Source organism: Oncorhynchus mykiss, chromosome 26 (assembly GCF_013265735.2).
Source record: "Oncorhynchus mykiss isolate Arlee chromosome 26, USDA_OmykA_1.1, whole genome shotgun sequence".
Taxonomy (NCBI): domain Eukaryota; kingdom Metazoa; phylum Chordata; class Actinopteri; order Salmoniformes; family Salmonidae; genus Oncorhynchus; species Oncorhynchus mykiss.
In genome coordinates, this window is record NC_048590.1 from 43,425,226 (window position 1) to 43,569,404 (window position 144,179).

The 144,179-nt window shown below is 43.2% G+C and overlaps 3 protein-coding genes and 1 long non-coding RNA gene across 8 annotated transcripts in view; 3 read left to right on the forward strand and 1 right to left on the reverse strand.

Moving 5' to 3' along the window:
- LOC110506863 (ADAMTS-like protein 3) overlaps nt 1-638 on the forward strand; it is a 216,606-nt gene extending 215,968 nt beyond the window's left edge. For both annotated transcript variants that reach the window (XM_036963478.1, XM_036963479.1), the window contains exon 33: nt 342-638. In XM_036963478.1, the coding sequence (XP_036819373.1) occupies nt 342-460 (119 nt within the window). In that variant the 3' untranslated portion in view covers nt 461-638. The remainder of the gene's footprint in view (nt 1-341) is intronic.
- A 2,794-nt stretch (nt 639-3,432) lies between these two features.
- LOC110506867 (stabilizer of axonemal microtubules 2) lies at nt 3,433-13,971 on the reverse strand. Its single transcript, XM_036963200.1, has 8 exons — nt 13,816-13,971; nt 12,212-12,391; nt 11,602-11,804; nt 10,988-11,349; nt 10,259-10,483; nt 7,293-7,412; nt 4,976-5,097; nt 3,433-4,554 (listed from the first exon to the last, which is right to left on the reverse strand). Exons 1-8 carry the CDS (start codon nt 13,851-13,853, stop codon nt 4,407-4,409), a joined length of 1,398 nt encoding a protein of 465 aa, XP_036819095.1. The 5' UTR covers nt 13,854-13,971; the 3' UTR covers nt 3,433-4,406.
- A 63-nt stretch (nt 13,972-14,034) lies between these two features.
- LOC110515557 (elongation factor-like GTPase 1) lies at nt 14,035-110,081 on the forward strand. 3 transcript variants are annotated; one of them, XM_036963198.1, is made up of 23 exons: nt 14,035-14,076; nt 14,846-14,956; nt 15,089-15,156; nt 15,329-15,413; nt 15,546-15,679; nt 16,549-16,686; nt 16,940-17,178; nt 19,350-19,473; nt 21,104-21,183; nt 21,327-21,463; nt 21,546-21,668; nt 22,544-22,643; nt 39,849-40,006; nt 40,200-40,375; nt 40,888-41,026; nt 82,351-82,482; nt 83,251-83,398; nt 90,780-90,891; nt 91,071-91,194; nt 91,455-91,659; nt 92,048-92,607; nt 97,120-97,304; nt 109,297-110,081. In XM_036963198.1, the coding sequence occupies exons 2-23, from the start codon at nt 14,866-14,868 to the stop codon at nt 109,483-109,485; spliced, it is 3,447 nt and encodes a 1,148-aa protein (XP_036819093.1). In that variant the 5' UTR covers nt 14,035-14,076; nt 14,846-14,865; the 3' UTR covers nt 109,486-110,081. The 3 variants fall into 3 exon arrangements, with proteins under 3 accessions (XP_036819093.1, XP_036819092.1, XP_036819094.1); XM_036963197.1 differs by lacking the exon at nt 14,035-14,076 and adding an exon at nt 14,087-14,262; XM_036963199.1 differs by lacking the exon at nt 14,035-14,076 and adding an exon at nt 14,087-14,262 and having other exon boundaries at nt 14,850-14,956.
- A 24,073-nt stretch (nt 110,082-134,154) lies between these two features.
- On the forward strand, nt 134,155-142,302 carry LOC118944556. Of its 2 annotated transcripts, XR_005039917.1 has the most exons (4): nt 134,155-134,244; nt 141,531-141,647; nt 141,904-142,093; nt 142,284-142,302. It is a non-coding gene; the product is annotated as an uncharacterized LOC118944556 (long non-coding RNA). The 2 variants fall into 2 exon arrangements; XR_005039916.1 differs by lacking the exon at nt 142,284-142,302 and having other exon boundaries at nt 141,904-142,269.
- The last annotated feature ends 1,877 nt before the right edge of the window (nt 142,303-144,179 follow it).

Sequence of the window (144,179 nt, forward strand, 5' to 3'; positions counted from 1 at the left end):
CCCTCTTTTTAAACTGCTAAACGGCTTTTTAACAGTCCAGACCCAAATCTACATGGACAGTTGAATTTTAGCCCGAATTTGACGTTAAGCCATACTCCTTAGCTTTCTGCCACTCTTTAATGGAAATGTGGCATGCGTTCCAAGTGGCATTCTATTCCTGTATTACTGTTTACCAGAGTCCTATAAGAGCCCTGGTCAAAGTAGTGCACTATAAAGGAAATAGGGTGCCATTTGGGACATGTTCTTCTGTGGGGAGAATGGATGTCATTTTATGCCAAAATGTCGAGTTTCAGCATTTAACACAATGTATGTTGTCTCTGTGTCTCTGTGTCTCTGTGTAGGTGAATGTAAAGACACCACCCACTACTGTGCCGTGGTGAAGAGGTTAAAGCTTTGCCCCATCGACATGTACAAGCAGAGGTGTTGTGAGTCCTGTTTACAGGAGGATGGCTCCACCTAGTGTTCTAGGAGGAAGTTGCCCCTAGATGCTGGTCTTGGGTTAGTTTTTAATTTCCTCCACTAGTGGTTAAGGCTGGGAATGGGGAGGGGAAGCTGATCCTAGATCTGTACCTAGAGGAAACCCCTGAGCTTTGAGACAGAGTGTGGACAACATAACTCTTGGAAGCCATGGATGGATGGAGGGAGGGAGGGAGGGAGGGAGGGAGGGAGGGAGGGAGGGAGGGAGGGAGGGAGGGAGGGAGGGAGGGATGGATGGATGGATGGATGGACTGAGGGAGGGAGGGGTGGATGGATGGATAGAGGGATATATTGGGGAAGGGAGGGATGGATGGATGGATGGATAGAGGGATAGATTGGGGAAGGGAGGGAGGTATAGATTGAGGAAGGGATAGATGTATGGAGGGATAGATTGAGGCAGGGATGGATGGATGGAGTGATGGATTGAGGGAGGGATGGATGGAGGCTTGGATTGAGGGAGGGAGGGATGAATGTATGGAGGGATATATCAAGGGAGGGATGGATGGATAGAGGGATAGATTGAGGGAGGGATGGATGGAGGATTAGATTGAGGGAGGGAGGGAGGGAGGGATAGATGGGGGAGGGATAGATTGAGGGGCGGCTGGGGAAGGGATAGATTGAGGGAGGGCTGGATAGAGGCTTGGATTGAGGGAGGGAGGGATGAATGTATGGAGGGATAGATCAAGGGAGGGATGGATGGAGGATTAGATTGAGGGAGGGAGGGAGGGAGGGAGGGATGGGGGGAGGGATAGATAGGGGGAGGGATAGATTGAGGGGCGGCTGGGGGAGGGATAGATTGAGGGAGGGCTGGATAGAGGGAGGGAGGGATGGATGGATGGAGGGATAGATTGAAGGAAGGATGGAGGCTTGGATTGAGGGAGGGAGGGACCATGTAACATGGTAGACTGGTCATAGCCTGAGACTGTTTGGAGTCTGCTTTAAAGACACTACCACCACAACATTGAGGAAATCTTTCTCACTTTTTCATCACAACCTAAATGGATTTTCCTCCCAATAATGATGCCCCAATGGCTTGATTAGACTGAGAAAGATACCTAGGGGATTTTTGCCGGAGACACTTTGGTGGAGACAAGCGTGCACAGATATGGAGTGAAGGAATCTTTCAGGTGGCCCAACCAATGTAATTTGATGCAAGCCTCAAATCTGGACCTATGGCCTTAGAAATGTAACACTTTACCAATACTAGATATTTTTCCAATGACACATGTAACAAGTGAGTGCAAAGGTGTGTGTAAAGTGTGTGCTGTTAACCCATTCCTGAAGGAGAGAGCAGTCTTTAAATGGCCTTGTCATTGTTTTCCACGGTAATGTGCACTGAATGGACGGACAGAAAGAAAGAATACTCTAGCAACAAAACACCAATAGAAGCAGTGGTTTATGGGTATCCTGTGTTTATTTTTTAATTTATAGCAAGTGCATGTATGAATGTATGAATATACTGTACACAGTGGTGGGGAAAGTACCGAATTGTCATACTTGAATAAAAGTAAAGATACCTTAATAGAAAATGACTCAAGTAAAAGGGAAAGTCATCCAGTAAAATACTACTTGAGTAAAAGTATAAAAGTATTTGGTTTTAAATGTACTTAGGTATCAAAAGTAAAAGTATAAATCATTTCAAGTTCCTTATATTAAGCAAACCAGACGACACCATTTTCTTATTTTTTTATTTAAAAACACACTCAGACATAATTTACAAACTACGCATTTGTGTTTAGTGAGTCTGCCAAACCAGAGACAGTAGGGATGACCAGGGATGTTGTCTTGATAAGTGCGTGTGTTGTAACATTTTCCTGTCCCGCTAAGCATTCAAAATGTAACAAGTACTTTTAGATGTCAAGGAAATGGTATGGAGTAAAAAGTACATTATTTTCTTTAGGAATGTTGTGAAGTACATGTAAAGTACAGATACACAGAAAAAAATGACTTAAGTAGTACTTCAAAGTATTTTTACTGAAGTACTTTACACCACTGACTGTACATGTACATACAGTATACAGTAGGAAGTGGATGTGTGATGCAGACTCCTATAAGACCATTAACATGTGTGAAGGCAAAGGGATGTCAGATTGTAGTGGAACGTCATTGACATGAGAAAACAACCATCCAAACCAAATCATTTGCATTAGAACCTACTAGACAGACAGTAGGAGGAAAAGCGGTTTCAACATGATTTATTGGATATTGCATATTTGCCATAACAGTTAACATTCAATGTGTACATACATTTGAAACATATTCATCAGAGTACAGTGCATACAGTAGTATGTATTATGTGAGATAATAATTGTCAGCAGAAATGATCACAGTGCATACAGTAGTATGTATTATGTGAGATAATAATTGTCAGCAGAAATGATCACTGTTTGGAATAAATAGACCCTGCAGTGACCGAGAGAGGTGTGGGTTGTGTTCCCAATGGCACCCAATCATATTCCCTACATCAGGGGTCGGAAACAGGTGGATGGCGGGACAAAATCTATTCCCACTAATAACAAGAGAGACATGTGTGATTGTGTCTCAATGTAATCAAGGTATGAACTTATTGTTATTTTCCAATTCAATCTATTTTTCTGCTTGCTTGTGGTCCATTTGCATTGTACACATTTCTATAATGATGTTCCGGGCCCCGCCCACCACCACTGCCCTACATACTGCAGTACTGGTCAAAAGTAGTGCACTATGTAGGGAATACGGTGGCATTTAGGATGGGCCCCGAGAGAAAACATGACTGTCATATTTCTCTGTTTGAATAATGGGGTCTGTTTCTTTTTAGTATTGTTTTGGTTATCCAACCAATGTGCTGCATTGTAAAATGTCTTGTAAATACTGTGTTTTAAGTGCAATATTGTACATTGAGAGTATGTAGATTTTTTGTGGGACTTTATTTTCTTACCTTATTTAGTTGTCTTAACGCCTGTTTAAAAAGACTGGATAGAAACCATACAGTATATTAATAAGCACTTGCTGTTGTTGGATCACAGGTGTTTAATACCTTTCCCTTCTGGTTTTATTCTCATGCATTTACCTACAATCACCAAGGATTTGTAGAGACATGTCATGTGTTTTGCAGATACATTATCAAGTGCCACTCACTCAAACAAATGCACACTGACAATAATCAATGCTACTGATATTTAGGACAACATATCGATTACGTTACCATAACATTGGGTGTTGACATGGATACCGTTTGTAGAATCCTAACTGGACTGAAGGAACATCATGAAGATGTTTATGGAACAAAACGTTGAAATGCTCTAGAAAGACAACATACTAAGATAATAAAGACAGTTTGATCACCTGATATTTTGTTTGGTAATACTCATTATAAACACACACAGAGGGAGACCATAAGACTCATGAAATCACACTGACAGATTATGAAACTTTTTTACAACAATGTGCATTATAAAGAGGCCACTATTTTTCTAAACTCTAGTTTAAAAAAAAAAGCCTCCTTCAAATGAAATCACACTGCAAAATCATAATGAAGTTTCCGGTATGTCTTATGCACTTTCAACCATGAAAATAACCCTGAAAGTTCTGCATTGTTAGAATTTCAATAAATGTGTGACTGGTGACTTGATGCAGAATTTGGCACATGGACACAAGGATATTTCATTAAGAAATGAAGTGCTGTAATGATTCGCAAATTTGTAAAACAAAAATTAGCCAACTATTCAATGGAAAGCATCAACCAGAATACAGGGAAGTTTATTTTATAATGGCCTGTTTGTGACTTGTTCATAATTGTTGGTTCCATTTGATTATCACATCATTGATACTTACTATACAGGTAGTAGGAAAATAAAATGAAAACATAACAGACCAAACAAAAGTAGATTTGCCTTCACACGCTCTTTTTAAGATTAAAAGCATTGGTCACCAAATATCATGGTCAAACGTTATGACACCACAGCCACCGCCATGCCGGCAGCCATCTTGTTCATGTCCTTAGATGGCAACTTCCTGTAGAACCTGTGTCCCCTGTCGTCGCTGTCCTCAAACACGAAGCCCGGCAGGGAGTCGTAGCTAGCTGGACAAATGCTGATCCTACAACACAAAATCATACCATTACCTGAATGATATACGATAAAATACCAGGAAATGCAATACCTTTATTGTTCGCTCGTGGAAAATAATCTTGCTGCAAGTTCAGCACATCATAATCATCCACAAATTCACAACACCAGCACTTATTAAGGTTGAGGTTATAAAAGTGATTCAGGTTTACATCAGTCATTCATTTCAATCAGGTAGTAAAACAGCTTCACTTTCGTTTGATGTCCCTCCTGGGATGTACCGGCTGATTCCAGGGGACTCCAGACTAAATGCTTGTAGGTTGACTTTGTGTGTCAAATCAAAATCAAATGTTACTCATCACGTACACAGTTTACAGCAGGTATAAACAGTGCAGCGAAATGCTCAGCGCGTGTGTGCATCTCTGCTGGGTAACTGTGTGTGTGTGTGTTACCTCTTGGGGGTGAACTCTGTGCTGTACATGGTGCCGCTCTCCAATGGGGCATCAGCCCTCAAGGGGGCGTGAGCTGGCTTGAAGCTCACATTGGGCTGCAGTTCATGGGGTGTAAAATGGGCCTGGATAAGAGAATACAATCAAATAGAATAGCTTTTCCAATAATGGCTTCTAAGAATGTGGCCTAGAGCCAAAGAGAGACAGGGGCTCTGCTACACTCTTAGAAAAAAAGGTGATATTTAGAACCTAAAAGGGTTATTCGGCTACCCCCATAGGATAACCCTTTGAAGAACCCTTTTTGGCTGTAACCCAAAAGTGTTCTACCGGGAACCAAAAAAAGGGTACTCCTACGGGGACTGCCGAAGAACAAACTTGAAACACTTTTTTCTAAGGGTGTATATGTGTAGATAATTGAGCAGTGTCTCAAAGAACACCCTAAACCCACCCATATCTGGCCAAAACTAGTGCACTCCAGGAGGCAGTACTGAGAACTGGCCGGTGATTTCAGATGGTAGGTACTATAATATCTCCTATTGTTGTGTCCTTCCACAGGGCACTTAGCCCCTAAAACAGCTCCATAGGTGCTACAGTGCCTTGCGAAAGTATTCGGCCCCCTTGAACTTTGCGACCTTTTGCCACATTTCAGGCTTCAAACATAAAGATATAAAACTGTATTTTTTTGTGAAGAATCAACAACAAGTGGGACACAATCATGAAGTGGAATGACATTTCTTGGATATTTCAAACTTTTTTAACATTTCAAAAACTGAAAAATTGGGCGTGCAAAATTATTCAGCCCCCTTAAGTTAATACTTTGTAGCGCCACCTTTTGCTGCGATTACAGCTGTAAGTCGCTTGGGGTATGTCTCTATCAGTTTTGCACATCGAGAGACTGACATTTTTTCCCATTCCTCCTTGCAAAACAGCTCGAGCTCAGTGAGGTTGGATGGAGAGCATTTGTGAACAGCAGTTTTCAGTTCTTTCCACAGATTCTCGATTGGATTCAGGTCTGGACTTTGACTTGGCCATTCTAACACCTGGATATGTTTATTTTTGAACCATTCCATTGTAGATTTTGCTTTATGTTTTGGATCATTGTCTTGTTGGAAGACAAATCTCCGTCCCAGTCTCAGGTCTTTTGCAGACTCCATCAGGTTCTCTTCCAGAATGGTCCTGTATTTGGCTCCATCCATCTTCCCATCAATTTTAACCATCTTCCCTGTCCCTGCTGAAGAAAAGCAGGCCCAAACCATGATGCTGCCACCACCATGTTTGACAGTGGGGATGGTGTGTTCAGCTGTGTTGCTTTTACGACAAACATAACGTTTTTCATTGTTGCCAAAAAGTTCAATTTTGGTTTCATCTGACCAGAGCACCTTCTTCCACATGTTTGGTGTGTCTCCCAGGTGGCTTGTGGCAAACTTTAAACTACACTTTTTTATGGATATCTTTAATAAATGGCTTTCTTCTTGCCACTCTCCCATAAAGGCCAGATTTGTGCAATATACGACTGATTGTTGTCCTATGGACAGAGTCTCCCACCTCAGCTGTAGATCTCTGCAGTTCATCCAGAGTGATCATGGGCCTCTTGGCTGCATCTCTGATCAGTCTTCTCCTTGTATGAGCTGAAAGTTTAGAGGGACGGCCAGGTCTTGGTAGATTTGCAGTGGTCTGATACTCCTTCCATTTCAATATTATCGCTTGCACAGTGCTCCTTGGGATGTTTAAAGCTTGGGAAATATTTTTGTATCCAAATCCGGCTTTAAACTTCTTCACAACAGTATCTCGGACCTGCCTGGTGTGTTCCTTGTTCTTCATGATGCTCTCTGCGCTTTTAACGGACCTCTGAGACTATCACAGTGCAGGTACATTTATACGGAGACTTGATTACACACAGGTGGATTGTATTTATCATCATTAGTCATTTAGGTCAACATTGGATCATTCAGAGATCCTCACTGAACTTCTGGAGAGAGTTTGTTGCACTGAAAGTAAAGGGGCTGAATCATTTTGCATGCCCAATTTTTCAGTTTTTGATTTGTTAAAAAAGTTTGAAATATCCAATAAATGTCGTTCCACTTCATGATTGTGTCCCACTTGTTGTTGATTCTTCACAAAAAAATACAGTTTTATATCTTTATGTTTGAAGCCTGAAATGTGGCAAAAGGTCGCAAAGTTCAAGGGGGTCGAATACTTTCGCAAGGCACTGTACAATGTAGCTGATCCTGTGCTCCTCCCAAAAGTATTTTTCTATAGGCAGGGTGTGATTTGAGAATTGCCCTGGCATGCCAATGGAAACAGAAGAGTCTTGAATTGCCTTGAAAGTGGTGAGGTGGTCCATCCTTCCGGTGGCTCTCTGCATCTCTTCAGGCTTCTTGATCATGGCCTGTCTCTTGACCTCCCAAGGCTGGTAGTCATCCCTCATGGTGGTGCAGACCTGGAGGTAGTGGGGTGGGAACGTTCATTTTGATGCTACAATAAACGTACCCAAAAAAATCCCAACTGACTCGGTTACAGGACAAAATGAGAACACCGTTTTGAATGTAATAAAACATATATTCAATCATATTTATGTGCTGTTGAAATAATCTCCCAAGAATTTAACAGCAAACACTTTAGTGAACAACATAACTATAATATTACATCAGAACATCCATATCAGTAAGACACGATATCAGTATGGCAATACATAGAAGTACAACAACATAACCGCTAAACGATATATCAGCCCAGCAATATATTAAGTTGCAGTGCATTCGGAAAGTATTCAGACCCCGGCACTTTAAAAAAACTATATACGTTAGCCTTATTCAGAAATGGTTTAAATACATGTTTGTCCTCATCAATCTACACACAATACCCATAATGGCAAAGGAAGGAGAAGGAGAAAAAAAATATATAAATAAATAAATATTGCATTTACGTAATTATTCACAGACTTTACTCAGTACGTTGTTGAATTTACAGTCTTCTTGTGTATGACGCTACAAGCTCGGCACACGTATTTGGGGTGGCAGGTAGCCTAGTGGTTAGAGTGTTAGGCCAGTAAGGTTGCTGGATCGAATCCCTGAGCTGACAAGGTAAAAATCTTTCATTCTGCCCCTGAACAAGGCAGTTAACCCACTGTTCCCCGGTAGGCCGTCATTGTAAATAAGAATTTGTTCTTAACTGACTTGCCTAGTTAAATAAATGAATAAAATAAACTGTGGAGTTTCTACCATTCTTCTCTGCAGATCTTCTCAAGCTCTGTCAGGTTGGATGGGGAGTGTCGCAGCAAAGACATTCAAGGACTTGTCCCGAAGCCACTCCTTCTTTGTCTTGGCTGTGTGCTTAGGGTCATTGTCCTGTTGGAAGGTGAACCGTGGCCCCAGTCGGAGGTCCTGAGCGCTCTGGAACAGGTTTTCATCAAGGATCTCTGTACTTTCCTCCGTTCATCTTTCCCTCAATCCTGTCTAGTCTCCCAGTCCCTGCCGCTGAAAAACATCCCCACAGCATGATGCTGCAACCACCATGCTTGGGATGGTGCCAGGTTTCCTCCAGACTTGATGCTTGGCATTCAGGCCAAAGCGTTAAATCTTGGTTTCATCAGCAGAGAATCTGTCCACTCTACCATAAAGGCCTGATTGGTAGAGTTCTGCAGAGATGGTTGTCCTTCTGGAAGGTTCTCCCATCTCCACAGAGGAACTATTGAGCTCTGTCAGAATGACCATCTATACAGGTAGTAGTAAAAATAAAATCTAAAACATAACACCTCCCTGACAAAGCCCCTTCTGACTCGATTGCTCCTTTTGGCAGGGCGGCCAGCTCTAGGAAGAGTCTTGGTGGTTCCAAACTTCTTCCATTTAAGAATGATGGAGACCACTGTGTTCTTGGGGACCTTCAATGCTGTAGACATTTTTTGGTACCCTTCCCCAGATCTGTGCCTCGTCACAATCCTGTCTCGCAGTTTTGCCGACAATTCCTTCAACCTCATGCCTTGGTTTTTGCTCTGACATGCACTGTCAACTGTGGGACCTTATATAGACAGCTGTGTGCCTTTCAAATCATGTCCAATCAATTGAATTTACCACAGGTGGACTCCAATCAAGTTGTAGAAACATCTCAAAGATGATCAATGGAAACCGGATGCACCTGAGCTCAATTTTGAATCTCATAGCAAAAGGTCTGTATTGTATTTTTACTTGTTTTTATAAATTAGCAAAAATGTCTAAATACCTTTTTTCACTTTGTCATTATGAGGTATCATGTGTAGATTCATGAGGATTTGTTTTTATAATGGATTAAATAGAATAAGGCTGTAATATAACAAAATGTGGAAAAAGTCAAAGGGTCTGAATACTTTCTGAATGCACTGTAAATATTTAGACCATTTGCTAGGGGACTTGAAATTGAGCTCAGGTGCATCTTCAGATGACTCTGACAGAATGATATTTCACCAATCATGCCAAGCGTCACATCTGGTGGAAACCTGGCACCATCCCTACGGTGAAGCATGGTGGTGGCAACATCATGCTGTAGGGATGTTTTTCAGTGGCAGGCCCTTGAAGACTAGTCAGGATCGAGAGCAAGATGAATGGAGCAAAGTACAGAGATCCTTGATGAAAACCTGCTCCAGAGCACTCAGGACCTCAGACTGGGATGAAGGTTCACCTTCCAACAGGACAAGACCCTAAGAACACAGCCAAGACAACGCAGGAGTGGCTTCGGGACAAGTCTCAATGTCCTTGAGTGTCCCAGCCAGAGCCTGGATTTGAACCTGATCGAACCTATGGAGAGACCTGAAGATAGCTTTGCAGCGACTCTCCCCATCGAACCTGATCGAACCTATGGAGAGACCTGAAGATAGCTTTGCAGCGACTCTCCCCATTGAACCTGATCGAACCTATGGAGAGACCTGAAGATAGCTTTGCAGCGACTCTCCCCATCGAACCTGATCGAACCTATGGAGAGACCTGAAGATAGCTTTGCAGCGACTCTCCCCATCGAACCTGATCGAACCTATGGAGAGACCTGAAGATAGCTTTGCAGCGACTCTCCCCATCGAACCTGATCGAACCTATGGAGAGACCTGAAGATAGCTTTGCAGCGACTCTCCCCATCGAACCTGACATTTGCCAAAATTTCTAAAAACATGTTTTTGATTTGTTGTTATGCTGTATTGTGTGGAGATTGAGGGCAAAAAAATATTTAATCCACTTTAGAATAAGGCTGTAACGTAACAAAATGTGGAAAAAGTCAAGATGTCTGAATACTTTCTGAATGCCTGTATCGTCTCATCCCCACCTGGAAGGGAGCTGATGACTTGGTGGGCCGATTGAAGGGCTTGGCAGAGATGAAGGGCTGGATGTTGTGTTGGACGTAGACTGAACCAGACGTGGTGCTCATGTCCATGTGCTCTGTGGGGCTGACATACTGCAGGCTCTTGTGCAGCTGAGGCAGGGACACAGGCCACTGCTGGAAACGCTCCTTAAACTCTGTGCTGCTCTGAAAGGGAACGTCAGACGTCACCTAGGAACAGAGTAGAGTGGAATAGAGGTTTATTGTTCACCCTCAGATGGACATTTGACTTGGGTTTCACCTCAGTAACATACATCAACTCACCAGATAATCATATTGAAAATAACAACACATTCAAACAAAACTACACGTCTATCTTGAATCTGCACTTCAATGAGATTCTTTTACATTTTAGTCATTTAGCAGACGCTCTTATCCAGAGCAACTTAACCCTAATTGCTCTTGTAAGTGCCTTGCTCAAGGGCACATCAAGAGATTTCACCTAGTCAGCTCGGTTACTGGCCCAACCTCTTAACCGCTAGGCTACCACCCAGAGATATTTCATCAGCCACTGTCTACTAATGATCAAATACCAGTTGAAGTTATCACTGGCCAGAAAAGGTAAGTGAAGAGGAGTGAGTTAGTGAGATATTAATCTGGGTTAACCTAGAACTAAAATCATGTGCTCGATTACATAGTCTGTGACTAGTGAGATGTCATTAAACACAGCGTTACCTTTCCAGGGTTAGGCTTATAGCTCTGGGGCAGCTGTCCTGGCAGGCCCTGGTAGTCTCTTCGGTTGGTGGTGAGGTCTTGTAGGGGCTGGCTACTGGGTTTATAGGGCTCTGGAGCCTTCACCCAGCGTGCCTCCAGAGGGTGGGACACATAGCACTGCTGGTTACTGGTCACCCCATCGAAGGGGGTATCGGACATTTTGGGGATACTGGAGGGCTTGAAGCTCTCCCTGGGGGCAAGGCCTCGGGAGAGGAAGTCGTCCTGGAAGGTGGTGTGGCCGTCGAACTTGGCGTCTGGCGGGTGGTAGGTCAGGTCGGGTTTCTTCAGCTCCCGCTTGCACATCTCCCACTGTCGGAAATCCTCTTGAAACATTAAAAGAGTTGAAACATTAAAAGATTTGTATGTGTTAGTTTTGGTTATAATCATAGTTTATTTATAGAGAGCATTTGTTATGATGTAATTTTGATGTATAAAATATCCCATAGAAATTGCAACGTATTAACTTTAAATGCCAATATTTCTTATATAATACTAAAATAAGGATCACTGTGCGGTACCCCTTGTAGAAATGTGTCATGTGTCTGGTATTCATCAAACAACTCAGAATAGCTCACCTTTGTATGTAGGCACTGTATCCATTTTGTGCCCTGTTGTGCGTACCCTCTCGCTGGGTCTGGAAGGGGCGAAGGGTTGGACCTCATAAAGGCTGTAGTCCTGTTTGTAGGTGGTCCCCAGATCTATGTCTCCAGGTTTGGGTTTGTACTCCGCCTGCTGTTTCCCTGGGCGTCGAGTCACCACGTAGGGAATAAAGTCAGTCCTAGGAAGAGCGAGAGAGTAACCAGTCTTTTTCATTCATTTGGGATTGAGACCTCTGTGGATAACTCCTAATTAATATAGTTAGTGATATCTACATAATAGGTTGACTTTGGAATAGGGTCAATTTTTAGAGACCACTTAAAGGTACATTTTCCAAAATCCCCTCAAAACCGCATGAGGGGTGTGTGTGTGTGTGTGCGTGTGTGTGTGCGCCTCAAAAGACTTTGCATTAAATGAGAGTGGTTGAATAGCAGAAGATTGACACAGTCTCAAATAGCACCCTATTTCCTTACATTTGGTTGTACACTACTTTTGTCCCCTGCCCTATGTGGCATTCTTGGCCAAAAGTAGTGTACTTGAAAGGGATTGGTGTTTCATTAAGGTGTGATCCATGACTAAGGCGTTTACTTGAATGTAGTAGTTCCATCCATTCTCCCCCGGTCACCGTGGTTAACAGGCTTTGGTTTCAGGCTCTGGGGCGGGTTGTATCTTCCATAGGCGGGGTACTTCTCTGTGTACTCGGTCAGGACACATGTCACATTGGGCTTTCCATACAGAGCTGTGGGTTGGTGGGGGCAGCGATGGCGTCTAGACAGAGGGCAAAGTTCAAAACTTTATTTTACTGAACGTGCTCTATCTTAAACTTGACAGCTGTGCTGACGTGCATTAACAGTGGACTAATGAACACAATACCAATAGAGTGTAGTATTAATTTACAATGCAATTATGGTGACTGGCAGTGAGTTAGGCTAGTTACGTAGCATGCCACCCTACACTTAGAAAGAGCATTCTCTGCATGAAATAACAGACTAGTCATCTTAACTCTTCCTTTAGTTAAGTGCAGAATGGAAACCAGCAGGCTGGGTGTGAGCAATTATCTACCTGGTTATGCAATGCAATGAATGTGTACTGACTGAGCTTGGTGTGAATTCTTTAAAAGAATGCCAGACTTGTATTTCATCTTAGATTAACAGACATTTAACTCAATATGATGCATCAGCCATGCATTTCTATTGCATCTATGGTGACTTAACAGGCACAGTAACATAATTCATTCCCATGGTCAGACTCAGAATCAGAAAAACATGATTGCATTCACTGACCTATTTCAAAGGCGTATGAAAACATTGTGCAACAATCACATGATAATAAACCAAACATGATAATACCCTACATTGGAGTATTGTGTTAACATAGTTAGTTGGGGGTCAAATAAAGAGTAGAAGAAAAAAAACTGAACTTGAATAAACTGACAACTGTAATCAATAGGATACCAATGTCAGAAATCATGGGCTACATTTTCAATGATTGCTGTGGATTTTGAATAGCTGATATCGTTTCAGGGCAATAAGAAATGCACTAGTTTCTGTGTAACCAAGGGCATTGTCTTTACTCATGTCAGGGAGTGTCTGTGAGCAAGTGATAATAGAGACATAGCTAGCTACACAGCATTGTGAGTTATGGTAGGTCTACAGATATAAATAAAGGCAGACACGTGTCCTTGTATTGGTGAAATGACAAATGTAGCTAGACTATGCAAAAAAGGCACATCGTAGCTATGTGCTACTAGTGCAACAATATTTTCCTGGGCAATATTTTTTTTCCATGACTAGCCATTGGACAACTTGGAAAAATGGCAAAAGTGTCTATTTATTTTGCCGCTGAATACTCATTCTTGTGACAGTCAATTTCTGACAATTTACAATGCCATATGGGTCGTTCTAAGAATTTCAGCATTTCTAGTTTTGTAGCGAAAGGAATGGCAAATGGATTGGATAGAGTTTTTACAATAGTGATTCATAATGAATGTTAGTCAATAATACATACAATTTTTTCCATTTAATGTCAACTCCATGCACTACTTGGCATACGCGTGTCAATTCACTAGTTAGTCAATCCTAAATTAACGCACGGAAATAATTTATCCACACACAAACTTGTGGAAACACTGGTAATCTCATGAATGTAATCATACTTTTTTTTACTAGACTAAATCAATACATCCTCCTTACCCACAGCTGCAGATCTCACATATGCATAGCCGTTTCATGTCTTTGAGGGGGGAGGCTAGCGTGTTTCTGCAATCCCACAAACACCGCCCGACAGCTCCGTTCTTTTATACCTCAGTGGACAGCTCGCGCTACTGTGCAGTTTTGTTTCTATGGAAGCAGCACGTTACCCCAGCAACCGCTGAGCTTCCTAGTAACGACGTAACGTACTACGTCATTTAAACAGCGGCGTCAACATTTTACGTATTGTTCCGGGCAAACAACGTGAGTGAGTTGTGTCCACGTTTGTGTTTTATGTGACTTTTGTCGCATAATATTGAGATTTCTTATATGATATGATCATTTATTTTAGGTTATGAATCATATATATAGTAATATACTACTTTGTATACAAAGCTAACATTGTTGTCCACGTTTCTTTTAGCTGAGTGCAGCATATTGTAAAATACTGTAAGTTGCAGCTACATATCAAGCACCTTTTGTATTGCTGTCATTCAGAATGGAGGTGTGTTGTCTTACTAAATTTGCTGTGTTGAGTGCACTGGCACTGATCAGTATTTATTGCAGTAGCTAGCTAGCTAGGTAATAGTGACATTACTAGATGATATCTCCTAGAACAAGCATCTCTTGCAGGAATACCTGACATGATGACTCCTTGCTGTCCCCAGTCCACCTGACTGTGCTGCTGCTCCAGTTTCAACTATTCTGCCTTATTATTATTCGACCATGCTGGTCATTTATGAACATTTGAACATCTTGACCATGTTTTGTTATAATCTCCACCCGGCACAGCCAGAAGAGGACTGGCCACCCCACATAGCCTGGTTCCTCTCTAGGTTTCTTCCTAGGTTTTGGCCTTTCTAGGGAGTTTTTCCTAGCCACCGTGCTTCTTCACCTGCATTGCTTGCTGTTTGGGGTTTTAGGCTGGGTTTCTGTACAGCACTTTGAGATATCAGCTGATGTACGAAGGGCTATATAAAATAAATTTGATTGATTGATCTCCTAAAGTTTGTTTCCTCGCCTGATGTATTAGCTAGTCCAAAGCAGTCAAACATGGGACACACCAGTTTGGATAAGATCAAAGCACTACAGAAGAATCCAGCCAACGTCAGGAACCTGTGCATTCTGGCACACGTGGACCATGGTAGGTTCCATTGACTTGATTATTGAGAATGTTGCACGGGATAATACTGTACAGGGTCACGATGACAGTTGTTTGCATGCATGACCATTTGTAGTGACACTCCATTCATATCCACCACTATCTATTTTGCAGGCAAAACAACTCTGGCAGATAGCTTGGTGGCCAGCAATGGCATTATATCAAGTCGCTTAGCCGGAAAGGTTAGTATGACTTGATCTCAATCATCTGTAGTGGTATTATCCTTGTCATACTTCTGTAGCCAGACTTTGTTATTTGGCCCTTTTACTAATCTAGTTGTGTGTCCCTGATCTACACATTGATCTGTGATATGGTCATGTATACATCTGTGTTCTGATGTTGTTTCTGTATTAGCTGAGGTACCTGGACAGCCGGGAGGATGAGCAGATCCGAGGGATCACGATGAAGTCCAGCGCTATCTCACTGCACTATGCTTCTGGTAAGACAACACAGTAGGAACATGTTGACTTGGATACGTTGAGACCTGTTGTGAGGCGGACTACTTGTCTCCGTCTAATTGACCCTTGCGTGTGTGTGTGTGTGTGTGCGTGCCTGTGTGTGTGTGTCTCAGGGGAGAAGGACTACCTGATAAACTTGATTGACTCTCCGGGCCATGTGGACTTTTCGTCTGAGGTGTCCACCGCCGTCAGACTATGTGATGGGGCCATTGTCATCGTAGATGCTGTGGAGGGAGTTTGTCCACAGGTAAGGCAATTACAGGCAATGTTTGTGTCCCAAATGGCACCCTAGGGCTCTGGTCAAAAGTAGTGCACTATTTAGTGAAAAGAGTGGGATTTTGGACACTTACGTACTTAGGTTATAGCCTTGGGGCTCCCGAGTTTGTTCTTAACTGACTTGCCTAGTTAAATAAAGGTTAAATAAATAACTACCTGTTCTCCACTGGTTCTGCATTAGTGTTTCATTAAATAGTTTCATGGAAATGGGGCACCAAGCTCACCCATTGAGTTTTTACTTTTTGCATTTTTTGCAAATGTCCTTAAATTCTACACATTTCTCGATAGAGCTGAAATGTATTTTCTGCAGTTTTAAAGCTAATTTCCAGCAATTCTACTCATTTTACCTTAGAGCTGAAAGAAATGTGGTAGTTTTAAAGCTAATTTCCTGCAAGTCTATGCATTTTGCTGTGTTTTTCAAGACTAATTCATTGTTTTGGGAATTTTCTCCCTTACTGTCTAGCTTTTATTTGCATGATTGTTAGTTCTCAAAGATTATATTATTTGAAGAAAGATCTCTACATACTTTATATCTGGCTTTAGATGGTTCAGTTTACACAAGGTGTTTTTTCATCCTGAAAATGAATAATAAAAAATGTAATATATTTAAAACATGTATACGCTGTTTGGACTTAGGCGACCCGAAAAGGCTTAGGTGGCCTGTGCAAGGATTTCAATTGCAGAAAAATCCCTGTCATTGTTTTGGAATGTGATATGAATTATATTTGTCGCTCTACTTTCTGAAACATCGTGGCACTTTCATTTTGTCTTTGTTTACGTGAGACTTCGTCATTTACTCAGAGTATCTGTGTGTGTGTGTGTCCGCCCATCCGTCCGTAGACCCAAGCAGTGCTGCGTCAGGCATGGCTGGAGAACATCAGGCCTGTGCTGGTGATCAACAAGATTGACCGGCTCATCATGGAGCTGAAGCTCACCTCTCAGGAAGCCTACACACACCTGCAGAAGATTCTAGAACAGGTGAGTCCCTGACCTCTAAAGACAAGTGTGATTAATCAAAAAACACAAGACAGAAACAGTATACCTGCCATATAAGTAGCACACAATTAATTGCCCCTGAGGGTAAGTTGAATCGAACTGAACTGAATTGAATGTACTGTTTTCGGTTAAGGAATCAGTTATAACAGAGACATGTTCTGGAACGTTTATGATTCTTAATACAGAAGTATATTAAAGAAGTGTATTAAACAGAAGTGTATTTCCCTCCTCACAGGTGAATGCAGTGACAGGCTCTCTGTTTACCTCTAAAGTGCTGGAGGACCGCGCGGTGAAAGAGGAGCGGGCGGAGGAAGATAAGGAGGAGGGGGACATCAAGCCTGCTGAATGTCCCGGGTCAGAGCAGGTGTACGACTGGAGCGCCGGGCTAGAGGATTCGGACGACTCCCAGCTCTACTTCTCTCCAGACCAGGGGAATGTGGTCTTCGCCAGTGCCATAGACGGATGGGGCTTCAGGTGGGTCCTGGGTTATATGCATTAGTGCACACCGTAGCAAAACGTTTTGCAACTGAAAACAAAAACCAGCATTTCTTATTGGACATGTTCAGGAGGTAGTCACTCCCCTTTTGGGCATGTTTGCTCCTGTTTGGTTCCTAGTGAATACGACGCTGGTCTTCTAAAGGTCTTGGGGGTCTGTAGCCTTGGGTCTGTTCAGAAGGGCATTATTTTGCAAAAAAAAAATATATATTGCATTTACATAAGTGTTCAGACCCTTTACTCAGTACTTTGTTGAAGTACATTTGGCAGCTGGGCCACTCAAGGACATTGAGACTTGTCCCAAAGCCACTCCTGCGTTGTCATGGCTGTGTGATTAGGGTCGTTGTCCTGTTGGAAGTTGAACCTTCGCCCCAGTCTGAGGTCCTGAGCACCCTGGAGCAGGTTTTCATCAATGATCTCTCTGTACTTGGCTCCATTCATCTTTCCCTTAATCCTGACATCCCCACAGCATGATGATGCTGCCACCACCATGTTTCACCATAGGGATGGTGCCAGGTTTCCTCCAGACATGACGCTTGGCATTCAAGCCAAATAGTTAAATCTTGGTTACATCAGATCAGAGAATCTTGTTTTCTTATGGTCTGAGAGTCTTTAGGTGCCTTTTGGCAAACTCCAAGCTGGCTGTCATGTGCATCTTACTGTGGAGTGGCTTCCGTCTGGTCACTCTACCATAAAGGCCTGATTGGTGGAGTGCTGCAGAGATGGTTGTCCATCTGGAAGGATCTCCCATCTCCATGAAATCTAGCTATGTCAGAGTGACCAGTGGGTTCTTGGTCCCTTCTTCCTCAATTACTCAGTTTGGCCGGGCGGCCAGCTCTAGGAAGAGTCTTGGTGGTTCCAAACTTCTTCCATTTAAGTATGATGGAGACCACTGTGTTCTTGGGGACCTTCCCCAGATCTGTGCCTCGACACAATCCTGTCTCGGCGCTCTACAGACAATTCCTTCGACCACATGGCTTGGTTTTTTCTCTGACAAGCACTGTCAACTATATAGACAGGTGTATGCCATTCCAAATCATGTCCAATCAATTGAATTTACCACAGCTGGACTCCAATGAAGTTGTAGAAACATCTCAAGGATGACCATTGGCTACACGATGCATCTGAGCTTAATTTTGAGTCTCATAGTTAAGGGTCTGAATACTTATATAAATAGGGTATTTTGGTTGTACATTTATTTGTTTTATACATTTGCACAAATTTCTAAAAACCTCTTGTCACTTTGACATTATGGGGTATTATGTGTAGATTAATGAGAATTGTAATTTTTTAAATCAATTTTAGAATAAGGCTGTAACGTAACAAAATGTGGAAAAAAACTATGTGTCTGAAACTTCCCAAATGCACTGTATGTGGAACCATCAATACATGTCTTGGGAGTTGGTCAGGTATTTGGTTATTGTTGAAATGTCCACTAGGTGGCGCTTTTGCCTTAGCTTTCAGAGAAGGAAAAGAGGGTATAATTCTGCATGACTGCAATTGATGTAGAATTCTAAATAACCAGCTGAGTAGGAAGAGGACTTTAGCTCTTGTTCACATAACAGTCAAAACATCTCAAACCCAATGTAATGATATTTCAGCCTAGCCAGCCTGCACATTCTTATGTCCCTCAAATCAGGTCAGTGCTCGGCTAGCAAGGTGTTTAATGTTCTCCCCCATGCTACAGAGCAGTCACATAGTAACTACTAAAGACAGACTAGACTATGCATTGTAGTCATTAGTGTGTCTGTTTTATACAGGTGTGTACACAAGGACATAGATACCTTGTTTTGAGGGCAGCTGTGGCTCTAGGATCGATGAAAATAACCAATGAAGTCAGTGTTATTCAGTGGAAACCAAGTGTTTTACAAGCGATGTTGACCGACACCCATTCAAGTGATGCATTGCTCATTTCTTGTCTAAAAAGCTCTGTTTTGACAACTCAAAAACACATCACTGAGAATTACAAACAGGCATAGATTTCAAATGTTCAGTGCAGGCTATTGTCAGTAAAGGCCTCTGTACAACCACAATCTACAACAAAGAGGCTGAAGCATAATGAAGAGGAAATATCAATCAATCACTGTGGTGTTTAGCTTTTCTGTCGTTGGTATTTTCCAGCGTTAGCAGCTTTGTGTGTTTTCTTGTAGTATCCAGCAGTTTGCCCAGATCCACAGCCAGAGGATGGGCATCAGGGCTGAGGTGCTCCTGAAGACTCTCTGGGGAGACTTCTACCTCAACGCTAAAGCCAAGAAGATCATGAAGGGAGCTCACGTAAGACCAATGCTAACGTTCTACCACAGTAATGAATGCTAAGAGTTGCGTCCCAAATAGCACCTTATTCCCTTTACAGTGCACTACTTTTGACCAAGGCCCACAGTGCTCAACAGTAGTGCAATATATAGGGAATTTGGGACAGTAGCTGTGTCCAAAATCTGCCTTCTACTTACTAAAACTTCATACTGTGTGCTAATCATACCACATACTATTAAGAATGTAATGTTTAGTAAAAACGTATGCAGTAAGCAACAAATGTCAACATACTAGGCTCATCATACTGAGGCTTCATCTGATGCACAATTAATTTGTTCCCTGCCATTTGTTCATTTTTGTCATCTTATCTGATTATCAGCTGTTGTCAAACACACGTGGGTCTGAAAGGAGCATTCTGTTCCTCAATACTGTGCAGCAAATTCTTCCCGATGAAATGAGTATGACATCCTGGCATTAAAATCATACTAAGTTTTCAACATTTCAGAGTACTATTTAAAACACAAGTATGGGTATTTGGACAGGCCCACAGACTAAGTGTTGCAGCTGTATGGTGCTAATGGGTTCCACGTTATACTACTAAAGCCACTCTGTTGCAGACTTCCACTCAGAACCACACTAGCTTCTGACCCTTCTGACTGCATTAGCCGTTAGCCTTCAGCGCTAGGTAGTAGACAGTACGGAGAGGGCAGCACAATATCCCTAAGTTATAGTGCTGTTTGTTGTGTTGGCCCTTGAATTGTCCTTATGTTCATTATTAACATCCAGTAGGGACCTTTATTTTGAGCATTTGTAATGTGTTGTGTTCATTTGGTCGTACAGTGGGACTCTGGGAGAGACTAGCATAATGAACATGCATTACACACAGACCGTCACATTCTCAGACTGTTCAAATATCTAATCAGTCATTAGACGGATCAATATAATGTTTCCTCCACTATAGAACAGAGTAGACTCATCCACACACAGTCCAACCTTCAGTCTGTCCCATTGATTTTCAGTCCATAGAAAGTGCATAATAGAGCTTTTAGTATAGCCAGTAGCCAGCCCTCTCAGAGAGATGAAGGCACCATATTCCCTCTATAGTCCACTACCTTTGTCCAGGGCCCATCGGGAATAGAATGCTTGCTTTGAGTGCTACGGAGGTTTGACTTCGTATGATATATTTCAGCTCTTGTTCTACATTCGGTGACACAGGGTCATATTTGGATTGGTGCACTTTTAGAAAGCGAGTCGTTTTACAGTACTGGAGCTGAGAGACTGGACGGGTTGACCTATGCGCTGGTGTGTGTGTGCGTACATGACTGTGTGCGCCTATGCACTTTGGTGTGTGTGTGCGTGCGTTCACTCAGTGCACTTGGTGAGAAACACAGCACTGTGTGTGCCTCTTCAGAGCTTTCATAATCCCACACAGCAGCCTATTTGTTGGAACAGTCGGCTATTAACGCCAGTACACCATGTCTGTAGTGCACTACAGGGTAGGGTGCTATTTGTGGTGCATCCATAGTGAAGAAAACAGTGCATAAATCCAATCAATGATTCTCCATCTAGATAAGAACTAGCAATGGTTTGACTGTTTCTGAAAGATCAATTTTCTCACTCTTTCTTCCTCTTCCTGTAATTCTCTCTACAGGCCAAAGGAAAGAAGCCTCTGTTTGTTCAGCTCGTCCTGGACAACATATGGAGTTTATATGACGCTGTTGTTACCAGACGGTAAGGGATCTCTGAAGATGTGATCTCTATCTCTATGCTGTTCTGGTTCCTTGCAGCACCTTTGTTAAATGTTGAAGTGTGTATGAAGATGGAGTGCTTTTGAGATGTGAATGATGATGTACGTGTGCTCTCTCTCCTCTCAGAGACAAGGAGAAGATAGAGAAGATGATGATGTCACTAGGTGTTAAGGTGATGACCAGAGACTCGCGTCACTCCGACCCCAAAGTCCTCCTCTCTGCCATCTGCAGCCAGTGGCTCCCCGTCTCACAGGCTGTGCTGTGTATCCTACCTCTGTCTGTCTGTGTGTGTGTGTGTGTGTGTGTGTGTGTGTGTGTGCGCGCTTCCTTAACCCTGTGCCCCAGTCATGGTGTGTGATAAGCTGCCCAGTCCGTTGGACATGACCTCTGAGAGAATAGAGAGACTGATGAGTGTTGGAGCACGCAGGTTCCACTCACTACCCCTGCAGACCCAGGAACTGAAGACCGGTGAGACACACACACACACTGCAGTTGCAGAAAAGTTGTCTTGGTCTGCTGTATGTGGGTGGTTCAGTGCGTGGGGGAAGATGATGTGTGTGAGCTCTTCCACAGCCCACCTGGCATATTCTGCTTTTACGAAGGCATTTCTGTATCCTGTGAAGGTCTTAGTTTAGCAGACCTGCTAGTCATTTCCTCCCTCCACCCAGCCCCAGTTCAAGGCTTTCTTCTTTCCCAGACCGCCTGGCTATGGAGAGGAGAGTTGGCAGGGCTGGTCTCTTTCCAGCTCTCACCTCATGTTAACGAGATCAGTGTTGCTTTTAATGCACAGAACAGATGAAATGTTTTTAACAAAATATGAAAAATGGATACATTCAGGTAGTACAGATCACCATACCTCCAGATTTGACTATCTTGTTTAATGGATAATCAATGATATTCATATATCAATACATTTCCAGGGAAGCTGTTTGGTGTCTTCACTTGGGAACAAACAGAAGCTAAATGGGCCAAAATGGGCAGGGTTCTACCTAAATTAGTCCAATAAGAAACACGTTTTTTTGTTACGGTGTGCACTACTGAACATGTCCTAGGTGCCTTTAGAGCTTGGGCTAAAACGAGAGGCAATGTTTGAACATGTTCATGACAACCTCTATAGTATCTGGGTGGGTAAGGAGTAATACAGTATCTCTGTTGAGAACAGAGACTTTCCTCCATTTAAAAGGCACATTTAAGCAAGAATGGAATATTATTTACTTTGAGTCAAGCTGTTAAATCCTATATTTTACACAGAGTTTATGCTGTGGTTTCTGTATACTGTGGTACTTGGTTCTCTTATTTAATTCTAACTATATGCTCAGTAACCTTGTCCTGTGTGTTCCCAGCCTTCATGCAGTGTTCCAGTGATGACACAGCCCCTGTCATTGTGTTTGTGTCCAAGATGTTTATGGTGGACGCCAAGGCCCTGCCTCAGAACAAACAGAGGTAAGTGTGTGTTTGGTGTGTTTGGTCCTGGACATCATGCAGAGGTACAGAAAGTGAGTGTGACTGTAGGAACGACACTAGATGGCACTCTTGTCTATGGGTTTCATTGTGTGTGTGTGTGTGTGTGTGTGTGTGTGTGTGTGTGTGTGTGTGTGTGTGTGTGTGTGTGTGTGTGTGTGTGTGTGTGTGTGTGTGTGTGTGTGTGTGTGTGTGTGCACACTATTGGTCAAAAGTTTGTACATACCTACTCATTGAAGTGTTTTTTTCTTTATTTTGACTATTTTCTACATTGTAGAATAATAGTGAAGACATCAAAACTATGAAATAACACATGGAATCATGTAGTAACCAGAAAAGTGTTAACCTCTCTAGGGTACGTAAGACGGTAGCGTCCCACCTCTTCAACAGCCAGTGAAACTGCAGGGCGCCAAATTCAAAACAATAGAAATCCCATAATTAAAATTCCTCAAACATACATGTATTTTACACCATTTTAAATATACACTTAATAACATAGCCATTTTTCCAGCCAAAGACAGGATTCACAAAAAGCAGAAATATAGATAAAATGAATCTCTAACCTTTGATGATCTTCATCAGATGACACTCATAGGACTTCATGTTACACAATACATGTATGTTTTGTTCGGTAAAGTTCATATTTATATCCAAAAATCTGAGTTTCCATTGGCGCCTTACGTTCAGAAGTTCCAAAACATCCTTTGATTTTGCAGAGAGCCACATCAATTTACAGGAATACTCATAATAAACATTGCTAAAAGATACAACTGTTATGCATGGAATTGTAGATGCACTTCTCCTTGATGCAACTGCTGTGTCAGATTTTAAAAAAAGCTTTACGGAAAAAGCAAACCATGCAATATTCTGTGTCGGCGCTCAGAGCCCAATCAAGACACAATATTATGCAGTCAACAAAAGTCATAAATAGCATTAAATCTTCACTTACCTTTTGCTGATTTTCATCAAAATGCACTCCCAGGACTCCCACTTCCACAAGAAATGATTGTTTTGTTCGGTAATGTCCATCATTTATGTCCAAATAGTTACTTTTGTTAGCGCGTTTGGTAAACAAATCCAAAGTTACGAAGCACGTTCACAAAAAGCAGACGAAATGTCAAAAAGTTCCGTAACAGTCAGTAGAAACATGTCAAAAGATGTATTGAATCAATCTTTAGGATGTTTTTAACATAAATCTTCAATAATGTTCCAACCGGAGAATTCCATTGTCTTCAGAAGTGCGATGAAACAGAGCTCCCTCTCATGTGAACGCGCATGGTCAGAGCATGATCAGCTCATGGCAGACCTTACTCATTCACTTCTCCTTCAGCCCCACTTCACAGTAGAAGCATCAGACAAGGTTCTAAAGACTGTTGACATCTAGTGGAAGCCTTAGGAATAGCAACATTACCAATATCCCACTGTATCTTCAATAGGGTCCGAGTTGAAAATCGACCAACCTCAGATTTCCCACTTACTGGTTGGATTTTTGTCTCAGGTTTTTGCCTGCCATATGAGTTCTGTTATACTCACAGACATCATTCAAACAGTTTTAGAAACTTCAGAGTGTTTTCTATCAAAATCTAATGATATGCATATTCTAGCTTTTATGGCTTTGTAGCAGGCCGTTTACTCTGGGCATGCTTTTCATCCGGATGTAAAAATACTGCCCCCTACCCCAAAGAAGTTAAGAAAATCTAAATATTTGAGATTCTTCAAATAGCCACTCTTTGCCTTGATGAAAGCTTTGCACACTCTTGGCATTCTCTCAACCAGCTTCATTAGGTAGTCCCCTGGAATGCATTTTAATTAACAGGTGTGCCTTCTTAAATGTTAATTTGTGTAATTTCTTTCCTTCTTAATTCGTTTGAGCCAATCAGTTGTGTTGTGCCAAGGTAGGGGGTTATACAGAAGATATCCCTATTTGGTAAAAGACCAATTCCATATTATGGCAAAAACCGCTCAAATAAGCAAAGAGAAACGACAGTCCATCATTTCTTTAAGACATGAAGGTCAGTCAATGTGGAACATTTCAAGAACTTTGAAAGTGCAGTCGCAAAAACCATCAAGCGCTGTGATGAAACAGGCTCTCATGAGGACCGCCACAGGAATGGAAGAACCAGAGTTACCCCTGCTGCAGAGGATGTTCATTAGAGTTACCAGCCTCAGAATTTGCAGCCCAAATAAATGCTTCACAGAGTTCAAGTAACAGACACATCTCAACATCAACTGTTCAGAGGAGACTGTGTGAATCAGGCCTTCATGGACGAATTGCTGCAAAGAAACCACTACTAAAGGATACCAATAATAAGAAGAGACTTGCTTGGTCCAAGAAACACGAGCAATGGACATTAGACCGCTGGAATGTGTCTTTTGGTCTGGAGTCGAAATTGGAGATTTTTGATTCCAACCTATGTGTCTTTGTGAGACGCGGTGTCGGTGAACAGATGATCTCTGCATGTGTATTTCCCGCCGTGAAGCATGGAGGAGGGGGTATCATGGTGTGGGGGTGTTTTGCTGGCGACACTGTGATTTATTTAGAACACTTAACCTGCATGGCTTCCACAGCATTCTGCAGCGATTCACCATCCCTTCTGGTTTGTGCTTAGTGGGACTATCATTTGTTTTTCAACAGGACAATGACCCAACACACCTCCAGACTGTGTAAGGGCTATTTTATCACGGAGGAGAGTGATGACCTGCTGCATCAGATGACCTGGCCTCCACAATTCCCCGACCGACAGAGTGAAGAAAAAGCAGCCAACAAGTGCTCAGCATATGTGGGAACTCCTTCAAGACTGTTGGAAAAACATTCCAGGTGAAGCTGGCTGAGAGAATGCCAAAGCTGTCATCAAGGCAAAGAGTGGCTATTTGAAGAATCTCAAATATAAAATATATTTTTGATTTTATTTATCACTTTTTTTAGTTACTACATGATTCCATATGTGTTATTTCATTAGTTTTGATGTCTTCATTATTATTATACAATGTAGGAAATAGTAAAAATAAAGAGAACCGTTGAATGACACATACAGAGTGCATTTGGAAAGTATTCAAACCTCCTTCACTTTTTCCACATTTTGTTACGTCACAGCTATTCTAGTGATATCATTAAAATACCACAAAGGGATGCTACACTACAGTAGAGCCACCCCAGCACCACATTTGCTCCTCAGAAGCAGATTTTCACAGCTCCCCAGTGTTATTTTAATGGCCGTGGCCTGTGAAGCACGTGTTGAGGAAAATGTATTGGCAGGGTGAGTTATAAGCTTGCCTGGCTTAATAAACCAATAGAAAAGTCCCAAAACTGCAAATCCATGTGGCACTCCAGGCAGACTGAAACAAACGCTCCAAGTATTGGGAGGGATGTTTGAAGTATTTGAACCCAGGACCGGTTGTAGATATGGATAGTTGTAGGAATGACATATTATGTCACTTTTTGGAAACAATTGTCTGACTTGTGATAACATTGTAGTACAATGGCGGCTTCTAACACATCATTTTGAAGGTTCCACTTAAGATGATAGTGTTACGTGGTCGTTTCACCTTCCTTTGCTGAATGCACTTATTGTGTGCGTTTCCATAATAGCGTCTGCCAGGCTTAATGACCAGGATGCAAAGTGCTCCTGTATTGTGCGGCTCCAGGAAGAGAGTGTGGCTACATCCCAAATGGCACCGTATTCCCTTCATAGTGCTCTACTTTGACCAGAGCGCTATGGGCCCTGGTTAAAAGTAGTGCGCTGAATAGGGTGCCATTTGGGATGTTGAATTAGTGTAGTCTTCTCCAGAAGCTATTATAGTGTGTCCTCTACTGAAAGCTATTACAGCGTCCCCCTCAACAATACAGTTGGATAATAGTCATGTTATAATGGGATGGTGACTGTACAAATGGCTTTGGCGGGATACCAAATGGCACCCTATTCCCTACATAGGGCCCTACTTTTGACCAGGGCTCACTCACATAAAAAATCCTTGTGACATGTATATATTTTTTTTATCTGCCGTTAGTGCATAGCCTAAGTTTTAGGGCGTAACTGTACGCTGGCCAAATATACGCCAGTTAACAAATGCTTTTGGGAAAAAGTTAACGTCGATCCACTGAGGCAAAAAGTACCATAAAAGAACATTAGCCTAAAGTTTGGGAAAGATTTGGGGAAGTGGTAAAGGAGGATGATGGCAGTGCCGGTAGTGCTGAGCGAATAACTGACCATTCGTCAGCTTTTGTTAGGGTGGAGACATGAGCATCTCAACATTATATACAGATCTCTGGACCGATACCCTTTCACGCCTGCTTTGTTAGGGTGAAGACATGAGCATCTCAACATTATATACAGATCTCTGGACCGATACCCTTTCCCGCCTGCTTTGTTAGGGTGGAGACATGAGCATCTCAACATTATATACAGATCTCTGGACCGATACCCTTTCACGCCTGCTTTGTTAGGGTGGAGACATGAGCATCTCAACATTATATACAGATCTCTGGACCGATACCCTTTCACGCCTGCTTTGTTAGGGTGGAGACATGAGCATCTCAACATTATATACAGATCTCAGACACTTTCACGCCTGCTTCGTTAGGTTAGATACACAAAGACCCCTTGTTGATAGGCCATGTACCCCGAGGGATCCTACAGTAGTATCAATGGTTGTGAACCACTGGTCTAACCAATGAGGACCTGACACATGTCATTGGGATATTTTCTATGTTTTGGCAATTGAATGGTCACTATTTTTGGTTTTGGAATTTCTGTTACAAAATCATTGTAATGTCATTATTTCACAATGCTAAAATATCAAAACCGAAATAATATTTTTTTTATAATATAACCGAAACCCAACCATCCTAAAAAAAAAAAGCACTACTGTTCAGATATATGGGTTAAATGGGATAGTCGCCTGAAATCTGGACACTGACTAGGTCTGTAGCCTAATTATGTACTCCTACCGAAATGAAGTATTTCTTGCAGTAAAATGATTTACCAAATGTACATTTTGACTCGGGAACAGGAGTGGAGAAATTTGATTTATTTATTTATGCATTCTTGAGAGAATGAATGTGCGGTTAGGGACCGTATGTAAAGGTGCTATCTTTATCAGCATCATAAAAGCAGATAGTATTTCAACCACATAAAATATGCATCTAAGCTGAACTGAAATCCTATCATAAACAGCTTTTAATTCCCTTAAAACCGGTCAAACTGACGTCATTTGGAGATTTTGCACTGAAAATCTCCCCGGTCCCTAAATGTCTTTGCTGCCCGAGAGAAAGAACTTTACTGACGTCAACTAGATTGAGGCATTCATTCTATTGATTCATTACATTCGTTTGGTGAGCAAGGGTTTATTTAGTTTAATTAACTGGGTCGTTCGAGCCCTGAGTGCTGATTGTCTAACAGCCCTGGTATATCAGAACGTATGACAAAACATGCATTTTTACTGCCCTAATTACGTTGGTAACCACTTTATAATAGCAATAAGGCACCTTGGGGGTTTGTGGTATATGGCTAATGTATATAGCTAGTATACCACGGCTAAGCACTGTTTCCAGGCACTCCGCAATGCTTGTGCTTAAGAACAGCCCTTAGCCGTGGTATATCGGCCATATACCACACCCCCCCATACCTGGTATAATCCTGTCGGTATTACTCCCTGTTCTCTATCTAACCTGGTTTGAGCCTGTCGGTATTACTCCCTGTTCTCTATCTGACCTGGTATGATCCTGTCGGTATTACTCCCTGTTCTCCATCTGACCTGGTATGATCCTGTCGGTATTACTCCCTGTTCTCTATCTGACCTGGTATGATCCTGTCGGTATTACTCCCTGTTCTCTATCTGACCTGGTATGATCCTCAGTGTCTGTATGCCTTAGGTCTGTGGAGTAGAAAGAAACCCCCTTGGCAGGCAGACCTCATCTCTCCTCTCAATTCAATTCAATTCAAGGTGCTTTATTGCCATGGGAAACATGTTAACATTGCCAAAGCAAGTGAAGTAGATATTATACAAAAGTGTAATAAACAATAAAAATGAACAGTAAACATTACACTCACAGAAGTTCCAAAAGTATAAAGACATTACAACGGTCATATTATGTATATATACAGTGTTGAAACAATGTGCAAATGGTTAAAGTACAAAAGGGAAAATAAATAAACATAAATAAGTGTTGTATTTACAATGGTGTTTGTGCTTCACTGGTTGCCCTTTTCAAATTCTTCGTGGATCTGTGTAATCTGAGGGAAATATGTGCCTCTAATCTGGTCATACATTTCAAATCAAATCAAATTTTTATTTGTCACATGCACATGGTTAGCAGATGTTAATGTGAGTGTAGTGAAATGCTTGTGCTTCTAGTTCTGACAATGCAGTGATAACCAACGAGTAATCTAACCTAACAATTCCACAACTACCTTATACACACAAGTGTAAAGGGATGAAGAATATGTACATACAAATAATGAATGAGTGATGGTACAAAACGACATAGGCAAGATGCAGTAGATGGTATCGAGTACAGTATATACATATGAGATGAGTAATGTAGGGTATGTAAACATTACATTAAGTGGCATTGTTTAAAGTGGCTAGTGATACATGTATTACATAAAGATGGCAAGATGCAGTAGATGGTATCGAGTACAGTATATACATATGAGATGAGTAATGTAGGGTATGTAAACATTACATTAAGTGGCATTGTTTAAAGTGGCTAGTGATACATGTATTACATAAAGATGGCAAGATGCAGTAGATGGTATCGAGTACAGTATATACATATGAGATGAGTAATGTAGGGTATGTAAACATTACATTAAGTGGCATTGTTTAAAGTGGCTAGTGATACATTTTTTTACATAAATTCCGTTATTAAAGTGGCTGGAGTTGAGTCAGTATGTTGACAGCAGCCACCCAATGTTAGTGATGGCTGTTTAACAGTCTGATTGATGGCCTTGAGATAGAAGCTGTTTTTTAGTCTCTCGATCCCAGCTTTGATGCACTTGCACTGACCTCGCCTTCTGGATGATAGTGGGGTGAACAGGCAGTAGCTCGGGTGGTTGTTGTCCTTGATGATCTTTATGGCCTTCCTGTGACATCGGGTGGTGTAGGTGTCCTGGAGGGCAGGTAGTTTGCCCCCGGTGATGCGTTGTGCAGACCTCACTACCTTCTGGAGAGCCTTACGGTTGTGGGCGGTGATACAGACCGATAGGATGCTCTCGATTGTGCATCTGTAAAAGTTTGTCAGGGTTTTGGGTGCCAAGCCAAATTTCTTCAGTCTCCTGAGGTTGAACAGGCGCTACTGCGCCTTCTTCACCACGCTGTCTGTGTGGGTGGACCAATTCAGTTTGTCCGTGATGTGTACGGCGAGGAACTTAAATGTACTACCCTCTCCGCTACTGTCCCGTCGATGTGGATGGGGTGTTGCTCCCTCCACTATTTCCTGAAGTCCACGATCATCTCCTTTTGTTTTATTGACGTTGAGTGTAAGGTTATTTTCCTGACACCCCACTCCGAGGGCCCTCACCTCCTCCCTGTTGGCCGTATCGTCGTTGTTGGTATTCGAGCCTACCACTGTAGTGTCGTCCGCAAACTTGATGATTGAGTTGGAGGCGTGCATGGCCACGCAGTCATGGGTGAACAGGGAGTACAGGAGAGGGCTCAGAATGCACCCTTGTGGGGCCCTAGTGTTGAGGATCAGTGGGGTGGAGATGTTGTTACCTACCCTCACCACCTGGGGGCGGCCCGTCAGGAAGTCTAGTACCCAGTTGCACAGGGCGGGGTCGAGACCCAGGGTCTCGAGCTTGATGACGAGTTTGGAGGGTACTATGGTGTTTAATGCTGAGCTGTAATCAATGAACAGCATTCTCACGTAGGTATTCCTCTTGTCCAGATGGGTTAGGGCAGTGTGGTTGCGATTGCGTCGTCTGTGGACCTATTGGGGCGGTAAGCAAATTGGAGTGGGTCTAGGCTGTCAGGTAGGGTGGAGTTGATATGGTCCTTGACTAGTCTCTCAAAGCACGACATGATGACAGAAGTGAGTGCTACGGTTGGTAGTTGTTTAGCTCAGTTACCTTAGCTTTCTTGGGAACAGGAACAATGTCAGCCATATTGAATATGTCCGTAAACACACCAGCCAGCTGGTCTGCGCATGCTCTGAGGACGCGGCTGGGGATGCCGTCTGGGCCTGCAGCCTTGCGAGGGTTAACACGTTTAAATGTTTTACTCGCGTCGGCTGCAGTGAAGGAGAGCCCGCAGGTTTTGATAGCGGGCGGTGTCAGTGGCACTCTATTGTCCTCAAAGCGAGCAAAGAAGTTGTTTAGTCTGTCTGGGTTTTCTTTTTGTAATCCGTGATTGACTGTAGACCCTGCCACATACCTCTTGTGTCTGAGCCGTTGAATTGTGACTCTACTTTGTCTCTATATTGACGCTTAGCTTGTTTGATTGCCTTGCGGGGGGAATAGCTACACTGTTTGTATTCAGTCATGTTTCCGGTCACCTTGCCCTGATTAAAAGCAGTGATTTGCGCTTTCAGTTTTGCTCGAATGCTGCCATCAATCCAGTTTCTGGTTTGGGAATTTTGTAATAGTTGCTGTGGGTACAACATCGCCGATGCACTTGCTAATAAACTCGCTCACCGAATCAGCATATTCTTCAATGTTGTTGTTTGACGCAATGCGGAACATATCCCAGTCCACGTGATCGAAGCAATCTTGAAGCCTGGAATCAGATTGGTCGGACCAGCGTTGAACAGACCTGAGCGCGGGAGCTTCCTGTTTTAGTCTGTCTATGGGCAGGGAGCAACAAAATGGAGTTGTGCTCAGCTTTTCCGAAAGGAGGGCGGGTGAGGGCCTTATATGCGTCGCGGAAGTTAGAATAACAATGATCCAGGGTTTTACCAGCCCTGGTAGCACAATCGATATGCTGATAGAATTTAGGGAGTCTTGTTTTCATATTAGACTTGTTAAAATCCCCAGCTACAATGAATGTAGCCTCAGGATATGTGGTTTCCAGTTTACATAGAGTCAAATGAAGATCGTTCAGGTCCATCGATGTGTCTGTTTGGGGGGGAATATATGTGGCTGTGATTATAATCGAAGAGAATTCTCTTGGTAGATAATGCGGTCAACATTTGATTGTGAGGAATTCTAAATCAGGTGAACAGAAGGACTTGAGCAGGAGGTTAGGAAGTGCAGCTCAGTTTCCACCTCATTTTTTGGGCAGTGTGCACATAGCCTGTCTTCTCTTGAGAGCCAGGTCTGCCTACGACGGCCTTTCTCAATAGCAGGGCTATGCTCACTGAGTCTGTACATAGCATTCCTTAAGTTTGGGACAGTCACAGTGGTCAGGTATTCTGCCACTGTGTACTCTCTGTTTAGGGCCGAATAGCATTCTAGTTTGCTCAGTTTTTTTGTTAATTCTTTCCAATGTGTCAAGTAATTATTTGTTTATTTCTCATGATTTGGTTGGGTCTAATTGTGTTGCTGATTTGGGGCTCTGTGGGGTGTGTTTGTGAACATAGGACCAGCTTGCTTAGGGGACTCTTCTCCAGGTTCATTTCCCTGTAGGTTATGGAATGTTTGGGACTCACTTCCTTTTAGGTGGTTGTAGAATTTAATGGCTCTTTTCTAGATTTTGATAATTAGCGGTTATCGGCCTTCTTCTGCTCTGCATGTATTATTTGGTGTTTTACATTGTACACAGAGAATATTTTTGCTCTCCCTATTCACTTAACCCCCACAGGTTGCTCTCTTTGTCACTCACTCACTCACTCACTCACTCACTCACTCACTTCCTCCTCTCCTCTATCACGGTATCAACCTGTAATGGCTGATTCTACCATTACACTGAGAGAAAGGGGGAGAGAGAGAGACCTAACTAGCCTGTATTAGTTCAGCGAGAGATAGAAAGGAGGGAGAGAGAGAGAGACCTAACTAGCCTGTATTAGTTCAGTGAGAGATAGAAAGGAGGGAGAGAGAGACCTAACTAGCCTGTATTAGTTCAGCGAGAGATAGAAAGGAGGGAGAGAGAGAGACCTAACTAGCCTGTATTAGTTCAGTGAGAGATAGAAAGGGGGAGAGTGAAGGATGTTAGTGAAGATGAAGCATGCCATGTCACACACAGTATGCTACAGTAGAAAAGGCCTGGCCACCATCAGCCTAATGATCCAGCCAGGACCCCTTCCTTCCCCTGATGGCTGCCACCTGCTGCAGTAGCACACACACGCTGCTGGCAGATCCCAGGCCACCCATGGACTAGTTGGGAACAATTACTGTACATACCACAGATTTTCTCTCATTAGATCCATACCTTGTCAGCCCAGACATATCATTGGCCACCCATGGACTAGTAGGACCATTGAAACTACATACCATAGCCTCTCATCTGATTATTATTATTTATTTATTTTATCTATACTGTATCACCTCAGGCATATCTGTGGCTAGCATGGGTCATTGAAGCTGTGCATATCACTTCAGGCGTATCTCTGATCCTATTTTAGCACTCCTACTCTGAGACACTTGCTAAATACAGGCCCAGAGTTGTAACCTGATCAGGAAAACTCCTGGTCCCTAATGTTAAGAACTACAAATACCACAGCATCTGTGTCTTGTTTCTCTTGACACACATTTGGGACAGATCTAGGATCAGCTTCCCCTCTTCCTTTCCTAACCTTATCCATTAGTGTGGGAAACTGACCATAGATTGGCATCTAGGGGAAACTTCATCCTAGACCGTTCATACTGGAACAGTTGAGTTCAGCTCCATTGAGCCAGCCTGACCTAGATCTTTGTGTACATGCTACATAAGTAAAGCTATGCATAATCACGTTCCGTTTACTTCGCTGACTGTTTTGCCATCTCAACGGCTTACAATCTTCCTGGATGTCTTCTAAATAGCAACTTATTCCCTATATAGTGCACTGCTTTTGACCAGAGTCCTATGGGCTAAGATCTGCCTTCTCTGCAAAGGAAAACATACCTTATTCAATGGCCTCTACTATATCTGTGTCCCAAATGGCACCTATTTCCTATGTACAGTACCAGTCAAAGGTTTGGACACACTTACTCATTCAAGGGTTTTTCTTTATTTGTACTAGTTTCTACATTGTAGAATAATGATGAAGACATCAACTATGAAATAACACATGGAATCATGTAGTAAACAAAAAACTGTTAAACAAATCAAAATATATTATATTTTTTAGATTCTTCAAAGTAGCCCCCCTTTGCCTTGATGACAGCTTTACACACTCTTGGCATTCTGTCAACCAGCTTCACCTGAAATGCTTTTCCAACAGTCTTGAAGAGTTCCCACATATACTGATCACTCGTTGCCTGCTTTTCCTTCACTCTGCGGTCCAACTCATCCCATCTCAATTGGGTTGAGGTCGGGTGATTGAGGAGGCCAGGTCATCTGATGCAGCACTCCATCACTTTCCTTCTTGGTCAACAAGCCCTTACACAGCCTGTTTTTTTGGAATGAGTAGGTGTGTCCAAACTTTTAACTGGTATTGTATATAGCGATCTACTTTTGACTGGGGGTGTTTGGTGTGTTGTATACTGGCCAGTGTACAAGACAAATATCAGGTATATTATATGTTTATGAGTAGTCTGTTGCAGATGGTACATGTTTGTGTTTTACATGAATAGCCTTCAATGCAGACACTTTGAACAATTTCCTTTTGGCTGTTTTAGATACTACAGTATGTGTCTATTTCCCTAGACATATGACATTTGAAATGTACAGTGTTGTAACGATGTGAAGATAGTACACAAGGGAAATGAATAAACAGAAATATGGGTTATGTTTACAATGGTGTTTGTTCTTCACTGATTGCCCTTTTCTTGTGGCAACAGGTCACAAATCTTGCTGCTGTGATGGCACGCTGGTATTTTACCCAATAGAAATGTGAGTTTCTCAAAAGTGTATTTGTTTTTGAATTCTTTGTGGGTCTGTAATCTGAGGGAAATATGTCTCTCTAATATGGGCATACATTGGGCAGGAGGTTAGGAAGTGCAACTCAGTTTCCACCTCATTTTATGGGCAGTGTGCACATAGCCTGTCTTCTTGAGAGCCATGTCTGCCTACTGCGGCCTTTCTCAGTAGCAAGGCTATGTTCACTGAGTCTGTACATAGTCAAAGCTTTCCTTCATTTTGTGTCAGTCACAGTGGTCTCTGTCTCTGTTTCTCTTTCTGAATCAGCTTCAGGGGGTTCCTGGCTGACACTCCTACATGCCTCCACAGCTATGGTTATGCTTTGTTACCATGGCACCCACCATCAATTTAGGTCTCAGTAGTAGTTCTGAGACTGCTCGTAGGAGTGAGAGGGCAACCTCTCTGTTTCTACCTCTCTACACCCAGTTCTTTCTCTCTCCCTCTCTCGCCCCTTCCTTTCTGACTCTCTCCATCTGTCTGTGTCCCTCTCTCCACAAACAGTCTTGACCTGGTGTTTTAAATGTCCTCACATCTGATTGGCTGGTGATGTCAGTGGGTTTTATTAATGGCTCTGGGCAGTTGCTCGGCAGAATACACAGACTGGCATGCACACAGCCACACACTAAAACATCCCTCTCTCATTAACAGTATGAGGAACCTAGATGTTCTGTTTCTTTTTATCAAAGCAGCAGTCGTTCTGTATGTTTTAATTATTTAGAAGAGATAGCAAAACATCTATAACAGAACTTGGAAAGAGTTTCATCATGGAACAACAAGACTGTTGAGTTAACAAATGAATCAGTGAACAAAAGAGTGAAACCAATGTGTTCTGTTTTCAAGTCCTGTAGAATCCTGCAAGTGGGACGAAAGCAGAATAAGTTAATCAAGTGAGAATTCTCAAACAAATGTGACCCAAACGTTTTTTGACCTCAGCAACACAATAGCACGTGCAGCAAAGACTAAGAAGCAGAGTCAGACTTCAACCAACCATCCAAAACGTTCCAGTATGGATGAAGGCGTTCCAGCTTCCAGTATGGTATGATGCTGATGAAGACGGTTTCACGAACAGCTTTAGTATCAATATCGTCTCATTTTCCACATATTTAAAACAGATATATATCACACACACACACACACACACACACAACCAGCTTATAACACACTTAAAAGGCTTGTGGTTTTGAGAGAATCCTACTTTAACGTTGAGAAGCTTGCGAAGCCATTACTTTATAACCACTGCAACGGAGGCCAGAGACCACAACGCATGGCTTTCCCATTATTGCCCATGAGCGACTGATTTGACCTCATCAAGAAAAACACGGCAGCTCTGCTGTGGTCGCTTTGTTAAAGAATGTAGCTACGCAGTACGCTTATGAATGCAACGGGTTGGAATTGTTGAACGTGGAGGAAATAAGTGAATCTCGGGTGAAATGGAATATGAGGGGGATGAGCGTGTGTGCAGTGCACGCAGGTATGTGTGTTGTTCGAAAGAGTGTGTGTGTGGGGTGACAAATTGCAGGAGACACACCTCACACTAAAAGCAGAAGTCAGTGGTTAGCAGCGTTCCACAAGTAGTCCTTCAGTACAATACATTGTTCCATTTCTCCCATGTTGCGGTCTTCATGGCAAGCCTGTATTCGTTTAGGCCCGTTTCTGTCTAATTTATACAAAACGTAATCAACCGGCCCCCCCTATAGTCTTTGTGAATCAGCAGAGCTTGTTTTATTGTTTGTTTATGTCCTAAATGGCACCCTATTCCCTGTGGGCCCAGGTCAAAAGTAGTGCACTATATAGGGAGCTGAACTTGTGGTGCCATTTGGGATGGATCCTAAATTATGGGATATTTAAGTGGTCGGTCGTCAGGGAGCTGAACTTGTGTGGATGGACACTACTGTCAATCATGGCTTCCAGCTGTATCAATGTAGTCACTTTGAAGCTCTCTCACACACACACAGACACACACACACACACCACTCACCGCAATGACTCTGCAGTTTGCCATTTCAAACGACACACCCACGTGCCTTGAGTTTGTGGTGGCCAGAGCAATTTTAGAGTAATTGTTATTCCGTTTTTCCAGCTTGGCCCGGAGACACCACCTATGTTGTCATAATTGGTCAAATTTAACCTTTGCATATTTTCCATCGCCGGTAGGTAATTAGAACATAGTTTCTCAGTGAGGGAAGTTAGCAGCACAAATAACCATCATGCGATGACGGGACTTGTTAGGATGAGGTACAAGCCTGACCTCTTGACTCCATGTTGCATCCCAAATGGCACTCTATTGCCTAGTGCACTACTTTTACCAGAGCCCTGGTCCCATACCATTCACACGCTGTCTGGACACACCATGTGGACGGACACACAGTACCAGTCAAAAATTTGGACACCTATTCATTCAAGGGGTTTTCTTTATTTTTACTATTTTCTACATTGTAGAATAATAGTGAAGACATCAAAACTATGAAATAACACATGGAATCATAAAGTAACTAAAAAAGTGTTCAACAAATCAAAATATATAATAATGTCTTAAAGTAATGATGTACTGTCGTTTCTCTTTGCTTATTTGGGCTGTTCTTGACATGGTATGGACTTGGTCTTTTACCAAATAGGATATCTTCTGTATACCACCCCTACCTTGTCACAACACAACAGATTGTCTCACGCATTAAGAAGGAAATCAATTACAATGAACTTTTAACAAGGTGCACCTGTTAATTGAAATGCATTCCAGGTGACTACCTCATGAAGCTGGTTGAGAGAATGCCAAGAGTATGCAAAGCTGTCAAGGCAAAGGGATTTGTCAAGCACTTTTTTTTGTTTGTTTACTACATGATTCCATATGTGTTATGTCATAGTTTTGATGTCTTTATTATTCTACAATGTAGAAAATAGTAAAAATAAAGAAAATCCCTTGAATGAGTAGGTCTGTCAACTTTTTGACTGGTATTGTATTTTTTACGGACTCTAAAATTGCTCGTGCTGATAGGTATTCATTCATTTCTTTTTTTATGGGGATTGTGGGGATTTTGGGAATTGTGTGTATTGCAAGATATTGCTGCGCTGTTGGAGCTGGAAGCACAAGTATTGCCCTGCACCTGCGATAACATTTGCAAAATTGTGTACACGACCAGTACATTTTGATTTTAAGTAGTGTACCAAATATAGACTAGGGTTCCATTTGGGACACTTACTGTAGCGACAACCACAGGCTGATACTAGATCATTTTATTCCCATTTAATCATTTTAAATCTCAGATTGGATAGCCGTTAAACATAGATTACACCTTTTTTTAAGGAGCATTTTGCTTGGAAACCTGCTCTTTTTAACTTATCTTATGCTCTTTGCGCTGTTTTAACTTCCATTCATTGTTGTGTTCTGTCTGTGTAACTACACAGTGTATTCATAAAGTATTCAGACCCTTCACTTTTTCCACATTTTGTTACGTTACAGCCTTTATTCCCCCCCCCCTCATCAGTCTACACACAATACCACATAATGACAAAGGAAAAACTGTTTTTTAGAAACCTTTGCAAATGTATTTAATATAAAAAACTGAGATCACATTTACATTAGTGTTCAGACACTTTACTCAGTACTTTGTTGAAGCACCTTTGGCAGCGATTACAGCCTTGACTATTCTTGGGTATCACGCTACAAGCTTGTCACACTTGTATTTGGGGAGTGTCTCACATTCTTCTCTGCAGATCCTCTCAAGCTCAGGTTGTATGGGGAGCGTCGCTGCACAGATATTTTCAGATCTCTCCAGAGATATTTGATAGGGTTCAAGTCCGGGCTCTGACTGGGTCACTCAAGGACATTCAGAGAATTCTCCTGAAGCCACTCCTGTGTTGTCTTGGTTGTGTGCTTAGGGTCCTTGTCCTGTTGGATGGTGAACCTTCGCCCCAGAGGTCCTGAGCAATCTGGAGCATGTTAGCATCTATGATCTTTCTGTACTTTGCTCTATTCATCTTTCCCTCGATCCTGACTAGTCTCCCTGCCCCTGAAAAACATCCCCACACCATGATGCTGCCACCACCATGCTTCACCGTAGGGATGGTTCCATGTTTCCTCCAGACGTGATGCTTGGCCTTTAGGCCAAAGAGTTTAGTCTTGGTTTCAGAGAATCTTGTTCAGTCTTGGACCAGAAAATCTTGTTTGTCATGGTATGAGAGTCATGCTGTCATGTGTCTTTTACTGAGGAATGGCTTCCGTCTGGCCACTGTACCATAAAGGTTAGTGGAGTGCTGCAGAGATGGTTGTCCTTCTGGAAGGTTCTTCCATCACCACAGAGGAACTCTGGAGTGCTGTAAGTGTGACTATTGGGTTCTTGGTCACCTCCCTGACCAAGGCCCTTCTCTGCTCTTCTCTCAGAGCGGGCAGCTCTGGGAAGAGTCTTGGTGATTCCAAACTTCTTCTATTTAAGCATGATTGAGGCCACTGTGTTCAAAAATGTGTGTGTACCCTTCCCCAGTTCTGTGCCTCGACACAATCCTGTCTCGGAGCTCGACAGACAATTCATTCGACCTCATGGCCTGGTTTTTGCTCTGACTTGCACTGTCAACTGTGAGACCTTATATAGACAGGTGTGTGCCTTTCCAAATCATGTCCAATCAATTGAATTTACCACAGGTGGACTCCAAGTTGTAGAAACATCTCTAGGATGATCAGTGGAAACAGGATGCAACTGAGCTCAATTTCGAGTCTCATAGCAAAGGGTCTGAATACTAATGTAAATAAGGTATTTCTGCTTTTTATTTTTAAAACATTTGCAAATATTTGTACAAACCTTTTTTCGCTTTATCATTATGGGGTATTTTGTGTAGATTTGATGAGGGGGAAAATCATTAAATCCATTTTAGAGTAAGGCTGTAATATAACAAAATGTGGAAAAAGTCTAGGGATCTGAATACTTTCTGAAGGCACTGGATGATGGATTCTTGGCCAGGGCTCACTTGGAAAAAGAGATTTAAAAGTTTCAGTGTGACTTCTCTGGTTAAATAAAGGATGAATCAAATGAAACAGAGCGGTGCTAGTTGCTAGGCTATGTTACCCTGCTGGAAAGACTTGGTTTAGTGGGTTGTTACATTTCTGTTTTGATGTGTCATGTCTAATAGAATGTGTATTCATTGGCCCAAACAATGGACAGTGTTCAGTAGGGTACACAATAGCAAAACGTTTTGCAATGGAATATTTTCAAAACATTTTCTACCTACTGAACAGGTGTGTTTGTGTGTGTGCGCACACAGGCCGTTGACCCAGGAGGAGATGGGCCAGCGCAGGGAGCTGGCCAGACAGAGACACACTGAGAGACTGGCAGCCATTCAGCAGACGGAAAGTGGGGAGGGAAATGCCCAATCAGGAAGTACAACACCGGCAACCACTCCTGGTGGAGACAACACCATAGGCAAGTGTCTCTCTCACACACACACACACACACTCACACACACACACACACACACTCTTACCTTGCTAAAACCCCAACCCCTGGCCTCTTTTCCCCTAGTGGTTTGGAAGCTCTGGCCATTTCCAATAACCAATATGTTCATAATGATACCACTGATACCAGTATATGTCTCATTGTCTTCCCTGACATGCAGGTAGTGAGGGTGTCTCAGGCCAGATGCAGGGCCTGCCTCTGAAGGCTAAACCAGAGGAGGAGGAGGAGAAGGAGACGTTCGTAGCCTTCGCCAGAGTCTACAGCGGGGTGGTCCGCAGAGGACAGAAGGTGTTTGTGATGGGGCCCAAGTACGACCCTGCACAAGGCCTGCGCATGGTAAGGATGTACACACTTACAGGCAGGCACACACACACACAGGCATGTGGACACACAGGTACACACACTCTGCAAAGGCACAAAACACATTTCCTGCTCAATTTGCAATATTCACCAGTCAAAACAATAACTGTTCTGAAGATGAAACCAAATGCGCTTTGTTCAAAGAGCAACAATCATACATTTTCTGCGTGTTTGTTTCCATCTCAAGATGTGTATTCCAAGGTTAAAGATAACATTGACTTCTATGATGAGGGCTGTGTTCCTCTGTGGCCTGGGCAACAGTAGTGCGCTATATACTGTAGGGAATAGGGTGCCATTTGAGACAGACAAGTCGTTGTATTATTGTTGCCTCGTCCCTCCTGGCTTCAGTAGCAGTACTACTAACTAACAATTGCTTTTAGAATCCAATATCACACAACCAATGTACTGGATGATTGGCTCTGATGCTCTAGAGATCTAATGTTCTCTCTCTGTTTCTCTCGCTCTATCTCTCTCTCTCTGTCTGTCAGCTCCCAGAGGGCAGTACTAGTGTGAGTGCCTGTCTCCCTCCCGTCCCTCACCTGGCCTGCTGCACCATGGACAGCCTCTACCTGCTGATGGGCAGAGAACTGGAGGAACTAGAAGAGGTGCCATCAGGGAACGTACTGGGTACGTACTCAAACACCTACACCTACTTGAAGTGAATGGTCTTTTGAAAGGTTCATGCATAATAGGATATTAACTTGTTATCCAATGTTATTTTTACTGCACGAATAAAGGTGAAAGTTACATCTTTCAGAGTTCTTTGAAAGGCCCAGTGCCGTCAGACGTGATATTCCTGTGTTTTATATATATATTTCCACACTGAATAATATTGTGAAAATATGGTAATGCGTTAGTGTAAGCGCTGTTTGAAAAGATTTCAGTCTGTTCTGGTGTGATGGATTTTTGGCCTTCCATGGTGACATCACCATGCAATAAATTAATCCAAACCTCTCTGCCAATAAGAGCAAGTTTTCAGTTTTACCCTCCCCACTCATACCATACCCAGACAGTCTTAGCAAAATTCTTGCTTGAGAAATTGCACTTGGCTAAGAAGCTATTTTTTTGTTTGTTTTTTTGACAATTGTTATTGAAAACAATCACAGTCAGGTACTTAATTGTTACCCAGAAATTATTTGAGATTAAAAACGGCTGCATTGGACCTTTTAAAGCTAGAATTCTTAGTTGCTACATACATTTTTTAAAACGGATAAATTAATGATTCTTGAAGAATATAACTTGTACATTTCTCATGATCATGTCGTACCCAATCAGAACCCAAAATATAAGCTTATTTTACTCCAATGTTTGTAAACAATGTGAATGTAAACACTGTACAGTCTCAACATGGTTGAAACTATCATTTTAATACTATTAACGGTCGGTCCTTGCATCCTTAGCTCTGTCTATGAATTTGATTTGAGTGGTTACATTTCTCCAGGCCCATCCCTCAGTTTTGGAAGGTGTAAGTGTAAATGTGTGTGTAAGTGTAAATGTGTGTGTGTGTGTGTGTACGTGATCACTTTGCAGATCTCTACATTCAATTACTGACAGGGAAACTTTTTGCCTTGCCTATACCATTAGGACATTATGAAATAGATGTGCATTAGCCATATTGACTGTACAGCAGCTGTCTAATGCCCTTATCGTGGAGAAGATGATTTATCATGTAGTGGTCCTGTCAGCACCAGACTACACATCCAGTTCATCATGTAGTGGTCCTGTCATTAGCAGACTACACATCCAGTTCATCATGTAGTGGTCCTGTCATTAGCAGACTACACATCCAGTTCATCATGTAGTGGTCCTGTCATTAGCAGACTACACATCCAGTTCATCATGTAGATGTCCTGTCAGCACCAGACTACACATTCAGTTCATCATGTAGTGGTCCTGTCAGCACCAGACTACACATCCAGTTCATCATGTAGTGGTCCTGTCAGCACCAGACTACACATCCAGTTCATCATGTAGTGGTCCTGTCAGCACCAGACTACACATCCAGTTCATCATGTAGTGGTCCTGTCATCACCAGACTACACATCCAGTTCATCATGTAGATGTCCTGTCAGCACCAGACTACACATTCAGTTCATCATGTAGTGGTCCTGTCAGCACCAGACTACACATCCAGTTCATCATGTAGTGGTCCTGTCATCACCAGACTACACATCCAGTTCATCATGTAGATGTCCTGTCAGCACCAGACTACACATTCAGTTCATCATGTAGTAGTAGTGTCAGCACCAGACTACACATCCAGTTCATCATGTAGTGGTCCTGTCAGCACCAGACTACACATCCAGTTCATCATGTAGTGGTCCCGTCATCACCAGACTACACATCCAGTTCATCATGTAGTTGTCCTGTCATCACCAGACTACACATCCAGTTCATCATGTAGTAGGCCTGTCATCACCAGACTACACATCCAGTTCATCATGTAGTAGGCCTGTCATCACCAGACTACACATCCAGTTCATCATGTAGTAGTCCTGTCATCAGCAGACTATACATCCAGTTCATCATGTAGTGGTCCTATCATCAGCAGACTACACATCCAGTTCATCATGTAGTGGTCCTGTCATCACCAGACTACACATCCAGTTCATCATGTAGTGGTCCTATCATCAGCAGACTACACATCCAGTTCATCATGTAGTGGTCCCGTCATCACCAGACTACACATCCAGTTAATCATGTAGTAGACCTGTCATCAGCAGTCTACACATCCAGTTCATCATGTAGTGGTCCTGTCATCACCAGACTACACATCCAGTTCATCATGTAGATGTCCTGTCAGCACCAGACTACACATTCAGTTCATCATGTAGTAGTAGTGTCAGCACCAGACTACACATCCAGTTCATCATGTAGTGGTCCTGTCATCACCAGACTACACATCCAGTTCATCATGTAGTGGTCCTGTCAGCACCAGACTACACATCCAGTTCATCATGTAGTAGACCTGTCTGCAGTCTACACATCCAGTTCATCATGTAGTGGTCCTGTCATCACCAGACTACACATCCAGTTCATCATGTAGTGGTCCTATCATCACCAGACTACACATCCAGTTCATCATGTAGTAGACCTGTCATCAGCAGTCTACACATCCAGTCCATCATGTAGTGGTCCTGTCATCAGCAGACTACACATCCAGTTCATCATGTAGTGGTCCTGTCATCACCAGACTACACATCCAGTTCATCATGTAGTGGTCCTGTCATCACCAGACTACACATCCAGTTCATCATGTAGTGGTCCTGTCATTAGCAGACTACACATCCAGTTCATCATCAAGACAGGAAAGACAGGGTCCTGAAAAGTTTTTTGTTTGTTACTGAGTTTAGTACACTACCGTTGGCCACCATTGGTGAAGAGTAGTGCACTATGTTGGGAATAGGGTACCTTTTCAGTACGCTACCCTAAGGCTCCGCTGATTGCTGCTAGTATGAAGCTATCATCATGTTGCCGGTCATTACAAGCCTATAAAGAGCAATGGGAGATTTATTTTGTCTGATGAAGAGCCACCATGAGTCCCAAATAGTACCCGATCTCTTGTTTTCTGCATTGCTTTTGACTGGGCCCATAGAGCTCTGGTCAAAGCAGTGCACTATATAGGTAATAGGGATATTGGACTATGCATTATCATCCAGTTTAATCTGCTTAGATAATGGACGCTATCGAGATCTGACAATTCAATAATGTTTCTACAAATGCATTGTTTTGTTATGCATCTTAATGTCTGATCAGCTTTTCCTGACCAAGATGGACCATTTTCTATCATACCAATGTCCATTCTAGTGTTTTATATGTAATTGTAAACTGGGCGGTTCAAGCCCTGAATGCTGATTTGGCTGACTGCCGTGGTATATCAGACAGTATACCACCGGTATGACAACATTTTATTTTTACTGCTCTAATTACATTGGTAACCAGTTTATAATAGCAATAAGGCATCTCAGGGGTTTGTGATATATGGCAGATACCCCCATGGCTAAGGGCTGTATCCAGGCACTCCGCGTTGCGTCATGCTTAAGAACAGCCCTTAGCCATGATACATTGGCCATATACCACACCCCCTCGTGCCTTATTGCTTAATTCTATGATGGACACTATTTTCTTGGATATGGTGAAAATAAAGGATCCTTCATTGTAGTATTGTGAGTAATACTGTTTAGTGTATAGAAAATCTAGCCAAGTAACTGATTATAATAGGACAGTTATCCATGTGGAAAAACACACACACAACACAACACACAGGACACACACAGAGTTGGCCATGTGGGAACCATCATGTCCTCTCCTGGTAGTTGAGTGTGGGCGAGGGGAAGAAACCGTTGAAACGTCAGTGTGTAAACTCAGCCAGACTGTGGTCGCGTGCACACACACACACACACACACACACACACACACAGGCTGTGGTCCTGATTAGAGCCTCCTTATTCTCTGACGGGTGGAAGAGTTCGCTGGAGAGGGGAAAGGACACACACCAGCTTGCCTGCATCTGATATCGGCGACTAATAATCCCCACCTCATGACGAGACACACATAGCACGACCACATGACAAAGCAAGCTCTGTGTGTGAGAGACCCACTCAAAGATATCTCCCCTAAACAAGAATCAGACCTATACCACCCGGGTAGAAATCACTACATCACACACACACACACACACACAAAGGGAAAGTAGCGTGCTGTAGAGCCATTGTGCGGAGCTCTCTCCTCTGTTTCCTTCCAGCTGTTAGAGAAAACTGATTCAGGAAATGAAGACCTCCATCACTGTTTAACTATGACATTATAGTCCACACACCACACCCATTGCTGATATTATTTGACCGTAAGTGAGCTTTTATGTTCTGAGAACGTCTCCCTTTATGTCGATGCCATTTCAGAGATCAACGAGCAGAAAACTGCCTCTCTGATTCCTCTTTGATTTATATCGTGCCCTATTTATTGTGATAAATATATACAGTGGGCTCCAAAATTACTGGCAATGCACAAATAATACTTAAAAAAATATAAACAATACAATTATAGAGAGAAACTCAAAACACCAACGTGAGAAATACTGTACTTTATTAATGTTTCAATGGAACCAACCAAAATCATTCAATTATTTAATACAAAATAAATGTAACCAAAATCAAGGTTTCATAATAATTGGCACTCCTCATTTAGTACTTAGTGCAACCACCTCTGGCAAGAATAACAGCATGGAGTCTTTTCCTGTAATGTTTGACAAGGTTAAGGAACACATTTGGAGGGATTTTGGACCATTCCTCTATGCAGATCCTTTCAAGATCCTTCACATTCTTGGGTTTGCGCTTATCAACTGCCCTCTTGCAATCAGCCCACAGGTTTTCGATTGGATTGAGGTCCAGCGACTGAGATGGTCATGGCAGAACATTGATTTTGTTGTCACAGAACCATTTCTGTGTGGATCTTGAGGTATGTTTCGGGTCATTGTCTTGTTGGAAAGTCCACCTACGGCCAAGTCCCTGCCTTCTGGCAGAGGCAACCAGATTGTCAGCCACAATTGCGTGATACTTGGTAGAATTCATTATGCCATCAATCTTAACCAGTGCCCCTGGACCTCTGGAATTTAACAGACCCAAAACATCACTGACCCCCCTCCATATTTCATCATGGGTATGAGGTGCCTCTCCTTGAATGCATCTCTGTTTCGACGCCAAACATGCCGATGCTGTATCTGACCAAAACGTTCAATTTTGGTCTCATCTGACCAGAGCACATTTAAATGATGTTTGGCAAACTCCAAGCACTTGCGTCTGTGTCTTGAGGTCAGAAAGGGCTTTCTTCTGGCAACCCTTCCAAAGAGCCTGTGGATGTGGACCCCAAGACACCACCAAGGCCTACAATTCTTGGAAAATTGCAGAAAATGATGTCATGGCTTTAGAAGCTTCTGATAGGCTAATTGACATAATTTGAGTCAATTGGAGGTTGTTTACATACACCTTAGCCAAATACATTTAAACTCAGTTTTTCACAATTCCTGACATTTAATCCTAGTGAAAATTCCCTGTTTTAGGCCAGTTAGGATCACCACTTTATTTTAAGAATGTGAAATGTCAGAAAAATAGTAGAGAGTGATTGATTTATTTCAGCTTTTATTTCTTTCATCACATTCCCAGTGGGTCAGAAGTTTACATACACTCAATTAGTATGTAGTAGCATTGCCTTTAAATTGTTTAACTTGGGTCAAATGTTGGGGGGGGGGGGGGGGGGGGGAGAGCGAGAAAGGCCCATTCTTCCTGACAGAGCTGGTGTAACTGAGTCAGGTTTGTAGGCCTCCTTGCTCGCACACGCGTTTTCAGTTCTGCCCGCAAATTGTCTATAAGATTGAGGTCAGGGCTTTGTGATGGCCACTCCAATACCTTGACTTTGTTGTCCTTAAGCCATTTTGCCACAACTTTGGAAGTATGCTTGGGGTCATTGTCCACCTGGAAGACCCATTTGTGACCAAGCTTTAACTTCCTGACTGATGTCTTGAGTTGTTGCTTCAGTATATCCACATAATTTCCCTTCCTCATGATGCCATCTATTTTGTGAAGTGCACCAGTCCCTCCTGCATCAAAGCTCTCCCATAACATGATGCTGCCACCCTGTGCTTCACGGTTTGGATGGTGTTCTTCGGCTTGCAAGCCTCCCCCTTTTTCCTCCAAACATAATGATGGTCATTATGGCCAAACAGTTCTATTTTTGTTTCATCAGACCAGAGGACATTTCTCCAAAATGTACGATCTTTGTCCCCATGTGCAGTTGCAAACCATAGTCTGGCTTTTTTATTGCGGTTTTGGAGCAGTTGCTTCCTTGCTGAGCGGCCTTTCAGGTTATGTCGATATAGGGCTCTTTTTACTGTGGATATAGATATTTTTGTACCTGTTTCCTCCAGCATCTTCACAAGGTCCTTTGCTGTTGTTCAGGGATTGATTTGCACTTTTCGCACCAAAGTACGTTCATCTCTAGGAGACAGAACCCGTCTCCTTCCTGAGCGGTATGCGTGGTCCTGTGGTGTTTATACTTGCGTACTATTGTTTGTACAGATGAACCTTCATGCATTTGGAAATTGCTCCCAAGGATGAACCAGACTTGTGGAGGTCTTGGCTGATTTATTTTGATTTTGATGTCAAGCAAAGAGGCACTGAGTTTGAAGGTAGGCCTTGAAATACATCCAAAGGTACACCTCCAATTGACTGAAATTATGTCAATTAGCCTATCAGAAGCTTCTAAAGCCATGACATCATTTTCTGGAATTTTCCAAGCTGTTTGAAGGCACAGTCAACTTAGTGTATGTAAACCTCTGACCCACTGGAATTGTGATAGAGTGAATTATATGTGAAATAATCTGTCTGTAAACAATTGTTGGGAAAATGACTTGTGTCATGCACAAAGTAGATGTCCTAACCGACTTGCCAAAACTATAGTTTGTTAACAAGAAATTTGTGGAGTGGTTGAAAAAATAGTTTTTTTTTATGACTCCACACCTAAGTGTATGTAAACTTCCGACTTCAACTGTGAATGTGTGTGTGTGTGTGTGTGTGTATATATATATATATATATATATATATATATATATATATATATATATATATATATATATATATATATATATATATATATATATATATATATATATATATATATATATATATGTATGTGTATATATGTATGTATATATATATATATATATATATATATATATATATATATATATATATATATGTGTATATATGTATGTGTGTGTATATATAGATAGATAGATAGATATCTCATAGCCCATATCCTGGTTATGAATAGCCCATTTCCTAGTTCTGAATAGTCCTTGGAGTGTGACTGACATGGAGATGACCCTGACTTTGCCTCTTCTTGTGGTGGGTGGGCGGGCCTGCTCTCGTCCTATCTGACCGTATGGCTCATCACCGTGCCCACTGAAATACTGCTGAGTTTCCTCCATCGGCCACAAAACATCCTCCTAATCATTCATGCCTCCAGCTGCTTTTTAATATCGTTCACATAGCAAATGGCACCCTATTCCCTACATCAAGACACTCCAACCCTTTTCCTGGAGAGCTACCCTGTAGGTTTTTGCTCCAACCCCAGTTGTAACTAACCTGATTTAAGTTTATCAACCAGCTAGTTATTAGAATCCAGAGGGCTAGATTACAGTTGGATTAGCAGCCAGCATATTATTTCATTACAATCCTCCTCACACTCCTCGATGCAACAGTCTCCCTCCAGACCCATTCATTTAATTTGATTTCTCAGCTTCAAAGACTCAGCCACAGTGCTTTGATCCCCTGCTAGTATTATAGGATTATAGAATAATTCAATTATAAGATCTTATACCAAACATACGCATGTATTCGCTCACATCATCAATGTGATTTCTGGCTCATGAATATTGAAACACTGAGGTGATATTTGAGTGGTAGTAGTAGAAATGCTGATGGACCCCCCCCCCCCCCCCCACAGATTTTAAATGTTTTTTACTTTTATAAATGCTTTAACTTTATGAAGAGTGGATTGTTGTTTTATTCATCACATTTTGGGGGGTGACACTTGTCGTGTCTTTGGCTATGCCGGATTAAGTGATATGACATGCTATTCTCTAAAATAATTTATCCGTAATTAATTTCACCTGATGGAGCTAATCATGTAAATGTAATTAACTAGAGAGTCGGGCACCACAAAATAATATTTATAGAGCTGTTATCCTCCGAATAAACTCTTAAAGACCTAGTAATATTTTACATTAATAGCAGTCAATATTAATCGTCCTCTTAATTCAGTCTCATCTGAAAGTTGTAAATTCTTGGTTATCTGCACGAACCCTGGCTAACAATTTGAATCAGCAATACAAAATTGGGTTTAATTATTTATTTACTAAATACCTAACTAATCACACAGAATTACACATACACATAATTAAATCATAACTTGATTACAAATTACGTCATAAAGGAAAATGTCCCTAGCGGGCAGAACAGATATGACAGCTTGTTACACAAAGAAAATGTTTGAGTGAAAGAGCGGGAAGACTGAGGGACACAGGGAGAAGCTGTGCTATCGTAACTACAGTATCTTATGCATTCTAAATTACCGCCCATTTGGAAAAGGAAAATGCAATAAATATTTACTCTGAGCTGTGCTTCGGTAGGTTGGTGGTAGATGGAAGGCCGTGTTGCCAAACCGAGTCCTTTGAAGAATGTCTCTGGTTGTCAATTGGATACGTTGTAGTAACGTCGTTGGGTGATAGACAGGACACTCTGTCTGTTCCTTCCTTACCCTCGTTGCATCTGCTGTTGATAACTCAACGGCTAGGAGTATCACTTCTGTAGTGAATAAGAGTTCAAAGTTCATACCATTCGCAACCAAAGCTCACGCTGATGTTGGCTTCGTTCTGTAGTTATTATCTGAACCATTCTGACATCGGACCGTCGTCCTACATCCTCGGAACAGGAGGTTATATTGTCGTCAAGGGCTTATATAGGAAGGGAGAGGAGGGCGTGTTTGAAAAGTTTTATAGCCCATGTCCCTTCACAGGGGTGGGCCACTGATTGAGCAGAGCCCTATCTTATAAAAACCCAAATCTCACATTTTAGAAGCTAAAATCACATTTCATCCCATCACGAAAAATGTCATATTCAAACATTTAAATTTAACAACAATTCCATGAGAATCCGATAACTCTGATGTGTAGACTTTCCACTGTATGTCATCTTATCATTGATGTGAATGTCTCAGATGACAACAGAACTGACATCATATTCATTAAGTACCACCGCATATGTTCCATTGGTCGGATTACCAGAATATAGTTAATTTCCCCCCACCTTCTGATGTTCCCAGAATCTCTATGTTAACCAAGGGTTTTGTAAATGTAACCTCAGTAGGATAGAGAGAGGAAAAAGGGGGGAAGAGGTATTTATGACTGTCATAAACCTACCCCCCAGGCCAACGTCATGACACACTGTTTTGATCAAAAGTTTTGATTATTAGATCAAATACTGTAAATAGTTGTATTCATAGTTTGAGGCAACAAGACTTAATATGAAAAATAGATCTCTCTCACAGCTCTCAATAGCCTACATTGAGAACAAGTTGCCTTTCTTTGCTTGTATTTCACCATTGAGCAGTCTTTAGCTTTTTGATCTGTTATATTCTGATTTTTTTAATTGTGCATTTATATTTTAGGAGATATTGAATTCAGTCTTAAACTTTCTTTGTTACCGTAAGTTTATTACCGTCAAGCACATGAACAGTAGATCAGCGACTGCTAGTAGTACATTTAAACAGTCGTTACCAGCTTCACTCTCCACTGCTGTCAATAGAAAACACACATGTATACTTTACTACATTGGACATTTTAGTCATTTAGCAGACGCTCTTATCCAGAGAGACTTACAGGAGCAATTATGTTTAAGTGACTTGCTCAATGGCACGTAGATAGATTTCACCTAGTCAGCTCGGGGATTCGAACCAGCAACCTTTCAGTTACTGGCCCAATGCTCTTAACCACTTGACTACCACCCAGCCTGTACATTTGTCAAAAATAAATAAATAAACCTAGTTGTGGGATAACGCCATGATTACATCGGTGCCAAGTAGAAGATGGCTGGTGCGTTTAATGTTTATCTAGTTAACGCCAATAGTTTGTCGCTCTGGTTAGAGACGTGGCCAGAATCAAACTCAGACACACACAAACTTTCATCACACCACAATGGGACCCAGCTGTATAGAAACCTAACAAAGAAAGAGAGTTTGAAGTCGTCGTCCAAGTAGTTGCTCCACAGGGAAAGAGAAGAGGGAGAAAGCGGCAGTAGAATGAATAAAGCTGATTCAACGCCAGGCAGCTTTAGGAAAACATTTGTCTTGCGTTAGGCCTGAGCCACTCTGCCAGCGGTGAGAGGAGACAACTCAGATCTGTTGAGCAGTAGGGAGGGAGTGCACTGATCTGATCTCAACCACACCACATCACACCAGCGCTCTGACACCATTAACCAGTATAGTCCAGTACACCCCGGTGTGGGCCAGTATAGCCCAGTACAGTCTAGTCCACTGTATAGCCCAGTCCAGTGTATAGCCCAGTACAGTCTAGTCAGTGTATAGCCCAGTATAGTCTAGTACAGTGTATAGTATAGCCCTGTATAGCTCATTATAGACCAGTTCAGTATAGCTCTATATAGACCAGTTGAGTATAGCTCTATATAGACCGGTTCAGTATAGCTCTATATAGACCGGTACACTCTAGTTCAGTGTAGCTCATAGGTCAATAGTTTAGTATGGCTCATTATAGACCAGTACAGTCTAGTTCATTATAGACCGGTACTGTCTAGTTCATTAAAAACCAGTAGTTTATTCTAGGTTAGTATAGCTCATTATAGGTCAGTACAGTCTTTCAGTATAGTTAATTATGAACCAATAGTTTATTCTAGTTTAGTATAGCTCAGTTTAGTATAGCCCCATATACTACCCACCACTGCGACCTGTATGCTCTCGTTGGCTTCATATTTGTTGCCAAACCCACTGGCTCCAGGTCATCTATAAGTCTTTGCTAGGTAAAGCCCCGCCTTATCTCAGCTCACTGGTCACCATAGCAGCACCCACCCGTAGCACGCGCTCCAGCAGGTACAGTGGGGGCAAAAAAGTATTTAGTCAGCCACCAATTGTGCAAGTTCTCCCACTTAAAAAGATGAGAGAGGCCTGTAATTTTCATCATAGGTACATTTTTATGAATTTATTTGTAAATTATGGTGGAAAATAAGTATTTGGTCACCTACAAACAAGCAAGATTTCTGGCTTTCACAGACTTGTAACTTCTTCTTTAAGAGGCTCCTCTGTCCTTCACTCGTTACCTGTATTAATGGCACCTGTTTGAACTTGTTATCAGTATAAAAGACACCTGTCCACAACCTCAAACAGTCACACTCCAAACTCCACTATGGCCAAGACCAAAGAGCTGTCAAAGGACACCAGAAACAAAATTGTAGACCTGCACCAGGCTGGGAAGACTGAATCTGCAATAGGTAAGCAGCTTGGTTTGAAGAAATCAACTGTGGGAGCAATTATTAGGAAATGGAAGACATACAAGATCACTGATAATCACACAAGATCTCACCCCGTGGGGTCAAAATGATCACAAAAATTCCAGAACCGCACGGGGGACCTAGTGAATGACCTGCAGAGAGCTGGGACCAATGTAACAAAGCCTACCATCAGTAACGCACTACGCCGCCAGGGACTCAAATCCTGCAGTGTCAGACGTGTCCCCCTGCTTAAGCCAGTATATGTCCAGGCCCGTCTGAAGTTTGCTAGAGAGCATTTGGATGATCCAGAAGAAAATTGGGAGAATGTCATATGATCAGATGAAACCAAAATATAGCTTTTTGGTAAAAACTCAACTCATCGTGTTTGGAGGACAAAGAATGCTGAGTTGCATCCAAAGAACACCATACCTACTGTGAAGCATGGGGGTGGAAACATCATGCTTTGGGGCTGTTTTTCTGCAAAGTGACCAGGACGACTGATCCGTGTAAAGGAAAGAATGAATGGGGCCATGTATCGTGAGATTTTGAGTGAAAACCTCCTTCCATCAGCAAGGGCATTGAAGATGAAACGTGGCTGGGTCTTTCAGCATGACAATGATCCTAAACACACCGCCCGGGCAACAAAGGAGTGGCTTTGTAAGAAGCATTTCAAGGTCCTGGAGTGGCCTAGCCAGTCTCCAGATCTCAACCCCATAGAAAATCTTTGGAGGGAGTTGAAAGTCCGTGTTGCCCAGCAACAGCCCCAAAACATCACTGCTCTAGAGGAGATCTGCATGGAGGAATGTGCCAAAATACCAGCAACAGTGTGTGAAAACCTTGTGAAGACTAACAGAAGACGTTTGACCTCTGTCATTGCCAACAAAGAGTATATAACAAAGTATTGAGATAAACTTTTGTTATTGACCAAATACTTATTTTCCACCATAATTTGCAAATAAATTCATTAAAAATCCTACAATTAGATTTTCTGGATTTTTTTTCCTCATTTTGTCTGTCATAGTTGAAGTGTACCTATGATGAAATGAAATTACAGGCCTCTCTCATCTTTTTAAGTGGGAGAACTTGCACAATTGGTGGCTGACTAAATACTTTTTTGCCCCACTGTATATTTCAATGGTCACCCCCAAAGCCAATTCCTCCTTTGGCTGCCTTTCCTTCCAGTTCTCTGCTGCCAATGACTAGAACGAATTGCAAAAATCACTGAAGCTGGAGACTTATATCTCCTCACTAACTTTAAACACCAGCTGTCAGAGCAGCTCACAGATCTGTACACAGCCCATCTTTAAATAGCCCATCTGTAAATAGCCCATCCAACTACCTCATCCCCACACTGTTATTTATTTATTTTGCTCCTTTGCACCCCAGTATCTCTACTTGCACATTCATCTTGCACATTCATCTTCTGCACATCTTTCACTCCAGTGTTTAAATGCTAAATTGTAATTCTTTTGCCACTATGGCCTATTTATTGCCTTACCTCCCTTATCTTACCTAATTTGTACACACTGTATATATACTTTTTTTCCTATTGTGTTATTGACTGTATGTTTGTTTTATTCCATGTGTAACTCTGTTGTTGTTTGTGTCGCTTTGCTTTATCTTGGCCAGGTCGCAGTTGTAAATGAGAACTTGTGCTCAACTAGCCTAATTGGTTAAATAAAGGTGAACTAAATAAATAAATCTAAATTATTGGTCAGTACAGTCTAGTTCAGTATAGTTCATTATAAACCAATAGTTTATTCTAGTTTAGTATAGGTCAGTACAGTCTGGTTCAGTTTAGCTCATTATAAACCAATAGTTTATTCTAGTTTAGTATAGGTCAGTACAGTCTAGTTCAGTTTAGCTCATTATAAACCAATAGTTTATTCTAGTTTAGTATAGGTCAGTACAGTCTAGTTCAGTTTAGCTCATTATAAACCAATAGTTTATTCTAGTTTAGTATAGGTCAGTACAGTCTAGTTCAGTATAGTTCATTATAAACCAATAGTTTATTCTAGTTTAGTATAGGTCAGTACAGTCTAGTTCAGTTTAGCTCATTATAAACCAATAGTTTATTCTAGTTTAGTATAGGTCAGTACAGTCTAGTTCAGTTTAGCTCATTATAAACCAATCGTTTATTCTAGTTTAGTATAGGTCAGTACAGTCTGGTTCAGTTTAGCTCATTATAAACCAATAGTTTATTCTAGTTTAGTATAGGTCAGTACAGTCTGGTTCAGTTTAGCTCATTATAAACCAATAGTTTATTCTAGTTTAGTATAGGTCAGTACAGTCTAGTTCAGTTTAGCTCATTATAAACCAATAGTTTATTCTAGTTTAGTATAGGTCAGTACAGTCTAGTTCAGTTTAGCTCATTATAAACCAATAGTTTATTCTAGTTTAGTATAGGTCAGTACAGTCTAGTTCAGTTTAGCTCATTATAAACCAATAGTTTATTCTAGTTTAGTATAGGTCAGTACAGTCTGGTTCAGTTTAGCTCATTATAAACCAATAGTTTATTCTAGTTTAGTATAGGTCAGTACAGTCTAGTTCAGTTTAGCTCATTATAAACCAATAGTTTATTCTAGTTTAGTATAGGTCAGTACAGTCTAGTTCAGTTTAGCTCATTATAAACCAATAGTTTATTCTAGTTTAGTATAGGTCAGTACAGTCTGGTTCAGTTTAGCTCATTATAAACCGTGTAGTTTCAGTCCTGGATGCTGAATGTTTATATCAGACAATAAATCATGGGTATGAAGCAAAAATACTTTACTTTGTATTTATGTTGGGTGCCAGTTTATAATACCAATAAGGCACCTCAGCGGTTTGTGGTTTATGGCGAATATACCACACCTTCTCGGGCCTTATTGTTGAATTATAGTTCAGTCTAGTCCAGTATAGCTCAGTACAGTACCGTTTTTACCTATGAATGTGATTATACAGAGAGTCAGCAGTGTTAAGTTCCTTGGTGTCCACCTCACCGAGGACTTGACATGGACCAACAACACCACCACTCTTGTTAAGAAGGCACAACAGCATCACTACTTCCTAAGGCTTAAGAAATTCAGCGTGCCACCCCGGGTCCTCTCCAAATACTACCGCTGCACCAACGAGAGCATCCTAACCGGTTGCATCACAGCCTGGTATGTAAATTGTTCTGTCCACGACTGCAAGCCCTCCAGCGGGTTGTGAAGATGGCCCAGTACGTCCCAACCCATCCTGGACATCGACTCAAAATGGTGCCTGAGAAAGTCCTGCAGCATCTTCAAGGGCCCCACACAGCCCAGCCACGAACTGTTCACTCCCATACCGTTGGGCAGACGGTATCGAAGCATCAATCAATCAAATGTATTTATAAACCCCACTTACATCAGCTGATGTCATAAAGTGCTGTATAGAAACCCAGCCTAAAACTCCAAACGGCAAGCAATGCAGGTGTAGAAGCACGGTGGCTATGAAAAACTCCCTAGAGAGGCCAGGACCTAGGAAGAAACCTAGAGAGGAACCAGGCTATGAGGGGTTGCCAGTCCTCTTCTGGCTGTGCCGGGTGGAGATTATAACAGAACATGGCCAAGATGTTCAAAAGTTCATAGATGAGCAGCAGGGTCAAATAATAATAATCACAGTGGTTGTAGAGGGTGCAACAGGTCAGCACCTCAGGAGTAAAAGTCAGTTGGCTTTTCATAGCCGACCATCAAGAGTATCTCTACCGCTCCTGCTATCTCTAGAGAGTTGAAAACAGCAGGTCTGGGACAGGTAGCGCGTCCGGTGAACAGGTCAGGGTTCCATAGCCGCAGGCAGAACAGTTGAAACTGGAGCAGCAGCTTGTCCAGGTGGACTGGGGACAGCAAGGAGTCATCAGGCAAGGTAGTCCTGAGGCATGGTCCTAGGGCTCAGGTCTTCCGAGAGAAAGAAAGAAAGAAGGAGAGAAAGAGAGAATTAGAGAGAGCATACTTACATTCACACAGGACACCGGATAAGACAGGAGAAATACTCCAGATTTAACAGACTGACCCTAGCCCCACGACACAAACTACTGCAGCATAAATACTGGAGGCTGAGACAGGAGGGGTCGGGAGACACAGCCCCCACACAAGTAGAGGGATATCTTAGACCACCAACTTACCATCTTGAGACAAGGCCGAGTATATCCCACAAAGATCTCCGCCACGGCACAACCCAAGGGGGGGCGCCAACCCGGACAGGAAGATCACGTCAGTGACTCAACCCCTCCTAGGGACGGCATGGAAAAGCACCATTAAGCCAGTGACTCAGCCCCTGTAATAGGGTTTGAGGCAGAGAATCCCAGTGGAGAGAGGGGAACCGGCCAGGCAGAGACAGCAAGGGCGGTTCGTTGCTCCAGAGCCTTTCCGTTCACCTTCACACTCCTGGGCCAGACTACACTCAATCATAGGACCTACTGAAGAGATGAGTCTTCAGTAAATACTTAAAGGTTGAGACCGAGTCTGCGTCTCTCACATGGATAGGCAGACAATTCCATAAAAATGAAGCTCTATAGGAGAAAGCCCTGCCTCCAGCTGTTTGCTTAGAAATTCTAGGAACAGTAAGGAGGCCTGCGTCTTGTGACCGTAGCATACGTGTAGGTATGTACGGCAGGACCAAATCGGAAAGATAAGTAGGAGCAAGCCCATGTAATGCTTTGTAGGTTAGCAGTAAAACCTTGAAATCAGCCCTTGCCTTAACAGGAAGCCAGTGAGGAGAGGCTAGCACTGGAGTAATATGCAAACATTTTCTGGTTCTAGTCAAGATTCTAGCAGCCGTGTTTAGCACTAACTGAAATGTATTTAGTGCTTTATCCGGGTAGCCGGAAAGTAGAGCGTTGCAGTAGTCTAACCTAAAAGTGACAAAAGCATGGATGAATTTTTCTAAATCATTTTTGGACAAAGTTTCAGATTTTTTGCAATGTTACGTAGATGGAAAAAGCTGTCATTGAAACAGTCTTGATATGAGTAACGCCGAGGTCCTTCACAGTTTTATTTGAGACAACTGTACAACCAACCATCAAGATTAATTGTCAGATTCAACATAAGATCTCTCTTGTTTCTTGGGATCTAGAACAAGCATCTCTGTTTTGTCCGAGTTTAAAAGTAGAAAATTTGCCCGCCATCCACTTCCTTATGTCTGAAACACAGGCTTCCAGGGATGGCAATTTTGGGGCTTCACCATGATTCATCAAAATGTACAGGACAAGTCTCTGAATATCCGTAAGTGGCATGAGGTCTGATACGAACAGGCTCAGACAGCAATCAGACTGCTGAACATTTAAACTGGACTGACGATCTGCACTGACTCTCTGCACTTAAGCACACATGCACTCACTCACGCACACAGTTATGCATTCATCTCCACACACACACACACACACACACACATACACATTGCCTTCGGAAAGTATTCAGACCCCTTGACTTTTTTCCAGATTTTCTTTAGGTTACAGCCTTACTCTAAAATTGATAAAATAGTTTTTTCCCCCTCATCAATCTACACACAATACCCGGCAATGACAAAGCAAAACATATATTTTACTTAAAACACTTTACTCACTTTGTTGAAGCACCTTTGTGAGCGATTACAGCCTCGAGCCTGTAATGACATTACAAGCTAGGCACACCCTGAATTTGGGGAGTTTCTCCCATTCTTCTCTGCAGATCCTCTCAAGCTCTGTCTGGTTGGATGGGGTGCGTTGCTGCACAGTTATTTGTAGGTCTCTCCAGAGATGTTTGATCGAGTTCAAGTTTGGGCTTTGGCTGGGCCACTTAAGGATATTCAGAGACTTGTCCTGAAGCCACTCTTGTGTTGTCTTGGCTGTGTGCTTAGGGTCGTTGACATGTTGGAAGGTGAACCTTCACCCTTGTCTGAGGTCTCTGAAGCAGGTTTTCATCAAGGATCTCTCTGTACTTTGCTCTATTCATCTTTCCCTCAATCCTGACTAGTCTCCCAGTCCCTGCCCCTGAAAAGCATCCCTACAGCATGATTCTGCCACCAACATGCTTCACTGTGGGGATTGTGCTAGGTTTCCTCCAGACATGACACTTCGCATTCATGCCAATCTTGGTTTCATCAGACCAGAGAATCTTGTTTCTCATGGTCTGAGCGTCTTTAAGTGCCTTTTGGCTAACTCCAAGCGGGCTGTCACGCAGTCGTGGGTGAACAGGGTGTACAGGAGGGGACTAAGCACGCACACCTGAGGGGGGCCTCGTGTTGAGGGTCAGCGTGGCGGATGTGTTGTTGCCTACTCTCACCACCTGGGGGCAGCCCGTTAGGAAGTTCAGGATCCAGTTGCAGAGGGCTGTTCAGTCCCAGGGGCCTGAGCTTAGTTATGAGCTTGGAGGACACTATGGTGTTGAATGCTGAGCTGTAGTCAATGAACAACGTTCTCACATAGGTGTTCCTCTTATCCAGGTGGGAGAGGGCAGCGTGGAGTGCAGTAGAGATTGTGAATCTGATTGGGTGGCATGCAAATCGGAGTGGGTCCAGTATGTCTAGGATGATGGTGTTGATAGGAGCCATGATCAGCCTTTCGAAGCATATCATGGCTACCGATGTGAGTGCTATAGGGCGATAGTCAATTAGGCAGGTTACCTTGGTGTTCTTGGGCAAAGGGACTATGGTGATCTGCTTGAAACGTAGGTATTACAGACTGGGTCAGGGAGAGGTTAAAAATGTCAGTGAAGACACTTTTTGTACACGTCCTGGTAATCCATCTTGGCCCGCGGCCTTGTGAATGTTAACCTGTTGAAAGGTCTTACTCACATCGGCTATGGAGAGCGAGCTCACACAGTCGTCCGGAACAGCTGGTGCTCATGCATGGTTCAGTGTTGCTTGTCTCAAATCGAGCATAGAAGCCATTTAGCTCATCTGGTAGGGTTGCGTCACTGGGCAGCACACGGCTGGGTTTCCCTTTGTAATCCGTGATAGTTTGCAAGCCCTGACAAATTTGACGAGTATCAGAATTTAACAAATTTTACTATCTTAGTCCTATATCGACTCTTTGCCTGTTTGATGGTTCGTCGGAGGTCGTAGCAGGATTTCTAATGCTTCGATCACACCAACAGCTCCATTGCATTTTGGTAACCCAGAATGGCATTAATTTCCAATGAAACGCTGCGTTTGCCTTGCAGCAAACGGCAGTTGCACTGAGTTCAGTGTGTTGCATACGTTGGATTTATCGAATGTATGCGTAAAACGATATGCGTAGAAGGCTTGACAGAAATGGTAGCAGAAGGTGAATGTTGAACTTCTCTTGCATACGTATCCAGATCATGCTACGTACTATTTTGCGCTTCAACGGACCGCTTCCGCATTGAGCGCATCACTGGTACTTCCTGTTAGAGTTTTTGCTTGTAAGCAGGATTCAGGAGGATAGAGTTGTAGTCAGATTTGCCAAAGGGAGGGTGAGGGAGAGCCTTGTGTGTGGAGTAAAGGTGATCAGGAGTTTTGTTGCCTCTAGTTGCACAGGTGACATGCTGGTCAAACAGATTTCAGTTTCCCTGCATTAAAATTACCAGCCATGAGAAATGCTGACTTTTGGTGTGCATTTTCTTGTTTGGTTATGGCCTTATACAGCTCGTTGAGTGCGGTCTTAGTGCCAGCATCGGTTTGTGCTGGTAAATAGGCAGCTGTGAAAATATAGATAAACTCTCTTGGTAAATAGTGTGGTCTGCAGCTTATCATGAGGTAGTCTAACTCAGGGGAGCGAAAGCTTGAGACTTCCTTAACATTTAGATATCTTGCACCAGATGCTCTTAACAAGGAGACACACCCCTCCGTCTTAATCTTACCCGAGGCTGACGTCCTATCTAGATGATGCATGAAGAAACTCGCGAGCTATACTATATTGTCCTTGTCACATGGAGTTCATCCAATTTGTTCTCCAGTGACTGCACATTCGCCAGCAGAACAGAGGGCAATGGCGGTCTATTTGTTCGCCAACGTAACCTCGTTAGGAGGCCGCCTCACACACAAAATAGCAGAATTGGTCAGGAGCCTGTAAAACGTCTGCTATCCACTTCAGCGTCATCTTCAGTGTGGGACATGTCACCCTGGTGATCTAACCCTGAAGAGGATGTGACTCTAGGGGGCACAGATGCCTCGGTTAGACCCTCGCAGTGGTTGAGTCAGGGGCATGTGTTTGGTGTGTGTGTGTCTGTACCTGTTATAGAGGGATTGGGTAGGGTGAGATTAAGTTGTTTTGGCACGTGCGATGGGCTCGGGGGGGGGGGGGCTGTGGGGGTGTGTATATTTCCGCCAGAGCCACTCAATCATCTCTTATTCAACCGTCCTTGATACACTTTCACGTCCCAGTAGAAACCCTGCTGCTGCATTCAGACAGTCATCTAACACTTCTCTACTCCCCCCCAGAGTTTATTGACCAGCTCTCTTCTCTTTCTTTCCTCTTCTTATCCTCCCATGCACCTTCTCTCTTTATATCTTGCTCTCTTTCTTTCTAGCTCACTCGCTCTCTCGGTTCCTTCCCCTCTTATTTTCCTCTCTCTCTCACCTTCTCCCTCCTCCATCTCTCTCTCTACATCTCTCCTGTATAACCTAGATTTGAAACTTTCCTGAAAATGTAGCCTTTGAGGGAGTGTTGTTAAGGATTCTCTTTTTCTCTTTTTGGGAGAGAGATGAGGGGGAGAGATGAGGGAGAGAGATGAGGGAGTGGGAGAGCAAGTGAGGGAGTCGGAGAGAGAGCAAGAAAAAAAGAGGGAGAGAGAGACCGCAGGGTAGAAGGGGGGGATCCCCCGTTGACTTGCCTTCTCCGTTTCATTGTCTGTCTTTGCGTCAGTGCTGTTGAGGGTTGCAAAATTCCAGTAACTTTCCCAGGTTTTCCAGAAATCCTGGCTGGAAGACATCGGATTTCCTGCTTATTCCCCTCTAATTTCAGGACTCTTCCAACCGTGATTTCTGGAAAACCTGGGAATTTTGGAAAATTACTGACATTTTTCAATCCTAGAGCTGTTAGTGTTTTTCTCTGCTCCCGGTGTCTAGACCATAGTTTATACACTTTATTGTTTTAATCAGTACACCTCTGGTTTGAATACATCATCCTGAAGAAGGCACAGTGATGCCGAAACATTGCTGTTTTACCCAATAAATTACTGTGAGTTTATATATAGAGTGTGTAACTCTTTATTTTTTATAGCTTACAGTTTATTTGCTGTTAGTCAGCACCTCAACACTAAATAATTTTCTCTGGGTGTGCTCCAGGTCATGCTTTTTAATGGAATACATTAAACCAACATATTTTGGGGTGTCTTCGGCAGCAGGTAGCCTAGCGGTTAGAGGGGCAAGACAGCAGCAGGATGGTTGCCAGTTCGAATCCCTGGTCTAACCGGAAAAATCGTGCGGGGAGTGATCTGGCAGCTGAAGGGTTGCTGGTATCAAATTCTAGATGCCATTGCCTGTCGTTGTGCCCTTGAGCAAGGCACTTAAACCCACAACAGCTGGTCAACAGGTTCCGTAGTTTGGCAGCCCCCCCTCCAACCTGTGTGTGAGTCTTTTAGAGAGGTTGGTGTAAAGCGGAAGTCAAATTTCCGTTGGACCTTGTCTACAAATGGACGAATAAAGTGATCTTAGTCTTGGTGCCTAGGACAGGGTCTTACTATCTAACATGACATCTCTACATCTTAACCAGTACATCTCTGGTTGATCCTTTTAAAATGCTGTGTTAAGACCCACTGATGGGTCATGGGTAATAGGATTTGGATCTGGGAGCGACTCGGGATGGGACTGGATCCTAGTATCTAACATCTGTCTTGTACTTCGTCGGGTCACATGGACAACTAGCAGCTCTAGGTGGGTCAGTTAAATGGGAGGGAACCACTGGCCTAGATGGCTGCTAGATACCTGGAGGATGAGCTGTTGTCATCTTAGCTACTAAGACAGGTCAGTGGTGTTTGTGTGTGTGTGTGCGTGTGTGCACGTGTCCTTGTGATCTATTGTCTTTTGTGTCAAGTGCTCAAGCTAGAAGTTGCCCTTAGCCACAGATCTAGGCTCAGCTTACCATCCCTCACAGCTTACCTTAACCATTAGGTGGTGGAGTACACACTGACTTCAGATCAGTGTGCAAGGCAAGGGTCATTGTACTCTATATCCCTTCAGCTGTCTCTGCATGTTGCGTCAGCAGACCAGTAGATAGTGTTGGAGCTGGGCTGGAACAAAGCCTGTACGTTATCGTATCCCCTATTGTGAGCTACAAAGTGCGCTAGGCTGCTCCCTCTTTCAATGTCTTTAACTGCATCCCAAACTGCACCCTGTTCCCTATATAGTGCACTAGTTTCAACCAGAGCCCTGTGGACCCTTAGTCAAAAGTAGTCTACTAAAGACTGCCATTTCAAACGAAGCCAGTGTCTTTGTCTCAGATGGCCTTGTACCGTAAGTGGCGTTTGCCGGCCAGTAGATGGAACCAGAGAGGTGGCTAAAGCCATGCCTCGCCACGTGGTTGTCTGGCTCTCCCTTCGACATGTTCTGTCAGACAGAGAGAGGACAAAGCACTGAGAAAGACAGACTGTTAGCAGTTGCAGACATAGATACAGTATCGGCTTCAAAGGTTTCCGTAGGCCCAGGTAGATAAAGATAGATATATACAGTACCAGTCAAAAGTTTGGACACCTACTAATTCAAGGGTTTTTCTTTATTTTTACTATTCTCTACATTGTAGAATAATAGTGAAGACATCAACACTATGAATTAACACATGGAATCATGTAGTAACCAGAAAAGTATTAAACAAATCAAAATATATTTTATATTTGAGTTTCTTCAAAGTAGCAACCCTTTGCCTTGATGACAGCTTTAATCAAAGTGTATTTGTCATTTTCCGAATACAACACCGTGAAATGCTTACTTACAGGCTCTAACCAACAGTGCAATTTTTAAGTAAAAAATAGGTATTAGGTGAACAATAGATAAGTAAATAAATAAAAAACAACAGTAAAAATATAGGTAGCCATCCAGGTAGCCATTTGATTACCTGTTTAGGAGTCTTATGGTTTTGCACACTCTTGGCATTCTCTCAACCAGCTTCATGGGTTAGTCACCTGGAATGCATTTCAATTAACAGGTGTGCCTTGTTAAAAGTTAACTTCTTTCCTTAACCTCTCTGGGATATGTGGGACGCTAGAGCCCCACCTGGCCAAAAGCCAGGGAAAATGCAGAGTGCCAAATTCAAATAAATTACTATAAAAATCCAACTTTCATTAAATCACACATGCAAGATACCAAATTAAAACTACACTTGTTGTGAATCCAGCCAACATGTCAGATTTCAAAAAGGCTTTTCGGCGAATGCAAACGATGCTATTATCTGAGGATAGCACCTCCGTAAACAAAGAGAGAAACCATATTTCTACCCTGCAGGCGCGACACAAAACGCATAAATAAATATATAATTCATGCCTTACCTTTGACGAGCTTTTGCCTTACCTTTGACGAGCTTCTTTTGTTGGCACTCCAATATGTCCCATAAACATCACAAATGGTACTTTTGTTCGATATATATCCAAAATGTCCATTTATTTGGCGCATTTGATCCAGAAAAACACAGGTTCCAACTTGCTCAAAGTGACTACAAAATATCTCAAACGTTACCTGTAAACTTTGCCAAAACATTTCAAACTACTTTTGTCATTAAACTTTAGGTATTTTTTTACGTAAATAATCGATAAAATTGAAGACGGGATGATCTGTGTTCAATACAGGAAGAAAACAAACTGAAGCTAGCTTTCTGGTCACGTGCCTCTATCTAACAGTACACTTCAAGTGACCCTCGTTCAAGATGGCCGTACTTCTTCATAACACAAAGGAATAACCTCAACCAATTTCTAAAGACTGTTGACATCCAGTGGAGGCGATAGGAACTACAAGAAGGTCCCTTCGAAATCTGGATTCCCAATGAAAACCTATTGAAGAGAAAAAAAATTCTGAATGGTTTGTCCTAAGGTTTTCACCTGCTATATAAGTTATGTTATACTCACAGACATGATTCAAACAGTTTTAGAAACTTCAGAGTGTTTTCTATCTAAATCTACTAATAATATGCATATGTTATCTTCTGGGGATGAGTAGCAGGCAGTTGAATTTGGGCTTGCATTTCATCCGTACGTGAAAATACTGTCCCCTGTCACCAATAAGTTAATGTGTTTGAGCCAATCAATTGTGTTGTGACAAGGTAGGGGTGGTATACAGAAGATAGCCCTATTTGGTAAAAGACAGAGTCCATATTATGGGAAGAACAGCTCAAATAAACAAAGAGCAAAGAGAAATGACAGTCCGTCATTACTTTAAGACATGAAGGTCAGGCAATGAAAGTTTCTTCAAGTGCAGTTGCAAAACCATCAAGTGCTGTGATGAAACTGACTCTCATGAGGACGGTCACAGGAAAGGAAGACCCAGAGTTCATTAGAAATACCTGCCTCAGATATTGCAGCCCAAATAAATGCTTCACAGAGTTCAAGTAACAGACACATCTCAACATCAACTGTTCAGAGGAGACTGCGTGAATCAGGCCTTCGTCGTCGAATTGCTGCAAAGAAACCATTACTTAAGGACACCAATAATAAGAAGAGACTTGCTTGGGCCAAGACACACGAGCAATGGACATTAGACTGATGGAAATCTGTACTTTTGGTCTGATGAGTCCAAATTTTGTTTCCAACTGCTATGTCTTTATGAGAGGCAGAGTATGTGAACAGATTATCTCTGCATGTGTGGTTCCCACCGTGAAGCATGGAGGTGGAGGTGTGGGGGTGCTTTGCTGGTGGCACTGTCAGTAATTTATTTAGAATTCAAGGGACACTTAGACAGCATGGCTACCACAGCATTCTGTAGCGAATAATTTTGCACACCCAATTTTTCAGTTTTTGATTTGTTAAAAAAGTTTGAAATATCCAATAAATGTCATTCCACTTCATGATTGTGTCCCACTTGTTGTTGATTCTTCACAAAATACAGTTTTATATCTTTATGTTTGAAGCCTGAAATGTGGCAAAAGGTCGCAAAGTTCAAGGGGGCCGAATACTTTCCTTGCACTGTACATACATGCACTGTACATACATACATACATACATACATACATACATACATACATACATACATACATGAAATGTCAGAATAATAGTAGACAGAATTATTTATTTCAGCTTTTATTGCTTTCATCACATTCAGAAGATTACATACACTCAATTGGTATTTGGTAGCATTGCCTTTAAATTGTTTAACTTGAGTCAAACGTTTAGGGTAGCCTTCCACAAACTTTCCACAGAGCTGATGTAACTGTCAGGTTTGTAGGCCTCCTAGGTCGCACACGCTTTTTCAGTTCTGCCCACAAATTTCCTATAGGATTGAGGACATGGCTTTGTGATGGCCACTCCAATACCTTGACTTTGTTGTCCTTAAGCCATTTTGCCACAACTTTGGAAGTATGCTTGGGGTCATTGTCCATTTGGAAGACCCATTTGCGACCAAGCTTTAACTTCCTGACTGATGTCTTGAGATTTTGCTGCAATATATCCACATAATTTCCCTTTATCATGATGCCATCTATTTTGTGAAGTGCACCAGTCCCTCCTGCAGCAAAGCACGCCCACAACATGATGCTGCCACCTCCACAACATGATGCTGTCACCTCCGTGCTTCACGGTTGGGATGGTGTTCTTCGGCTTGCAAGCCTCCCCCTTTTTCCTCTAAACATAACAATGGTCATTATGGCCAAACAGTTCTATTTTTGTTTCATCAGACCAGAGGACATTTCTCCAAAAAGTATGATCTTTGTCCCCATGTGCAGTTGCAAACCGTAGTCTAGCTTTTTTTATTGCGGTTTTGGAGCAGTGGCTTCTTCCTTGCTGAGCGGCCTTTCAGGGTTATGTTGATATAGGGCTCATTTTACTGTGGATATAGATACTTTTGTACCTGTTTCCTTCAGCATCTTCACAAGGTCCTTTGCTATTGTTCTGGGATATATTTGCACTTTTCGCACCAAAGTACGTTCATCTCTAGGAGACGCGTCTCTTTCCTGAGCGGTATGACTGCTGCATTCCTATGGTGTTCATACTTGCACATTATTGTTTGTACAGATGAACGTGGTACCTTCAGGCGTTTGAAAATTTGCTCCCAAGGATGAACCAGACTTGTGGAGCTCAACAATTTCTTTTCTGATGTCTTGACTGATTTCTATTGATTTCCCCATGATATCAAGCAAAGAGGCACTGAGTTTGAAGGTAGGCCTTGAAATACATCCACAGGTATGCCTCCAATTGACTGAAATGATGTCAATTAGCCTATCAGAAGCTTCTAAAGCCATGACATCATTTTCTGGAATGTTCCAAGCTGTTTAAAAACACAGTCAACTTAGTTTATGTAAACTTCTGATCCACTGCAATTGTGAAACAGTGAATTATAAGTGAAATAATCTGTCTGTAAACAATTGTTGGAAACCGACTTGCCAAAACTATAGTTTGTTAACAAGAAATTTGTGGAGTGGTTGAAAAATGAGTTTAAATGACACGATCCTAAGTGTATGTACATTTCTGACTTCAACTGTACATACATTTGGTTATTATTTTTTGTAGGTATTTTCTGACTTTGTTGAACCGATAGATAGAGAGAGAGGGTGACAGTGGGGGAAGATATAGGTTGTGTCAAATGGCAGTATATCACATTGGAACCTATCTTGACACTGTAGATGTGCTGGAGGCTGTGGCATTTCCGCTAGACCAGCCAGGCCACCCAGGCTAATGTCCTTGTCCCATTCTGTACTGCATGTGCTGTAGCCAACTCTTTTGTCATTAATTGTCATGATACATGACAAGTTGGCTTCAGCCCAGTGAAGGATGAGGCTACCTGACTGCTATTTACCAGGGAAAAGGGCCCCAGACCTTCAACGAGAGTCGCACTCCAAACACAGAGATTTAGATTTTGTGTGAAAGATGTTATATTCATTGCTGATGGACCTCATCTAGGAGAATTCAATGCCTGGTTATTCTTGAGCAGGGTGAGAACTTCAGTGAGTCATGGTTTGCTATTTTGAGAACATCGGGAACCTGTGTTGACTCCCACACAACATGTGGCCTTGCTTCTGTGTCTGCTCGTTCTGTTCTGTTCATTAGTATGTGATAAAGGTATTTAAGATTTGAACATCGTAATGAAATAAAGACCTACCAGAGTTGCTTGTCTCTGCAAACAAAAGAAGCGGCTGTACAAGACACCTGTTTGTAATCTACAGCAAAATGACAAAGACAGACGCCACATTACCGTCGGTGATCGTTCAATGTGGTGTCTCTAGCTGACTCAGTATGGTCTAAGGGAGGGTTCTCACCTGATGGCCTGAATCCGCACCGTAATCTCTTCTCTCTGAGGAGGGAGGGGGAGAAACAAACCGAGAGAGGAGGAGAGGAAGGGAGAGACACGGAAAGAGGAGAACCCAGAATGAGGGAGGGAGGGAGAGCGGAACGGACAAAGAGAAAAACCGAGAAAGAGAGGGAAAGGGTTAAACGGAGAGAGCAAATGAGAGAGAGAGAGGGGGAATGTGATCTAATGATGTGGTGGCAGGAGGCAGCAGTGTGAGAATGCTTGGCTGGGGAGCACATGCTGGACAGATGCTGATGCCATTAGGGCAACATCCCAAATGGAATGCTATTCTATATATACTGCACTACTTTTGACCAGGACCTATTCGACTCTGGTCAAAAGTAGTGCACTATGTAGGGAATAAGGTGCCATTTGGGACGAAGCCAACAAGTAGCAGAGTGCTGAGCACAGCGGTTCATCTCTCTCTCTCCACACTACTTCTCCACATGGCTGTTCTGTTCACCAACCCTGTTCTTCCTTTAACTCAAAACAAACCCGCTACTCCAGGGCTCCGTACACACACATGTACGCAGAGACACACTCGTACAAAAACATGCAAACACACACACAGGCACGAACACACACACACACACTCTGCCTCCTGTCTAAGAACATATTTTCTGAATCATGTGTCCTGGTTTCCAAGGCTCAAGAAATATATGCTGGAGCTGTTATAGAAACCAGAGGAAAAAACATCCAGACGTCTTAACTTATACAAGGTGTGTGTTCGTGCCTGTGTGTGTGTGCGTGTGTGCTGGTTTTCGGGTCTTAGTAGTCCTAAAATAACCCTGGCTGAGGGAGAGCTCCAGTATTCCCTAGGTGGAGAAATAAATGTGGCTCTGATGTTTCTGCCTGAGTGGAAAATACAGCAGGGCACTTAATGTCTGGAGACTTGACTCCAACCCACCGACTGACCTGTCTGTCAATCTATCTACAGTGCTACGTAACAGCCTTATTCTAAAATTGATGTATATAAAAATATATAAAATTTATAAAAAATCCCTCATCAATCTACACACAATACCCCATAATGACAAAGCAAAAATAAGTTTGTAGAAATGTTTGCAAATGTATTAAAAATAAAAATCTGATATCACATTTACATACACTACCGTTCAAAAGTTTGGGGTCACTTAGAAATGTCCTTGTTTTTGAAAGAAAAGCACTTTTTTATTTGTCCATTTAAAATAACATAAAATTAATCAGAAATACAGTGTAGGCATTGTTAATTTTGTAAGTGACTATTGTAGCTGGAAACTGTCAATTTTTTTAAATGGAATATCTACATAGGCATACAGAGGCCCATTTTCAATGGCACGTTGTGTTAGCTAATCTAAGTTTATCATTTTAAAAGGCTAATTTATCATTAGAAAAACCTTTTACAATTGTTAGCACAGCTGAAAACTGTTGTGCTGATTAAAAAAACAATAAAACTGGCCTTTAGACTAGTTGAGTATCTGGAGCATCAGCATTTGTGAAGGCCAGCATCCCGGAGTTGCCTCTTAATTGTTGATGTTGAGACTGGTGGTTTGTGGGTACTATTTAATGAAGCTGCCTGTTGAGGACTTGTGAGGCATCTGTTTCTCAAACTAGACACTCTAATGTATCCTTTGCCCCAGTCTGAGAACCTTATCCAGAGACCTCAGGACTTCATCAAGGATCTCTCTGTACTTTGCTCTGTTCATCTTTCCCTAGATCCTGACTAGTCTCCCAGTCCCTGCCGCTGAAAAACATCCCCACAGCATGATGCTGCCACCACCATGCTTCACTGTAGAGATGGTGCCATGTTTCCTCCAGACGTGACACTTGGTATTCAGGCCAAATAATTCAATCTTGGTTTCATCAGACCAGGGAATCTTGTTTCTCGTGGTCTGAGTCCTTTTAGGTGCCTTTTGGTCAACTCCAAGCAGGCTGGCATGTGCCTTTTACTGAGGAGTGGCTTCCGTCTGGGCACTCTACCATATAGGCCTGATTGATGGAGTGCTGCAGAGATGGTTGTCCTTATGGAAGGTCCTCCCATCTCCACAGAGGAACTCTGGAGCTCTGTCAGAGTGACCATCGTGTTCTTTGTCTCCTCCCTGACCAAGGCCCTTCTCCCCCAATTGCTTAGTTTGGCCGTGCGGCCAGCTCTAGGAAGAGTCTTAGTGCTTCTAAACTTCCATTTAAGAATGATGGAGGCCACTGTATTCTTCGAGACCTTCAATGCTGCAGACATTTTTGGTACCCTTCCCCAGATCTGTGCCTCGACACAATCCTGTCTCGGAGCTCTCTGACAATTTCTTCAACCTCATGGCTTTGGTTTTTGCTCTGACAGGCACTGTCAACCTTGGGACCTTGTATAGACAATATGTGCCTTTCCAACTCATGTCCAAGCATTTGGATTTACAACAGGTGGACTCCAAGTTGAAGAAACATCTCAAGGATGATCAATGGAAACAGGATGCACCTGAGCTCAATTTCGAGTCTCTTAGCAAAGAGTCTGAACACTTATGTAAATAAGGTATTTCTGCAAAAATGTCTAAACCTGATTTCAATTTGTTATTATGGAGTATTGTGTGTTGATTGAGGTAAAAAAAAAATAATGAATCCATTTTTAGGATAAGTCTGTATGTCACGATCGTCGTAAGAAGCAGACCAAAATGCAGCGTGGTACGTGTTCATGATGATATTTCAATTAAAGAAAAGCCCTGAACACTGAATAGAAAACAATAAATGAAAAAACGACCGTGAAGCTATATACCAAAATGTGCTGACACAAGCAACTAACATAGACATAGACAATCACCCACAACCCACAATGACAAAACAGGCTACCTAAACATGGTTCCCAATCAGAGACAACGACTAACACCTGCCTCTCATTGAGAACCATATCAGGCCAAACACAGAAACAGACAAACTAGACATCCAACATAGAATGCCCACTCAGATCACACCCTGACCAAACAAAACCTATAAACATACAAAGCAAACAATGGTCAGGATGTGACACTGTAACGTAACAAAATGGACTGAATACTTTCCTGAAAGCACTGTATCTATCTGTCTGTCTCTGATCTATCGCTCACGCATAAAAACAGGAAATGGAGCCGCCAGGTCTCAGATATTCTAGGGTCGAGAATGTATTCATTAACGGAAAACCAAAAGAAAGAAGAAGAACAACAGGTTGTTGTCGTAGTTGTTGGCTCACTGGTGCTATGGTGGAGCCCAGCTAATAGATGATAACCATGGTGCATGTGTTTTCACACAGTTAAGAATTAACTGTTGTCTGTGTACTGGAACTCTACAGAAGATGAAGAGCCATGAGCACACACACACATAATGTCGGGCTCATAAACCTTGCCTGTCACTACTCTGCTGTACGAGGGATCAAACATCCTCCTGCACTCATTGTTCACAAATCATCCCCAGTGTAATCTACTAGTGTTATTTCAGACCTAAGACCCCGCTGTGCACACACACACACAACCGATGATCCAGCCCCCAACCCTTCCTATAGCTCATATGTCCCCAGCCGGCCCACTCACACAGTGTTGTATGTAAAAGGATCCAGGGTAGGATTAATATATGAAGTGATTTTATGGTGGTGTTTGATTTAATGGTTAAAACCTCCTGCTTGTTATATCCTGTTTCCCCCTGATCTGATCATGTCCTATACACACAGAGATCCTGTAATGACTTGACATTGTGTGCAACCAGGGTTGTGTGCATGGGGTCTTGTAGTCGGTGTGTGTAGACTTTTGCTCCAGCCAAGCTGGATGGCCAGTATTGCATACCTTCAGGACTGGAGTTGCCCAGTGCTCTCCTGTTGTAAGCCGTTGTTCGTTAAGAGATAAGGTTGCCTCATGCCCCTCTCGTTCCCCCTTTATGCCAGGAAGATGATGTTTGCATCCTAAATTGTACACTAGTGCTTAGAGCGTTGGACCAGGAATTGAAAGGTTGCTGGTTCAAATCTCCAAGCTGACAAGGATCTGCCGACGTGCCTTTGAGCAAGGCACTTAACACTAACAGCTCTGTAAGTTACTCTGGATAAGAGCGTCTGCTAAATGACTGAAATGGAAATTAAAATGGTGCGCTGCTTTTGACCAGTGCCAACAAAATTCGTAGATCCCAAATGGCACCCTGAATCCTCATAGTGAACTACTTTAGATCAGAACACAGATACACACACACAGACACACTGCATTTGAGATATGCCCATTGACCCTAAACAAACTTTTCTCTCTTAGACGGTGCTTCAGTATCAAAGCCCAAACTCTCTTCCTTATAGACTTAGTGTAGTCGAGCCATTTGGGACACAGACATTGTCTACTTAAACTGAGTGATGTTCCCTGCAATGTCTCCTTCAGTTGAATGAAGAAGATGTGCCTGGAGTTTCTGCTGAAAGTGAGGGAGTTTTCCTGAACTGCCAAATGGCACCCTATTCCCTCTATAGCACACTGCTTTAGTGTGTTGTGTGGAATGTAATGGCACCCTATTCAGTGTTTAGTGTGGAATGTAATGGCACCCTATTCAGTGTTTATGTTGTCAGAGTCGGTACAAACACCCAGTTTCTTCATGCTTCGCGCCGACAGAAACAGACATATCTTTGGTAAGATGAAGGGCGGGGATTGATTAACGACTCATGTAATCACAACAACATACATGATCTCAAATCCTTTTGTTCACCTGACCTAGAATTCCTTACAATCAAATGCCGACCGCATTATCTTCCAAGATAATTCTCTTCAATGATAGTCACAGCCGTGTATACCCCCCCCCCCCCCCCCCCCCCCAAGCGGCATACCTCGTCGGCCCTGAAAGAACATCACTGGGCTCTGGAAACCATACATCCTGAGGCTGCATTTATTGTAGCTGGGGATTTTAACAAAGCTAACCTGAGAACAAGACTTCCTAAATTCTATCAGCATATCGAATGCGCGACACGAGCTGGTAGCATTCTGCATCATTGCTACTGTAACTTCCGTGATGCATACAAAGCCCCCCCCCCCCACCCTGCCTTCAGCAAATCTGACCACGACTCCATTTTGTTGCTCCCAGCCTATAGACAGAAACTAAAACAGGAAACGCCCGTGCCCAGGTCTATACAACGCTGGTCTGACCAATCGGATTCTACGCTTCCAGATTGCTTTGATCACATTGACTGGGATATGTTCCAGATAACCTAAGACAATAACATTGATGTATACGCTGACTCGGTGAGTGAGTTTATTAGCAAGTGCATAAGAGATGTCGTGCCCACTGTGAGTATTAAAACCTTTCCTAACCAGAAACCATGGATTGATGGCAGCATTCACGCAAAACTGAAAGCGCGAACCACTGCTTTTAATCATGGCAAGGCGACCGGAAACATGACCGAATACAAACAGTGCAGCTATTCCCTCCGCAAGCCAATCAAACAAGCAAAGCGCCAGTATAGAGACAAAGTAGAGTTGCAATTCAACGGCTCAAACACGAGACGTATGTGGCAGGGTCTACAGACAATTCCGGATTACAAATAGAAAACTAGCCCTGTCGCGGACATCGATGTCTTGCTCCCAGATAAATTAAGCAACTTCTTTGCTCGCTTTAAGGACAATACAATGCCACTGACACGGCCCGCTACCAAAGCCTGTGGGCTCTCCTTCTCCATGGCCAACATGAGTAAGACATTTAAACGTGTTAACCCTCGCAAGGCTGACGGCCCAGATGGCATCCCTCGCCGTGTCCTCAGAGCATGTGTGTTTACGGGCATATTCAATCAATACTTATCCCAGTCTGTTGTCCCCACATGCTTCAAGATGGCTGACATTGTTCCTGTTCCCAAGAATGCTAAGGTAACTGAACTAAATTACTATTGCACCGTTGCACTCACTTCTGTCATCATGAAGTGCTTTGAGAGACTAGTCAAGGATCATATCACCTCCACCCTATCTGATACCCTAGACCCACTCCAATTTGCTTACCGCCCCAATAGGTCCACTGACAATGCAATCGCCATCACACTGCACACTGTCCTATCCCATCTGGACAAGAGGAATACCTATGTAAGAATGCTGTTCACCAACTACAACTCATTTGTTGAGTTGAAAAAAAGCATTTAACATCATAGTACCCTCCAAACTCGTCATTAAGCGGCCCCGCCATGTGCAACTGGGTCCTGGACTTTCTGACGGGCCGCCCACCCAGGTAGGAATGTAGGAAACAGGTAGGAAGGTGGGAAACAACATGACCACCCCGCTGATCCTCAACACTGGGGCCCCACAAGGGTGCATTCTCAGCCCTCCTGTACTCCCTGTTCACCCATGACTCCGTGGCCATGCACGCTTCCAACTCTATCATCAAGTTTGCAGACGACACTACAGTGGTGGGATTGACAACCAACAACGACGAGATGGCCTACAGGGAGGATGTGAGGGCCCTCGGAGTGTGGTGTCAGGAAAATAACCTCTCACTCAACGTCAACAAAACAAAGGAGATGATCGTGGACTTCAGGAAACAGTGGAAGGAGCACACCCCCATCCACATCAACCTGACCATAGTGGAGAAGATGGAAAGTTTTAAATTCCTCGGTGTACACATCACGGACAAACTGAAATGGTCCACCCACACAGACAGCGTGGTGAAGAAGGCGCAACAGCGCCTCTTCAACCTCAGGAGACTGAAGAAATTTGGTTTGTCATCTAAAATACTCACAAACTTTTACAGATGCACAATCGAGAGCATCCTGTCGGGCTGTATCACCGCCTGGTATGGCAACTGCTCCTCCATCAACCGCAAGGCTCTCCAGAGGGTAGTGAGGTCTGCACAACGCATCATCAGTACAGGTGCATCAAAGCTGGGACCGAGAGCCTTGAGAGAGAAGCTGTTTTTCACACTAGAGGCTGCTGCCAACATACAGACTCAAATCTCTGTCCACTTAAATAAATGGACTTAATAAAAGTATCACTAGTCACTTTAAATAACGCCACTTTAATAATGTTTACATATCCTACATTACTCATCTCATATGTATATACTGTATTCTATGCCATTTACTGCATCTTGCCTATGCCACACGGCCATCGCTCATCCATATATTTACATGTACATATTCCTATTTATTCCTTTGCATTTGTGTGTATAAGGTAGTCGTTTTGAATTTGTTAGATTACTTGTTAGATATTACTGCATTGTCAGAACTAGAAGCACAAGAATTTCGCTACACTCGCATTTTAACATCTGCTAACCATGTGTATGTGACCAATAAAATGTGATTTGATAGTATGTAATGTAATGGCACCCTATTCAGTATTTAGTGTGGAATGTAATGGCACCCTGTTCAGTGTTTAGTGTGGAATGTAATGGCACCCTGTTCAGTGTTTAGTGTGGAATGCAATGGCACCCTGTTCAGTGTTTAGTGTGGAATGCAATGGCACCCTATTCAGTATTTAGTGTGGAATGTAATGGCACCCTGTTCAGTATTTAGTGTGGAATGCAATGGCACCCTATTCAGTATTTAGTGTGAAATGCAATGGCACCCTATTCAGTATTTAGTGTGGAATGTAATGGCACCCTGTTCAGTGTTTAGTGTGGAATTTAATGGCACCCTGTTCAGTGTTTAGTGTGGAATGTAATGGCACCCTGTTCAGTGTTTAGTGTGGAATGTAATGGCACCCTGTTCAGTGTGACCATAGTAGTCATGAAGACCATAGTAGTCATGAAGAACATAGTTGTCATGAAGACCATAGTTGTCATGAAGACCATAGTAGTCATGAAGACCATAGTAGTCATGAAGTCCATAATTGTCATGAAGACCATAGTAGTCATGAAGACAATAGTTGTCATGAAGACAATAGTTGTCATGAAGACCATAGTTGTCATGAAGACCATAGTAGTCATGAAGACAATAGTTGTCATGAAGACCATAGTTGTCATGAAGAACATAGTTGTCATGAAGACAATAGTTGTCATGAAGACCATAGTTGTCATGAAGACCATAGTTGTCATGAAGACCATAGTAGTCATGAAGACAATAGTTGTCATGAAGACCATAGTTGTCATGAAGACCATAGTAGTCATGAAGACCATAGTAGTCATGAAGACCATAGTTGTCATGAAGACCATAGTTGTCATGAAGACCATAGTTGTCATGAAGACCATAGTAGTCATGAAGACAATAGTTGTCATGAAGAACATAGTTGTCACGAAGTCCATAGTTGTCACGAAGTCCATAGTTGTCACGGAGTCCATAGTTGTCACGAAGAACATAGTTGTCACGAAGTCCATAGTTGTCACGAAGACCATAGTTGTCACGAAGTCCATAGTTGTCACGAAGTCCATAGTTGTCACGAAGTCCATAGTTGTCACGAAGTCCATAGTTGTCACGAAGTCCATAGTTGTCACGAAGTCCATAGTTGTCACGAAGTCCATAGTTGTCACGAAGTCCATAGTTGTCACGAAGTCCATAGTTGTCATGAAGTCCATAGTTGTCACGAAGTCCATAGTTGTCATGAAGACCATAGTTGTCATGAAGTCCATAGTTGTCATGAAGATCATTGTTGTCATGAAGACCATAGTTGTCATGAAGACCATAGTAGTCATGAAGACCATAGTTGTCACGAAGTCCATAGTTGTCACGAAGTCCATAGTTGTCATGAAGACCATAGTTGTCATGAAGACCATAGTAGTCATGAAGTCCATATTTGTCATGAAGACAATAGTTGTCATGAAGACCATAGTTGTCACGAAGTCCATAGTTGTCATGAAGACCATAGTTGTCATGAAGTCCATAGTTGTCATGAAGACCATTGTTGTCATGAAGACCATAGTTGTCATGAAGACCATAGTTGTCATGAAGACCATAGTTGGTTGAGTATTAACATTAACCCTTGTGGCCTACAGGCAAAGAACAGTGATGGTTAATTTTTGGGTAATTTCCCCCACTCAATTTTATTTTGCTTTGTTCTTGTAGATTTTTTGCAAAGATAATTGAGAATGGAATGTTGTCCCTGTCTCATAGCGTCCAGAAATCTGTCTGTCCATTTGAATGTATATATTAAAGAGGTCTTTGTCAGTTCACCCCCAACTACTCTCTCTAGCCAGAGGACAGAAGCTTTAATGTAATAATCAGTGTATTAGTTGGCTAGAGGTACATCCCCTCCTCTCCTGCCAATGCATACACACACACACACACACACACACTGCAGAGTCAAATAGGGACTTTCCAGTGAAGGGAGATTCCATAGGATGTAAGAAGGAGCAGATTTCCAAGGCTCTGGCCTTGTACTTAATAAAACCGAATATACACACACACACATTTTAGCTATCTCCAGCTGCACATCCAGTATAATATTCATTGTTTTTCAGTCTGGCTTCTCTCTCCTCTTCAAATAAGACCCATTTCCTTCCTAAAGTGACTGGTACATTCTGACGTATTATTGGCTTTGAAGTCCCATTTTTAATTTGGCAAAGGAATCCAATGTGGTCCAAACATTTTTTTTTTTTTTTTTTTGCCTCAGTGGAGCCTGGCTGAGTTCAGACTGGACTGTTCTACTCATGGGTTCACTAGAGCCTGGTAGAGTTCAGACTGGACTGTTCTACTCATGGGTTCACTAGTGCCTGGTAGAGTTCAGACTGGACTGTTCTACTCATGGGTTCACTAGAGCCTGGTAGATTTCAGACTGGACTGTTCTAGTCATTGGTTCACTAGAGCCTGGTAGAGTTCAGACTGGACTGTTCTAGTCATTGGTTCACTAGAGCCTGGTAGAGTTCAGACTGGACTGTTCTACTCATGGGTTCACTAGTGCCTGGTAGAGTTCAGACTGGACTGTTCTAGTCATTGGTTCACTAGAGCCTGGTAGAGTTCAGACTGGACTGTTCTACTCATGGGTTCACTAGTGCCTGGTAGAGTTCACACTGGACTGTTCTACTCATGGGTTCACTAGAGCCTGGTAGAGTTCAGACTGGACTGTTCTACTCATGGGTTCACTAGTGCCTGGTAGAGTTCACACTGGACTGTTCTACTCATGGGTTCACTAGAGCCTGGTAGAGTTCAGACAGGACTGTTCTACTCATGGGTTCACTAGAGCCTGGTAGAGTTCAGACTGGACTGTTCTACTCATGGGTTCACTAGAGCCTGGTAGAGTTCAGACTGGACTGTTCTAGTCATTGGTTCACTAGAGCCTGGTAGAGTTCAGACTGGACTGTTCTACTCATGGGTTCACTAGAGCCTGGTAGAGTTCAGACTGGACTGTTCTAGTCATTGGTTCAGTTCAGTAAATCTGCATTGTCCCAGGAGGGCAGTTTGTGTGCAGCTTTAAAAAAAGTAAAAAACCTACTTAATATTGAACAATGTGTTGAACCACTTACAAAACATACACAATCACAGTTCAGTGGAGTGTAATTATGTTGCTATGAATCACAGTTTGTCTTGTAATAATCAATCTGTGTCTGAATAAAACTACAGCCAACCAACTATCAATGTTTTTTGGGGTAAGGTTTCCCCCAACTGTCCATGGCAGATTGTACATGTTGAATCGGAACCAACTACAAGCAACTAGGTCCAGAAAAATACCAACTGAAACTAGGTCCAGCAAATGCCAACTGAAACTATGTCCAGCAAATACCAACTGAAACTAGGTCCAGCAAATACCAACTGAAACTAGGTCCAGCAAATACCAACTGAAACTAGGTCCAGCAAATACCAACTGAAACTAGGTCCAGCAAATATCAACTGAAACTAGGTCCAGCAAATACCAACTGAAACTAGGTCCAGCAAATACCAACTGAAACTAGGTCCAGCAAATGCCAACTGAAACTAGGTCCAGCAAATACCAACTGAAACTAGGTCCAGCAAATACCAACTGAAACTAGGTCCAGCAAATACCAACTGAAACTAGGTCCAGCAAATACCAACTGAAACTAGGTCCAGCAAATACCAACTGAAACTAGGTCCAGCAAATACCAACTGAAACTAGGTCCAGCAAATACCAACTGTTACTAGGTCCAGCAACGACCAACTGTTACTAGGTCTAGCAACGACCAACTGTTACTAGGTCCAGCAACGACCAACTGTTACTAGGTCCAGCAACGACCAACTGTTACTAGGTCCAGCAACGACCAACTGTTACTAGGTCCAGCAACGACCAACTGTTACTAGGTCCAGCAACGACCAACTGTTACTAGGTCCAGCAACGACCAACTGTTACTAGGTCCAGCAACGACCAACTGTTACTAGGTCCAGCAACGACCAACTGAAACTAGGTCCAGCAACGGCCAACTGAAACTAGGTCCAGCAACAACCAACTGAAACTAACTTACACACCTGGCCAATTAGTTCAACAACGGTGGGATTGGCTCTAGTTGGATAGATTTCTCTCTCTCACACACACACACACACACACACACACACACACACACACACACACACACACACACACACACACACAGCATCTCAAAGCATTTAGGCTAGATCAGGTTCCTGTGCCCTCCACGCATGTCAGTCAGTTAAGGTCTTTAGCCAAGGAAGGCTTTTGTTCCTTAGTTGTATTGTTCTTTGTGTGACTGAGTGGGCTGTGGGTTGGATCACAGGGAGTCAGCTCAACTTCTGAGTCATCAGCTTCTCTGGCTACATACACACATCACACACCAGACCCCAGTTAGATGTCTAGCATCTGTTCCGCTTGAACGTGTGTGTGTGTGTGTGTGTGTGTGTGTGTGTGTGTGTGTGTGTGTGTGTGTGTGTGTGTGTGTGTGTGTGTGTGTGTGTGTGTGTGTGTGCTCGATCAACTTCTTATAATGGTGTGCATATATCCAGTTGTAAGTCAGTTTCTACGTAGAAATAAGACCAAGTTTTTTGTTCAATGTATTTTTTTTTACATTTGTTTTTTACCTCTTATTTTTATATATATTTTTATCATTATTATAGTTATTTTTCCCCCCAATTTGTAGTTAGGCTTGTCTCATCATTGCAACGGACACGGGAGAGGCGAAGGTCAAAATTCATGCGTCCTCTGAAACACGACCCTGCCAAGCCGCACTGCTTCGAGAGAGAATTTTAGTTAATACCACTCTGACAATTTCAAAGATTTTACTGAGTTGTAGTTCATATAAGGAAATCTGGTGGTCACAGATACCTTTAAAACAAGTGGGCCTCACAATTCGCCTCAGGATCTCGTCTTGGTATTTCTGTGCATTCAAATTGACATCGATAAAATGCAATTGTGTTCATTGTCTGTAGCAAATGCCTGCCCACACCATAACCCCACCACCATCATGGGACACTCTGTTCACAACGTTGACATCAGTAAACTGCTCGCCCACACTAGGCATGTTTTGAGGCCTGGTTGGACGTAATGCCAAATTCTTTAAAATGAACATTATGACGGCTTATGGTAGAGAAATGAGCATTCAACTGTCTGGCGACAGCTCTGATGGACATTCCTGCAGTCAGCATGCCAATTGCAGGTGGATGGATTATCTTGGTAAAGAAGAAATGCTCACTAACAGGGATGTAAACTAATGTGTGCACAACATTTTAAACATTTCTGGGTTATTTTATTTATGCTCATGAAACATGTGACCAACACTTTACATGTTGCGTTTTATATTTTTGTTCCGTGTAGAAGGCATGACTGAGGTGAAAAGTTGAAGAGTGGCAGGATTTATGTAGTACTCATTAAAATACTATCTGAAGCTGTGGCTCACTGTTCAGCCTGCTGTTTTAAAGAGCAACGCTTAAATTTGCCAGAGTCTCCTGCCCTGCCCCCGCTGTGTGTGTGATCACAGGAAGTCATCAGCGGTAGGATAAACATGGCGGTGTAGTTGAGGCCGGCTGAGCCCCTTAAAATGGACACAAAGAAGGCCTGTGTCCAGCCTCCATTCTCCATTACAGTCCTGGATTGTGTTCATTGGGGCATGCGACCGAAAATGTTTTGCAACAGAAAAAGGAAAAACAATATTTCTCATTGGACAAATTATCTTCTTGTTTCAGTCCGTGTTCTTCCGTTTGCTTCCTAATGAACATGACCCTGGCCTAGCCTACTCATCCATTACTGCACTAAAGCTAGCTAATCGTAGCCTGGTCGCAGAACTGTTGGTGCTGTCTTGCCAACTCCTATGGTCAATGTCATGCCAAACAACAATAGGCGTCAGCCATACGGAACAAACAGATCTGGGACCAGGCTCATCTTACCTCCAGTTTAATTCATCCAAAACACTATTCAACATCACAGTTCAGTTGAACAAAACATCATCAGTGAATTGAAAATAAAGAACGGCTAACTTTGGATACAGTCTGGTCTCTCAGCTCTGACACGGTAGAATGGACTCGGTAGAATGGAGTGATAAACAGAAAGGGACGAAGGAGAGAAAGAGGAAGGGATATGTTCTCCCCTTTGTCAGGAGCCACCAGGCAACCTTCCCTACTCAGCCATATGGATAGGTTATGGATAGGGCCCTCTTCCTCTGCTACAGTACTAAACCATCTCCTCTTTCCTCCCCTCTATCTTCCCTTACCTCTTTCTTCCCCCCAGGCTACATTAGCCTCAGTGTTCCTCAGAGCCCTGAACCTTCTGATAGCAGGGAAATGATTTTCTCTCCCTGCCTCTCTCTCTTCATCCCTCTCTTTTCTAATCTGTCTCTCTCTCTAGTTCTCTCTCTCTTCCTTTCTCTTTCTCTCTCTTCATCCCTCTCTTTTCTAATCTGTCTCTCTCTAGTTCTCTCTCACTCTTTCTCTTTCTCTCTTGCACATTTCTTGGCCTTTTGTCTCCTCCTTCCTCTCACACATTTTCTCTGTCTCTCTCTCTGTGTTTCTATCTCTCTCTGTGTGATTCTCTCACTCACTTGTCTGAAGCAGAGACAAAGCTGGTCGCATAATTCTCTCTCTCTCTCTCTGTGTTTCTCTCCCTCACTTGTGTCTGAAACAGAGACAAAGCTAGTCTCATTATTCTCTCTCTCTGTGTGTTTCTCTCCCTCACTTGTGTCTGAAACAGAGACAAAGCTGGTCGCATTATTCTCTCCCCTTGGAGTTACTCTGCTCTCTTCCACAGAGAGACATTGCAGGGCTGTATCCTTAATGGCACCCTATTCCCTACATACTCCACTACTTTTGACCAGACCACTATAGGGCTCTGGTCTAAAGTAGTGCACTGTAAAGGGAATAGGGTGCCATTTGGACAGAGCCTATGAAGGTTAATTTTTAATGAACTGTTCACCATTGAAGTGGTAGCTGCCCTAATAATGACGTTATCTTATCTCCGGAGCCACACTCTGTTCATGTCTCTCCAGGTGTCTGAATTCTCGGCGCAGGAGTTCTGATCTAGGATCAGGTCCTCTGCTGTTCATATCATCTTGTTCATTATGCCTCTCCTCCTCTAATCTCCTCGTCCCAGTCAGAGCAGGTTCAACTCCCTCTCATGACTGGTTCCTCTTATGGTTTCTTCCTACCTAGGGACTGTTTCCTTGTCACTACTGTCTCTCTGATCACTCTTTAGGCTCCAGCTGTTGTCAATCACTGTGACATGTGTTTGTAGAAAGTGCTGGATTGATTAATTGATTGATGGATTGATTCCCTAGGTATTGGCGGTCTCGAGGAGTGTGTGTTGAAGTCTGCGACCCTCTCCACCTCCCCTGCCCTCCCCCCTTTCATCCCCCTCAACTTCGAAGCTACGCCCATCGTACGAGTGGCCATCGAACCCAAACACCCAAGTAAGTGTCAAACACACACGGTTACACACAAACACACTTACACCACATTGTGAATTTGTTGAGGTTGTTGCCTGTCAGTGATGTTTTTGTTGTCTGTCATCTGAGGTAAGATACTAATGTTGAAAAGCTAACGTTCCTCCAGCACCCCAGTCAGCCAGCCATTCTGTCAACCAACCAGCTATTCAACCAGTCAGTCAGCCAGTCAGCTGGTCCACAGATAGTCAGACATTCCTGCAGCTCTTTCGTGGTATTCGTTTAGTATTATAGCTGAGGGCAGCATTTGCCTCATATGGAGGGAGTTAGTCAGCTAGCAGTCAGTCAGTTAGTTAGCTAGTCTTAGAAAGTTTCAGGATAATTATTTTGGGAAGCTTCAAATAGTGTTTGTTTGTTTTCTTTTAAGTAGTTGCACTTAGTAGTTGAGCTGACCTGTAACCCTGAAAATTCAAACCCGTCCTGGGTTATGTTCATCAGGGCACTCATCAGAAAGTGTTTGAAAATGTTTTGCGACAGAAATGAAAATTAGCATTTAATTCTGGATAAATCCAAATAGTCCCTCCCTATTTCGTGATTTCTTCAGTTTGATGCCTAATGAACATGACCCAGGTAACGTCAGTCTAAGGTTTCTTAACGAAAGACAAATGTAGGTTTGAATCCAGGGTGTACATGGTGCAGTAGGGCTCATACATGGAAATGATTCATGCTTAGTCTACTAAGAAGTACTTTTCTACAATCGTGTGTGTGTGTGTGTGTGTGTGTGTGTGTGTCAAGGTGAGATGCCTAAGCTGGTACGGGGTATGAGACTGTTGAACCAGGCTGACCCGTGTGCTGAGGTTCTGATCCAGGAGACAGGAGAACACGTACTGGTCACGGCCGGAGAGGTCCACCTGCAACGCTGTCTGGACGACCTCCGAGAGAGGTGAGCCTCTTGTTTCCTCTTTTGATTGACAGTTGGAAACAGAGAGGGAGAAACAGTAGGAAGGTTGGACGCAGGGATTGAACCCCGGTCTCCGTTGGAGAGAAGTATAATATGAGACTGAAGCCGGGAGCGTCATCACTTAAACATGAGCTCTGCACAGAGAGGTCTGTCAGTCAGTCTTTATGGCTGTATCTATCTATCTTTCTTTGTCTGTCTGTGATTTGAAATCTAGTCAATAGTAGTGACATGTTGACCAGACGCCCTGTAACAGAGTGTAGATGAGCAGCAGACGGCTCAGTTTGAGATGACTCAGTTTTTACACCGTCTGGCCCAGTCTCACACACTGATGATTGACATGATGATTATGTGTGTGTGTAATGTTTCTGACTGAGAGTGGGTGTCTCTCTCTCTATAAAAAGTCATGTGTGATTATTGACTGGAAATGCTGTCTTTAGATGTCTCTTCTCCACTCTGATCATGTCATATTAGAAGAGATGGTGAGAGAGAGAGAGAGAGAGAGAGAGAGAGAGGTTTAAAGAGTTCCGTACAGAGATGTTAAATACAGCTAATTTCATTTTCATCCTAAGACCAGTTGCCCTCCACCCCTGCCATAAACTAAACTCTCACCAGCCTCCCTCTGATGTTGAGGGATCAGGTCCTATGTCTATGTATAGCTATTCATAATCAATACCTAAAGCTGTTGTAAGACCACCCACACATGTGAATGTAGCATTTATCAGTCCAGTCCTGCTAAGATCCTGTATTATCTATGTGTATAGTACATAAAGAAATCAAAATCAAATCAAATGTATTTATATAGCCCTTCGTACATCAGCTGATATCTCAAAGTGCTGTACAGAAACCCAGACTAAAACCCCAAACAGCAAGCAATGCAGGTGTAGAAGCACGGTGGCTAGGAAAAACTCCCTAGAAAGGCCAAAACCTAGGAAGAAACCTAGAGAGGAACCAGGCTATGTGGGGTGGCCAGTCCTCTTCTGGCTGTGCCGGGTGGAGATTATAACAGAACATGGCCAAGATGTTCATAAATGACCAGCATGGCCCAATAATAATAAGGCAGAACAGTTAAAACTGGAGCAGCAGCACGGCCAGGTGGACTGGGGACAGCAAGGAGTCATCATGTCAGGTAGTCCTGAGGCATGGTCCTAGTTCTCAGGTCCTCCGAGAGAGAGAAAGAGAGAATTAGAGAGAGCACACTTAAATTCACACAGGACACCGAATAGGACAGGAGAAGTACTCCAGATATAACAAACTGACCCTAGCCCCCCGACACATAAACTACTGCAGCATAAATACTGGAGGCTGAGACAGGAGGGGTCAGGAGACACTGTGGCCCCATCCGAGGACACCCCCGGACAGGGCCAAACAGGAAGGATATAACCCCACCCACTTTGCCAAAGCACAGCCCCCACACCACTAGAGGGATATCTTCAACCACCAACTTACCATCCTGAGACAAGGCCGAGTATAGCCCACAAAGATCTCCGCCACGGCACAACCCAAGGGGGGGGCGCCAACCCAGACAGGAAGATCACATCAGTGACTCAACCCACTCAAGTGACGCACCCCCCCCCCAGGGACGGTATGAAAGAGCCCCACATCAACATGTTGGAGGTGTGAGGTGGCGAGATGTGTGAACACATCAAAATAGATATTTCACAGCTTTATTTCAAATGGAGTTTTCATAACTCCATAAATCAAAGATTTCCATATGCTTTGATACTTTGAAAGTGATACAAAGTACAGTGGAGTCTAGGCCTGTGTCCCAAATGACATGCAGTGTGTTGCAGTGGGACAAATGTGCAGGCCTCAATCCTAAATATAGTTGTACATGTATATAGATGTTCAGGTGCGCTTTAACACACATTAGTATGTCCAGATAAATATTTGGGAGATTATTGAAATCATGAGGGAATTGGGATTTCTGGGAAACTTGGGAATTTAATAACTGGAATTTTACATCGCTAATGGTGAATATCCACAGTCCTAAAGCGTTAATTCCCCAGAAGAATGAATGGGAATTAGAGATGACATGTCCTTCGGTGTAACCTTGGTACTAACTAAATCTGCATCTATCTGCATACGTTGTCCTTGTCACTCAGTTCGTCTGTATAACTTATCAATGTAGAAGACAGACTATTGATGAGAGGACCTTTCATTCAGCCAATCAGTCAAACTGGTAATCCTCCCACAACAGAATGATCGATGGCTACATTGGTTAACACGTTATGGATTGGGCCAAGGACACAGAAAGTTAGGGAAACGGTCAACATGTAGTTTATCAACATTGGACTACACTAAAACATCATTTTCATGTTTCAATTATATTACAGCATTACACTTGCAGGCATACACACACACACACATTAATTTCCTAACTAACGTTCTTATAAGGTCAACATGATTGTTGCTAACTCAAACACACTGACCAGATTTATAAAGAGTCTCAGGGATCTTTACAGCTTTCCCCCTGGAAGATAACACCGGGTGATTTAGAAACAGTCCTAAACCAGCCGGAATGACAGGGCATCCAGGGACTGGATCCCGTCTAGTAAGTGTAATTCTATGTTTACAAATAGTCCAGGCCAGCCTGATTAGGTCACCCAGGCAGGTGAAACACTAGAATTTCCTTGTATTCTCCTGTTTGGTGAATAACAGTCCCAGCCGTAGAGCGAGAACAATTTTTGTCTTTGTGTTCTATCTCTGTGGTCCCCACTGCATTTAATCAGGGGATGACTGCAATTCTTATTCTATGTTTGAAAATGTGCCAGTCAGTCAGCTAGTTGGGCAAAGAGCAGGGCAGGACAGAGGAAGGGGAACCGTGTTGGCTGTGAATGCCGACTGACCCCGTTGTGACATCACAACAACACACACAAGCAGACTGGCCCATGGCCATTCACTCTCTAGCTCAGTAAGAGGTCGAGCCCGTTTTAGCCACTCATGTGGCACGTGGGACTGTGACGTCACAGCGCCAGGATTCTGAAGCCTAAACAGTGCCAGGGTTGTCTCGCTGCCCTGGAAAGTGGGTCATCTGATCCTGACCAAGTTAAAGCTGGGGTGAACCAGGCAAACTTTTTTATTTCTGCTCACTAATGCACACACACACAAAACACAGCTTTTTTCATGTGAATTATCTGGACTTTTTGGGTGTAAAAATGTATTCCCATTCCAAATCCAATTTTCCCTAACCCTTACGCCTAAAAAGTCCTGACAAATAAAATAATATCTTACCTTGTCAGGACATTCTGGTCCTGATAATGTAGGCAACATGTACACACAAAAACACACATTCAGACACACAAAACCACACACTACACACACACACAGCCATAGTTACAGTGGCTCCAAATCACCTCTAGATTATAATGCCGCAGCAATAAAACAATTTCCTGTATGCACAGTTATGGTTTTCCAACTCACGATGCATTGGAGAAATGTCCAAATGATTAGAAGGAGAGGGTTCCTAAACGAGGCTGTAAATCAACAGTGTTCAGGATTGAGACTCATAGGCTGCGTCTCAACTGACACCATGTTCCCCAAGTGCACTACTTTTGAACAGGAGCAGCTCTGGGCCGTTCTGGCTCAGACGAGGCGGACTTATCCAAGGCTTGATTACTTACTTTTGACCAGGGCCCATAGCTTGTCATCTGGGGGACACCAATATCTTCAACGCCGTGTGAGTTAGTGATAAAAATAATGAATGTCCTCAACTCTTTGATTTATTCAAGACACACAAACAGACAACTGGTACGTCCCAAATTTGACTCTATTCCCCATGTAGTGCACGACTTTTGCCCAGGGACAAGGTAGTAATCCACTACACATGGAATAGGGTGATCTTCATCAGGTCAAGTTGGTCTGGTTATGTAATTAGTTTTGTTTCTGTCTAGCACCAGATTACTGGGTGTGTGTGTTTCTCCTCTCCCACTGAATAAGTCATATCTCCCTGCTTGATTACTGGGTGTGTGTGTTTCTCCTCTCCCACTGAATAAGTCATATCTCCCTGCTTGATTACTGGGTGTGTGTATTTCTCCTCTCCCACTGAATAAGTCATATCTCCCTGCTTGATTACTGGGTGTGTGTGTTTCTCCTCTCCCACTGAATAAGTCATATCTCCCTGCTTGATTACTGGGTGTGTGTGTTTCTCCTCTCCCACTGAATAAGTCATATCTCCCTGCTTGATTACTGTGTGTGTGTGTTTCTCCTCTCCCACTGAATAAGTCATATCTCCCTGCTTGATTACTGGGTGTGTGTGTTTCTCCTCTCCCACTGAATAAGTCATATCTCCCTGCTTGATTACTGGGTGTGTGTGTTTCTCCTCTCCCACTGAATAAGTCATATCTCCCTGCTTGATTACTGGGTGTGTGTATTTCTCCTCTCCCACTGAATAAGTCATATCTCCCTGCTTGATTACTGGGTGTGTGTGTTTCTCCTCTCCCACTGAATAAGTCATATCTCCCTGCTTGATTACTGGGTGTGTGTATTTCTCCTCTCCCACTGAATAAGTCATATCTCCCTGCTTGATTACTGTGTGTGTGTGTTTCTCCTCTCCCACTGAATAAGTCATATCTCCCTGCTTGATTACTGGGTGTGTGTGTTTCTCCTCTCCCACTGAATAAGTCATATCTCCCTGCTTGATTACTGGGTGTGTGTGTTTCTCCTCTCCCACTGAATAAGTCATATCTCCCTGCTTGATTACTGGGTGTGTGTATTTCTCCTCTCCCACTGAATAAGTCATATCTCCCTGCTTGATTACTGGGTGTGTGTGTTTCTCCTCTCCCACTGAATAAGTCATATCTCCCTGCTTGATTACTGGGTGTGTGTATTTCTCCTCTCCCACTGAATAAGTCATATCTCCCTGCTTGATTACTGGGTGTGTGTGTTTCTCCTCTCCCACTGAATAAGTCATATCTCCCTGCTTGATTACTGGGTGTGTGTATTTCTCCTCTCCCACTGAATAAGTCATATCTCCCTGCTTGATTACTGGGTGTGTGTATTTCTCCTCTCCCACTGAATAAGTCATATCTCCCTGCTTGATTACTGGGTGTGTGTGTTTCTCCTCTCCCACTGAATAAGTCATATCTCCCTGCTTGATTACTGGGTGTGTGTGTTTCTCCTCTCCCACTGAATAAGTCATATCTCCCTGCTTGATTACTGGGTGTGTGTATTTCTCCTCTCCCACTGAATAAGTCATATCTCCCTGCTTGATTACTGGGTGTGTGTGTTTCTCCTCTCCCACTGAATAAGTCATATCTCCCTGCTTGATTACTGGGTGTGTGTATTTCTCCTCTCCCACTGAATAAGTCATATCTCCCTGCTTGAGGAGTTGACAATGTTTGGCTAAATTAGTAATAAGTCTGGAAGCATCGTTCAGAGTGCATCTGCTCTGTTGGAAGAACACATTCTAATCCAAATGGCGTCCTATTCCCTTCATAGTGCAGAGAGCTCTGGTCTAAATGAGTGCACTATATAGGTAGTGGGGTGCCATTTGGGATGCATTCCAAGTCTTAGTGAGATTTAAAGAAACAACGAACACCCACAGCACCCAGAATAACCCCCATCGTCAAACAACCACACAGTCTGCTGTCTACATTGGATTCAGGGAACGCTCCAGCGCTTCTGAGATGCTTCTACTAAACACCTCCCTCTTTCAGGGAGAGAAAGAGGGAGGAATGGAGAGAGTGGAAGGGGGAGAGGATGACTTGTTTTCTGCCCTTTTTTTGTATGGACTGACTGTATGGACTGACTGACTAACTGGTGTGTGTGTGTGTGTGTGTGTGTGTGTGTGTGTGTGTGTGTGTGTGTGTGTGTGTGTGTGAGAGAGAAAGAGAGCACGTGCGTGTGTGTGCGTTTGCTCACATTTGTGAGAGAGTGTGCGTGTTTATAACGTCACACGATGGGTAACGTAATGAGCTGGTTCTGGTAGCGTGGACGGAAGTCGTGACGTCTCTCAGCCCACACATACACACACATACACACACACACACACAGCCAGTTTAGGATGAACCCACAAACAGGGATTGCCTGTTTGTGTCAATAAACTTTGACAGTACTTGGCTGTTGGTCTTGGCAGCCGTAGAGATACATCACCTCTTCTTTCTCCACAGGTAGTGACAGACAGTGTCCCAAATGGAACCATTTTCCCGATGTAATGCACTTCTTTTGACCAGAGCTTTATGGGCCCTGGTCTAAAGTAGAGCACTACAGGAATAGGGTGCCATTTGGGAAGCACACTTATTTTCTTATCCTAAAGTGACCCTCTCTGTATCCCTCTGAGTGTTTCAGCAGTGATAACCTAATGACGTCATTTTATGGGAGAACCAGACCTGAAGCTTGGCCTCACCAGCACAGGGTTGTGTTCATTAGGCAGAAAACGGAGGTACAGATCTAGGATCAGCTTCCCCTCCCCCAATCCTAACCTTAACCATTAGTGGGGAAAATTACCAAAGATTAGCGTTTAGATGCAAGTTCACCCCCCACTTAATGTCGCATTCTTGGTCGTTTTTTTTTATCTATATTTTTTTAATCATTTTAATCATTTAGCAGACGTTATCTAGGGTGACTTACAGGAGCAATGACGGTTAAGTACCTTGCTCAAGGGCACATCAACAGATTATTTTCACCTTGGGGATTCGAACCAGCAACCTTTCCGTTACTGGCCCAATGCTCTAACCGCTAGCCTACCTGCTGCCCTGCAGTTGTCATGTTGTGGCTTGAATGTCCTGACAAGATGTATCACAGTCATTTGTATCTGAATAGAAGCTGCTATATTTCCCTCATCCTCCTCCTGTGGTTTAGAAAGATTGAAGAAGCAGGTGTGTGTGTGTGTGGTGTGTGGTGTGTGGTGTGAGGTGTGTGTGTGTGTGTGTGTGCACGCGCAAGGTGAGCTATGACAGATGATTTGAATATGCTGTGCTTGGCTCAGCATGGACAGGAGTGCCTAATAATATCTGACAGGTGTTATTGTTTTGGAAAATAAAAAGGCAGACGTGAAAGTTTTCAGCGCTCTCTTAAGAGACCAATGTGTCTTTATGTATAGTATTCTGTTGAGTTTGTTCTGGCTCTCGTACCCAGTAATACAGCACATTTACAATGCATGGGTTGTCCTACTTGCTCTTACTCAGGGACGCCAACTTCATTTGTGTTGCTGCATGTGAGTATACCATCTCCTTCTCACTACACATCTTTGTAACTTTTCCAGCTTTTCCAGAAATCCTGGATGGAGGATTCCAGAATTTCTGCTTATTTCTGCCTGATTCCAGGAATCTTCCTAGTGGGATTTCTGGAAAACCCGGGAATTTGTGGAAATGTACCAGTTTTGGGAACCCTACATCTGACTCTCTGTGTTCTTCTCATCGTCCAGGTTTGCCAAGATTGAGATCAGTGCCTCCAAGCCAATCATCCCATTCAGAGAGACCGTGATCAGACCACCCAAAGTGGACATGGTCAATGAAGACCTGGGGAAACAACAGAAGGTGTGTGTGTACGTTGAGGGTGTGGTGTGTGTGTCTATCTTATATCTGATCTGTTGACATCTCAAACTACACCCCATATATTAGTAGTGTGCTACAATTGAAGAGGCAGCAGCAGTCTATTTGCAGTAGCTAACCTGACTCTCGTGTGTGTGTGTGTGTGTGTGTGTGTGTGTGTCTAGGTGGCTGTGATCCACCAGGTGAAAGAGTCAGACACCTTGCACCTGGACCCCAGCGGCCTGGTGACCCTCACCACCCCCAACAGACAGGCCACCGTGGGGGTACGGGCCATACCACTACCCGAAGGTGAGAGAGAGTTGAGTTGGTGAGGGTGTGTTTGTTGTTGTCAGACTATAGGAAGCCCTTAACATTTTGCTTAAGGAGAAACATAAGAAACAGAGCAAGAACATTTCCAATAGCCTTTTTTGAGGAATAGCAACTTTGCTTAACTTTCTTCTTATGTCTATAGTTAATGGGGAAATGGCAGTTAAGAAGAAATGTCTTCTTAAGAAAGTTTTGTAAATCTGGGCTCTGATCCTGATCAAAAAGTGTCCTGTGTTGTGTAGAGGTGACTCTTCTACTGGAGGGTAGTGCTGACTTGATCCGGACCCTGGAGCAGGCAGGTCAGGCCCAGAGGGAGGGGAGGACCCTGGACATGAGTACCTGGACCCTAGATGCCCTGATGGTGCTGAAGAGCAGGTTGGAGGTCCTGCTGCAGGGGAGGAAGTGGAGGAACGCTGTGGACCGGATATGGGCCTTTGGACCACGCAGGTATTTCAGGTTGTTTCATATGGGTTGGGATGAGAGGGTATGCAGGTATTTCAGGGTGTTTCATATGGGTTGGGATGAGAGGGTATGCAGGTATTTCAGGGTGTTTCATATGGGTTGGGATGAGAGGGAATGCAGGTATTTCAGGGTGTTTCATATGGGTTGGGATGAGAGGGTATGCAGGTATTTCAAGGTGTTTCATATGGGTTGGGATGAGAGGGTATGCAGGTATTTCAGAGTGTTTCATATAGGATGGGATGAGAGGGTATGCAGGTATTTCAGGGTGTTTCATATGGGTTGGGATGATATTTCATGGTATTTTATATGAGATGAAATTGTTTGCTATGCAGGTATTTCATGGTAATTAATATGGCCATGTTGTTATTATTAGGTATGGACCAAACATCCTCCTTAACAGCGTAGAGGGGTACCAGAGACCATCCGTGTGGCACTGCCTCGAACGAGAGAAAGGAGAGAAAGAGGGAGGGGCGAAAGCTGAGGCCAGCGCCATCCGAGACTTTGACAACAGCGTTGTCAGCGGTTTCCAGCTCGCCACCCTCTCTGGTCCAATGTGCGAGGAGCCCCTCATGGGCGTCTGCTTCTCTGTGGAGAGATGGGACATGAACTTCCCCACCCAGCGCACCCACCTGGACTCTGTGACTGAAAAAGACTCCAACTCCCTTGATGCATCTGTTTCCGAAAGCCCCGGTGAGGCTGTAGGTCAGCAGGGGGCCTCAGGCAAGGCAGGGGGAGCGGGTGAGACACCTTCCCAGGCAGAGGGTGCCATGGCTGGAGCGAGCCACGGGAGACTAGTGGACTGCTACGGGCCGTTCTCTGGCCAGCTCATAGCTGCTGTGAAGGAGGCTTGTCGGCACGCGTTCCAGGCCAAACCTCAGAGACTCATGGCTGCTATGTACACCTGTGAAATCATGGCTACAGCAGAGGTGTTAGGTAAGAGGCTTAGCAGTACACACACGGCAGAACACACAGACACGGCAGAACACACAGACACGGCAGAACACACGGACACGGCAGAACACACAGACACACGGCAGAACACACAGACACGGCAGAACACACAGACACGGCAGAACACACAGACACGGCAGAACACACAGACACGGCAGAACACACAGACACGGCAGAACACACGGCAGAACACACAGACACGGCAGAACACACAGACACGGCAGAACACACAGACACGGCAGAACACACGGACACGGCAGAACACACAGCAGAACACACAGACACGGCAGAACACACAGACACGGCAGAACACACAGACACGGCAGAACACACGGCAGAACACACAGACACGGCAGAACACACGGCAGAACACACGGACACGGCAGAACACACAGACACGGCAGAACACACAGACACGGCAGAACACACGGACACGGCAGAACACACGGACACGGCAGAACACACGGACACGGCAGAACACACGGACACGGCATAACACACGGACACACAATATAACACACGGACACACAATATAACACACGGACACACAATATAACACACGGACACACACAATATAACACACGGACACACAATATAACACACAGACACACACACAATATAACACACAGACACACACAATATAACATGGACACACACACAATATAACACACGGACACACACACACACACTATAACACACGGACACACACACACACAATATAACACACAGAAACACAATATAACACACGGACACACAATATAACACACGGACACACACACAATATAACACACGGACACACAATATAACACACACACACAATATAACACACGGACACACACACAATATAACACACGGACACACAATATAACACACGGACACACACACAATATAACACACGGACACACAATATAACACACGGACACACAATATAACACACGGACACACACACACAATATAACACACAGACACACAATATAACACACGGACACACACACACAATATAACACACGGACACACACACACTATAACACACGGACACACACACACACACACAATATAACACACAGAAACACAATATAACACACGGACACACACACAATATAACACACGGACACACACACAATATAACACACGGACACACAATATAACACACGGACACACAATATAACACACGGACACACACACAATATAACACACGGACACACAATATAACACACGGACACACAATATAACACACGGACACACACACAATATAACACACGGACACACAATATAACACACACACACAATATAACACACACACACACAATATAACACACAGACACACACACAATATAACATGGACACACACACAATATAACACACGGACACACACACAATATAACACACGGACACACAATATAACACACGGACACACAATATAACACACGGACACACAATATAACACACGGACACACACTATAACACACGGACACACACACACAATATAACACACACACAATATAACACACACACAATATAACACACAGACACACAATATAACACACGGACACACAATTATAACACACGGACACACAATATAACACACAGACACACAATATAACACACGGACACACAATATAACACACGGACACACAATATAACACACAGACACACAATATAACACACAGACACACACACAATATAACACACAGACACACAATATAACACACGGACACACACACAATATAACACACGGACACACAATATAACACACACACACACAATATAACACACACACACACAATATAACACACAGACACACACACAATATAACATGGACACACACACAATATAACACACGGACACACACACAATATAACACACGGACACACAATATAACACACGGACACACAATATAACACACGGACACACAATATAACACACGGACACACACTATAACACACGGACACACACACACTATAACACACACACAATATAACACACACACAATATAACACACACACAATATAACACACAGACACACAATATAACACACGGACACACAATTATAACACACGGACACACAATATAACACACAGACACACAATATAACACACGGACACACAATATAACACACGGACACACAATATAACACACAGACACACAATATAACACACAGACACACACACAATATAACACACAGACACACAATATAACACACGGACACACAATATAGCACACAGACACACAATATAACACACGGACACACACACACAATATAACACACGGACACACACACACAATATAACTCACAGACACACAATATAACACACGGACACACAATATAACACACGGACACACACACACAATATAACACACGTACACACAATACAACACACGGACACACACACAATATAACACACAGACACACAATATAACGCACGGACACACACACAATATAACACACGGACACACAATATAACACACGGACACACAATATAACACACGGACACACAATATAACACACGGACACACAATATAACACACAGACACACACACACACAATATAACACACGGACACACACAATATAACACGCGGACACACAATATAACACACAGACACACACACACACAATATATCACATTGACACACATACTATAACACACACAATATAACACACCGACACACAATATAACACACGGACACACACACACACACTATAACACACGGACACACGGACACACAATATATCACATGGACACACATACTATAACATACACAATATAACACACGGACACACACACACACAATATAACACACGGACAAACACACACACAATATAACACACGGACACACACGCACAATATAACACACAGACACCCACACACAATATAATACACACAATATAACACACAGACACACACACAATATAATACACACAATATAACACACAGACACACACACACACACACGATAGAACACATGCTGGGCAAAACACAAACTAACCACTGAGATCTTAGGTAAATAGCTAAAACACAACACACACACCTTCAAATCTGCTTCTTCAATCTTTCCTGGAGGCATTACTGCATTCTAAACCACACAGGAGGAGGTTGAGGGAATTATTATAGCAGCTTCTATTCAGATACAAATGACTGTGATACAACTTGTCAGGACATTCAAGCCACAACATGACAACTAAACTACCAAGAATGTTACACCAGGTGGAGGGTGAGTTGCTGCACACAACTCCCATTCTAGTGTGATAGGAGTCCATCGGACTGGTATATTATCCCATCCCCGGTGTAGGAACACAGCTCTTACCTCGTCCACTGAAACACAGAGAAAAGATATTGGTTGATATTTAAATAGCCATCACTAGCCGGCTACCACCCGGTTACTCAACAGTATTGGTTGATATTTAAATAGCCATCACTAGCCGGCTACCACCCGGTTACTCAACCCCGCACCTTAGAGGCTGCTGCTCCATATACACTGGCCACTTTAATAATGGAACACTTTAATCATGTTTACATAATGCTTTACTCATCTCATATGTATATACTGTATTCTATTCTACTGTATTTAGTCAATGCCACTCCAACATTACTCGTCCTAATATTGATATACTTCTTAACTCCATTATTTTACTTTAGATTTGTGTGTATTGTTGTGAATTGTTAGATATTACTGCACTGTTGGAGCTTGAAACACAAACATTTCGCTACACCCACAATAACATCTGCTAAATGTGTGTATGTGACCAATAACATGTGATTTGACAACCCTCATTATTACTATCTATGCTCGAGAACTATTCTAATATTTGTCTTTGTAGTGTCAGTGATCAACTCTTGTTTTCTAAGTTGGTCCCAAATGGCACCCCATTCCCTGTATAGTGCACTTATTTTGGTCATCATTCAGATTCAAATGAGCCTTGCCCAACTTCTGTTATGGATAATCAATAAACCATATCTTAACAGCACGTTTAGCAGTCACATCCATTTACAGCCAGCCAAATCAACACCAGAATGAAGTGTGTTATTATGAGCCCATTTCAGAAACAGTATGATTTTTTACTCACTTCTGCAACGCTAGCAATCCCTTTAAATGTGGCGTTTGTCAAGCTCTCCTACTAGCCTGTTGTGAATACCAATGCCTTCCACTCTATATACCCCCATTAGGAGAACTTAGTTTCATTAGTATCGATGAATGTGATCCATATGTTAATTCCATGATGTATATTATAGTAGATGTTGGTTGCATAACATTTAGTGTAGAAATAGACTTCATCAATACTTTCATTACATCGTGTCCATTATTTACATTTAATCAATAGTTGGATAAGATCATGCATAAATAGATTGTATACATAGTTGGATTAGATTGACCACATCGATTCACACACACAATCATTTGATTAGATTGTATATAGCTGGCCACACTGTATACATGGTCAGAGTACACATTAAGCCACTTCTACTAATTATCGTGTGTGTGTGTGTGTCCAGGTCGTGTGTACGGGGTCCTGGGGAAGAGGGAGGGCCGAGTGTTACAGGAGGAGATGAAGGAGGGGACGGAGATGTTCATCATCAAGGCCGTCCTTCCTGTGGCCGAGAGCTTCGGATTCGCTGATGAGATACGCAAGAGAACCAGTGGATTGGCTAGTCCACAACTGGTCTTCAGCCACTGGGAGGTGAGGCGCGCTCACACATACACCCTGTCGTGTCCATTCTTGTGCAGACACACACACAGCAGGCATACAACACACACACGCGCACACACACACACCAACACTAACACATGCAAGGCTCACTCCGTGGGGGGGTTGTGAGCTGCAACTCATCAGTCTGAAAACAGGTGCTTGTATTTTTAGCTCTTAATAATTTAATGGTTTTTCATTAATGAATAAATAAAGGAAATCACAATGCTGAACTAGGATCAGTTTTTATTTCACCCTTGTCTCTAGAACTCATAGCCCTGTTCCCTATTAGTTCCAGTATGAGGTGAATCCTAACTAGTCTCCCATTGACATCAATACATGACTTCTCTGACAATCTCTGGCTCATCCTTATTATACCCTTTTTATATACAGAAAAAGTCCCACTTCTTTACCACCTTCTGTATACCTTCTTGTTTTGGGGCAGGTAGCCTAGTGGTTAGAGCATTGGACCAGTAACCAGCAGGTAGCCTAGTGGTTAGAGTGTTGGGACAGTAACCAGCAGGTAGCCTAGTGGTTAGAGTGTTGGGCCAGTAACCAGCAGGTAGCCTAGTGGTTAGAGCGTTGGGCCAGTAACCAGCAGGTAGCCTAGTGGTTAGAGTGTTGGGCCAGTAACCAGCAGGTAGCCTAGTGGTTAGAGTGTTGGGCCAGTAACCAGCAGGTAGCCTAGTGGTTAGAGCGTTGGGCCAGTAACCAGCAGGTGGCCTAGCGGTTAGAGCGTTGGGCCAGTAACCAGCAGGTAGCCTAGTGGTTAGAGTGTTGGGCCAGTAACCAGCAGGTAGCCTAGTGGTTAGAGTGTTGGGCCAGTAACCAGCAGGTAGCCTAGTGGTTAGAGTGTTGGGCCAGTAACCAGCAGGTAGCCTAGTGGTTAGAGTGTTGGGCCAGTAACCAGCAGGTAGCCTAGTGGTTAGAGCATTGGGCCAGTAACCAGCAGGTAGCCTAGTGGTTAGAGCGTTGGGCCAGTAACCAGCAGGTAGCCTAGTGGTTAGAGCGTTGGACCAGTAACCAGCAGGTAGCCTAGTGGTTAGAGTGCTGGGCCAGTAAACAGCAGGTAGCCTAGTGGTTAGAGTGTTGGGCCAGTAACCAGCAGGTAGCCTAGTGGTTAGAGTGTTGGGCCAGTAAACAGCAGGTAGCCTAGTGGTTAGAGCATTGGGCCAGTAACCAGCAGGTAGCCTAGTGGTTAGAGCGTTGGGCCAGTAACCAGCAGGTAGCCTAGTGGTAAGAGCGTTGGACCAGTAACCAGCAGGTATTCTAGTGGTTAGAGTGCTGGGCCAGTAACCAGCAGGTAGGCTAGTGGTTAGAGCATTGGGCCAGTAACCAGCATGTAGCCTAGTGGTTAGAGCGTTGGGCCAGTAACCAGCAGGTAGCCTAGTGGTTAGAGCATTGGGCCAGTAACCAGCAGGTAGCCTAGTGGTTAGAGCATTGGGCCAGTAACCAGCAGGTAGCCTAGTGGTTAGAGTGTTGGACCAGTAACCAGCAGGTAGCCTAGTGGTTAGAGTGTTGGGCCAGTAACCAGCAGGTAGCCTAGTGGTTAGAGTGTTGGGCCAGTAACCAGCAGGTAGCCTAGTGGTTAGAGCGTTGGGCCAGTAACCAGCAGGTAGCCTAGTGGTTAGAGTGTTGGGCCAGTAACCAGCAGGTAGCCTAGCGGTTAGAGCGTTGGGCCAGTAACCAGCAGGTGGCCTAGTGGTTAGAGCGTTGAGACAGTAACCAGCAGGTAGCCTAGTGGTTAGAGTGTTGGGCCAGTAACCAGCAGGTAGCCTAGTGGTTAGAGTGTTGGGCCAGTAACCAGCAGGTAGCCTAGTGGTTCGAGTGTTGGGCCAGTAACCAGCAGGTAGCCTAGTGGTTAGAGTGTTGGGCCAGTAACCAGCAGGTAGCCTAGTGGTTAGAGTGTTAGGCCAGTAACCAGCAGGTAGCCTAGTGGTTAGAGTGTTGGGCCAGTAACCAGCAGGTAGCCTAGTGGTTAGAGCGTTGGGCCAGTAACCAGCAGGTAGCCTAGTGGTTAGAGCATTGGGCCAGTAACCAGCAGGTAGCCTAGTGGTTAGAGCGTTGGGCCAGTAACCAGCAGGTAGCCTAGTGGTTAGAGCATTGGGCCAGTAACCAGCAGGTAGCCTAGTGGTTAGAGTGTTGGGCCAGTAACCAGCAGGTAGCCTAGTGGTTAGAGCATTGGGCCAGTAACCAGCAGGTAGCCTAGTGGTTAGAGCGTTGGGCCAGTAACCAGCAGGTAGCCTAGTGGTTAGAGCGTTGGGACAGTAACCAGCAGGTAGCCTAGTGGTTAGAGCGTTGGACCAGTAGACAGCAGGTAGCCTAGTGGTTAGAGCGTTGGGCCAGTAACCAGCAGGTAGTCTAGTGGTTAGAGCGTTGGGCCAGTAACCAGCAGGTAGCCTAGTGGTTAGAGTGTTGGGCCAGTAACCAGCAGGTAGCCTAGTGGTTAGAGTGTTGGGCCAGTAACCAGCAGGTAGCCTAGTGGTTCGAGTGTTGGGCCAGTAACCAGCAGGTAGCCTAGTGGTTAGAGTGTTGGGTCAGTAACCAGCAGGTAGCCTAGTGGTTAGAGTGTTGGGTCAGTAACCAGCAGGTAGCCTAGTGGTTAGAGCATTGGGCCAGTAACCAGCAGGTAGCCTAGTGGTTAGAGTGTTGGGCCAGTAACCAGCAGGTAGCCTAGTGTTTAGAGTGTTGGGCCAGTAACCAGCAGGTAGCCTAGTGGTTAGAGTGTTGGGCCAGTAACCAGCAGGTAGCCTAGAGGTTAGAGTGTTAGGCCAGTAACTGAAAGGTTGCTAGATCGAATCCCTGAGCTGACAAGGTAAGAATCTGTCGTGCCTAGTTAAATATAAAATACGTTGTTTATATGTGTGTTGTAAGTGGTCAAAAACATGGTATAAAACCCACCTCAATACCAAGTCAAGTTTTTTTCACAGACCCTGTAACCAAAAAACAGGTATCCGGTCTGAAAATGTGTCTCTGTAGGCAGGTCAGTTCATTAGACCTTTTCTGAACTTGTGGACTATAGACACTGAAACCTCAAACAACTGTCTTTTCAATGTGTGCATCCAAATTGATACCCTATTCCTTATATAGAGCACTAGTTTTGACCTGGGAACCCTATTCCTTATATAGAGCACTAGTTTTGACCTGGGAACCCTATTCCTTATATAGAGCACTAGTTTTGACCTGGGAACCCTATTCCCTGTATAGAGCACTAGTTTTGACCTGGGAACCCTATTCCTTATATAGAGCACTAGTTTTGACCTGGGAACCCTATTCCTTATATAGAGCACTAGTTTTGACCTGGGAACCCTATTCCCTATATAGAGCACTAGTTTTGACCTGGGAACCCTATTCCCTATATAGAGCACTAGTTTTGACCTGGGAACCCTATTCCTTATATAGAGCACTAGTTTTGACCTGGGAACCCTATTCCCTATATAGAGCACTAGTTTTGACCTGGGAACCCTATTCCCTATATAGAGCACTAGTTTTGACCTGGGAACCCTATTCCCTATATAGTACACTAGTTTTGTCCTGGTAACTCTATTCTCTAATCCCTAAATAGAGCACTACTTTCGACCGGAGCCCTTGCTAAAAGTAGTTTTGGGAGGCCTGAATCTGAGGTGCCCTTACAATAAGCAACCGAACTGGCGTGGATGATTTTAGCACCCATATTTTAATTTTTATTCAAATATCTGTGTCTGTCTTCAGTTATGCGTGAGCTCTTTGGCCACGCACACCTGTGTTGTGTTTGGTGTTGAAATGAGAACGAATAAGCAGAACCCCATACCTACTGTAAAATATTGTGGTGGATCATTGATGTTATGGGGATATTCTGCTTCCACTGGTCCTGGGGCCCTTGTTAAGGTCAACAGCATCATGATTTTTGCTAAATCTGGTTGCCTCTGCTAGGAGGCTGAAACTGAAACTTGGCCACAAGTGGATCTTCGAGCAAGACAATAACCCCAAGCAGAAAATCAAAGTCCATGAAGAAATGGTTCATTGGCCCCAAAATCAACATTTTGAGATGGCCATCATTCTCCGGACTTTAACCCCATTAAAAACCAGTGGTTTGTATTGAAGAGGGCAGTCCATAAGCGCAGATTAAGGATATCCAGGATCTGGAAGGATTCTGTATGGAGGAATGGTCTAAGATCCCTCCCAATGTGTTCTCCATCTCCTCAAACATGTTAGAAATGGGCTCCGTGTCGTTATCCTCACAAGGTGAGGTATGGAAAACAGGGTCTCTTTCTTTGACCAATGGTATTAGTATAAAATAATATAATTTCACAAAACAATGTTTGCAAAGAAAGCCAGTGGATGGTTTCTTAATACCTTCAATAATAGTTATTTGGAGTTTTTCAATAAATGTGAATATTTGTAGTTACTTTTAAGTCAATACCTGCAGTCAACTTGTGCAATACGTTAGGAGATAAAGCAGATCTCGTTCTTCATTTCACCTGTCACATTGTTTTACAGTTCCTAGAACAGTTGAGCCAGTCACGTGTTTGTTGTAAAGAGCAAAAAACAAGAGAAAGCGGAGCTGCTGAGTCCAAAGCCGTCTATCTATCAGTCTCTCTGTTGGGTGGCAGACATGAGGTGATCAAGTTACACTTGTATTCATTCACTACTAAATGTTTCCATCAGATATATTAGAACTGCTTTCTACCGTGTTTTAGAAGTCTGAGAGCTCTGTTATCGGAGTTCTGTACAGCAGCCATTTTTCCCCCTGTGCTTCCTACTAGTGTTTTTCCATCCTCCATTCTTCTCCACTCTGCTCCGTGTACACATGATGCTTTTCCTTCAGAAAAACTTGCATCATAACATTTGGTTCATTTGCACAATTTCTCTCGTTCACATACGCTTGTAAATGTCCACATTCACCGAAAATGACATTCGGTAACTACTAGCTATACTTGTATACCTTTATGAGCTGGATTTGTTTGTCTTTGCAATTAGTTTGTTCATTTTTGCTTGTTAGCTTTTACCTAACAAGGTATATGTGATTTCGCTATTACTTGTGCTAATTTTGTTAGCATTCCAATGGGCTTTTTGTTTTTAGTGCCCCTTTGTGTGCTATGCCGGTAATTACGTAAATCCCAGGATGGCAGAAGAACAGTATGACATTTTGAAAGTCTGGGTACCTCTCAAGCCTAATACAATGTACTGTAGTTTTATGCAGACATTTCTGCTCATCTTTATCAAGGGGGTCAATCATTTCAGACCCCACTGTATCTATGTCATGGGTATGTGTATTACGTGTTTCTTATTGTGTGTGTGTGTGTGTGTGTGTGTGCTCCTGTCTGTCTGGGGGTTTAAGTGGTTATTGTTCAAGGTCGGCTAATTTAATTGGCCGAGAGAGCCGGACATTGTTAATGAGCGTGTGCAGCCCGGTGTCTCTCACACACACACACAAGCCTAGTGAACAGCTTTACGGTCTGACCTGATGTCACACTGCCAGGAAGAAGAGACACCACACACACACACAAGCCTAGTGAACAGCTTTACGGTCTGACCTGATGTCACACTGCCAGGAAGAAGAGACACCACACACACACACAAGCCTAGTGAACAGCTTTACGGTCTGACCTGATGTCACACTGCCAGGAAGAAGAGACACCACACACACACACAAGCCTAGTGAACAGCTTTACGGTCTGACCTGATGTCACACTGCCAGGAAGAAGAGACACCACACACACACACAAGCCTAGTGAACAGCTTTACGGTCTGACCTGATGTCACACTGCCAGGAAGAAGAGACACCACACACACACACAAGCCTAGTGAACAGCTTTACGGTCTGACCTGATGTCACACTGCCAGGAAGAAGAGACACCACACACACACACAAGCCTAGTGAACAGCTTTACGGTCTGACCTGATGTCACACTGCCAGGAAGAAGAGACACCACACACACACACAAGCCTAGTGAACAGCTTTACGGTCTGACCTGATGTCACACTGCCAGGAAGAAGAGACACCACACACACACACAAGCCTAGTGAACAGCTTTACGGTCTGACCTGATGTCACACTGCCAGGAAGAAGAGACACCACACACACACACAAGCCTAGTGAACAGCTTTACGGTCTGACCTGATGTCACACTGCCAGGAAGAAGAGACACCACACACACACACAAGCCTAGTGAACAGCTTTACGGTCTGACCTGATGTCACACTGCCAGGAAGAAGAGACACCACACACACACACAAGCCTAGTGAACAGCTTTACGGTCTGACCTGATGTCACACTGCCAGGAAGAAGAGACACCACACACACACACAAGCCTAGTGAACAGCTTTACGGTCTGACCTGATGTCACACTGCCAGGAAGAAGAGACACCACACACACACACAAGCCTAGTGAACAGCTTTACGGTCTGACCTGATGTCACACTGCCAGGAAGAAGAGACACCACACACACACACAAGCCTAGTGAACAGCTTTACGGTCTGACCTGATGTCACACTGCCAGGAAGAAGAGACACCACACACACACACAAGCCTAGTGAACAGCTTTACGGTCTGACCTGATGTCACACTGCCAGGAAGAAGAGACACCACACACACACACAAGCCTAGTGAACAGCTTTACGGTCTGACCTGATGTCACACTGCCAGGAAGAAGAGACACCACACACACACACAAGCCTAGTGAACAGCTTTACGGTCTGACCTGATGTCACACTGCCAGGAAGAAGAGACACCACACACACACACAAGCCTAGTGAACAGCTTTACGGTCTGACCTGATGTCACACTGCCAGGAAGAAGAGACACCACACACACACACAAGCCTAGTGAACAGCTTTACGGTCTGACCTGATGTCACACTGCCAGGAAGAAGAGACACCACACACACACACAAGCCTAGTGAACAGCTTTACGGTCTGACCTGATGTCACACTGCCAGGAAGAAGAGACACCACACACACACACAAGCCTAGTGAACAGCTTTACGGTCTGACCTGATGTCACACTGCCAGGAAGAAGAGACACCACACACACACACAAGCCTAGTGAACAGCTTTACGGTCTGACCTGATGTCACACTGCCAGGAAGAAGAGACACCACACACACACACAAGCCTAGTGAACAGCTTTACGGTCTGACCTGATGTCACACTGCCAGGAAGAAGAGACACCACACACACACACAAGCCTAGTGAACAGCTTTACGGTCTGACCTGATGTCACACTGCCAGGAAGAAGAGACACCACACACACACACAAGCCTAGTGAACAGCTTTACGGTCTGACCTGATGTCACACTGCCAGGAAGAAGAGACACCACACACACACACAAGCCTAGTGAACAGCTTTACGGTCTGACCTGATGTCACACTGCCAGGAAGAAGAGACACCACACACACACACAAGCCTAGTGAACAGCTTTACGGTCTGACCTGATGTCACACTGCCAGGAAGAAGAGACACCACACACACACACAAGCCTAGTGAACAGCTTTACGGTCTGACCTGATGTCACACTGCCAGGAAGAAGAGACACCACACACACACACACAAGCCTAGTGAACAGCTTTACGGTCTGACCTGATGTCACACTGCCAGGAAGAAGAGACACCACACACACACTGCTTTTATTTGTTATTATTATCTATATTATTATTTTTAGAATAAATGCTGTTGGGAAAGAGCTCTCAAGGTAAGTATGTTACTGTATTGTTTTACAGCTGTTGTATCCTCGGCACATGGCGAATAAACCTTGAAACCTGAAACTAGATGCGACACACACGCTATGCAAATTCATTACAACACACAGCATGTCACTCAGTATTAGATTCCCCCGTTGCTCCACACACCCACCCCCTACTAGCACATTGTTGTCAGCCTTTATGTGTGAGCTTCATTAAAACACGTCTGTCCGGTTTAATTTACGTTTCTCTGTCATTATCTGCAGCAGTTAGATAGTTACTCCATAGACAGTCATGACAACATAGATAGTTACTCCATAGACAGTCATGACAACATAGATAGTTACTCCATAGACAGTCATGACAACATAGATAGTTACTCCATAGACAATCATGACAACGTAGATAGTTACTCCATAGACAATCATGACAACGTAGATAGTTACTCTATAGACAATCATGACAATGTAGATAGTTACTCCATAGACAATCATGACAACATAGATAGTTAGTTACTCCATAGACAATCATGACAACGTAGATAGTTACTCCATAGACAATCATGGCAACATAGATAGTTAGTTACTCCATAGACAATCATGACAACGTAGATAGTTACTCCATAGACAATCATGACAACATAGATAGTTACTCCATAGACAGTCATGACAACGTAGATAGTTACTCCATAGACAGTCATGACAACATAGATAGTTACTCCATAGACAGTCATGACAACATAGATAGTTACTCCATAGACAATCATGACAACATGGAAAGTTACTCCATAGACAGTCATGACAACATAGATAGTTACTCCATAGACAATCATGACAACATAGTTACTCCATAGACAATCTTGACAACATAGATAGTTACTCCATAGACAATCATTAGAACATAGATAGTTACTCCATAGACGATAACAATGGGGTTTTAGTAGACTCCACCTTGATACTATCTAAATCTTTCTATACATCTAGTCTATTTAAATTAGATGCAAGCTACTGTTAGCATTTAGTTTATCATTGATTTGCTATGGACTTCATATTTATTTAACATATGAATAGTGTTTAGTGACAGAGAGCTCTTCTGTGAGTGTTGTATTGTTGTGTTAGCTATGTGTGTAATGTTATGGACTTACATTAGATTAGCATGAGAAAGAGGTTGTGACAATAACTTTTTTCCTCCCATTGTGTTGTAGTTCAGGGACTAGCATCTGGTGTGTGTGTGTGTGTGTGTGTGTGTGTGTGTGTGTGTGTGTGTGTGTGTGTGTGTGTGTGTGTGTGTGTGTGTGTGTGTGTGTGTGTTCATTCATTCAGGCTAATGTAGGTGAGGCCCACTGACACGCTTCATGGAGCGCAATGACAAAAGCTCTCTCTCTCTCTCTCTCTCTCACTCACTCACTCACTCACTCACTCACTCACTCACTCACTCACTCACTCACTCACTCACTCACTCACTCACTCACAAACACACACACAGCAGTGAGACAAAGGCCCCTGTAAAGATAAGTAACTGAAGGGATGCACACAACAGGGGCCGCAGAGAGCAGATTAAATCAAAGACCTGTGTGTGTCTTTGCTTGTGTGCACTCGTGCATACTAGTGTGTTTGTGTGTTTCAGCCCCCCTGTTGGTACATTCCCCCCGTTACAGTTAGAGCTGAGCACCCGCCACTCTAACCCTGCACACGTACACACACAATGAAACACACACCCATTCGCCCTACTGGACCCAATTGTGCCGAAATATGTGTGTGTGTGTGTGTGTGCAACCTCATAATCTGTCTGGTGTTGTTCTTCCTCTACCATCTGTTGCCTGCATCAAGAGTCTGTCACTCGGGGCCCCTAACGGCCAGGTGCAGGGGCCCGCGTACACACTGGTACAGTAATTGTGGCATGGTGTGTGTGTGTGAAGCAGCAGAAGGCATTGCCTCATCTCCTCAGCAGGTTGCACATAGCCAGGCCCTCCTCAACAAACACACACAGTCTCTCTCCTCTAGAACACAGTGTTGATCTGGATGTCCACACAGTCTCTCCTCTAGAACACAGTGTTGATCTGGATGTCCACACAGTCTCTCTCCTCTAGAACACAGTGTTGATCTGGATGTCCACACAGTCTCTCCTCTAGAACACAGTGTCGATCTGGATGTCCACACAGTCTCTCTCCTCTAGAACACAGTGTTGATCTGGATGTCCACACAGTCTCTCTCCTCTAGAGCACAGTGTTGATCTGGATGTCCACACAGTCTCTCCTCTAGAACACAGTGTTGATCTGGATGTCCACACAGTCTCTCTCCTCTAGAGCACAGTGTTGATCTGGATGTCCACACAGTCTCTCTCCTCTAGAACACAGTGTTGATCTGGATGTCCACACAGTCTCTCCTCTAGAACACAGTGTTGATCTGGATGTCCACACAGTCTCTCTCCTCTAGAACACAGTGTTGATCTAGATGTCCACACAGTCTCTCCTCTAGAACACAGTGTTGATCTGGATGTCCACACAGTCTCTCTCCTCTAGAACACAGTGTTGATCTGGATGTCCACACAGTCTCTCTCCTCTAGAACACAGTGTTGATCTGGATGTCCACACAGTCTCTCCTCTAGAACACAGTGTTGATCTGGATGTCCACACAGTCTCTCCTCTAGAACACAGTGTTGATCTGGATGTCCACACAGTCTCTCTCCTCTAGAACACAGTGTTGATCTGGATGTCCACACAGTCTCTCCTCTAGAACACAGTGTTGATCTGGATGTCCACGCAGTCTCTCCTCTAGAACACAGTGTTGATCTAGATGTCCACACAGTCTCTCCTCTAGAACACAGTGTTGATCTGGATGTCCACACAGTCTCTCCTCTAGAACACAGTGTTGATCTGGATGTCCACACAGTCTCTCCTCTAGAACACAGTGTTGATCTGGATGTCCACACAGTCTCTCTCCTCTAGAACACAGTGTTGATCTAGATGTCCACACAGTCTCTCCTCTAGAACACAGTGTTGATCTGGATGTCCACACAGTCTCTCCTCTAGAACACAGTGTTGATCTGGATGTCCACACAGTCTCTCTCCTCTAGAACACAGTGTTGATCTGGATGTCCACACAGTCTCTCTCCTCTTGAACACAGTGTTGATCTGGATGTCCACACAGTCTCTCCTCTAGAACACAGTGTTGATCTGGATGTCCACACAGTCTCTCTCCTCTTGAACACAGTGTTGATCTGGATGTCCACACAGTCTCTCTCCTCTTGAACACAGTGTTGATCTGGATGTCCACACAGTCTCTCCTCTAGAACACAGTGTTGATCTGGATGTCCACACAGTCTCTCCTCTAGAACACAGTGTTGATCTGGATGTCCACACAGTCTCTCCTCTAGAACACAGTGTTGATCTGGATGTCCACACAGTCTCTCCTCTAGAACACAGTGTTGATCTGGATGTCCACACAGTCTCTCCTCTAGAACACAGTGTTGATCTGGATGTCCACACAGTCTCTCCTCTAGAACACAGTGTTGATCTGGATGTCCACACAGTCTCTCTCCTCTAGAACATAGTGTTGATCTGGATGTCCACACAGTCTCTCTCCTCTAGAACACAGTGTTGATCTGGATGTCTGTGTGACTGACTGCTTTGGAAGAACACATGTTCTCTATAACCTCCCTACTGTCAGAGCCTGATGGAGGGAGAGAGGGGTGGGGGGGGGGGTGGAGAAAGAGCAAGGTAGGGAGAGAGCCAGGTAGGGAGCTAGAGGGGGAGAGAGCCAGGTAGAGAGATAGCCAGGTAGAGATAGAGCCAGGTAGAGAGAGAGCCAGGTAGAGAGAGAGCCAGGTAGGGAGCTAGAGGGGGAGAGAGCCAGGTAGGGAGCTAGAGGGAGAGAGGGGGGAGGTAGAGAGAGAAAGACAGGGAGCAGCTGAGTTGGATAACAGTAGTCATGATCTCTTCCTTGTCTGCCTCCACTGCTGAGCAAAGTTTAGCCAAGACGGGGTTCTTTGTCATGTGGGGTAGATTCCAGTGTCCGCTCCATGCTTTACATCTGTTCATGTTTATGGGTCAGGGCCCGTATCCACAAAGTGTCTCAGAGTAGGAGTGCTGATCTAGGATCTGTTTAGCCTTTTCAGTCGTAAAGAATAAGATATTATGGACAGGGTTGACCTGGCTCTGAGATGTTTTGGGGATACAGGTCCTGATCTTTGTATCTATAGTCCATTTAATGAAGCATTATCCTGCTCAGTGGTGGACTTCAAACTAAATCTGTCTTCATGTATTTGAAACTAAATCGCTCTCTCTCTCTCTGTCTCTCTGTCTGTCTCTGTGTGTGTCTCAAGGTGATCTCCAGTGATCCGTCCTGGGTTCCTACCACAGAAGAGGAGTACCTCCACTTTGGAGAGAAGGCTGATTCTGCCAATCAGGCTCTGAAATACATGAACGGTGTTCGGCGTCGTAAAGGGCTGTACGTGGAGGAGAAGATAGTGGAGCATGGCGAGAAACAGAGAACACTGAGCAAGAACAAATAGGCCTGTGTGTGTGTTTCCTGATTGACTCCTACCAACACACACCCGAGACAGACATCATAAAGAGCATCCAGTAGATACTGTCCCCCATCGTCCCCCATCATCACCCCTCTAACTGTCACTCAAAATGAGCCACTGATGCTTTTATATTACAGAGCAGTTTTGCTGAAAACCTTAGAAAATGTTTTTTAGTCCAGAACTAGACTTAATCTGTGTCTAGGAAACCGGCCCAATGGGTTTTAATAGCTGGACAAGCAGCTGTGTCTTTACCCGGGAGAATCCCTTTCAGCGATGCATAATTGACGAGTGTTCCCGTTCAAATCCAGTTTTTCTGTTAAGTGAAGTGGCTTGAATGAATTTCTGCTCTCAACCTAATTGAATTGCAGTACCCAGCCCCCTGAAGAGCGGCATTTCATTTGGAAAAACACAAATATGATTCAAAGTGGGATTGTACATGTTTTAATTATTTGGGGACAGCGCTAGCGAGCAATAGCCTTGTTGATGTGCTATGTTGAGAGCTCTGGATAAGGTATCTGTGTACAAGACATAAAGCAAAATGTACAGTATTTACCAGAAAGCAATAAAGAAAGAAAATGGTGTGTTTTTTTGTTTCATTAATCAGGAGTGATATGTGTGTGTGGGTCATTCTTGAGATGTGGTGGCATTTGGACATGGCATTTTGGAAAATAATTACTTAATGTTTCTAGATTTAATTTAATTTAAATGTATTTGGGTACATCTTCCCATTCTAAATCAAATAATATGGTAGCTTAATGAATAATTGTTACCATTATGATAACACCAATGACACATTTTAGGTAATTGAGGATTTTACTAGATGAGGCCACGATGTTCATTAACCCTTTTTAAAATAATTTACTAAAGTGATATAATTAATACTTTTGCTCTCAATTTCCCTTTATTTACATTGAGTAATACCAATAACACATTATTCAGACACACCAAATTAATAATGTATCATTTTTGCAGATTAGAGGGTGTGTGTTCCCCTAAGATAATTATGAGACAGTTTGCCATCACTGGGAAACACCTTGCACTTCAATCCATGTACTAGAACAACTGTCTAGAATTGCTCTACAAGTTCTCCCTCTTCATTCCCCTATTTCTCCACTCCTCTCAGACTTGTTCCCATTGTGTAGTCTGACCCCTGTCCTTCCTGCCCACTCACCTCCCCTCCCCCACTCCTTCCCCTCTTCCCGGGCTTGAGGAAGAAAGATCTCTTTCTCCACCAAGAAAACAAAGGAGATCAACGGTTATTGAGGTGTGTGTGTGTGTGCACACACGTGTAAAGTAACAGGAGACCGCACAAAATAGTTAAAACATACTGGCCAATGGCTGAGCTTGATTGGTAATGGGTTGAATGATTGTGAGCTAGTATGTCCATCTATTGGTCGTTACACCAGGAAAGGGCTTCCTGGGATGAAAAAGAAGTTTTAAGATTCAAGTTGGCACGGGGTGCATCTTGATAGTCTAAAGTAGCCTCCTCTGCTTGTTCCCTCCATCCGCACTGTTCAGCAAATTGACCAAAGCAATATGGAAGATGCCTTCCAGGACTTTGCTTTCACTTGGCAAGTTCTTTCACATCAGTTCATATGACAGGAAGAAAATTGTGGCCATTCAATCTATTTTGTCTTGCGTATAACATGTATTTTTGTTATGGTACAGCTATGATGTCCATATACAAATGTGTCCTTGTGGACCATAACATCTATCTTATCTTCCCTTGTCATTTAAATGGTTTACCCAGAAACCACATTTGCCCACTTTTCCTATTCTTGTATATACTAAACTTTAGATATGCTGATATCTTGAATTACTTCCTGAAGACCACGATTACTCTTCAAAGAGCGTCATCATTCGTCACGATAGTTGAGCTTGGCTTCTCTTCCAGGCCTTCAATTCTCACAACTGTTCTTCTTTTTTCAAATACGACTCTCTTGGAAGCTAGGGAACGAGGTTGCCGGTGCCACAAAGCATCTTCCCGGTGAGCACAGGATGTTAAAAAGAGTGGGCCGAGAGGACAGGGAGAGTAGAGAGAGTGAGCGGGAGGGAGAGACGGTAGACATACATACTGCTTGCTAGAGCTGTCACAACACAGTGAATGTATCCCTCGCCTGCTAGGAAGTTCCAACCACTGTAGACAGTGTTGAAAATTGTAATCCACAGACGTATGTTTAAATAACATGAATCACAAACCGAGCAGTTATGAACAAGACAATCAAATGGTCCACCCTTTGTACATAATTGTAGAACCTTAGTGTGGTTGTTTTTCTATGTGACCATGAGCCATTTTCTCAGGTGATGTGTTTGTCTAAAAGTTAGGGATCCGTTTTAGAATCCTGCTGTGAAGCAGCATTCGGGAAAGTATTAAGACCCCTTGACTTTTTCTACATTTTTGTTACAGCCTGATTCTAAAATGGATTAAATTGTTTTAAGGCACACACCTGTCTATATAGCATTTGGCAGTGCATATCAGAGCAAAAACCAAGCCATGAGGTGTAAGGAACTGTCTGTAGAGCTCTGAGTCAGGATTGTGTCAAGGACAGATTTTATTTTTACCTTTATTTAACTAGGCAAGTCAGTTAAGAACAAATTCTTATTTTCAATGACAGTCTAGGAACAGTGGGTTTAACTGCCTGTTCAGGGGCAGAACAACAGATTTGTACCTTGTCAGCTCTGGGGTTTGAACTTGCAACCTTCCGGTTACTAGTCCAATGCTCTAACCACTAGGCTACCCTGTCACCCCAGATCTGGGGAAGGGGTACCAAAACATTTCTGCAGCATTGAAGATCCCCAAGAACACATCATGCTTAAATGGAAGAAGTTTGGAACCACCAATAGAAGAAGTTCGGAACCACCTCTTCCTAGAGCTGGCCGCCTGGCCAAACTGAACAATCGGGGGAGAAGGGCCTTGGTCAGGGAGGTGACCAAGAACCTGATGGTCACTCTGACAGAGAATGACAACCATCTCTGCAGCACTCCACCAATCAGGCCTTTATGGTAGAGTGGCCAGATGGAAGCCACTCCTCAGTAAAAGGCACATGATAACCTGCTGGAGTTTGCCAAAAGGGACCAAAAGACTCTCAGACCACGAGAAACAAGATTCTCTGGTCTAATGAAACCAAGATTGAACTATTTGGCCTGTATGTAAAGTGTCACGTCTGGAGGAACCATCCCTACGGTGAAGCATGGTGATGGCAGCATCATGCTGTGGGGATGTTTTTCAGTGGCAGGGACTGGGAGACTAGTCAGGATTGAGGCAAAGCTGTACGGAGCAAAGTACAGAGAGATCCTTGATGAAAACCTGCTCCAGAGCGCTCAGGACCTCAGACGGGGGTGAAGGATCACCTTCCAACAGGACAAAAACCCTAAGCACACAGCCAAGAGAACACAGGAGTGGCTTCAGGACAAGTCTCTGTCCTTGAGTGGCCCAGCCAGAGCCTAAACTTGAACCCAATCAAACATCTCTGGAGAGACCTGAAAATGGCGTGCAGCATTTTCAAACTGCAGCATTTTGGTGTGCAGCATTTTGTCCAAACTGACAAAGCTTGAGAGGAATGGGAGAAACTTTACAAATACAGGTGTGCCAAGCTTGTAGCGTCATACCCAAGAAGACTTGAGTCTGTAATGGCTGCCAAAGGTGCTTCAACAAAGTACTGAGTAAAGGTTCTGAATACTTATGTAAATGTGATATTTCTGGGTTTTGTTTTTTTAATAAATTTGCACAAATTTCTACAAACCTGTTTTTGGTTTGTCATTATGGGGTATTGTGTGTAAATTGAGGGAGAAAAAAACTATTCAATACATTTTAGAATAAGGCTGTAACAACAAAATATGGAAATAACCTACTGATTGTAGAATATTGTAGAATAATAGTGAAGACATCAAAACTATTAAATAACACATATGGAATCATGTAATAACCAAAAAAGTGTTTACTAAATCAAATCACAATAAAAGTTCATTTGTGGAATTTCTTTCCTTCTTAATGTGTTTGAGCATATCAGTTGTTTTGTGACAAGGTAGGGGTGGTATACAGAAGATAGCCCTATTTGGTAAGAGACCAAGTCCATATTATGGGAAGAACAGCTCAGATAAACAAAGAGAAAGGACAGTCCATCATTACTTTAAGACATGAAGGTCAGTCAATCCAGAAAAGGTTGAGAACTTTGAAAGTGCAGTGGCAAAAACCATGAAGCGGTATGATGAAACTGTCTCTCATGAGGACCGCCACAGGAAAGACTTACCTCTGCTGTGGTATGATGAAACTGTCTCTCATGAGGACCGCCACAGGAAAGACTTACCTCTGCTGTGGTATGATGAAACTGGCTCTCATGAGGACCGCCACAGGAAAGACTTACCTCTGCTGTGGTATGATGAAACTGGCTCTCATGAGGACCGCCACAGGAAAGGAAGACCCAGAGTTACCTCTGCTGTGGTATGATGAAACTGGCTCTCATGAGGACCGCCACAGGAAAGACTTACCTCTGCTGTGGTATGATGAAACTGGCTCTCATGAGGACCGCCACAGGAAAGGAAGACCCAGAGTTACCTCTGCTGTGGTATGATGAAACTGGCTCTCATGAGGACCGCCACAGGAAAGGAAGAACCAGAGTTACCTCTGCTGCAGAGGATAAATTCATTAGAGCCTCAGAAATTGGAGCCCAAATAAATGTTTCACAGAGTTCAAGTAACAGACACACCTCAACATCAACTGTTCAGAGGAGACTGCGTGAATCAGGCCATGTTCGAACTGCTGCAAAGAAACCACTACTAAAGGACACCAATAATAAGAAGAGACTTGCTTGGGCCAAGAAACAGGAGCAATAAATCAAATCAAAGTTTATTTGTCACGTGTGCCGAATACAACAGGTGTTTCACCTTACCTTACAGTGAAATGCTTACTTACAGGCTCTAACCAATAGTTTCAAAAAGGTGTTAGGTGAACAGTAGGTAAGTAAATAAATAAAACAACAGTAAAAAGACAGGCTATATACAGTAACGAGGCTATAAAAGTAGCGAGGCTACATACAGACACCGGTTAGTCAGGCTGATTGAGGTAGTATGTACATATGGTTAAAGTGACTATGCATATATGATGAACAGAGAGTAGCAGTAGTGTAAAAGAGGGGTTGGGGGGTGGTGGGACACAATGCAGATAGCCCGGTTAGACAATGTGTGGGGGCACTGGTTGGTCAGCCCAATTGAGGTAGAATGTACATGAATGTATAGTTAAAGTGACTATGCATATATGATAAACAGAGAGTAGCAGCAGTGTAAAAAGAGGGGTTGGGGGGACACACAATGCAAATAGTCCTGTTCAGGAGTCTTATGGCTTGGGGGTAAAAGCTGTTGAGAAGCCTTGTTTTCCTAGACTTGGCACTCCGGTACTGCTTGCCATGCGGTAGTAGAGAGAACAGTCTATGACTGGGGTGGCTGGGGACTTTGACAATTTCTAGGGCCTTCCTCTGACACCACCTGGTGTAGAGGTCCTTGATGGCAGGCAGCTTAGCCCCAGTGATGTACTGGGGCTAGACATTAGACCAGTGGAAATCTGTCCTTTGGTCTGATGAGTCCAAATTTGAGATTTTTGTGTGGTTCCCACCGTGAAGAATGGAGGAGGTGGTGTAGGGGTGCTTTGCTGATGACACTGTCTGTGATTTATTTAGAATTAAAGGCACACTTAACCAGCATGGCTACCACAGCATTCTGCAGTGATACGCCATCCCATCTGGTTTGCGCTTAGTGGGACTATCATTTTGTTTTTCAACAGGACAATGACCCAAAGCAGCCAAGAAGTGCTCAGCATATGTGGGAACTCCTTCAAGACTGTTCGAAAAGCATTCCAGGTGAAGCTGGTTAAGAAAATGCCAAGAGTGTGCAAAGCTGTCAAGGCAAAGGGTGGCTATCTGAAGAATATAAAATATATTTTGACACTTTTTTGGCTACAACACTTTTTTGTTTACTACATGATTCCATATTCCTTGTGTTATTTACAAGTGTTGATGTCTTCACTATTATTCTACAAGAAAATAGTAAAAAATAAAGCAAAACCCTGAGTAGGTATATCCAAACTTTTGACTGGTACTGTATATATTTCTTGGCTTGGGGCTAACACAACTTTAGAAAGTGTGTGTGTGTGTGTGTGTGTGTGTGTGTGTGTGTGTGTGTGTGTGTGTGTGTGTGTGTCATTGCCTCCAGGGGAGTGTGTGTGTGTCCGTGAGACAGACTCATGGGCGGGGGTCCATCCATATATTATTTATCAAGTTGCTGAGTGCTGCCTGAAGCAAAAGCTCATGGGTAATGGTTGAAATGCACACTTTTTGAAACATTAGTCAGGTGTCAGGTGAGGTTTAGATGTGATGTGTGTGTTAGATTTGTGTGTGTGTGTGTGTGTGTGTGTGTGTGTGTGTGTGCGTGCGTGCGTGCGTGCGTGCGTGTCCGTCCGTCCGTCCGTCCGTACATGTCTTCGTGCATGCGTTTGACTAGTGCCAGAATCTACTGTATAAAAATCCCCTTCTGTTAAACTAATAACGTTACATAAAGTTGGAGGAGATTGAAAACAGATTTCAGGGAGCTGCAGTTGGCCAGCAGTGTAATCGGTGGGGATGTATTTTTAATGAGTCCACTGACACAGAGAGAGAGAGAGTCCCAGACCTAAAGGGGACCTGTCTAGGCAAACTAGCCCAGAAACACAGCCTGAACTAGAGCAGCAGCCAGACCAACACCCCTCCCTACATGGTTCTGTCTGGATCTCCTGCCTCTGCTGTCTTACTGTACCTTCCGCTGTTTGGCCTTACTAGCAAAGGAACTAGCCTAACAATAGCCAGGACAAAGGAGTTAGCTAAAGAAGTGGAAAGAGACTGGCAACCAGGCTACAGAGGAAGCAGTGATTGTTTGTTGTGTACTTTACATTGGCAGTGAAATGTATCCCAGTGTTGTGCTAGTCTTGTTTCAGGTTGTTTATCTACTATTGTTTGTATATGAGTATGGGGGACTATCTAGCTTTGTGTGTGTGTTTGTGTGTGTGTGAGTGAGAGAACGTACATTGTTTTGTTTTCTTTAGTCTGTGTGTGTGCATGCATGTGTGTACTGTATATGTGTGTGTGTCTGTGTCTGGGTGCTGTCTCTCTCTGTACGTTTATGTCTGGGGTGATGCAGCCTTGTGGGTCATGTCGGGTCACCGGCGGGTCATGTCGGGTCAATGGTTGTCTATGAGCTTCTGTTAGCTCACAGGTTCTCAGAAGCATCTTGACGACCCGCGGAGCCTGTCCTGTGCTACACTCTGCTAGCTACAGCATATGTGAGTTTACTACCATTTCTTTAGAATAACTGCTAACCTCCTTCAGGTATACATTAGGCTTAAAACAGAGAGACAGGCAGACAGACAAGTCTGAGACAGACAGTCTGTCTGACAAGTCTGAGACAGACAGTCAGACAGACAGACAAGCACAGCTACACAAGGACAATTGAAACGTACAGCTACATATAATAACTAATACACACACACACACACACACACACACACACACACACACACACACACACACACACACACACACACACACACACACACACACACACACACACACACATACACACACATACACACACACACACACACATAACTGTTTTTACAGTCCCCCCCAGCATCAAGAAGTGACAAAGAGATACTCATTTTGATAATTGTGAGGTAGACATAATTATGGATGTTGTACACACTTCATCTCACGCTGTAATAACCTGCTCCTTCACCCTCTCTGACTTCAAAAGGGAAGCTCATCTGCAAACTGGAGCTCGGAAATTCATTGCCTTTGTTTCCTCCAAGCTGAGCTGGGCCACATCTAGCATTACCTCATCCATCTAACCCCCCCTCTCTCACCCACCCCCTCGTTTACTGAAGTCACACACTCCATGAGGGTGGGAGGGAGGGAGGACAGTGGAGGCCTGAACGAGGGAGCTAGATGGAGGCAGGGGGAGATGGATGGAGAGGAGGGAGAGACGAGGGGTGACAGCCCCCATGAAACGGCTGACTTGGCAGGAGGATCAGTTGAGCAGCAGATGCTGCTTGCGCACACATACACAGACACACACACACAAACACGTACACACACACAGACATGTACACACAGACACGTGCACACACACAGACATGTACACACAGACACGTGCACACACATACGACACGTACACACAAGCTCTTTTTGTCTGTTACTGTTCCAGCCCTGGGGGAGCTAAACCCTGACTTTTACCTCGGCTCAACAGGCTGGGGTTTCTGTTACTCTGCATATGGTTCAGTCTGGGGCTGCCTGTCTGCCGGGTCTCTCACTCTCTCTGCTCCTCTCTCTGTTTCTCTTTCTCTGTCCCGCTCTCTCTATCTAGCTCTCTCTCGCCTGTCTCCTGTCCTCTCTGTCTCCCCTCATCCTCCCTCCTACTGTCCATCTTCCTCTCTCCCTGTCTGTCCATCTTTTTCCTTTCTCCTTTGCTTCTTCCATCTCTCCCTTTGTCTCTCCCTGTCTCCTTTCTTCCTGTGTTAATGCATTACAGACGTCAGTGGCAGTGTGCTGAGACAATGGCAGGCTAATGGGTTTCACAGAGTGGCTGTGCTTTACTTTTGTTTTCACTTCAGGTTTTCCAGATAAAGGCCAGGGTGAAGGGTGAAGACTCCCTGTAGACTCACATACACAGAGACCTAAACACACACACACACACACACCACACACACACACACACGCACGCACACACGCACGCACGCACGCACGCACGCACGCACGCACGCACGCACACACACACACACACACACACACACACACACACACACACACACACACACACACACACACACACACACACACACACACAAACACAAACACACAGAGAGAGAGCAGTCATGTGTAGAGGACAGGCATTATGTCATGGCTTGGGGTGCTTTGTCAATGTACTTCACATTGTCTGTTACATGGACCTAGCTCTGTTCCCTCACTGGCCAGTCAGAGGAGCGTGCTGTGGGTGTCTCTCTCTCCTGTTTCTCTCTGTTCCCACACTGGCCAGTCAGAGGAGCGTGCTGTGGGTGTCTCTCTCTCTGTTTCTCTCTGTTCCCACACTGGCCAGTCAGAGGAGCGTGCTGTACAGTGTCTCTCTCTCTGTTTCTCTCTGTTCCCACACTGGCCAGTCAGAGGAGCGTGCTGTGAGTGTTGTGAGTCAGAAGCTAATTGCCAGGTCAGTGTGCCAGTGAGTGCCAGCAGCCGTCTGTGTGCCCACTAGAACACGTCGCTCACGCCTCCCCTCTAATACCACTCTCTCTCTTTCTCTTCACCCACCACTCCCTGTGTCTGCCCACTCTAGGGGTGACTTCCCTGGCGGCTCCAACACAGCCGTTAGACAGAGAAACACCTGGCCTCGGAACAGGGAACAGGCAAACACACTGGCTGCTTCACCTTAACAAGCTCTTGAATTTCACTTATGTTGTATAGACCTGTCTGTATGTGATGTGGGAGAATGGGCAGGGTTCCATTGGCTCCACAAATGATCTGAACAAGGAGGCTGAGCAGACCCGTCTCAAAATAACATAGCCGACATAGAACTAAGTCACAACTAATAGGCATGATGAGAAAAACATACTGCATGGCACTAGCAAACTCGTGTCAAAACATAGACATTAATGCATCCATCATTCTGTGTAGAATCTGTATGACATTACTATGTTTCCAGGTGTTTTCTAATGATAAAGAATGAGTCGGATTGTAATAATCATTCTATAGGCTTCTCCTTCTGGGGTTACCTTGTAGCTGGTGCCAGTGAACTGAGTGTGGGTCCACTGCCCTGCATGTTAGTGTGGGTCCACTGCCCTGCATGTTAGTGTGGGTCCACTGCCCTGCATGTTGGTGTGGGTCCACTGCCCTGTATGTTAGTGTGGGCCCACTGCCCTGCATGTTGGTGTGGGTCCACTGCCCTGTATGTTAGTGTTGGTCCACTGCCCTGCATGTTAGTGTGGGTCCACTGCCCTGCATGTTAGTGTGTGTCCACTGCCCTGCATGTTAGTGTGTGTCCACTGCCCTGCATGTTAGTGTGGGTCCACTGTCCTGCATGTTAGTGTGTGTCCACTGCCCTGCATGTTAGTGTGGGTCCACTGCCCTGCATGTTAGTGTGGGCCCACTGCCCTGCATGTTAGTGTGGGCCCACTGCCCTGCATGTTAGTGTTGGCCCACTGCCCTGCATGTTAGTGTTGGTCCATTGCCCTGCATGTTAGTGTGGGCCCACTGCCCTGCATGTTGGTGTGGGTCCACTGCCCTGCTTGTTAGTGTGGGTCCACTGCCCTGCATGTTAGTGTGGGTCCACTGCCCTGCATGTTAGTGTGGGTGTGGGTCCACTGCCCTGCATGTTGGTGTGGGTCCACTGCCCTGCATGTTAGTGTGTGTCCACTGCCCTGCATGTTAGTGTGGGTATGGGTCCACTGCCCTGCATGTTAGTGTGGGTGTGGGTCCACTGCCCTGCATGTTAGTGTGGGTATGGGTCCACTGCCCTGCATGTTAGTGTGGGTGTGGGTCCACTGCCCTGCATGTTAGTGTGGGTGTGGGTCCACTGCCCTGCATGTTGGTGTGGGTCCACTGCCCTGCATGTTGGTGTGGGTCCACTGCCCTGCATGTTAGTGTGGGTCCACTGCCCTGCATGTTAGTGTGGGCCCACTGCCCTGCATGTTGGTGTGGCCCACTGCCCTACATGTTAGTGTTGGCCCACTGTCCTGCATGTTAGTGTGGGTCCACTGCCCTGCATGTTAGTGTGGGTCCACTGCCCTGCATGTTAGTGTGTGTCCACTGCCCTGCATGTTAGTGTGGGTCCACTGCCCTGCATGTTAGTGTGAGTCCACTGCCCTGCATGTTAGTGTGGGCCCACTGCCCTGCATGTTAGTGTGGGTCCACTGCCCTGGATGTTAGTGTGGGCCCACTGCCCTGCATGTTAGTGTGGGCCCACTGCCCTGCATGTTGGTGTGGGTCCACTGCCCTGCATGTTAGTGTGGGTCCACTGCCCTGCATGTTAGTGTGGGTCCACTGCCCTGCATGTTAGTGTGGGTGTGGGTCCACTGCCCTGCATGTTGGTGTGGGTCCACTGCCCTGCATGTTAGTGTGGGTGTGGGTCCACTGCCCTGCATGTTGGTGTGGGTCCACTGCCCTGCATGTTGGTGTGGGTCCACTGCCCTGCATGTTAGTGTGGGTCCACTGCCCTGCATGTTAGTGTGGGCCCACTGCCCTGCATGTTGGTGTGGGCCCACTGCCCTACATGTTAGTGTTGGTCCACTGTCCTGCATGTTAGTGTGGGTCCACTGCCCTGCATGTTAGTGTGGGTCCACTTCCCTGCATGTTAGTGTGTGTCCACTGCCCTGCATGTTAGTGTGGGTCCACTGCCCTGCATGTTGGTGTGGGTCCACTGCCCTGCATGTTAGTGTGGGTCCACTGCCCTGCATGTTAGTGTGGGCCCACTGCCCTGCATGTTAGTGTGGGTCCACTGCCCTGGATGTTAGTGTGGGTCCACTGCCCTGGATGTTAGTGTGGGTATGGGTCCACTGCCCTGCATATTAGTGTGGGTCCACTGCCCTGCATGTTAGTGTGGGTGTGGGTCCACTGCCCTGCATGTTAGTGTGGGTCCACTGCCCTGGATGTTAGTGTGGGTCCACTGCCCTGCATGTTAGTGTGGGTGTGGGTCCACTGCCCTGCATGTTAGTGTGGGTGTGGGTCCACTGCCCTGCATGTTAGTGTGGGTCCACTGCCCTGGATGTTAGTGTGGGTCCACTGCCCTGCATGTTAGTGTGGGTGTGGGTCCACTGCCCTGCATGTTAGTGTGGGTGTGGGTCCACTGCCCTGCATGTTAGTGTGGGTGTGGGTCCACTGCCCTGCATGTTAGTGTGGGTGTGGGTCCACTGCCCTGCATGTTTGCGTGGATGTGTGAACAATTTGAAGACCTGTAGTTTCCTTATTATTCAGAAGCATCTCACAGTGAGGAGTGTGTTTGTGTGTGTGTGTCTCCCGGTTCTGTAACAGTCTTATGAGAACACACATACAGTCAGGAAGGGACTGGTCCAGCATCACTCTCCGCCCGGACTGGGACTAAACCCAACCCATACAGGACCTTAGACCAACACACCACACAATGTTAGGACTGGAGCAGCGCCAGCCAGGGAATAGCTGTCCTCGCACGCACGCACACACACACACACACACACACACACACACACACACACACACAGGGCTGTCTTCCCAGAGTGGCCGACAGAACATGGATCGCATCCCAGTCAAACACTTCGGCCCTAACACTGTATCTCCGCACCTCTGTCTAAAACAGAATGTTTTTCCATGAATTCACAGGAGAAGCCTTGTATTGTGTTTTGGTTTGAATTGAATACTCTCTTTATTCCCCCACATTCTTTCTTGACATAATATCAGATATTTGGACATTTTCATTGGCATACATGCTTTCAGCAGATGATCTTGCCCAGGAGAGCTCAACCTATAAATTACAACATTAGATTAGACTAGAAATAGTACATTTTCTGAAGTAGTGTAAATTTTGTTTCCTCGACTCCAGCCATTTCACATTTCTGCAGGATGCCTGGATTCGTTTGAATTTAGCCCACCCCTTTTAAGTTGGCAGTTTGAGTGATTGACAGCAAGGAATGTTCCACACGATTTCACAACAGAAAAGGCCACTGTTTGTGGGATTGTAAAACAGTCCTATACATAGAGCTAACAGTGGCTAGCAACATCACAACATATTGGTATCACACTGTGATTCTGACCTGAGATAGAGCTTCTAGACTGCTTATTCAGAACTCAGTTAGGAGGACTCCTGTTCTACTACCCATTCAGAACTCAGTTAGGAGGACTCCTGTTCTACTACCCATTCAGAACTCAGTTAGGAGGACTCCTGTTCTACTACCCATTCAGAACTCAGTTAGGAGGACTCCTGTTCTACTGCCCATTCAGAACTCAGTTAGGAGGACTCCTGTTCTACTACCCATTCAGAACTCAGTTAGGAGGACTCCTGTTCTACTGCCCATTCAGAACTCAGTTAGGAAGACTCCTGTTCTACTACCCATTCAGAACTCAGTTAGGAGGACTCCTGTTCTACTACCCATTCAGAATTCAGTTACGAGGACTCCTGTTCTACGACCCATTCAGAACTCAGTTAGGAGGACTCCTGTTCTACTACCCATTCAGAACTCAGTTGCAGGACTCCTGTTCTACTACCCATTCAGAACTCAGTTAGGAGGACTCCTGTTCTACTACCCATTCAGAACTCAGTTAGGAGGACTCCTGTTCTACTACCCATTCAGAACTCAGTTAGGAGGACTTCTGTTCTACGACCCATTCAGAACTCAGTTAGGAGGACTCCTGTTCTACTACCCATTCAGAACTCAGTTAGGAGGACTCCTGTTCTACTACCCATTCAGAACTCAGTTAGGAGGACTCCTGTTCTACTACCCATTCAGAACTCAGTTAGGAGGACTCCTGTTCTACTACCCATTCAGAACTCAGTTAGGAGGACTCCTGTTCTACTACCCATTCAGAACTCAGTTAGGAGGACTCCTGTTCTACTACCCATTCAGAACTCAGTTAGGAGGACTCCTGTTCTACTATCCATTCAGAACTCAGTTAGGAGGACTCCTGTTCTACTACCCATTCAGAACTCAGTTAGGAGGACTCCTGTTCTACTACCCATTCAGAACTCAGTTAGGAGGACTCCTGTTCTACTATCCATTCAGAACTCAGTTAGGAGGACTCCTGTTCTACTACCCATTCAGAACTCAGTTAGGAGGACTCCTGTTCTACTACCCATTCAGAACTCAGTTAGGAGGACTCCTGTTCTACTACCCATTCAGAACTCAGTTAGGAGGACTCCTGTTCTACTATCCATTCAGAACTCAGTTAGGAGGACTCCTGTTCTACTACCCATTCAGAACTCAGTTAGGAGGACTCCTGTTCTACTATCCATTCAGAACTCAGTTAGGAGGACTCCTGTTCTACTACCCATTCAGAACTCAGTTAGGAGGACTCCTGTTCTACGACCCATTCAGAACTCAGTTAGGAGGACTCCTGTTCTACGACCCATTCAGAACTCAGTTAGGAGGACTCCTGTTCTACTACCCATTCAGAACTCAGTTAGGAGGACTCCTGTTCTACTACCCATTCAGAACTCAGTTAGGAGGACTCCTGTTCTACTACCCATTCAGAACTCTGTTAGGAGGACTCCTGTTCTACTACCCATTCAGAACTCTGTTAGGAGGACTCCTGTTCTACGACCCATTCAGAACTCAGTTAGGAGGACTCCTGTTCTACTACCCATTCAGAACTCAGTTAGGAGGACTCCTGTTCTACTACCCATTCAGAACTCTGTTAGGAGGACTCCTGTTCTACGACCCATGTCTATGATGACCTCTGTTTTTGTTATGTGTTGTATGTGAAACTATGTTTATGTTTGTAGGTTTATTTTGGAGTCGTCCCTCATGGGAATAATGACGTTATTCACTTAAATAAAATCTGAGATGGCTGAGGAAGAGGGGAAGCAATAGAGCTGACTCTGCCCTAAAATATGTCAGTGTGAAAATAAGCTTTAACATTGGAAGCGGGGATGTTTTCTATAGAGTTAAATTGCTAATTTGCTATGTGAGGCCTTGTTCGAATAGAAGTAGCAAATAAGATCTGATGGAGATTTTATCTGAACTGCATTACAGTTGTTTGCAAATACGATGACATTTATAAATGACCTATTGTTTGGAGAAAATAAGTTACATTAACTGGCTAGCTAGCTAGAGTCAGCGACGTTTTCATAGGTAGTCAATGAGAACTAGCTAAAATATAACCAGCCAGAAAACAATGCAACAAAACTATAATTTTTAGTTTGAAAAATACTCCATAAACAAGCTTTGCATTTCAGGAATCATTGTTGCAAGTACCCCTGGTGGACTGATCAACTATTTAGCCATATAAACAATAAAAAATATATAAACTCTGTATTTGCCATGGCTTCCGTGTGTTTGAAACTAGAGTTTGTTCGAGGCAGGTCAAACATAAGCTTGGTTAGCGACAGTTGCTATCCGTCGGAGCGCTGCAATTGGTTGCCCAAAATTCTGGGACGGGGCTTAGCGAAGGGTCGTTTTCAGGAAGTAGCCTTGTATTTTCTTTTTTACTTTTGTAGGCTTTTTGAATGGTATTCAATGGGCAACAGCAGAGGGAACACCCCCCTATCCACATCGATGGAACAGTAGTGGAGAGGGTAGCAAGTTTTAAGTTCCTCGGCATACACATCACAGACAAACTGAATTGGTCCACTCACACAGACTCACACAGACAGCATCGTGAAGAAGGCGCAGCAGCGCCTCTTCAACCTCAGGAGGCTGAAGAAATTTGGTTTGTCACCAAAAGCACTCACAAACTTCTACAGATGCACAATCGAGAGCATCCTGGCGGGCTGTATCACCGCCTGGTACGGCAACTGCTCCGCCCACAACCGTAAGGCTCTCCAGAGGGTAGTGAGGTCTGCACAACGCATCACCGGGGGCAAACTACCTGCCCTCCAGGACACCTACACCACCCGATGTTACAGGAAGGCCATAAAGATCATCAAGGACATCAACCACCCGAGCCACTGCCTGTTCACCCCGCTATCATCCAGAAGGCGAGGTCAGTACAGGTGCATCAAAGCTGGGACTGAGAGACTGAAAAACAGCTTCTATCTCAAGGCCAACACACTGACACTGTCACTGACTCAACTCCAGCCACTTTAATAATGGGAATTGATGGGAACTAGCCACTTTAAACAATGCTACCTTATATAATGTTACTTACCCTACATTATTCATCTCATATGCATACGTATATACTGTACTCTATATCATCGACTGCATCCTTATGTAATACATGTATCACTAGCCACTTTAACTATGCCACTTTGTTTACATACTCACCTCATGTATATACTGTACTCGATACCATCTACTGTATCCTGCCTATGCTGCTATGTACCATCACTCATTCATATATCCTTATGTACATATTCTTTATCCCCTTACACTGTGTATAAGACAGTAGTTTTGGAATTGTTAGTTAGATTACTTGTTGGTTATTACTGCATTGTCGGAACTAGAAGCACAAGCATTTCGCTACACTCGCATTAACATCTGCTAACCATGTGTATGTGACAAATAAAATTTGATTTGATTTGATTTGGGCAAAAACGTAGTACAATGGTCTTTAGCGCAAAAACGTCACAAAAGGCATCTGACAAAAGTAAATCCACAAACACATAATTGTATATATATATATATATATATATATATATATATATCTTAAATGACCACGTTTTCATCAATTTGATGATATGATCTTCAAGCCCATTGAAAAGATTAGGTATGACCTGTAAGTATGACTTAGGACGTTAGGACGATGTCACTTGCACATCATATTCTGAAACACAATCCGGTTGATAAATCTAGAATGTTCATTTCATGCATTGCTGTTGCTCCGTTCTTCATAAGCACTAGCCTATACATGATGTTGGCTTGCAGTATGATTTGGATTTGGGGGGGGGGGGGGGGGGGGGAGCATCTAACAATTGGATTTAATTTAATTCTTTCCTGGGCACTCCTCAGCAATGCAAACAGCAAATTACTTATCAGACTACGGTTAAGCCTCAAAATTCCCCTTGGTGTTTTACCAGACATAAACCTCAGTAATAGTTCAACATTGAATTTGGGAGGTATTTCATTTGTTATATTAGTCAATAATTATTCAGTGAGGAGAAGGGGCTTGTGGGTAACTTTCAGTTTAAGAGCTGAGCTGGACTGGCCTGGGAAAGCTCACTGCTCTAAATGAGCTCCAGTGCCTGTCACCACACATATACACAGCCAGTGAGACATTCACTTTTGATTCAGCTCCATCCTCTCACTCTGTGGTGTGTGTGTGTGTGTGTGTGTGTGTGTGTGTGTGTGTGTGTGTGTGTGTGTGTGTGTGTGTGTGTGTGTGTGTGTGTGTTTGCCTGTCTCACAACTAATCCCATGACTAATTGAATCAACATGACAGAGTTGGCTGGTGTGAGTGGAGCTCCCAGACCATCTGACCAAGAAATCATACAGGGACTGAGGGAGTGCTGGAGGGTGCAACACAGAACATTCATGTAGAAATATGTTGTGTAGAATATAAATGATTCAGTTCCATGTAGAATAGGGAATCCTCCTTCTTTATGCATTGTATTTCTGTCTGCAACGTTGTATTGTTGTACCCCACCCGAAGATGTCTCTCAGTATAAGTCTTACCCTTGTAGACAGAGCATACAGTATATACGAGGATGTCTCTCTGTATAAGTCTGACCCTTATAGACAGAGCACACAGTATATACGAGGATGTCTCTCTGTATAAGTCTGACCCTTATAAACAGAGCATACAGTATATACGAGGATGTCTCTCTGTATAAGTCTGACCCTTATAGACAGAGCACACAGTATATACGAGGATGTCTCTCTGTATAAGTCTGACCCTTATAGACAGAGCACACAGTATATACGAGGATGTCTCTCTGTATAAATCTGACCCTTATAAACAGAGCACACAGTATATACGAGGATGTCTCTCAGTATAAGTCTGACCCTTGTAGACAGAGCATACAGTATATACGAGGATTTCTCTCAGTATATGTCTGACCCTTATAGACAGAGCATACAGTATAAACGAGGATTTCTCTCAGTATATGTCTGACCCTTATAGACAGAGCGTACAGTATAAACGAGGATGTCTCTCAGTATAAGTCTGACCCTTATAGACAGAGCGTACAGTATATACGAGGATGTCTCTCAGTATAAGTCTGACCCTTATAGACAGAGCATACAGTATAAACGAGGATTTCTCTCAGTATAAGTCTGACCCTTATAGACAGAGCGTACAGTATATACGAGGATTTCTCTCAGTATAAGTCTGACCCTTATAGACAGAGCGTACAGTATATACGAGGACTTCTCTCAGTATAAGTCTGACCCTTATAGACAGAGCGTACAGTATAAACAAGGATTTATCTCAGTGTCCGTCTGACCCTTATAGACAGAGCATACAGTATAAACGAGGATTTCTCTCAGTATAAGTCTGACCCTTATAGACAGAGCATACAGTATCAACAAGGATTTCTCTCAGTATAAGTCTGACCCTTATAGACAGAGCATACAGTATAAACAAGGATTTCTCTCAGTATAAGTCTGACCCTTATAGAGAGAGCATACAGTATAAACAAGGATTTCTCTCAGTATAAGTCTGACCCTTATAGAGAGAGCATACAGTATAAACAAGGATTTCTCTCAGTATAAGTCTGACCCTTATAGACAGAGCATACAGTATAAACAAGGATTTCTCTCAGTATAAGTCTGACCCTTATAGAGAGAGCATACAGTATAAACAAGGATTTCTCTCAGTATAAGTCTGACCCTTATAGACAGAGCATACAGTATATACGAGAAAGCCCATATTCCCTGGCAATAGTCTTAATTGAATTAATGCTCTGCAACAGCCTTTGATAGTGTTTCCAGTAGAGTACTAGTCTGAAGGTGCGTCTGAGCAAGAAGAACAACCCATTCACACATTGGAACACATAAAACTGGACATTTATATCAGTTGTGTTCATGACAGTTTGGTGTTTATTTAAGTTGATGTTTTACTGTGTAAAAGTACAATAAAACCTAGCGAACGCCATTGACATCGTTAGTCTTCCCAAGTCAGCGTTCCTTAACTGCACCCAAGCTGTGTGTGCGTATGAACAGTACGTGCGTCAGTGGAGGCTGCTGAGGGGAGGACGGCTCATAATAATGTCTGAATGAATGTATGTATTTTGATACAATTCCACTAATTCTGCTCCAGCCATTACCACGAGGCCGTCCTCCCCAATTAAGGTGCCACCAACCTCCTGTGACGTGAGTGTGTGATTTGTGTGTACACGCGGGCACCTCACTGTGTAAAAATTCATAGGCTCAGTCAACTCTGTCTCAGCCCTAGCTGTGAATTCAGCTTACCAGCAGACATGATTTGTCATCAGAATGGGCCTGCTTCCTGTTTCGATGTGTGTGTGTTTTCTCTGGCCATGCCATTATTGACCTGGCAGCTAGCCCAGACCCATTCAAAGTGGGTTGTTGTTGGTCTGCCCCAGGGGCATTAGGTATATGAGCACTGATGGGGTACAGCGGAGAGGTCAAGAATAGAAACATCAGGATTAGATTGAGTTCACTTAGTCCCAAGTCTGTGGCAGGCTGCATTCAGGCCTATGTCAGCAATGATCACGTTATAGAACTTTATAGGCGGTACAGGTAGACCAAACACTTATCAGTCCAGACATGCATATAGACAGGCTGGCAGATAATGGTCGTGTCCCCCTGCTCAGACGTTGCTGATGCATACCAGACCTTACAACACCTGGATAGGTATTTTACGTATCAGCTAACCACATTATATGTTATAGGAATCTGTTGACTGACTGCACAGTAGATGATGTGGCAACCAAACATTGGTTGTTGCATGCAACCATAAACAAATCTGGCCAATTGCAACCAACGGGCAGAATTTACCATGCAGCTAGCTGGACCTCTTGATAATAGAAAGTCATGCTTAATTAGACAAGTTAATAGACAAGTTAATGGATTACATAAATTGGAAATGAAAAAGTAATTAGTGCACTAAAATGAGTTTTCCATTCATATAACCTGTATGATATATTGATATAACCTGTATGATATATTGATATAACCTGTCTGATATATTGATATAACCTGTATGATGATATTGATATAACCTGTATGATGATATTGATATAACCTGTATGATGATATTGATATAACCTGTATGATGATATTGATATAACCTGTATGATATATTGATATAACCTGTATGATATATTGATATAACCTGTATGATATATTGATATAACCTGTATGATATATTGATATAACCTGTATGATATATTGATATAACCTGTATGATGATATTGATATAACCTGTATGATGATATTGATATAACCTGTATGATATATTGATATAACCTGTATGATATATTGATATAACCTGTATGATATATTGATATAACCTGTATGATGATATTGATATAACCTGTATGATATATTGATATAACCTGTATGATGATATTGATATAACCTGTATGATATATTGATATAACCTGTATGATGATATAGACATAACCTGTATGATGATATTGATATAACCTGTATGATATATTGATATAACCTGTATGATGATATTGATATAACCTGTATGATATATTGATATAACCTGTATGATATATTGATATAACCTGTATGATGATATGTTGATATAACCTGTATGATGATATTGATATAACCTGTATGATATATTGATATAACCTGTATGATGATATTGATATAACCTGTATGATATATTGATATAACCTGTATGATATATTAATATAACCTGTATGATATGTTGATATAACCTGTATGATGATATTGATATAACCTGTATGATATATTGATATAACCTGTATGATGATATTGATATAACCTGTATGATATATTGATATAACCTGTATGATATATTGATATCACCTGTATGATATATTGATATAACCTGTATGATGATATTGATATAACCTGTATGATATATTGATATAACCTGTATGATATATTGATATAACCTGTATGATGATATTGATATAACCTGTATGATATATTGATATAACCTGTATGATGATATTGATATAACCTGTATGATATATTGACATAACCTGTATGATATATTGATATAACCTGTATGATATATTGATATAACCTGTATGATGATATTGATATAACCTGTATGATATATTGATATAACCTGTATGATGATATTGATATAACCTGTATGATATATTGATATAACCTGTATGATATATTGATATAACCTGTATGATATATTGACATAACCTGTATGATGATATTGATATAACCTGTATGATGATATTGATATAACCTGTATGATGATATTGATATAACCTGTATGATGATATGGATATAACCTGTATGATATATTGATATAACCTGTATGATATATTGATATAACCTGTATGATGATATTGATATAACCTGTATGATATATTGATATAACCTGTATGATGATATTGATATAACCTGTATGATATATTGATATAACCTGTATGATATATTGATATAACCTGTATGATATATTGATATAACCTGTATGATGATATTGATATAACCTGTATGATGATATTGATATAACCTGTATGATGATATTGATATAACCTGTATGATATATTGATATAACCTGTATGATGATATTGATATAACCTGTATGATATATTGATATAACCTGTATGATATATTGATATAACCTGTATGATGATATTGATATAACCTGTATGATATATTGATATAACCTGTATGATATATTGATATAACCTGTATGATGATATTGATATAACCTGTATGATGATATTGATATAACCTGTATGATATATTGATATAACCTGTATGATATATTGATATAACCTGTATGATATATTGATATAACCTATATGATATATTGATATAACCTGTATGATATATTGATATAACCTGTATGATATATTGATATAACCTGTATGATGATATTGCCACAGTATAATTGCTGTCTTAAACGAGAAATAACTTTTTTTCAGTTCTACTGAATGATTGTCAAATAGTTCAATCAACCCTTAGTCTGCTCGATTACCAGGTTTTACTTCAACTGAAGATAACACCCTGTAGAGAGGGCGAACATGTCTTGGTCATTTGGGGGTTGAAAGCAGGACTAAGTTTACACCTCAAATGAAGCTCGGCTTTTAGGGAGCGGTTGAGATCATCTGTGCGGGTGATCTTAACGTGTATTGATGGTTAAATATGAGATCACCTGAAGATAATGGCTGTGATCCACTGCTCAGGCGTTGATGGTTAAATACGAGATCACCTGAAGATAATGGCTGTGATCCACTGCTCAGACGTTGATGGTTAAATATGAGATCACCTGAAGATAATGGCTGTGTTTTCCACTGATCAGACGTTGATGGTTAAATACGAGATCACCTGAAGATAATGGCTGTGATCCACTGCTCAGACGTTGATGGTTAAATATGAGATCACCTGAAGATAATGGCTGTGTTCCACTGCTCAGACGTTGATGGTTAAAAATGAGATCACCTGAAGATAATGGCTGTGTTCCACTGCTCAGACGTTAATGGTTAAATACGAGATCACCTGAAGATAATGGCTGTGATCCACTGCTCAGACGTTGATGGTTAAATACGAGATCACCTGAAGATATTGGCTGTGTTCCACTGCTCAGACGTTGCTGACGCATGTGAGATCTTTCAACGCCTGGATATGTATTTTACGAATCGCTAACCACATTATATTCTAGCAATCTGTTGCCTGACTTCCCAGTCAATGAGGTTGTGCGCGACCATTAGTTGATGCATACAACGTCTGAGCAGGGAAACACGACCAACAGTGGTTGCAACGGGGACCTATATTTTCTTGTTTTGTCATCCGGATTCTGTTGGATGTCCTCCCATCGCTCGCCTTTAATTAACGCCATAAAGTTGTTGGTGTGTTCTTGAAGAATTTAGTCTTCATCACGTCACTCTCAAATACGCTAAGAAAATGGAGACACCATAGAACGTGAACATTACTGGAGATACCTTGCACCTCTGGAGGCTGAGTCACATTTGCTAATAAAGAGGTTTGCAGTGGCTAATTAACAGTAAATGAGTGAATTATTTTGCCCCGAAGTTAGCCATGATGATAAGCTAGCCATCTAAAACTGTTTACAATTACAGAACGTGTTCATATGAACAGATAAGACGCTTGATTGATCACCATGTGGGTGCTAGCAAGCCGACAGCATGCTTGGTAGTGCTTGGTAGGTATCAACAGCCCTCCAGCACAGGCTGTGAGCTATCGTGAGCCTCCATTTGTTAATCACGCCGCAATATGACCTAACAATGGCATAATATTCAGCTTTCCCCAACTTAAGTCCCGCCATGTTCACCGAGTTTCTCTCGCCATGCTCGCATCCTTCTGTTGAAAATGAATGCGCTCTGTCCTTTTGTCAGAGGGCATCATTGGGTCTTAGTTGGCAATCGCTTCTACACTATTCTTCTAGCTATTGTAGTGCTGCCATTTCGATAACCTGTCTCCAGAAATTATGAGGTGTGTTAATTTTGTTAACATTTTACCATTGTGACGTTGATATATGCACATCCACTTTCTAGGCACATACTAACAATTATTCTCCCTCTGAGAGACCAAGCTTCACACTTCCTACAGTTTGAATCTGGCAATACATTTGGCATGAGTATTAGTTGTTAATATGTACTTGACCCTACCTTTCTCTAGAGCCTCTTGAAATGTAGATGGCTCCACTATCTTCCCTGTTTTCCCATTCTGGCTCCACAGCTTGAGGACTGACATTTTTTCTGGGGTGTTCCAAAATATTATAAACATAACTTGAAATATATGTTGTTGTTTTTTTACAAAAAATCTAATCAACACATTTAAAAGTATGGTCTCTTTGAAGGTAGGCACTGCAGATATTGAAATGAGCGTGATGCAATACTTTGCTCTCACACAGTCACACTTAGTGTCTGCGTATCTCACTAAAACAGAGGAGAAGTTTAGCCTCGCTCGTCAATGTTCTTAGTTGTTGTCTTAATTGATCCACTACTGCTGTTTATTTTGTGCAACTATGTCATCTTGCCGAGTCTACCATTAAGCAACAGTCACCAAACAAGTGACTGAAGGAAAAGATTGTCTATTCGAGTGACCGCACTAACAATGGATATACATGTCCTTAAAGATGGAAGGCAGAGAGGGCAGATACGCATGTGAACAACATGTAATAGGGATAGATAGGGGACTCATCTTTGTATCTGTGACATTATAGCATCTGTGACAGCATGGGCAGTGCCATCTTCATTTGAAAGTAGTACATTTTCCTCTTCTTCATTGGCTGATTGCTCCAAACGTATAAGAATCCCCACCAAGTTGACTACTTTAAAATGGTGGAAGCCCTCAATGGCGATGTCTGTGCTAAAACGGGTTATATCCATGATGAGTCCTCTATCTATGACAACAGGCACAACTCCGACATAAAGTCGTTTTGGGGTAAGTTGCTGAAATGCCACGTGCGTCCAACAACCTAACCATTATGAAACTTCTATTCGATCAAATAAGCCTCACATAGCAAATTAGCAATAACATTTTTTGTCGACCAAATTCAATACTCTTATTGACCTCCAAACAAAAAGTTATCACTCTGACTACTGCTATGATATGGGTGGGGGGGTAGACACACAGTTAGGCAACACTCTCCCAGGATACTCCTCCATACTCCATCCCCAAGCTTGAAGAGAACATGTTTCTGACATTCTGTTGTTATGATATACATCATTATCAAAGGCTGTATAATGTGTGAACATATTGGGAGACCAAGCTTCACTATTCCTACAGGGTGGAATGCAATGTTCAGTATTTGGTTAAAGGTTGAACTGAAACAATGGTCTATCAAGAGTTCTGTTAAGGGGACGTTTGCCCTGGATCAATAGTCCATGCGTTCCCTCGCTATCACCATGATGTGTCTCAGCAAACAAACAGGTTTCTCATAGGGCTCTGTTCAAAAGTAGTGAGATGCACTGTGTAATGTTTGAGTTTACAGAGTTGGGGGGAGCGCGGTAAGTTGAGACATTTTTTACATTCAGCATCACTACATCAAGGGAATATAGTAGTCTTTCTAACAAAGTTATCTACCCATATTTCAGGAGGTTGATTATCCCGGGAAATAAACAGAATGTATGTAAACATTACAGTTTTGAAAACATAGCCTGTCCAAAAAGTGGTCTCTTGACGTAAGGGGTAAGTTGAGCCTCCTTGGGCTAAGCAGCAGAGCCGGGATGATACCAGTATTGTGATTCTCATTAGTATCGTGACAAGGAATCTAAACAAGAAGTGGATTTAACTTCTTTAGGAAAACAGTCCTAATGTTGGAAACAAACATTAGTTTGCCATCCAGTCACATGTATATATTTTCCAAGCTATAGCTCACACTATTTTACAAACAGCAGCTTTCTAAAGGACTAAAGAGTTTGGTCTGCTTTCTGTTTTAATTTTTGCCATGGAAAAAATATACTATGTGATACTGGTATTGTCTCGGCCTTAGTAAGTAGGTGATGGTGTCCTGTGACAGTGGGTGATGGTGCAGGTAGGTAAAAATGTAATTCATGGAATGGGGGTGTGGTATATTGTATATCTTAAATATATGCCTACATTCAGATATAGATCTCTCTGTTCAACATCACTTACCCATTTTTTGGCCAGTTGTCTGGGACAGGGATATTGTTTCGATATACTGATTCGTAGGCAAGTTCTCTGCATTTGAGGCAACTCAGCCCATGAAACTGGTCTGCGAGATTCTTGATATGTTTAGCAAGCTCAGACTCCATGTCCTCAGATAAGACCTTGTGTTCCTCTGCTACTCTATCATAGCCTCTCTTTATACAGCTCAGACTCCATGTCATCAGATAAGACCTTGTGTTCCTCTGCTACTCATCATAGCCTCTCTTTATACAGCTCAGACTCCATGTCATTAGATAAGACATTGTGTTCCTCTGCTACTCTATCATAGCCTCTCTTTATACAGCTCAGACTCCATGTCATCAGATAAGACCTTGTGTTCCTCTGCTACTCTATCATAGCCTCTCTTTATACAGCTCAGACTCCATGTCATCAGATAGGACCTTGTGTTCCTCTGCTACTCTATCATAGCCTCTCTTTATACAGCTCAGACTCCATGTCATCAGATAAGACCTTGTGTTCCTCTGCTACTCTATCATAGCCTCTCTTTATACAGCTCAGACTCCATGTCCTCAGATAGGACCTTGTGTTCCTCTGCTACTCTATCATAGCTTCTCTTTATACAGCTCAGACTCCATGTCCTCAGATAAGACCTTGTGTTCCTCTGCTACTCTATCATAGCCTCTCTTTATACAGCTCAGACTCCATGTCATCAGATAGGACCTTGTGTTCCTCTGCTACTCTATCATAGCCTCTCTTTATACAGCTCAGACTCCATGTCCTCAGATAGGACCTTGTGTTCCTCTGCTACTCTATCATAGCCTCTCTTTATACAGCTCAGACTCCATGTCATCAGATAGGACCTTGTGTTCCTCTGCTACTCTATCATAGCCTCTCTTTATACAGCTCAGACTCCATGTCCTCAGATAGGACCTTGTGTTCCTCTGCTACTCTATCATAGCTTCTCTTTATACAGCTCAGACTCCATGTCCTCAGATAAGACCTTGTGTTCCTCTGCTACTCTATCATAGCCTCTCTTTATACAGCTCAGACTCCATGTCATCAGATAAGACCATGTGTTCCTCTGCTACTCTATCATAGCCTCTCTTTATACAGCTCAGACTCCATGTCCTCAGATAAGACCTTGTGTTCCTCTGCTACTCATCATAGCCTCTCTTTATACAGCTCAGACTCCATGTCATCAGATAGGACCTTGTGTTCCTCTGCTACTCTATCATAGCCTGTCTTTATACAGCTCAGACTCCATGTCCTCAGATAGGACCTTGTGTTCCTCTGCTACTCTATCATAGCCTCTCTTTATACAGCTCAGACTCCATGTCCTCAGATAGGACCTTGTGTTCCTCTGCTACTCTATCATAGCCTCTCTTTATACAGCTCAGACTCCATGTCCTCAGATAGGACCTTGTGTTCCTCTGCTACTCTATCATAGCCTCTCTTTATACAGCTCAGACTCCATGTCCTCAGATAGGACCTTGTGTTCCTCTGCTACTCTATCATAGCCTCTCTTTATACAGCTCAGACTCCATGTCCTCAGATAGGACCTTGTGTTCCTCTGCTACTCTATCATAGCCTCTCTTTATACAGCTCAGACTCCATGTCATCAGATAAGACCATGTGTTCCTCTGCTACTCTATCATAGCCTCTCTTTATACAGCTCAGACTCCATGTCCTCAGATAAGACCTTGTGTTCCTCTGCTACTCATCATAGCCTCTCTTTATACAGCTCAGACTCCATGTCCTCAGATAGGACCTTGTGTTCCTCTGCTACTCTATCATAGCTTCTCTTTATACAGCTCAGACTCCATGTCCTCAGATAAGACCTTGTGTTCCTCTGCTACTCTATCATAGCCTCTCTTTATACAGCTCAGACTCCATGTCATCAGATAGGACCTTGTGTTCCTCTGCTACTCTATCATAGCCTCTCTTTATACAGCTCAGACTCCATGTCCTCAGATAGGACCTTGTGTTCCTCTGCTACTCTATCATAGCCTCTCTTTATACAGCTCAGACTCCATGTCATCAGATAGGACCTTGTGTTCCTCTGCTACTCTATCATAGCCTCTCTTTATACAGCTCAGACTCCATGTCCTCAGATAGGACCTTGTGTTCCTCTGCTACTCTATCATAGCTTCTCTTTATACAGCTCAGACTCCATGTCCTCAGATAAGACCTTGTGTTCCTCTGCTACTCTATCATAGCCTCTCTTTATACAGCTCAGACTCCATGTCATCAGATAAGACCATGTGTTCCTCTGCTACTCTATCATAGCCTCTCTTTATACAGCTCAGACTCCATGTCCTCAGATAAGACCTTGTGTTCCTCTGCTACTCATCATAGCCTCTCTTTATACAGCTCAGACTCCATGTCATCAGATAGGACCTTGTGTTCCTCTGCTACTCTATCATAGCCTGTCTTTATACAGCTCAGACTCCATGTCCTCAGATAGGACCTTGTGTTCCTCTGCTACTCTATCATAGCCTCTCTTTATACAGCTCAGACTCCATGTCCTCAGATAGGACCTTGTGTTCCTCTGCTACTCTATCATAGCCTCTCTTTATACAGCTCAGACTCCATGTCCTCAGATAGGACCTTGTGTTCCTCTGCTACTCTATCATAGCCTCTCTTTATACAGCTCAGACTCCATGTCCTCAGATAGGACCTTGTGTTCCTCTGCTACTCTATCATAGCCTCTCTTTATACAGCTCAGACTCCATGTCCTCAGATAGGACCTTGTGTTAGGATAGGACCTAGTGTGTCATTCAGTCCATTTGTTCATCCCTTGCTGCTGCTTGAATGGTCTTCTTCCCTTTTCTCACTTCCTTGGCTGCTCTCTCAAGAACCTCATTGTCTCAATGTACCCCAAGGCAAACATTTGGACTGTACAGTATTAGCCCAGACAGCTACAAGGATGCACTTTCATGCTAGGTTTAGGACCTCATATTGTATCTTATAGACCCAAACTGATGTGCAAAACAATCTTAGAACAATCTACTTTGGTTGAGATACAATCATCATGAAACTTATGAAACACAGTACAGTTATTTGACTTTGTGAAAATCTTTTTTTTGGACCTAACTTGCTCACCACTTTTTCCATGTGGTTTCTTCCTTCATAGACTCCATGAAATTATGACGTCTTCCTAAAAGTTAGGTCAAATGATATATTTTGTGTATGGTTTCCTAGAAACAAGGGGTGGCTCAACTAACCCTTTTACTCAACTTACCCCACTCTACCCTACAGGATGCAATCTAGGAAACATGGCATTTTGGCAACAGTAGGCTTCACACGATTAACGTCCTGCGCCTCGATGTGTTATAGCCGCTACCTGCTGGCTGCTGGTGAATGCTGGAGGTGGGGGCTGATTCAACATGTAGAATCATCGTGAAATGAACTGGAAATGGGGCCCAATATTCTGGTCAGAGGCACTCGGCCGTCTCTTCTTCTGGGGTTTTTCTCTCTAAGAGCTTCTGTACTTCCAGAATTAGATGTGTTGTTCCTTTATTCATATTCCAGTTGAGACCGATCCCTGTTCTTTCTCTAGGTCAAGGATGTCAATTACAATGCTGAAGCATTTAGTGTTTTTGTGTAACTAATCAGAGAGACTAAACAAACACTTAGAAGCTGTGTGTGTGTGTGTGTGTGTGTGTGTGTGTGTGTGTGTGTGTGTGTGTGTGTGTGTGTGTGTGTGTGTGTGTGTGTGTGTGTGTGTGTGTGTGTGTGTGTGTGTGTGTGTGTGTGTGTGTGTGTGTGTGTGTGTGTGTGTGTTTTGTTTAACTATCCTTATAGGTACCAGAAGTCCTCACATGGATAGTAAAACAAGGAAAATTGAGACAAGTGGGGACATTTTGCCAGGCCCCATGAGGAAAAATGCTAATTTAGGCTTAGGTTTAGAGTTACAATTAGGGTTAGGTTTAGAAATAAGGTTAGGTATGGTTTTAGGGGTTAAGGTTAGGTTTGAGGTTAGGGTTATGGTTAGGTTAAGGGTTAGGTTTAGAATTAAGGTTATAGTTAGGTATGGTTTTAGGGGTTAAGGTTAGGATTGAGGTTAGGGTTATGGTTAGGTTAAGGTTTAGGGTTAGGGTTAGGTTAAGGGTTAGGGTTAGGGTTAGGGTTAGGGTTAAGGTTTAGGGTTAGGGTTAGGGTTAGGTTAAGGGTTAGGGTTAGAGTTAGGACAGTGTGTGTGTGTACTCTGTGGATAAACTGTTCTCTTTACAGGGCCGTGGACATGGCTGCCGTTGTTACTCTTTCACTTCTCACATTGGAAAACACAATGAGCCCATAGAGAAAACACCAGACTGGTGAATGTGTGTTTTATGTCACCATGGACTCTTTCCATCCACTTGTACTGTATAATGGCATTGATTCATTCAGCTGGATGCATAAATTCATTTTGTTACTGTTATTACTCTGAGGTATGTATACAGTTCAGCCAGGTTTTTGAGGCCAAGTTCATCAGGTTGGACATAAAATATGGTCTCTTGATATGCTGCAGTATACTGTATGTATCCTGAATTGTGATCGTGTGTTAACTTTTTTTCAGTGAGCAGGTTTTTCAGCTAAATGTGGCGTCCAAGGTCATTGGATGGCAATGGAAGTTGGTGTAAAATGGTTACCTCATTGTTAAAACCAACTCTTTTTGGCATTAAACTGGTTTTATGGTACAAGAGGTGAGTGGAGTCTGAGCAGAGATATAACAAAGTAGAGGATCTGCACTGAGCTCTGCACACATCCTCATGTCTGTAACAAAGTAGAGGATCTGCACTGAGCTCTGCACACATCCTCATGTCTGTAACAAAGCAGAGGGCCTCTGCGAGCTCTGTGTTTGTGATTGATTGTCTGTAGTGGTGGGGGACGTACTTCCTGTCGGCTGTAGCGTCAATAGTTAACGAACATCCATAGCTAGCTATTTAGCGTAACCCAACGAAGTCTGTGTGCATTTTGTGCACACAGACTATGTTGACAATGTATCCCACATTTTGCCAGAAAAACATTGTTCAAAGCTTACGCCAAACGTTGTGAATTTTGGGAAACTACCAATCAAATAACTAGCTCTGTAGCTATACTAGCTATCTAGCTACATTACTTTTGTTGCATTTTGAGTTTTTATGCAGGCACAGCGAACCCCACAGATGGCATAAATGCCTGATGGGTGTGGAGGTCCGGAAACACTTTAAACATAATTAAGGTTTTAGTCTTCATCGAGGCATGTCCATAATTTCCCGTTCAAATGATACAGTATGTTGATGAGACCATATTGCGCGCGGTACGTGATAAATCCAAACTTGATGTCAGAGTGATGTCATCCTGACCTGTTGGGCTTTAGGTGTCTCTCTCTTCATCTCTCGCTCCGCGATTTCCTGGTTGCTAAAGTTCTAATAGTTTGCCTAATTTCAGTTTCTGTGACAAAACAAGCGATGTATAGTGTAGAGAATCATTGTTACATCTGTGAAATATATTTTACATAACCAAAAAGATGGTGTTTTCAGCTGTTTGAAGCTGGTGTACAAAACCCAAAGTCAAAAATGCAAATGCAAAACGTAAGAACGGGAAGCATAGAAATAGCGCACATAGAACAAGTCTCCCGCTTCTTGGACTTGCTTTTAATACGAAAGATAGATCTATAACTTGAATTTGTCCTGGTCGCCCAATAAGTTACATATTGCAGTTTTAAGAGCCGATAGTGATCTATAACTGTGAAACAATACTGCAATCTGCAGCCTCATTCTCCCCCTTATAGCCTGGCTTTACTGCTTCTCCTGTGGACATTAGATTCCATAGATGCACCCCACTAGTTCCTGCATCTAATCTGTAATCAATTTGTTTGCAGTTGCCTACAGTCCAAGGCGAGTCGGAGGGGTGATTGTGTGACTGAGCTTGCCTCAGAGCCAAGATAAATGCCTTCTGGACTTGAATAAATGAGTTCCCCTGACCATGGTCATATAAGTGGTTCACGAAAAACAACCATTTTTTCCATCTTACTCACGCTCTCTTCATTACACAGCCCACCCCCCATCCCATGCCTCTAGCGTATTGCTTATTTGGATTCTCCCTTCCATTTGTTGCTACAGATGGTACTATTCTTGACCTTATCTGTCTATAAACCCACAGACAACTACATTTATGCAAGTTCCCTGCCCTTCTTTGTCAAGTGGAGAGAATGTGTTATTGAAGCGACCATTGCATAAGTTACATGTCTCTGTCTTTTTGCTGCTAACACATGTAAAGTGGGAGCGGGCTGGGAATTTTAAAGAGCAGATTATTCCGAGTGCCATTGAGCTTTTTGCTCATTTTCTCTGAAAGCGCCAATTATTTTTTTTTCACGTGCTTAACGAACTGTCATTTGAATAATTGCATCTAATACTTGTTTTCACAACATTCGGTATGCAGACTGTCTGTTGTTGAATGGGAGATCATTAGACGTGGGCAGACATTTTGCATGTAGGATGACAGCAATGTCCTCCATTGGGTTTGCTCCTGCCATGTTTGACATTAAAAAAAGCATTGTTGATGTGTATTCAGTAATGTCAAAAGTTCTTAACATTGTGGATAGAAATAGACTGAATCCCTGTTCTACAACACAGACAATCCTATCTGTCATAATACATTTCTTTCTGAATGTTTTCTAACGTTGCACCCCCCTGAACAGACCCATGGACTCTTCCTCAGGTGAATGTGGGGATGTTAAAAGAGAGTCACTTGGAAATGGCAACCTCTCTCCTTCTCTGGACGTATATTTCAAGATATAGACTAGACCAGAAAGAGGGTAAGGAAATAGTTCAAACACTGATTGAATTGTGATAAAAGGATTCCTGTCTAATCATGTTTTCCATCAGTTAATAGTATTGTTAGTGTTCTACACCAGTAACAATACTGAATGTTATCTGTACATGAAACTTGGTCTATGAAGTGTGACCATCTGATTGTATCCTAACAAGTGTGCAGAGCAGCACATTGGTTCATAGTTCACATGTATCCCTCCTGAACATGTACCAGTTACTGCTCTTCTCATCGTCTCACAGAGTGTGTGTGGGAGTGTGTCAGCAAGCATCTCTCCCCTGCGGCTAAGCTAAGAGCTCCTGCACAGAGCAGACCAGACTGCTTTAAACAGGCTCTTAACAGGCATCTCGTAGATGGCTCTGCCTCCTGCCTCCACCCCAAAGGACACCTTCCCTCCGCCCACACATTTCCCCATTGTGCCTGAAAAAAAAAGTAAAACTGTGGAAAAATTTCAAAATGTCTTTCTCTCCTCAATTCCAGTGATATAATGCTTACCAATGGTCTGATGGATCGGTCTCTCTCTCTCTCTCTCTCTCTCTCCCTCTGTACTCACTCCCCCGTCTCTTCCTCTCTCTCTCTCTCTTCCTCCCTCTCAATTCAATTCAATTCAATTCAATTCAAGGGCTTTATTGGCATGGGAAACATGTGTTAACATTGCCAAAGCAAGTGAGGTAGATAATATATAAAGTGAATATATAAAGTGAAAAACAATAAAAATTAACAGTAAACATTACACATACAGAAGTTTCAAAACAATAAAGACATTACAAATGTCATATTATATATATACAGTGTTTTAACAATGTACAAATGGTTAAAGGACACAAGATAAAATAAATAAGCATAAATATGGGTTGTATTTACAATGGTGTGTGTTCTTCACTGGTTGCCCTTTTCTCGTGGCAACAGGTCACAAATATTGCTGCTGTGATGGCACACTGTGGAATTTCACCCAGTAGATATGGGAGTTTTTCAAATTTGGATTTGTTTTCGAATTCTTTGTGGATCTGTGTAATCTGAGGGAAATATGTCTCTCTAATATGGTCATACATTGGGCAGGAGGTTAGGAAGTGCAGCTCAGTTTCCACCTCATTTTGTGGGCAGTGAGCACATAGCCTGTCTTCTCTTGAGAGCCATGTCTGCCTACGGCGGCCTTTCTCAATAGCAAGGCTATGCTCACTGAGTCTGTACATAGTCAAAGCTTTCCTTAATTTTGGGTCAGTCACAGTGGTCAGGTATTCCGCCGCTGTGTACTCTCTGTGTAGGGCCAAATAGCATTCTAGTTTGCTCTGTTTTTTTGTTAATTCTTTCCAATGTGTCAAGTAATTATCTTTTTGTTTTCTCATGATTTGGTTGGGTCTAATTGTGCTGTTGTTCTGGGGCTCTGTAGGGTGTGTTTGTGTTTGTGAACAGAGCCCCAGGACCAGCTTGCTTAGGGGACTCTTCTCCAGGTTCATCTCTCTGTAGGGGATGGCTTTGTTATGAAAGGTTTGGGAATCGCTTCCTTTTAGGTGGTTATAGAATTTAACGGCTCTTTTCTGGATTTTGATAATTAGTGGGTATTTCTGCTCTGCATGCATTATTTGGTGTTCTACGTTGTACACGGAGGATATTTTTGCAGAATTCTGCGTGCAGAATCTCAATTTGGTGTTTGTCCCATTTTGTGAAGTCTTGGTTGGTGAGCGGACCCCAGACCTCACAACCATAAAGGGCAATGGGCTCTATGACTGATTCAAGTATTTTTAGCCAAATCCTAATTGGTATGTTGAAATGTATGTTCCTTTTGATGGCATAGAATGCTCTTCTTGCCTTGTCTCTCAGATCGTTCACAGCTTTGTGGAAGTTACCTGTGGCGATGATGTTTAGGCCAAGGTATGTATAGTTTTTTTTGTGCTCTAAGGCAACAGTGTCTAGATGGAATTTGAATTTGTGGTCCTGGTGACTGGACCTTTTTTGGAACACCATTATTTTGGTCTTACTGAGATTTACTGTCAGTGCCCAGGTCTGACAGAATCTGTGCATAAGATCTAGGTGCTGCTGTAGGCCCTCCTTGGTTGGTGACAGAAGCACCAGATCATCAGCAAACAGCAGACATTTGACTTTGGATTCTAGCAGGGGGAGGCCGGGTGCTGCAGACTGTTCTAGTGCCCGCGCCAATTCGTTGATATATATGTTGAAGAGGGTGGGGCTTAAGCTGCATCCCTGTCTAACCCCACGACCCTGTGTGAAAAAATGTGTGTTTTTTGCCAATTTTAACCGCACACTTGTTGTTTGTGTACATGGATTTTATAATGTCGTATGTTTTACCCCCAACACCACTTTCCATCAGTTTGTATAGCAGACCCTCATGCCAAATTGAGTCGAAGGCTTTTTTGAAATCAACAAAGTATGAGAAGACTTTGCCTTTGTTTTGGTTTGTTTGGTTGTCAATTAGGGTGTGCAGGGTGAATACATGGTCTGTTGTACGGTAATTTGGTAAAAAGCCAATTTGACATTTGCTCAGTACATTGTTTTCATT

What these genes read in the sequence shown, in the direction of transcription:
- LOC110506867 (XM_036963200.1), bottom strand. Translation starts at nt 13,853, where the DNA reads ATGAAACGGCTATGCATATGTGAGATCTGCAGCTGTGG. An exon ending in TACAGTGCCTACATACAAAG is followed by an intron (nt 11,350 to 11,601) that starts GTGAGCTATTCT and finishes TAATGTTTCAAG; the next exon opens with AGGATTTCCGACAGTGGGAG. An exon ending in ACCACCTCACCACTTTCAAG is followed by an intron (nt 5,098 to 7,292) that starts GCAATTCAAGAC and finishes TCTCTTATCCAG; the next exon opens with GCCCATTTTACACCCCATGA.
- LOC110515557 (XM_036963198.1), top strand. Translation starts at nt 14,866, where the DNA reads ATGGGACACACCAGTTTGGATAAGATCAAAGCACTACAGAAGAATCCA. An exon ending in TGGAGGGAGTTTGTCCACAG is followed by an intron (nt 15,680 to 16,548) that starts GTAAGGCAATTA and finishes ATCCGTCCGTAG; the next exon opens with ACCCAAGCAGTGCTGCGTCA. An exon ending in AGATCATGAAGGGAGCTCAC is followed by an intron (nt 19,474 to 21,103) that starts GTAAGACCAATG and finishes TTCTCTCTACAG; the next exon opens with GCCAAAGGAAAGAAGCCTCT.